General features: G+C 46.2%; 10 protein-coding genes across 14 annotated transcripts; 4 read left to right on the top strand and 6 right to left on the bottom strand.

Moving 5' to 3' along the window:
• Positions 1-4034: 4034 nt before the first annotated feature.
• LOC120906478 lies at positions 4035-9759 on the top strand. The gene is made up of 2 exons (XM_040318197.1): positions 4035-4607; positions 7688-9759. The coding sequence occupies exons 1-2, from the start codon at positions 4319-4321 to the stop codon at positions 9676-9678; spliced, it is 2280 nt and encodes a 759-aa protein (XP_040174131.1). The 5' UTR covers positions 4035-4318; the 3' UTR covers positions 9679-9759.
• A 6504-nt stretch (positions 9760-16263) lies between these two features.
• LOC120906763 (ankyrin repeat and LEM domain-containing protein 2 homolog) lies at positions 16264-24671 on the bottom strand. Of its 3 annotated transcripts, none has more exons than XM_040318702.1 (4): positions 24254-24671; positions 23456-23606; positions 23215-23349; positions 16264-18057 (listed from the first exon to the last, which is right to left on the bottom strand). In XM_040318702.1, exons 2-4 carry the CDS (start codon positions 23484-23486, stop codon positions 16754-16756), a joined length of 1470 nt encoding a protein of 489 aa, XP_040174636.1. In that variant the 5' UTR covers positions 23487-23606; positions 24254-24671; the 3' UTR covers positions 16264-16753. The 3 variants fall into 3 exon arrangements, with proteins under 3 accessions (XP_040174636.1, XP_040174637.1, XP_040174635.1); XM_040318703.1 differs by having other exon boundaries at positions 23456-23567; XM_040318701.1 differs by having other exon boundaries at positions 24272-24671.
• A 31419-nt stretch (positions 24672-56090) lies between these two features.
• Positions 56091-62441, top strand: LOC120905615 (heparan sulfate glucosamine 3-O-sulfotransferase 6). 2 transcript variants are annotated; one of them, XM_040316575.1, is made up of 4 exons: positions 56091-56294; positions 56429-57550; positions 60776-60900; positions 60958-62441. In XM_040316575.1, the coding sequence occupies exons 2-4, from the start codon at positions 57508-57510 to the stop codon at positions 61966-61968; spliced, it is 1179 nt and encodes a 392-aa protein (XP_040172509.1). In that variant the 5' UTR covers positions 56091-56294; positions 56429-57507; the 3' UTR covers positions 61969-62441. The 2 variants fall into 2 exon arrangements, with proteins under 2 accessions (XP_040172509.1, XP_040172508.1); XM_040316574.1 differs by having other exon boundaries at positions 60776-62441.
• A 17774-nt stretch (positions 62442-80215) lies between these two features.
• Positions 80216-82794, bottom strand: LOC120906541 (protein FAM32A). The gene is made up of 3 exons (XM_040318301.1): positions 82600-82794; positions 82188-82498; positions 80216-80939 (listed from the first exon to the last, which is right to left on the bottom strand). Exons 2-3 carry the CDS (start codon positions 82446-82448, stop codon positions 80817-80819), a joined length of 384 nt encoding a protein of 127 aa, XP_040174235.1. The 5' UTR covers positions 82449-82498; positions 82600-82794; the 3' UTR covers positions 80216-80816.
• Positions 82795-85206: 2412 nt separating this feature from the next.
• LOC120906602 (translocator protein) lies at positions 85207-86745 on the bottom strand. Its single transcript, XM_040318395.1, has 3 exons — positions 86309-86745; positions 85877-86222; positions 85207-85807 (listed from the first exon to the last, which is right to left on the bottom strand). Exons 2-3 carry the CDS (start codon positions 86201-86203, stop codon positions 85595-85597), a joined length of 540 nt encoding a protein of 179 aa, XP_040174329.1. The 5' UTR covers positions 86204-86222; positions 86309-86745; the 3' UTR covers positions 85207-85594.
• Positions 86746-90259: 3514 nt separating this feature from the next.
• Positions 90260-97921, bottom strand: LOC120906420 (putative vitellogenin receptor). Its single transcript, XM_040318093.1, has 5 exons — positions 97593-97921; positions 97257-97466; positions 95602-97113; positions 94435-95103; positions 90260-93712 (listed from the first exon to the last, which is right to left on the bottom strand). Exons 2-5 carry the CDS (start codon positions 97462-97464, stop codon positions 90522-90524), a joined length of 5580 nt encoding a protein of 1859 aa, XP_040174027.1. The 5' UTR covers positions 97465-97466; positions 97593-97921; the 3' UTR covers positions 90260-90521.
• A 3034-nt stretch (positions 97922-100955) lies between these two features.
• On the bottom strand, positions 100956-105111 carry LOC120905548 (activating signal cointegrator 1 complex subunit 2). Its single transcript, XM_040316435.1, has 4 exons — positions 105088-105111; positions 103091-103248; positions 102627-103017; positions 100956-102557 (listed from the first exon to the last, which is right to left on the bottom strand). The coding sequence occupies exons 1-4, from the start codon at positions 105109-105111 to the stop codon at positions 101070-101072; spliced, it is 2061 nt and encodes a 686-aa protein (XP_040172369.1). The 3' UTR covers positions 100956-101069.
• A 145-nt stretch (positions 105112-105256) lies between these two features.
• Positions 105257-111915, top strand: LOC120905547 (protein FAN-like). The gene is made up of 7 exons (XM_040316433.1): positions 105257-105285; positions 105898-106252; positions 106324-106509; positions 109382-110733; positions 110824-110952; positions 111101-111564; positions 111642-111915. The coding sequence occupies exons 1-7, from the start codon at positions 105257-105259 to the stop codon at positions 111740-111742; spliced, it is 2616 nt and encodes an 871-aa protein (XP_040172367.1). The 3' UTR covers positions 111743-111915.
• A 1168-nt stretch (positions 111916-113083) lies between these two features.
• On the bottom strand, positions 113084-118049 carry LOC120906171. The gene is made up of 7 exons (XM_040317655.1): positions 117822-118049; positions 117302-117552; positions 116227-117188; positions 115622-116155; positions 115383-115523; positions 113929-114093; positions 113084-113844 (listed from the first exon to the last, which is right to left on the bottom strand). The coding sequence occupies exons 2-7, from the start codon at positions 117378-117380 to the stop codon at positions 113641-113643; spliced, it is 2085 nt and encodes a 694-aa protein (XP_040173589.1). The 5' UTR covers positions 117381-117552; positions 117822-118049; the 3' UTR covers positions 113084-113640.
• A 7127-nt stretch (positions 118050-125176) lies between these two features.
• LOC120906731 (doublesex- and mab-3-related transcription factor A2) lies at positions 125177-139578 on the top strand. 2 transcript variants are annotated; one of them, XM_040318631.1, is made up of 7 exons: positions 125177-125764; positions 126558-126659; positions 126727-126943; positions 127044-127121; positions 137751-138141; positions 138246-138365; positions 138483-139578. In XM_040318631.1, the coding sequence occupies exons 1-7, from the start codon at positions 125618-125620 to the stop codon at positions 138760-138762; spliced, it is 1335 nt and encodes a 444-aa protein (XP_040174565.1). In that variant the 5' UTR covers positions 125177-125617; the 3' UTR covers positions 138763-139578. The 2 variants fall into 2 exon arrangements, with proteins under 2 accessions (XP_040174565.1, XP_040174566.1); XM_040318632.1 differs by having other exon boundaries at positions 138512-138675.
• The last annotated feature ends 1950 nt before the right edge of the window (positions 139579-141528 follow it).

Here is a 141528-nt window from a genome sequence, read left to right as displayed (position 1 = left end):
CGAAATTTGTGTTTTTAACTTTTCTTGCATTGAAATCTTCTCCCCAGCCATCCAAGGATTAAATTAAACAGACTACTTCGGCTTTACAATGCTTGCTTCAAAAAATGTCTGGCCAATAAATCAATCACTACAAAACATGAAAAAGATAATTGCAACGTTTATTGCTCTGCACGGGCTCGAACATGGTCGATACCTTTGTGTGCCGTGCGCTGCGAGCGAGCCGCGTCATGCCGAAGCGGATGCGCGTTTCGTGCAACCGCGACAGAAAATCATTGAAAAGGAAATTAAGAAACATAAAATATCGGATGCGAATGCGTTACGTGTAATTTGATTTTATGGGCAGCCCCGCTTGCAGTGAAGGAGTGTTTGTCGGCTTCGTCAACATACAACTTCGTAGGGTTGATGGGAACAAAACTCTGCTTCTCTCTGTGGGCGATAAATGGTACGAATATTGCAAAAACAAAATCGGCAAAAGTAACATAAAAAATGGTTAAGCGACTTAAGTTAAGCGAAACCGTTCGTAGTGCGGCTGTTGGAATGAGGTTTGTTAAATCATAATCATCATTTTTTAATCTAAAGTGTAGCAATTATTGTACCATTTTTGTGTTTGAATCGTTGAGGTATTATTGTAGATATTCTTTTTCGTTGACACTGCAATAGTAGTGGGTAAAGAAGACTCCTGATTTAAACACGAATGAACTTGAAATAGAGACTGACTGAGCTGAGAGGAATTGCAGGGATTTTCTACCAAATTTTATTTGATTTTCGATTCCTAAAAAGTCTTTTTCAACATTGTCATCCATTACGTCGAATGTGTGTTCTAGCTACGGATAACAAGCCGTTCGCATTAAAGCATTGTTGTCATGTATTGAAAACATGTGCTCGCGGTGCATAGCTGGTGTGACAAAAGCCCTGCATTTTCTTCACCCCATAGGTGTGGCCCTGCTGGCCCCAACCGGGCCCTGCGTGTGGGTGGCTTGAGATGAAGGTACACGCGGTAAAGTTCATAGATCAATCTTTTTTTACACATTGCACGTCGAATCGTTTGAAACAGTGACGCGGTTTAACGCTCTTCTTGAACTTCGTCGCTTCTGTATATCGTCACAGCAACATGGCAGAGGGAAGGGAGAGAGACGGCGAGATAAATAAAATATTCCAGAATCTGCATGATCTCTGATCAAAAGAGATTGAACGATCGTTGATCAACCGTAGCGCTCTTATCGCTCTCTTAGCTTGTACCCTCTGTGCATCTGATCTGAGAAGCAACATCGTAACAACTATTATACTCCCGTTTTCTATTTCCAGCCAACAAGCCAAAATATGACCCTGTCAGGGGAACAATATGAATAATGAACTAAAATAAATAGATTTATTATTATATTCTTAAACTGAAATAATCTAGACTGAAAATCTGAGGCTAGTTTTGTATGTTATTTTGTATGGATTGTTGACATGATTTCGGTCGCCAACTGTCAAACTGGCGATACATCGCCTATCACAGCTATACGAGACAGTCGTTTTGCGCGATTAGCGGAAAAATAGGAGGAGATGCATGAAAACAGTTAATGTATGAATTGTGAAAAATACTATTAAACATCTTTATATATTTTTTCAAATTTTGAAAACCATTGTTAAACAGTTTATTGCGAAAAAAATCAATTTGGGGTTATACCATAACTATAAAGACACTTAAATAATTAAATTGTATGTACTAACGAATGCATCGTTGAAAAACAAAAATCGTTGAAAAAAGTAAATAACATATTTTAGGAAGGCTTTACAGAAATTGATAGTTAACGAGTTTAAAAAAGTGTTATTTAATTGTTTAAGGTTAAATGAGCTTTAAGAGAATAAATGTCAAATTTTCTTTTTTAATATAAGAAATTTTTAACTTTTGTGGTTCTTTTTTGTATCACGATTGAATGAAATCGTCCCATAGCAAAACACTTCACGAGGTCCTAACATTCTGTAGAACGCACAATAAATCGTGGAAATGATAAAAAAACAATATGGAAAGTATGAAACAATTTTAGGGAAAAAAACCTCGGGAAACCCTGTAACAACTTTGTACATCACATCAACCTTTTCTACCCGTAAGTATGTACAAAAATGTCGATAGCTTATATTTGCTTGTTGTTTTACTTATGACAAAGTCACTTGCGATTAACGAATTCAGCAGGCAAGGCATCATCCATGAGTTACGTAACGCCAAAATTTCTTCAATATTTCGAACACCTCCTCACGGCCATGGGTGACTACATTTAAAAGGTGCAAATTCATTAAATCATTAAATCATTAAAAATAATTAGACAGTTCTACAAATGTTGTTTATTAAACCGGTTGCTGAGCATAATTCATTCGGCGACTGGAGCGGAGTAGGTACTGCATCAGTTTTAAAATGGAACAGCTTTACAGGTCCATGACTAACATTGAGGATCGTTTTGGTTTCAGGATCACTTCCAGTGCCGGTTTGGGTTCGGGATATCTTCTAGGACCGTTGTGAATGTACGATCCTTTTATTTTGCTCAATTAAATGCTTAATTAGTTACTCAATTATTTGTTATTTTGGACCACACCGTCCGTTCTACGGTTCAAATCTCTGTCTCTCACTCGCTCTTTTGGGATACCAACAACATGTATCTCTTGGTTCCTTCACCACCACCACCACCACCACCCGCTTTGCGGACCCACTGACCATTCGGGAACGGATTTGCTAACCGCAAGCACGCGAAGGTGCGCACGCTATCAGCACCCACAGCACATCGGCACAGATAGATGACAGAGTTGGCTGAGCATGCGATAAAGAAAAAAGAAAAACAAATAATAGGGATAACATGAGCGATACACAGCACGATAATAGCGCGAACGGGCAACCCTTCTTTCGATTGTCGTTCGGCCGCCGCGGCCATCGAGTGCGGGCGGTGTGCGCTATCGGGACCAAGGGGGGGGGGAGAACAGATTAAGTCGATTGTTGTAGATAAATCGACTGGCTCAATAGAAGCTTTCCGCTTGAGCCAATCACACAATCAAACACACACACACAGACACACACGCGTCTTATCACGCGGGTGCGGTGCCGGTCGGAGAACAGACGGATTCACTCTCAGTTCCGCTTGCGTGACGCGTGATGCGTATGATTATCTCCTCCCGGACGTCAACGTGGCAAAACTTTTCCGGCTGAATTTTAAGAGCAAAAGAATGCAAAGGAAGCTATGTGTGTGATGCGGTGCCGGTACATCATCAATGGATCATCCCTAAGGCCCAGCGCTATTGGGCTATTGCTGATCGGGGTGCTGGTCCACACTACGCACAACCCATTTGCCTACCTCGATCGATTTTTCCAGACCTGTTTGGGGACGAGGAGGGGCAAATGGAGCGGAAAGCGATTCACCTACACCCTCGTACGGACAAAGTATGACAAAGGTGGAGGTGATGGCTGGATGATAAGATAACGGGTTGACTGTTTTCTGTTTACATAGAATCGGAAGCGGGAACGGGCTGCGGACCGGAATTTACCTCCCTCCCTTCATTGCCTTACACACACACACACACACACACCGGTCGTAAGGTGTGAATCAAATCGTCGGCCCCATTCGTCCTCCAAAACTCGAATGTTTATGCGCTCCAATTAAGGTGGGAGTTTCGCCCAATGTCAGCGCGCTGGAGGTCTTAAAGCGATTAAGCTGTTTCGAGGGGTGGGTACGGGCGTGGGAGAGCCGGGCTGCACGATTGCCTCATCGGTGCTATCGGGCCGCCAGACCACACGTGACATGGCTTTGGCACCGGGAAAGGCAGGCAGGGCAGCAGAAAAATCGGACCCACCCAAATGGGTTCGATCCAATCGATCTCAAACCCCGCCGGTAGTGGATGATCGATGTTAGCCAGCACTGTGTGTGTGTGTGTGTGTGTGTGTGTGTGTGTGTGTATGTGTGTGTGTGTGTGTGTGTGTGTGTGTGTGTGTGTGTGTGTGTGTGTGTGTGTGTGTGTGTGTTAGTGGCTGCATTCCAGCCGTCTCTCGGTCGCGCTGTGTGTGACGAAGAGTATCATCGAGCGGGTTTATCGATTGCGATTGCCGTGTCGCTGTGCATGATGGCCGGTACCACCGTCAGGGCGCTCAGTCATCGGACGCACCTGACGCTGATAAGACGCAACCCGTGTGGGCAGTTAACCCAGTAAAAGCTAACCATCCACTTTCGCGCAAAGATCCGTTCGTTGGTCCGTGTCCGGCCACGCTCAATGTGCCTGCGCCTGTGACTGTGTGACGTGCGCTAGTGTGTTCGTGTTTATGTGCGTGTAAAAGTTGCGCCGCGGACGCGAAATGGACCACATCGCCGAGGTGGCGGCCGGGATCGCGTACATCCCGGCCGGGATCATCTACGGCTATCTGCTGCTGCTGCCGACCGCCACCGACAAGCTGACCGCCTGCCTGTACGAGGAAACCTACTACTGGCCGCACATCATCGCGATCGTCGCGATGCTGATCACGGTCGTGCTGACCAACGGGCTCAAGCTCAACTATCGCAAGACGCAGTTCATCCATCTGTACCTGCAGCTCGCCGCCACCGCGTTTGCCCTTACCGCCGGGCTCGTCTTTCTGCTGGTCGAGGGTAAGGATGGGGGACGGATGGGAAGCACTGGAGGAAGGGGGAGGGGGTGACCCACACACCGCCTGCTCCGGCCATCCATTGCGTTGAAGTGTGGCCACTCGATTGCCAATATCTACGTGCCGCTTCTTATCTTATCACATCGCGAGCAAAAGGTGAGCGTGCGCGCGCGCGCCTTCTCGAGCTCTCTCTCTCTCTGTCCCTCGCCCTCTCTCTCACTCTCTCTGTCCATCTCTTACTGGTACTGCGGCATCTTTTCCTCGCTTCCCTCGACCGCGGCCCGTTCAACCAACTTCTAACCCAGTTTCGGGCAGAACATTCTTGGCTGGATGACTCACGACGACTCGCGCCCAGGCCCAGGTCAAACAACCCCTATCAAACAGGAGCATCTATCAAAATCACCGGGGCGGCTGTGTTTTCTCCGCTGCTCTCCCCCGTTTCGCCCATGCAGTTTCTGCTTGCTGGCAAACCGCACCCGTAATTTGCGATTGACAGCTGTCAAACAGCGAGTGCGACATGCGTGTACAGCGGTGCGTGTACCGGGGCCCCGATCACTATCAAACCAACCATCTTGAGGGAGCTTGTGCACGGGGGTTGGGGGAATGGGAGGGGGGAGGTGGGGGAGGAGGGAATAGGCAAACTTATGACACACATGGGCGAAAAAGGGTGGTGTTGGTAGTGCCGGAGGGGAACCACCTTACTCAGCACTGACCGCGAAGATGCATCAGTGTTGTGGGAAGAACGCAAAGACTTTGTGAAGCATGTTTGCTACAGGTTACAGGAGTTGATGAGGCGAATGATTTCAGTAGATGTGTTGTTTGACCTTGATTGTAGAGGTTTTTTGAAAATAGTGAGCTGGGGACTTCAATCAACATTTCAACAATGCATATCAAAGCTTTCAACTATGTATGGCGAAAACTGTTCAGTTTGAAGAGTTGAGATGAGAGGTGTTTGAGGATATGTTTTTTCTCTGGATTTCAGTAATGCCATAAGAAAGTTATTTTTGACGGAAGTTTCTCTAAGGATAGGCGTACAAAAATCATCTCAACAGACAAAAAACCAATGCAAGAAACTAAAGATGAACGTGCCAGGCCACTAAGTGTAAACATTGTACAGCAATTGTTAATGCTAGTTAGAAAATATTTTCCTGTGAAATGCTTCCGAACACGTCAATTACACTTTAGAGACATCTCTCGGTGCAACATTTGAAACGGGATTTTGATTAAAAATATACAAAATATCCTAATGTTAGTGCATCATGCACTGCATATCTCTCTCTCTCTTTCTTTAAACGATGTATTTCAGAGTAGAAGGTTTATTGCATTACAGGACAGTATTCAACGTATCTCGCAGGTATCTTCCATAAATTACGTAACGCTCGAAAGTATAACCAGGGAGAAGGGAGATTAGTTACGAAGCATTTCGACGCAGGGAAGAATTGGGGTTCCTTACATTCTTTCAAGTTTTTGGCTTGGGTTTTTGACAATTGCTACAATACGAGCTATAATTTTGAAAACTACTAATTACCTATATAATAATTATTTCTTTGAACTAGCACAGCATGAGGGTTCTACCACATATCATTACAATCTATATAGAGTTTTCGAGGATCATAGTTCAGCAAGATGTTGAATTTGTTCGGAAGTGAGCGCTGGCAGGTTCAGGGTTGCTATTGAGCTGCCAGTTGTCTTTTTTTTACACCCTTGTACAGAAAAGTGTAATTTTTCATTGTTAAAATGGTTGAATTGAAGTCGGCAGTTTTTCTCCAAAAACTGTGGTTTTTTACGTACAGATGCACAAAAAGTTAACTATAGACTCGAACGAAACAACAATTCGATGAACATGTCAATTTAATTCTTGAGAACCGCTTAAGAAACTTTCGAAAGTCTACGAACTAACCTACAATACTATCGAACTGAACAAAGTTTATTGAAATTATGAAGCGAACGTTTGGAGACTGGTAGAGAATTACAGTCGTTGCCGCTAAATTTCGACTCTAACTCACCTATTTTTGTCTCTTTGGCATTAATTTTTGACTCTAAACTTATTATTATTGTGGACTGTGAGTAAAAATTGAAAGTAATTGCTAAAACAGTATATTACAAAATTAATAAAATTAAGTTAGTGCATAATTTCATCGATAAAATTTAAATTATATCAATTGTTAAGTCAATTTTGGAAGTTTTAATGAAGTGAAAAAAGCTGGCGTGTATTTTCAAGTGGCTTTATAATTTCTAAAACTTCATTATTTTTTCATTTTAAAAAAATATCAAATTACATGGTTTATGTATCGTTTATGTGATGTAGATTTACATTTTCCAAAGAAATTGCTCAAATAACTTTTACAATTATCATGCCTACCAAAGGCCCAAAATTTATGCCTTAGGGTCAAAAATAGATGCCTTAGAGCCAAGCATTGGGTTGCAACGAATATAATAGCAAAACTTTTTTTTGACTAATTATGGATCATGGATCACATTTTCATAACAAAAAACAGTATATTGCATGATATATTTTAAATATTCCGATTGGAAAACCATGAAGTTGATGAAAACTGAGTAGGTTTTACCAAAACATAATATAAATTTCAAAAAAATGCGAAAAAATATATACTACGACCCATTATCCGTGTTATTCGCTTATCCGGGAGAGGTTGAGTCCCGAAGAGCTGGAATAAACGGTGCTCCACTCTACTTACATTAGCTGCGACCGGGATACGTCAAAAATGATGAAATGAAATCAACTTGAATTACGTCATTTATGGATAGCCCCTTCTTTAACGCTTCGCTAAAGAACTTTTCAGTCAATTTGGCGCAGTGTCGCATTACGCTATCGAATGTAAACAAGATTCACATACTTGCTTGCATGATGCTTTTCTGCTTGTTCTTCTTTTCGGTTTTCATTTTCTTATTCTTCTTCATCAATGAATCTGGAACATTGCGAAACATTCTCGTTGCGAATGTGGTGCTATTCGCTGAACGCCTCGAACGCCTTGAATCTACATTTCGCCCCGCAAACTAATCCTTTCCCCTGTTCTCTTTCGTCTCTCGCCTACCCCCTCCCCCCCCCCCCTCCCCTTGCAGATGTCGTGCCGGCGATCTATCTCGGTGCCATCGCGCTCGGCCTGACGCTCGTGCCGGGGCTGAGCTATCTGCACATCCGGGCCCGGGCCCGCCACCGCGCCCTGCTCATGTGCCTGTGCACGGTCTGGTTGCTGGCGGGCGTCGCCACGACCGCCACGATCGCGGAGCTGGCCTCGGTTGGTGCGGGCGGCGAGGAGCGGCTGCACCAGAACGTGGCGATCGCGCTGCTCGCCGCCAGCACGCTGCAGCTCGTGCTGATCGGGCTGGTCGAGCTGCTGCAGCGCGAATCGATCGTCGACTACCGGCGCCCGCTCGACTACGACACGGCGATGGCCCACGACAGCGGCCGGCTGCTCAACCCGGACCGGCGCTCGTTCGCCCCGTACGCCCAGTTCGGGCGGGCGGCGCCGGCCCTCGGCAAGGGCATGGCCACCGCCGGCACCGGCTGGTCGACCGAGCGCATCGTCGGCGCGGGACAGCAGCACGGCGAGTCGGGCTGCCGCTACCGGACGCTCTGGACGGTGTACGCGGTCGGCACCAAGCTGGTCGGGCTGCTCGCCTTCTACTGGGTGCTGCTGGTGTCGGGCATCGCCGCCAGCCGGACGGTGCTGGAGCGGGAGGACGTCGGCTACCTGCCCTTCTGGCTGCTGGTCGGGGGCGCCCTGCTCACCACCCTTCTCTCGCTCCGGCTCGCCCCCAAGACGACGTTTGTCGGCGCGTCCGTCCTGTACGTGGTGGCGCTCGTGCTCTCGGTCGCGTTCTACTGCGCCGATCTGGTCGAGCTCGAGTACGGCATCTCGATGCTGCTGTTCTTCGCCTTTCTCGGCGCCGCCCTGCCCCTGCCCGCCGTCAACATCCTCGAGCTGGCGCCGCTGAACTGTAACGAGGCGGCGCTGGCCCTCGGCACGGCGCTGGAGCTACTAGCCGTCGCGTTACTCCAATACTACGGCGTCACCATGGGCGACACGCTGTTCGGGGTGGAGCAGCCGGCCGGCGGCGGCGACCCAGTGCCCGCCAGCGACCACAAGGGCGTCATTGCCGCCCACTACATTACCGCGATCGTGCTGGGGGTGGTCGCGGCCGTCGCCACCCTCTGGCACGTGCCGAACACGGGCCGCAAGTCGCTGGCGGAGATCGAGTCCGACCTTGCCCGGATGCGGTCGTACTTTGCGTTCAGCCGGCGCCACCTCGCCTCGCCAGCGCCCGCAGCGCCGGCCCCGGCCGCCGCCACCCTCGACGAGACGATGGTGCCGCCGCCACCCCGGGACACCGTCGTCGCGCCGCATCACGCCACCAACGGACGGCTCGCGGACGACGCACTGGAGGAGCTGCCGGTGCCGCACGAGCAGCAGCTGAGCGCGCGCAACGCGGCCCGCTTTGCCGCCCTCTACCCCGACTCGCCCGATCCGCGCAACGGCTCGTACGGCAGCCCGGCCAGCCACAGCCCCAACGGGCGCAGCCGCAGCCCCTACAACGACTTCGATCGGCACTACAGCCCGCACCACCACCACCAGGACGCGGCCCAGCTGCAGGACGCGCTGCGCCGCCAGCACGAGGCCAACTATCTGAACGCCCGGCTGCTGCGAGCCGTCAGCAGCTCCCCGACCAACTCCGGGCGGGCCCTCACGCCCGAAACCATCCAGCCGCTGCCGCTGCTGCCGGTTCCGCTGGCCGGGCGGGCAGGGCCTGGCCAGCGGCCCGAGCCGCCCCTCGGCTCGCTCACGGTCAAGTCCGAGCCGGGCACGATGCTGCGGCCCGCCCTGCTCACGCAGAAAAGTGACGCGCCGGCCCCGCCGCCCATGCCGCCCGCCGACTACCTCACCAAATCGTTGCCGCGCGTCAAGGCGGTCCGGCAGTCGCGCATACCGCCGATCGTGCCGAAGCCGGAACCGCCGGCCGAGGTCGTCGTGCCGGGCGTCGAGTACTCGCACAACCTCGTGCCGAGCCAGTTCCTGCGCCAGTCGCTCCAAAACTCGCAGCTCTTCCGCTAACACACCCACCCATCCACTCCCTGTTTTAGGTTCGTAAGTCCTTCGGTGAGCTTCGGTTGCAATAAATCTAAATCGAACTACGTTGGTTGCGTTGCTACTCTTTTCCTAAATTCTAAATTCTAAATTCTAAATTCTAACTCCAAAGGGGATTTAATGCAAGATTCTTGATCGCGGTAGGCCATGCGACAGGTGAGTTATGCTTAAGCCCGCGTTAAGCGGCCTTTAGAGCCACAGTGCAATTGAGCGTGAAATTTTGGGGGTTTCTGTTATATTTGAATTACTTTATATCAGAAAAAGGCTTATCGTACACCAAAAGAAAGAATTTTAAATTCCCTAACTATTTTTTTTTATTCAAAATGAACGACTTTGGCCGTGTTGCTTTATGTTAGGGTATAATCATACGATTCAAATGGTTGCGAGACATTTCCTTCTCGCATTCATGGAAGGACACCTTATTCCGGGTGTACTCGGACAGTGCAGATATTATCCAATCCTAGTCCTTCTCGAATGGCCTAATTTTTCGTAGTCGAGATCGTGCAATTCGTCGTCGTCCAATCCAGTATGTTTTTTGAAGTCCATTCGTGGCAGGTGTCGAGATCGTGTTGTGCGTTGTCATCCGGCGTACTTGTCCGGGTCATCATATGGATAGTCTTGGAGTATCCGAAACATCCATCGCAGGTTCGATCCAGTCCGTTTTGAATGGTCCAGTAAGCGTAGCAGGGGTCTTTATCAGGTTTAGCTTCCAGCGCTTTCGAGTGACGGTATGCATCTGCCATGTTTTTGGAGACCCTTTTTTGCGAAGGACCTTGTCCTTGCCCTTGGCGAGGATCTATATGCCAGGATCGAGGGTTAAAATCTTTGCAAGGACCTCATCCATGCAAAGATCTTCTGTTTCAAGCCGTGTCTGAACCACCAGCCATACACATCACGCACACTCATTCATACATTCACACATACAGTCATTCATCACCAGCAAACTAGCGATTTACAGCATGTAGCACAAGGACCAACAAGTGGATTATGGATGGGAAACAATACTCTTCCGGCCAACCAACCGATAGCAAGTCGTCCGACGATGCTACACGTTCGCACCCTGACGGCACAAACCCATGTGCGAAAGCGCATGTCAACACAGACGACCGACCACCGCACAGCCAGCCACAAGAGTCTTGCCGTAGGGATGTCACGACAGTTAAACCGTTAGCTCTACAGAACTCAAAGATGGTCTTTAAGAGGCTCCAGTCCGACCCAGCTAGTATATCCCGGATGAGGATACCACGAGAGCTTCCCAGTTTCTCGACTGCATCCAACAAAGTGGGTCGTGCAGCCTCGTGTTCCTCGCAAGACCATAGAAGATGGTCTATGCCGTGAAAACCATGGCCGCAGACACATGCTTTCGTATCGACCTGTCCTATACGCTGGAGATGTGCCCCCAATGCGAAATGATTAGACGTAAGTCTAGACATCATTCGAATGAATGCACGATCCCCAGAGATATCGCGGAACCAAGGTTTCAAAGAAACTCTAGGAGAGATCGGGTACTACTACATACCTCCCGAGTTCATCCGTGTCCCTCAAGTTCTGCCAGCGTGCAATGCAGTGGGTTCCGTAAGAACTTGTGAGGGAGGATAGGTCTATCGTGAAAGGACCCTTCCGAAGCACCCTTCTTTGCCAAATGGTCTGCTTTCTCGTTTCCTAAGATGCCGCAATGAGCAGGGATGATACCAGGGATATTCGAAACGATTTTTCAAACAAGGGGGCTTAGGACTTTTAGAATTTATTTTACAAAATGATCTGGGCTCTTAATAGCCTGCACGGATTTTAATGCTTCAGAAGCGCTTAGGCTATCTGAAAAAGAAAAAATACATACCGATCCGGAGGGCATGCACTTATCAACAGCAAGGTATACAAGATTGCGGCTAGCTCCGCTGCATAAACTGAGTATGTTTGGCGTTATTTAAAATATGCTTCGGTACACATGTTGTATACACCAAAACCAACGCCCTGCTCTGATAAGGATCCGTCAGTGTGAAAATGGTTTACATTTGGATGACCATGCCTTTCCACAAAAATGTTGGGAATTGTCATCCAGCGAAGATTATCGGGGATAGTTTTAATTGCCTCCTTCAACGAGGTATCTACACTATGAAAAATATTGAACAAATACTTTAAATGCATTTCTCTGCGATTCCGCTCTTTGTTCATTCGGTGAGTAAGTAATGATCAGCGGGAAATCGCGAGGAAATGCATTTAAGCCATTATTTCAATATTTTTTACAGTCTAGAATCTAGATATAGGGGAATGGAATATCCTTTCTTTTGGTGTACTATAAGCCATATTTTGATAAATATTCAATTAAGTATATATGTATAAAAAAATAAAATTTCATGTTCAATTTCACGCAAGGTCTAATGCGACCTTTATTAGTACACCCAGGAGTGAGAAAGTATTGCGAACGAAACGAAAAGTATGGAAAGTTATTCCGCTTGCTCAATTATGACAATGTGATACTATACACTTGGAATTAAGGAAATTATATCATTTATTAAAAGGTTTGAGCCTTGCTTTCGTACCTCTTCCAAAGCCAAATGCTGCTTACAATCGGTCAAAGGTTAATGCTTACCTTAAGCGAATAAGTATTTGGTAGACATACGTGCTCTAAGCAACACGTAAACAGTGAGTAAGTGAAAATAAACGCTCTACTGGTAAAGGTAACCTTTGAAAGCACCAATATGGTTAAGTCGAATAGTGTGTAAACCTCATTGAACGATCAGATCATGGCTGTTAAAGGATCACCTGTTCCATAATTAGTGCGACGACTGGAGCTCACGAGCATTGGACGTGGGCGTAGTGGTACCGTTGGGACATATAGGTCGAGTTGCTGAAGCAGTATAGGGCTGTCAATGTTACCAGTTAGCAGACCTGCTACGAATAGTTGCTGAGCAATTTGGCGCCTATGCTTCAGCTGGTGAAGGCCAAGGAGCATGGGACGATCCTCATATGGCTGATGCTGACTGCCAGGTTCCCATGGTAGTAGTGAATGGCATCGCGAGATCGGCTGAATGATGGTGTATAAAATGGTTTTTAGTTTTTATTTAAATTCAACAATATATTTCATAAATATTTTCAGGATAACAAAATACGATTTAACACAAACCATACATTTTACATGGGATACAGTTGAAACAAGCAAGCTTTGTAAAAAGCTTTTTTGTTGACATCTCAAGTATAGTGGAACCTCGGGCATTTTTTTACTTCTCGTACTCTAAGTCATTTTTGATTGAATGTCTATATGTCATATATGTATGAGAAATTAGAAAATAATATGGGTACGGTCAAATTATGAAGGAGAAGAATAATGTTCATGAACTACAAATAGTTATTGCACTACTACAAAGTGAGGTAAGGTGAGGATATTATCCCCAATGCACATTGAAAGCAGCCCATGCTTTCATCGGGATAAAAATTTGCTGTTAATTACTTACTTACTTATCCGGCGCTACAACCGCTTTGCGGTCTTGGCCTGCCTCAGGAGTGTCCGAAACCGCTCACGGTCTCGCGCCTTCGTCTGCCAGTCCGTTATCCCGGCCTTAATGGCGGACGCCTCCACGCCATCTTGCCACCTCAATTTGGGCCTACCACGCCTCCTCTGTCCTTGTGGACGGCCTAAAAAGACTTTACGGGCTGGGTCGTCCGTTTCCATGCGTATAACATGGCCAGCCCACCGGAGCCTGGCGAGCTTTATACGCTGTACGACAGTGAGGTCGCCGTACATCTCGTATAGCTCGTCATTATAGCGGCTCCTCCATTGTCCTTCCACACATACGGGGCCAAGTATCCTTCTGAGCATCTTCCTCTCGAACGCGGCTAAGAGGGTTTCGTCAGATTTGGACAGTGTCCATGTCTCAGAGGCGTATGTGAGCACTGGTACTATATAGGTACTATATAGTCCCAGCTTCGTCCGTCGCGACAGGTTCTTTGAGGTGAACTGCTTTTTCAGGCTGTAGAATGACCGGTTGGCAGCCAGCATCCTTGCGCGCAACTCAGCTTCCATGCTATTGTCGTTGCTGACCTTTGATCCCAGATAGGTGAATTGTGGGACGACTTCAAAAGTGCGTTCACCTATCTGCACGTCACGCCTACGTAGATTCTGATTATTTGTTGGCGGGCCCGCTGATGTTGCCACCATCAGTTTGGTCTTTGCCTCGTTTATCTGCAATCCGAGGTTCTCTGCCGCCTGCTCGATCCCTTGGTAGGCTTCTGCTACATAGGAGAGCCGCAGACCAATGATGTCTATATCATCAGCGTATGCCAGGATCTGGGTTGACTTATAGAAGATGGTTCCCGTAGTCTCCACCCTCTCGCATGGTCGCGGATTTTTCTCCCCACCTGGCATGTGACGTTGGTCATAGTCATTCTAACTAGCCTTATCAGTTTGGCCGGGATTCCAAAAGAGCTCATAGCGTCGTACAGTTTTACCCTGGCTATGCTATCGTATGTGGCTTTGAAGTCTATGAAGAGATGGTATGTGTCGTTTTTGTATTCAGCCATCTTCTCCAAGATCTGCCGCATGGTGAAGATCTGATCAGTGGTTGATTTTCCGTTTCGGAATCCTCTTTGATAGTTTCCTACTATCTCTTCGACGTGCGGGACAAGGCGATCCTGAAGGATCAGGGAGAATATTTTATAGGCGGTATTCAACACCGTAATACCCCTGTAGTTGTTGCAGTCCAACTTATCTCCCTTCTTGTATATGGGGTAGATGATGCCGAGATTCCAATCACAAGAAATAGTTGCTGTTAATAGTTTTTAATATTTTCTAATGCAAAACGACTTTTTATTTTGTTCAAGCTTAAATTTTTCAAATGAAATTTATTCCAAACAAAATTATAACCAATAACATTAGAACGACGAGTTTAATATTATTAAGAAGCTCAGGTATACTATGTAACTCTACTAAACCGCTTCTAATTGTGGTTTGGAGGTTTCCATAAAAATGTGCAAAGTAGGAGAGTTTCATCCATGAAAACTTCTGCGTGTTTTATTCGACTTGAAAGTCTTAAAACAAGCTTGTCGTTCGCGACATCAAAATCCTAGCGGGAAAAATATAGAAATAGATAATTTGGCATTTTTGGAAAAAAAAATATTAAACTTTACTTGTTCTTAAAATTTAAGTACTATCATGTGTTAAACTTAATGAAAATAAATTTTAAAATTTAACGTCAGTAAAATCAAATTGGATGGACCAACCACCATGAAACCACCCGATAATTCAATGAAATTAGATAATTTAATTTCGGTTGATTTCCTTTAAGGAAATTCCTTATTTTGTTGGGTAACATTATCATATTGTAAGCGTATTATAAAGACATCTGCGAGCGTTCGGCTGGGTATTTGTCGCATACTGCGATATCGGCTGCCCTTCATGATTGAGTTTCCCAATCAGACTGCTAAAATAACAAGCATATAAGCATATACACATTAAGAGCAATCAAAGTAACGTCCTCGACTCGACTCGAATCGAGCAAAAGAATCGAATAATTCTGAATGATAATAATAGTTATACTAATAAGGATAAATAAGGATATGATGGCTGGGGCATGTTATGAGGATGCTGGACTCATGCCCCACCAAGAAGGTGTTTAACAGCGATCCCCAGTTTAGCATGAGATGCAGGGGAGCACAGCGAACTCGATGGCTGGATCAGGTGAAGCGAGACCTGTTGGCGGTCGGGCGGCATATGGAGAATAATAGTTGACCGGGCCATGCCACGACGACGTGCTCCTACACGAGAAAGCCGATAAAAGAAAGACAGAGAGAGAGAGAGAGAGAAAGAGAGAGAGAAATGATAATATTAATAACAGTAATATAAGTAATAATAACAATAAAAACAATAGTAGTAACAAACGTGTTGGTAACCCACGTGCCGGGCGTGGAGCACCATGCGCCTCCATCGCTACCTTCTACTAGCCAATGCTGCGCTCTTGTGCATTGATGTATCGTGTTTGACACACATTGGGCAGATGATTGCCTTGCAGCTCCGTTTATCCATTTTGCTGCAAGGTCATTGGAAGAAATTGATACAAAGGAGCTTGCTGCAAAATGCAAACAAACAATAAATGGTAAAAATGTAGAAGGGAAAAAATAAATAAAAATATGTTTTTTACCTTTCATTCCACTTGCTGCCACACAACAGAGTACCAAAGACGTTTCAGCCAGTCCAGGCCAGCATCAACGCGGTCCTTTCAGCCTGCGTATGGGGATGAGGCACCAGGCGCTGCCATCATGCCTTTCGAACCGGAACGAAAGAGAACTTTTCCACCGCATGAAACTGACAACGACTTTTCGTGCAGGTAGAATGATGTAACGTACTTTAAAGAATACATGCTTCATGTTCAGGTTTTAGAATCGATTTTCCTCTTGTGTACAATTTAATGGGAGCCAAAAACACTGACGAGAAAAAACAAATATATAAAAAAAAGGTTGCTAGCTTGCCTTCGGCGCAACTTGAACATAACCAGAAGGACTGATTTCTCAAAATAAAAACCAATTAAAAATAAAAATAAAACCTTGTTGTTTGTCGGTTCGCTGTGTGTATGCTTTATTGAAACAAGCAAAGTATGAGGTGCGATATTAGATGCTATGTTTTTATTCGATTGCTCGCTTAGCAACCACTAGCGTTCCGTGTGCAGTAAATAGTTTGTGCATTGTTTACATCTCTATTTTTTTTTTGTTTTTTTTTTCATCTTTTTATTAAGTAAATTATCAGAAAAAAATATCAGAAAATAATTTATATGTTAAAGAAATAAACGATTTAAGATTTTCAAAACATTCATAAACTTTGTTCCGCAAGTATGTTGTGCGTATAAAGGTAAGCCACTGTGCTCTACTGCCTTCATTCACTGTGCTTTGATTGCATTTCAATCTTTCCCTTGGCTTTATAGAATATAACGCTCAATTTATCGATATGAATGAAGGAAGTAATGTAAAACATAATATAAAGAACAAATAAATCTTCCAAAAGCGCTGCACAGCTGCAGCAAATTCGATAATAGTTCAAAACAGGCTCAACCGCCTAGGACGAGATGCGGCCCACGTTCGCGATCGGGTTGGGCGATTTCGCATCGGCCCCGTCCTGGTCCAGCAGCGCCGCATAGAGGATGTGCATCTTGCGCTGCCAGCGGCTCACCAACCGGTAGGTGCTCTCATCGTACGACACGTTGCGCAGTGCGCAGAGCGCCCACAGGTTCTGCGGATGCGTCTGCTTGCCGCCGATCGCGACCGGATCGTGGTCCGGGCAGGCGCGCGCCACCGCCACCTGCCGTTCGAGATATTGCTCGAAGATCGCCAGTGCCTGGATGTCGCTCAGGTTTTGGTAGGCGCCCAGGAACGTCCAGTACTCCTTCCACTCGACGCCCTTGGTACGGGCGAGCGAACGGCCGATGCGCTCCAGCGCGCAGTCGACGTGCGCTCGGCGAAATACACGCTCGCCGATCCCGGCCGCCTGGTGACGGTGGGCCCGATCGTACAGCCGGCCGGTCAGCTCGCACCGGTACTGGTAGCTGCTGGTCGGTGCGCCGGGCCGCGCATCCGCATGCACGAGCACGCGGGGCGGCGTCTTCCACTCCCGCCGGAAGGCTTGCGCCTCGCTCAACGTCATCGGCCCGGCGAACGCGGTGATGATGCGCAGGAACCGCAACTTCCGGATCGTGCCCGCGTTGCCCAGGTCGGGTAGGTGGCGGCGCGCGAACGGCTCGCCAATGTACGGCAGCTCGACGTTGGACTCGGTGCGTATCAGCGGCACGAAGTACGAGTCACGCAGCAGCTTGTCGATGGCCCGCCGGCACTCGTGCGTGTTGCGCTCCGGGGTGGCACTCTCGCACACCAGGTCCTGCGGGAACTGGCCGCTGCTGTTGCGCTTCATCTCGCACTGCGGGTAGGCCACCAGGATGCGCACCATCGGCTTCCAGCCGTACTTGGCCGCGAGGTGGAGCGGCGTCTCGGCCGCGTCCATCTCCACCCCGTTCAGATAGTCGTCGAGCAGCTGGACGGTCAGCACGGCCGCGTCCGGGACGGTGCCCCGTCGGCCCGCGTACACCTTGGCGATCGCGCCGGACGCGACCATCGCGAGGATGAACTCGCCAACCTGGTTCGCACCGAACCGGGCGGCAATGTGCAGCGCGTTCAGCCGCTCGGCAGCGAACCGGCGCGGATGGGCCGTGCTGTCGATCAGCAGCCCGGGCACCTGGCGGACCAGGCTGCTCACCTGTCCCAAGTCACCCATCCTAACCGCCTTGGTGAACCGTTGCTGCAGCGATGGCGACGGCGTATCGTACGTGATGACTGGTTGGGTCGCGTTGCCCGGCAGCCCGCGGCACGCTGCGTGGGAGGTGGGGAGAGAAAGCAAAATCGTTCAGTTAATTTCTGGCAGCAAAAACATAAACCAGCAAGTGTTACTACATTTCCCGTCCCTTGGAAATATAGCCAGATTTTTGTGAATTGTGCTTCCTGTTGGTTTTTGTATGATTACGGTTGATAGGTAAGCCATTTCTATTCTTATTGGTATCATGCATGGATGGGATGGTGGAATGTCTGAGATATCGGGTGGACTGTGGTAGACTATGATGAATTCCGTAGTATGTTTAATGTATTCTATTTCTTTTAAATGCCTTTTGATAAGTAGTTATTTTAATTGTGTCTCCGGTATCTACGATAATCTTATTCCTAGTTGAGATAAAACCAATGTCAATCGATTTCAATTTATTAGCGTTAAGTGTAGCTCCAGAATCTAGTCGGAATTCTCTTAATAGTTCTTTCATGTGTTCTATTTTTTAGAACTTTGTGCTACTATAGAAATATCATTGGCGTACGCGTTCACTAAGTCTACATGTTCGTTACAGACTTCTTCTAGCTTAACCAGTTATAGCTTTATATAGATCGTTAATAGAATCATTGCTACGGGATCGCCTTGCCTGAACTGAACGTTTTATATGTTATAAATATTTTATAGTCACCGTTGAGGAGAGTTACAGGGTTTCCCACGGTTTATTGGTTGGTTCCCATCAATTTTTGGTTTTTTTGCTCCAATTGTATTGATATCCAATCGAAACTAACCAAAAATCTATGGGACACGACCAAAAAATCGTGGGAACGCACCAAAAAATCATGGGAACTAACTTGGTTTTTACTTGGCAATTGCTCACAGAAATACATTTCATTACATTTCCCATGCATTTCGTTTACCAATGAGTTTTAATCAAAGAGTTTGCTCGGTAACTAACTCCAATAAGAACAATACAAAACTCTAGGCAGTATTAGTCGAATGAACGAAAGAGGTATAAAGAAGAGATTAGTTACAGTTTCAGCGAGGATAAACGGGAGCGTAGACGATAACGAAAGGCGCACGAAAAGGAATAGAAGTCAAACAGATCGGCATAACCATTACGCATACGCATACAGACGTCTCTCGACACCAGTTGGAGGACGGAAATGGAGCGAGCGATAAGCATCATAGAGGTTGATGGAGGATAAAGGTAGAGAGATGTCATTTTCACTTAGAAGGATGGAGGCTGTGCGTGTATACGTCGTCATTCAACAGAGTCAAGTCCAAGAACCTGACAGTGGATAAGATAAGGTTGAAGATTGAGGTCAAAGTTTTTTTTTCAAATGTAAAACGTGTGAACGCTTTTGCATTCGTTCATTTTACGTAGCATGGTAGACGAGGAAAAAGGAAGCCACAATACGCGTGGGAATTCTAGTATTGGCCTAACAAGGCCTACCAGCCGTACAGAATGCGTAAAATTGGCGGAGCAGGCCAAGGGAGCTACATGCTTTGCTGTTCAATTTGTTATTAGTAAATTAGTTAGCAAAATAATGCAGTTTTTAGCACTTGTACCGCGTTGAAAGAAATATCAACGTAATTTCACAGGGATGCATGGAAGTTTTACAAGTAATATTTTGTAATATATTGTATTGCTATATAATTTATCATAAAAAAGCTGGCCAATTGAATATGTTCTAATATTAATTATTAATATAACAAAGAGTATACACATGTTCCACGTGGTGTAAAATGGACAGCTTCTTTTGGCATGTCGAGGCTATGATGATGCGTTTGTACACAGTAAGCTAACAGACATTGGTAGAAAAGCTTCAATTTCATCAATGAAAACGTGTATTGTTGCAATATTTTGTTGCTTTTCAATTATTGTAGTCTATAGATAAACAGCAAAGCTACAGGATAACGTAAGACCAATAATGTTTCGTGGAAAATTCAAATGAATAATCATTAATATGCATAAGATGTCCGTTTTGCTCCACTATTTCCTAACTAATAACATATTGAACAGCAAAGCATGTAGCTCCCTTGGCCTGCTCCGCCAATTTTACGCATTCTGTACGGCTGGTAGGCCTTGTTAGGCCAATACTAGAATTCCCACGCGTATTGTGGCTTCCTTTTTCCTCGTCTACCATGCTACGTAAAATGAACGAATGCAAAAAGCGTTCACACGTTTTACATTTGAAAAAAAAACTTTGACCTCAATCTTCAACCTTATCTTATCCACTGTCAGGTTCTTGGACTTGACTCTGTTGAATGACGACGTATACACGCACAGCCTCCATCCTTCTAAGTGAAAATGACATCTCTCTACCTTTATCCTCCATCAACCTCTATGATGCTTATCGCTCGCTCCATTTCCGTCCTCCAACTGGTGTCGAGAGACGTCTGTATGCGTATGCGTAATGGTTATGCCGATCTGTTTGACTTCTATTCCTTTTCGTGCGCCTTTCGTTATCGTCTACGCTCCCGTTTATCCTCGCTGAAACTGTAACTAATCTCTTCTTTATACCTCTTTCGTTCATTCGACTAATACTGCCTAGAGTTTTGTATTGTTCTTATTGGAGTTAGTTACCGAGCAAACTCTTTGATTAAAACTCATTGGTAAACGAAATGCATGGGAAATGTAATGAAATGTATTTCTGTGAGCAATTGCCAAGTAAAAACCGACACTACTTTTTCTTCAGCCTTTTCTCCCTCCTCTGGAGTGCCACAAGGCTGCGTCTTGAGCCCTCTATTATTCGTTCTTTTTGTCAGTGATGTTCATGAAATTCTCCCGTCCGAAGGTTATTTACTGTATGCTGATGATTTAAAAAGTATATTTAACTATCAGAACACACAGCGACTGCCTTTGGCTCCAGGAGTTTGTTAATTCATTCTCTTTATGGTGTTCCTACAACCAGCTAAATCGTTGCCCTGAAAAATGCTCTGTAATTCTGTATTCTGTGCTGTCTCGAACCTCCCTTATACGTCATCTTGGCGTCCTTTGGGATTATAAATTATAACTAAATGAGCATTTAGAGTCGGTTTGTCGCAAGTGCTTCAAGAACGCTGGGGCTTAAATATAGACTCATGAGAGATTTTCGTGATTTGCCGCACTTTGCCGCAAGTCACTTTATTGTTCTTTAGTTAGATCAACGTTGGAATACGCTTCAGTGGTCGTTGGTCCAGTCCGTTCTGGATGGATCTTAAGATTTGAAAAGGTCCAAAAGCGTTTCACAAGGTTCGCTTTTCGACGAGTGGCTGGCCCCAATGCCGCTATGCCCAGCTACGAATCTCGCTGCAATGTGCTAGGTCTAGAATTCCTGGAAGTAAGACGCTCCCAAGCGCGCGTCCTATTCATCGGACGCATGCTCAATGGTCACATCGATACTCCCACTCTCCTTGAGCAGATCGGCTTGTACCCACCGTCTCGAAATTTAAGGGCACGTAGCGCACTAAACATGGTTTTTCGTCGCACCACGTTTGGTTCCAACCCCTATCCTCTTCATCTCCTCATCCTCTTTTTCCGGCTATCATATCTAATCTTATATACTCTTCTTTTCTTAAGTTTCTATTTTAATCTAATATCTGTTTTCATGTGCTCAAAAGTTCTCTTTAGTATTAGGAATTAAGATAGGTTAAGTTAGGGATTAGCTACATTTAGGAATCTCCGATAAATTCGTAATCGACTCCGGAAGGTAGGTCCGCGCTGCAATATCCGGAATCGTTCGGAATCGTCCAAAAAGGCCCGGAGTCGCCCAGAGTCGTCCGGAATCGCCCGGAGTCGGAGTCGTCCGGAATCGCCCGGAGTCGGAGTCATCCGGAGTCGTTCGGAGTCGTTCGGAGTCGTTCGGAGTCATTCGGAGTCGTTCGGAGTCGTCGCAGTTGTTCGGAGTCGTTCGGAGTTGTTTGGAGTCGTTCGGAGTAGTTCGGAGTCGTTCGGAGTCGTCGGAGTCGTTTGGAGTCATTCGGAGTCGTTCGGAGTCGTTCGGAGTAGTTCGGAGTCGTTTGGAGTCGTTCGGAGTCGTTCGGAGTCGTTCGGAGTCGTTCGGAGTCGTTTGGAGTCGTTCGGAGTCGTTCGGAGTCGTTCGGAGTCGTTGGAGTCGTTCGGAGTCGTCCGGAGTCGTCTGGAGTTGTTCGGAGTCGTCTGGAGTTGTTCGGAGTTGTCCGGAGTTGGAATAGTCCGGAGTCGCTCGGAGTCATTCAGAGTTGTCCAGAGTCGTACGGAGCCGGAGTCGTCCGAAGTAGTCCGTAGCCGTCCTGAATCGTTTAGGGTCGGAGTCAACCAGAATTGGAGTCATTCGACTCCAGACAACTCCAGACGGATCCAACTCCGGCGACTCCGGACGACTCCGAACGACTCCGGGTGACTCTGGACGACTCCGAATGACTCCGAACGACTCCGACTCCGGGCGGATCTAGTGGTTTCATTGTGCCGGAGTCGGAATCGAACTAACAATAGTCGGAGTCGGATCAGAGTCGTGGGTGCACTCCATACAGCACATCACTAATATGAATGATGGTAAACGTTTAATATTTAGATAATTCAATAGTTTTATCGAGTTTTATAGTTTTTGTAATACAATGAGCCGTAAAGTCCCTAATATTTTCTACTAAAGTTTTTATTTAACATTTAACATACATTTTATAACTATAAATCCAGAGGTTGTTAAAACACTGCGAGTAGTGCAAACTTGAAAACATGACACCATCCCGCCAGAACCACTAATCATTAAATTGAAAATAAATACCAAAAGCGCGGAACGCAAAGGAAGCAAACAGTTGAGGCGCAAACAATCGTCTCCATAGAATTCAAACAGAAAACAGCGAAGAGCGTGAAACAGGAAACGAAATTTGATCCACAGTAGCTTACTCCGAATAGTTAACTCGTTGCTGCCATGAGTCGTGTAGCACAAGACGAAATAAACAACGCAAGCAATTTGAAAGAGAGATTAGGATAAAGTGATAACATCCTGCACCAGTCCGCTCAGGCATTGCCCTCCCATTGCCAATGCTTGGAGGGTTTTCGGTTCCATCCCGGTAATGGTAAAGGGTACGCCCTCTCTCTCTCTCTCTCTCTCTCTCTCTCTCTCTCTCTCTCTCTCTCTCTCTCTCTCTCTCTCTCTCTCTCTTTCTCTCTCTCTCTCTCGACCGTTTCCTGCCACGGAAATCGCTTCCAAGTGTTGGCGACAAACACTCTCGCAAACAACACTTACCCTCGCACCCGTCCGTCGGATTGGCCAGAAAGTTGTCCAGCGATGGTTTGTCCTGGAACGGTAGAAGCTGCCCCTCCTGGGATTCGCGCAGGGCGGCCAGCGCTTCCTCCTTCTGGTCGAACGAGCTTGGCTCTCCTGCGGTATGGACATAGCAAAAAAAACACCAAAAGCAAAACAAAACAAAAAAAAAACAGAATAAAAACACAGTGTGACTGATTATCACCTTGACACGGGCACTAACCTTCAGCGTGCACAAGCGCATAAAACGACATGATGTTCGTCGGGCTAACACTTGTTTGCAAAGCACAAAAACAAAAACTCAAACGCACAGAGACAGAGATATGGAACACAAACTGCACAACGGGCGCACGATAGGGATGAACGAAAAAAAGCTGTTCCAAATAATTGGTGAAAGTTAAAAGAGGCTGAACCTGCAGGAACGGTATCCCTCCTTAAGTGGAGCGATTCCAGTTCCAGCTATCGTTCAGAAGTTCACTTCTGCACAAGGGTCTCTTCGGAAATGGTTCCTAAAATTGACGTTCCAACAATTGGTTCAAAGTTCCTTCAAAAGAATACGCCCTAAAATCGTTCCTCTATTTGCACTTATAAAAGCTCATCACATAGTAGCTTGTTTTGTAACAACAATAAAAAATTAGGTAGCTTTCACAAACACCTTTAATTTTAATGCCATAAACGAGTTTTGATGTAATCCACTGATCTTTGATTTCGCACTGTAATTCTTCCTCTTTGATGGAGCGACCTAGGCACGGTTCCAAACCTCCAACTATCACTCAGCCAGCTAGCCAGCACTATGCTATGTAATCACAGTCTCTGGACCGAAAGCGATCACAGTTGGTTGCTCTATCAGCCGGACTATTGAACAGAACACTAAAGCAGTACCGAAGCACATTACATTATCGACCGCTGTTGCCAACAAAAAAGCAACCCAACTGTAACGCTTCCACACCTTCGCAAGAGTGAACAATCGCAATCCCGGCTGTTCGTTTTTCCAACGCAAACGCAAGTGATCAGTACGCACTCTCACTCAAACACATACACACACAGACTCAGTGGAACACTTGTGCACGACGCGACACACTGTGTTGGCTTCCACTGCCGGACTCGTGGCACGGGCAAAAGCTGGAACAATACTGAACCTCGGTACCTGGGCCACTTTTCTCGTTTGCATCCCCCTTTGGCAAGGGCGGGCTGGTGGATCGTTCAACACTTTGCTCCCGTGATACGTGCCGCAGGTCCGCAATCGGCCGGCCTTGCAGCTGCGTCGAACGACGGAACGAACACGAACGAGGGGAGCAAACCGATACACCACATCCTGCCACGCAAGCCAATTGTGCCGGCCCTGGCCCCGGCTGGCAGATGCTGGATGCTTGTTGCGAACGTTCCGAGCCTGATCACGCACGGTTAAGGGCAGCCGCGACGTGCCTGCTTGCGCTTGACTTGATCCGGCCAGGATGTAGATCCAATTGCACGCCACGACGGCACGTTCTGCTAACGCGCGCGTTCGCTGGCAACGATCGACGAACAAAGCGGGGACACAATGGACGGAAATAGTGCTTGCCTCGGAAAAGGGGGGAGCATTTTTACGCGATGCTTGTGGTAACAGCAGGCGGTCTCGGTAGGGTAGGGACGCTCAGCAGCAACCAACGGTTGCCACCCGTTTTCAGCAGCGATAAAACCATAAATGTTTGCGGGCGCGCCCGCACACACACCACACACACACACACACACACACACACCGTTGTTTTGCCTGCACACAACGTGGGACCACGCTAACCGTCCTTCTCCTCTGCCGGACCTTTGCCTACCGCGCCAAGGACAAAATGTTTTCTGTCGGACCCATGCCGATTGAACTTACCGCGCGCATTCGCTTCGCACCGTCGGGCGTTAGCTCGACGCGCTTTACCGCTGCCAGTGTCTGAATGTAAAGATCAGCCGTTAAAAGGAAAACCGATAACGTTAACCAGCGTCATCGAAAATCATTCAACGAGAGCGAAAAGAGCGATAGGTTGCGCTGCATTCCTTCCATCGTCGTTGGTTATAGTTTGCTGCTGGTTTTTTTTTTTTTTTGAGATAGCGTTTGCTGCAGCGCTGCATCCGGGGTAGATGGGGAGAAGCAGCAAATCGATGACGGTGCGTTTCGCTCACCGTGCGATGGGGCACGTTTGAAACGGTCCCGTAGCGAAAGTACTACGCAAAACAGGTTCCCCGCTTGGTGACGCGCTGGCAGGCTAGCGAAATGTGATCGTCTGTTCTAAGCAAACAAACAGCGCAGAAAAGAAAGAACGGAAGAAAGAACGATAAGTGGCTTGATCCCTTTGGCCGTTGAACGTTGAGATGTGGTTCCAGCAAACGTTTACATTAGTCAACCCCCTTTCAAGGGGAAGCTTGTCAAGGCAACTTGGTAAGATAAACCAAACAAAAAAAGTCGCCCCGTGATGCGCTATTTTATTTTTTAGTTTTTCGGAAGTTTGGGAGGAATTCTGTGAAAAAGAAACACGTTTGTAACGCCTAGAATTACGCAACGCAAACAAGACGGTTCCTTCCTGCCTCGCGCTTTATCTTTAGAAAACTAGAGGGGCTAGAATCCAAGGCTCCATGGCTGACACAAGCATTTCCCGACTGAGGGCCTTGAATCTACAGGTATTCCCCGATATACGCCATACTCGATGTATGCGATTTCGCTATACGCTATTTTCCAAATTTGACAGTTCTTTGAGCAAATTGTACTGACTTGACACATCGAATGTCAAATGCAAAAGAAATTCCTATGTGATCGAATTTGAAAAACCATTTTAAAACGTGTTGATTCTAATCTCCAGTTGGAATCAGCTCAAATGACGAATTTAATCGCTAAAACCTACCACTTCAAGCGAAATTATGTTGTGCAGTTATTAGTTTTCACAAACGAAAAGACTTTCTGCTCTTTTTTTACCCTTAGAACGCTAGCAGTCCGCGCTGATGTTCTGCGGAGCACACACTACTAGGTAAGAGAGCGGTGAGAGCGTCTGGTCGGTTTCCTCTCTTCTGATCCTCTAAGCCAGATGTGTCAAACTCGTTTGTTCGGTGGGCCACTTGGAAATCCCAAAAATCTTTTTCATGGGCCGCAATATCTAATAAGAAAATCGATGCTCAAGGTGTTTCATCTCAAGTCTAAGCTATATTCACGTTTGCATTAAATAAAAATGACTTTTTTAGCTGGCTGTATAAGAATGTGACCGTTGAAGAAGAACGAACTAAATATAAAAATAAACAGCTACACCAAACATAAAATAATTCTCAGAAAAACTGTCTTAACCAAGTCCTTAGTTGATTAATCGTCATATGGAAATCAACTTCGTGTCTTAAAGCTTAGCTCAGATTGGTCGAGCAATATAAAGTAGTCCTGAAGTCTGGCCTTAAAAAATATCTTGCTCCTAAAACTCTACCTGGAGCTTAGAACTTAATATGCATTAGAATAAACGAGGTGACAACAATCCCTGTTACAACCTTGTAAAGTCATTCTACGACATTGTAAAGATTCTAGTCTGAATAATATGCAGCTAGTGCAAGTTAGTTACGAGGGGCAAGGGATGTTCGACTAGGATAAGCGATAGAAAAGTGTTTTTGTAAACTTGTTTTGGGTGGCCTTTAATCTATCTATTCTATCTTGTTGTAAAGGGATCCAAACAATACTAGCAAATTCAATTAGCAATTAAGCAATTAAGTACTTATGACGAAAACCAAAATCCAACCCATACTGGTCCTGACTCCATTACATCACCTTTTCTGGTTTAAGTCCTGCACATGACCTAATACCGGTCCTGCACCTAGCTACTGAACCTAGGCCTCTCCAGGAACCGATACTGAACCCAAATCGGTTCTGGAAATAATACTGGTCATACAGGTCATGGAACTGATCATGAATCCATGACGGCCCTATAACCTATCATAAAGCCTTACCGGATTTGGAACCAATCATGAACCTACACCGGCCATGGAACTGACAGTAAACCCATAAATTACCTGGAGCTTATACTGAACACCTATCGGTCCTGGAATCGATCTTGATCCCATGCTGATCCAAAAATAGTTACCGATTTCATTTATTTTCAGAAACAGTTCCTGAAACTGTTTGGATTCGGATTCGTAATGATATTTAGACCTGGTCCATATCTGGAACCGATACAATTCCAGTTCCAGTCGAAAAGCCATACCCGGTGGTAAATGTGCATCGTAGGTATAATGAAGGAATTCAGCGTAGGAATTAGCGTAAGAATTAGCGTAGGAATCAATCGTAGGAAATAGCGTAGGAAATTTAGTACAATTTGTATACTCATGCAATCAACTTGAAAGCCTTTATGTGAATTGGAATCGTACTAGTTAAGGAATTCAACCAGGTTAGTTACTATGGAGTGATACTCATGATAAAATGTTGTCTAATAAGTATCTAGGTATACCTTGGATTTTGATTAATTCCTCCTAATTTTCGCAACAAAATTGTTTGGGTAGAGCTTTTGCATTATATTTGTTCAGACTAATTTGATGATACACAGTCAGGGGATGTTGGACCAGTTCGCAGTGTCATATCAAAATTTCTCCTAAATTTACCTGAAGTAGTGGTATTGATTTTTGGCATTATTGTTTGCCACTGCGAAGCTAGTGGACGCAATTTTTGCTTCCTGATATTTAGATTCCTGTTTGTTCATGTTTCCAAAGTACTATTTTACTTTTTGGCCGGTTGCATTGACCTCCTGGCCAAACTAACTCAGCGATGTAGCTACATGTCCCTCAGGTTCGATTTTCTGCATCCTTTGGAGCTTCTTGTCGCTCAGGGATGTCGACCGTTAAGAACTGGGCTTAAAAACTGGACTCTGATTGTAGTCTAATAATGCCAAGATGATGTAATTACCGGAACAGGCTTATACGACGTCCACAAACTGCCTCACGGAGTCCGTTTTACGGGGATGCCGTTCTTTGATCGCGCCCGCTTCTAAACGAAGTTGCTTCACCTTTTTTGCCCATCACGGCTAGAGTTCGACTGATAGAGGTGTCAAAATTTGTCCAAAAACTCTTAGGTTGCTAAAACAGATAATGCGGAAGAAAGTTTGTAAAAACAAGTTAAGGTGAAACCTTTAAAAAAACAACAAAATGTTGTTCATTTTTTAAATACAAACGTTAATCACAACTTCGTACCGTAACGGGCCGCATACAGAACCCTCGGGAGTTGCCAGTTTGACATACCTGCTCTAATACAAGGCCAGTGCTGCAGCTCAGAGCAGCAAGTTCACTCTCTTTGTTTGGTGCTGCTTTTTTTCCTTTTGCTGAGAATTGCTAAGATGAAGTACAGACAATAGGCATTGACAAAATCCGTAACCTTAAATAGTCATATACCCAGAGTGTATTTTTTTTCAATCGTATTCATTTTTATTTTTATTTTTAAATGCATAATTCATTTTTCTTCATAATTGAATGCTAATAACTTAACCAACCTCCTATCTTATGTTGTTTTTACCTAATCTTATATACAATATTAGGACATAAACTGCGATCAAGGACAACTTAAATAACTTACCTGCCTTTTGATTAACCCCTTCACAGTTTCGACAGAGCCTCGCTCATGAACGCTATGACCTTTTGTACTGTTTTGCCCGAGTGAGACTCGAGCCGTTGTTTTCGTTGTCCGTTTTGTTTCTGTTTGAGCTGCGCCGCATTGGTTTCGCTTCGAAAACACGTTTGAGCATGTTTCCATGCAGCAATGATACTAGTCGTTGCCATTCAACCATATTTTAACCGATACCATAACTAATTTATGTACAGGGTTTTACTACTGACTAATAAACTACTATCCGTGCCATACCTGACGTTTGCCCTATTCGAAGTCGACAATTATTTAAATCATGACGACAGTGCAAAAAAAGTGAGTGACGTGGTGGACAGTTGTGTTTTCCAAATCGAGCATTGTATTAACCATGTGGATAGTTATCTATTGGACTGTTAAACCCTGTAATCACAGACTAATGATTCATTTCAAAAGTTATAGCAAATATGCGAACTTTTGCAAAATCACTTAATGTGTCCCATTCTTTTTAATTTTGATTTTTCTTAGTTTTCTAGACCTACAGTTTTACAAAACTGCTGTGACATTTGATGACACCTATCCTCAAAATGATAAAACTGTAAAGGTTCAGAGTGTTAGCAAAAAAACGTTGGCAATGAAAATGAGATTAAGAATGAGAATGAAAGTGAGAATGAGAATGAAAGTGAGAATGGGAATAAATGCGAGAAAGAGAGCCACACGAATAGGAACTCACTTGAGGCGGAGGGGAAATTTGTAGTGGTGAGTGCCGCACTTTTTTCTCTGAGTCTCTCTCTGAGAGCCGGGTTAGGAACGACAAAGATAGACGCATAAATAAGCTTGTGGCTTCCATCGCTTTCGCGCATTTATTTTTGCTAACCCACCTATCACGCACACACACGTAAACGCGTTTCACACAAGTTCGCTACAGAGAGAGAGCACGGCGATCGTCGTTGATCGTCATTCGATCGTTGAGCGTTGAATCGTACGGTAACGCTGCTCCAGGCCTCGTGTCGTTAGTGCCACCAAGTGTTAAAAAAATTCTAAGTCAAGAAAAGAATTGGTAAAAAGCATACTCCAACACAGTGAAACGGCAAAGTGGTCAATTTTTTAAAACAGTGATCGTTACGTGTGGTAGTGATTTTTGGTGCTTATAGGCGATAGACAAAATAGGCAGAATTATAGAATCTGGAACGATTAGGTGTGATATAGGTTGTTTAATGACAGTTTTTCGGCTACTTGAGGGAAAAATACGAAACTAATTTGCTATCATGCGAATTATTTGCCGAACTAGTGTTAAAGCGTTTGTTGATAGATTTTGGTAATATTTGTTTAGTTTACATCACGCTGCTAAGCGTTTTTGAGTAAAATACAAATATCATACTACACTGTATTTGTGGGCTTTGGAGCTGTTTTTGCATCAGCGAAATACTGGCATCCTACGTTTGGAAATCTCTCAAGTGAAATATGGACATTGCGTGTACAATCGATATTACAAGTTTCACGTCACAGTTTGCAACTGCTTGCCATGATCGGCTACCTCATTCGATAAAAGTTAGTTAATCCTTGATTCGATTGGTCTATTTTGGGTGGTTGTCCTCAAATTTTAATTTCCAGTAGCAATGGATTACATTAGTCATCCGTTGTAGTGCACAATGGTCGTAAATAAATTTGCCGCCATGTAAGCTATTTATGTGAAATTTTTTTATGTTTCAATACCTTAGCGTAAAATTTAAATAAATCCATTTTTTGCGATTGTCTAGAACCTAGTTTAGAAGTTGTAAGCTCAATGTGACAAAAACAAGTCTCAAGAGATCTCAAGGATGTATTTTAAAGGCATTATGGTTTTCATCATTTCCTATCATTTAGCTAAAATATTAGGTGCGACCGAGCGCGATTGTAACAGTGAAAATATATTGCTTATCTCAACGCAAAAAATTAAAATTAATAAACAATTAAATACGTGTCGAACTTTGAACGAAATCCCGAGCTGAAGCGATTTTGATACAAAAAGTATCCATTTCCGAAAATATTATCTCGGCAATTGTTTCAATCTGAATAACTGTGCAGTGACTCATTCCTTTGTGAAGACCTCATTCAAAGGTAAGTGCTTTTATCTGTACGTTTGTGTGAGCATTTTTTTATTAGTGAAATCGATTTAAAAAAATATCAATTATTTTAAAATATGTTTGATGGATGCACGAATATACATATACTGCGTATCACATACTCTGATATTTTGGTCACAACAAGCTGACTTAGAAACATTTTCATTGATTGGTCAGATTTGTAAAAATTCAATAGAGCCTATCGTAAAGAATTATTTTATTCTGCATGTATGCATAATATGTTGAGTGAACAACGAACATTCATGTAACAATATAAAATTCCTGTCAAATTTCCTTTTGAGGAAAGTTTAATCGATTAGCTCCAATGTAAAACGATTTGACGTTGATTTTTCATTCATTTTGATGAGTAAATGTTAGCGTTTGAACCCACCAAATATTACTTGTGTAATTATGTACAAGGCAAAACCCGATCTACAATCAACTGTGTTTGCTGACGTCTTTTCATTATTTGATTTTTGTTCATGTAATAGCACTGTGGTAAAAAACTACAAAAAATGAAAAATTTGCCAAAAACTATTTATGACAAAATTTAAAAAGCAAATCAAAACCGTATGACTACAATTGTGGCGAAAAAACAAAATAATTTAATAGTTTGATAGCAACGGAAAACCTTTTCACTGAGCCGTTCAAAGTGTTTCTTAAGCAATTCGATACATTTTGGGCCAATTCAACGATGAAATGATTTTTATGTTTCATATACATTGCATTGAGACAGAGTACATTTCACAGTAGAGTTGAAAGATATAGCTTTAAATTATTTACCTAAGTTTATCACACTTTGGTAGTTTTCTTTGTTGAACTCCAGCCGCAGGGAGAAACCCACGCCTCTGAAATAAGAAATTGATTATTTCTCTCATTTTCCTACATTCCGAACACTGGTAGCATTGTTGCCGCTAGAGCGGACAGCAACTGCGAACCATTATTTGAAATGTGTGTGACGCATAACTTCATCGACTACACACACAAAGAGAGAAATTTTTTTTGTTGATGAGTGTGGCACTCATTTTTCTTTGAGTGCCTCTCTGAGTGCCAGGTTGGGAACGACAAAGATAGATGCGTAAATAAGCTCGTGGCTTCCATCGGTTTCGCACATTCATTTTTGCTAATCCATCTAACACGTGCACACACAAACACACACACACACAAACGCTTTTTGCACAAGTTCGCTACAGGGAGAGAGCTCGGCGATCGTCGTTGATCGTCATTCGATCGTTGAACGTTAAATCGTACGGTAACGCTGCTCCGGGCTTCGTGTCGTTAGTGCCACCAAGTGTTAATTTTTTTTTTCCAATTTAAGAAAAGCATTGGTATAAAGGACCGCAACGCAGTGAGAACAGAAAAGTGATCTAGATGTTTGACAGTGATCGTTACGTGTGGTAGTGATTTTTGGTGCGTGTGCTCTACGAAAATGTACAGAGATAAACTCGAAGAAATCTATCCTTTTTGCCATACGATACAACATAGGTAGAACTATAGAAGCTGAAACAGTACGATTAGATGTGATATATGTTGTTAACTGTCAGTTTTTCGGCCACTAGAGGGAAAGATACGAAACTAATTTGCCAATTATTTGCCAATTATTTGCTGTAAAGCGTTTTTTCATAGATTTTTGTAATGCCTTTTTGGTTTGCAGCACGCTGCTCAGTAAATCTCAAACATCATGCTGCGCTGTGTTTGTGGTCTTTGGAGCTGTTTTTGCATCAGCGAAATACTGGTATCGAACGTTAAGGAAATATCCCAGGTGAAATATTAACATGCGTGTGCAATAGATAATATTGCAATTTTGATGCCACAGTTTGCCACTGCTTGCGACGATCGGTTGGCTCATATGATAAAAGATTATTTTAAATTTGTAACGCTATCATTTTAAAACATTGATGAATTGACCTAATTTGCGTGCTTTTAAGTGTATTTGTGTGTCTTCAATTCCCAGAAGCAAAGTGACCTAGTGCTATTATTTGAAACACAGTTGAAATTTTAATCCGCGGATTACATTAATCATCCGTTGTGGTGCACAGTGGTCATTTTAGTGAAGAAAAGCTCAGAACTAAAAACTCTCTTTTTGATTTGTTTTTTTCTTTTCTCATTTCAATACCCTAGGGTTAAATTGAAATAAATCTATGGTTTTGAAATTGTCTAACAAACACTTTAGATGTATGAGTTTATAGTTACACATAGTTCTTTTACTTTTCCTTTGGCAAGCACATTAGGCGCAACCGAGCGCAATAGTGACAGTGAAAATGGATTGCTTACTTCAACGCAAATTTTAAAAATAAAATAAACAATTAGACACGCATCGAACTTTAACTAAAGCGATTTCACACGATAAGTACTCATTTCTCAAAATATTATATCGGCAATCGTTTCAATCGTACAAAATAGTGCAGTGACTCGTTGATTTTAAGAAATCTTCCTTCAACGGTAAGTGCTTTTATGTCTTAGTTTGTATGAGCATTGTTTTATTTGTAATCTAAATTCGATTAACAAACAGTTGTAAATTATTTTTATATGTCTTTAGTGAATGCATGAATAGACATACGCTTTGGTATTTTCGGTTTACTATCACAACACGCTGACTTAGAAACATTTTCAGCCTTTCGTAAAGAATTACTTAGATCTGTATGTAAGCATTTTATTACGAGCAAAGATTCATGTAATAATATGAAATCCGTGTTGGATTTCCTCTTGTGAATAGTTTGATTGATTGGCTGCAATCTACAATGATTTGCACACCTTTCAGTGCTTTCAGAGTCTTAGCAATTGCTTCAAATATTACCAACAAAGAGGTTGGCGTCACTCCTTGAGTGACTCATCACCAGTGAATCTCACGATCGTTTTTTTCTTTCGTTTTTCTTTACATCCGCTGCTGGCGAAGTCATTGCAGTTGGAATAAATTGCCGCAGTAGGGGTGGGTGCCGCTTGCGCGCGGTTTCTGTTCAATCATGTTTTACGACCCCGTTGTGTAACCCTTGTGCGAACAAAGGGTTGAATCAGCTTTGAATCGTATAATTCAATTGTATAATATGATAGAATACCAAGATCGGTTTGAGCCAGTAACATGCTTGTTACGGGTTAAAGAAACAATTGCGATTTGTTCGTAATATAATGTACGTAATTACAATCTGGCTTACTATTCAACGCAAATGTGATGCGGACATTTTAAAACGCTTCGCAAGTGACAAGAAATGACCCACAAGAACTAACTGGCAGGATATTTTCTGTGGTTTTTCTTAGCTTGAAAACAAATCCCGCTATCGCTCCAATGGAAGCGACCGCTGCTCCATTGGAAATGACACATTTTGTGTCGACTCAGCAAACAATGTGTTTTTTTTTTTTGTTTCACCAAGCTGAACCGTTGGGGAGAGCTCTAAGCGATGCTTTATGGCGCAGCTATCATCAACGGAAGGGACACGTCTGGTTAGCTTCTGTTGAATATATCCTGTATGCTATGCGTATATGGTTACAAGATCTTACAACAGGGCTTTCTGTGGAGGATAAATTAAAATGTTTGACTTGATAAGAAGCGTCAAGTTCGTTGGCAAGGATTTTATAAAAAAAAAACCTATTTAGCCTGTGTAACATGCCGTCTAAAACATCATCCAAGAGGAGTTCGACGTATATTCAGTGCAGAAGGAACTGCCGATTACCATCGCTAAAATGTTCGTCGGTAACAGGAAAGAGGTGGCTTCAACGCTTGGTACACCTAACTGCAATATTTTCTGTTCCGTCCCTGCTCGAAAGTGCCCGGTGGTGCTTGCCGCGTAGTATGTTCCAATCCGTTTCTTGTAGCTGTAGCTGTTACTCAGGTTCAACCATCGCTCAGCGTCGAGATTGCTGCTTTAAGTTTATCCACTATATCTTGCTGCATCCGCTTAGTCTCGCTTCGTCCGCTCCGTGCACCTTATTTTGGAGAAATCATCACTATGTCTTCGTTTGACAGTCTACAAACAACAGCCGAGTTCGTCCATCAGTAGCGTTTAAGGAGCAGCAGCTTACAGCAACTTGGGTTTGTCACCAGAAACACTCGTCGATAGCAATTCCAGGGTGTAGAACACTTTCAACGCATCCTCTCTTAGCAGTGTGACGTCCTCCAGAAATTCCGGCGCAGCTCGTAATTTTTCTTCGCAGAAGCGGCGCGCTCATTGGTCGTTTCCGAGTCTCCAGCTCTAGGTAGAACCATGTGACGGGGTTTCGGTAGGAAGATGTTGTCGTTCCGTCAATGGAAGCTGTGGTCGTGTTTCGTATTGTTCTGCAGCATCGCCAATGAGTTCATTCACTGCTCGTGTTGCGCCTTACAGTTTGCCGCATTTTTCGTCTACTTCGCTATCATCTGCATCCAGACTCCGAACTTTTTCACACACTTCAGCTCATCCAGTCGCCCGCAAAACTTTTCCAGTGTACCCAAAATTGTCGTCAGAGTATCACGGTCCATAGCTCCCCGAAGGATTCTTTCGTTTCCAGCACAGTCAAACTTACAAGACCATCGTTCAGCGTCGAGATTGCTGCTTTAAGTTGGTCCGGTATGTCTTGCTGCATCCGCTTAGTCTCGCTTCGTCCGCTCCGTGCAGCTTATTTTGGAGAAATCCTCACTACGTCTTCGTTTGACAGTCCACAAACAACAGCCGAGTTCGTCCATCAGTAGCGTTTAAGGAGCAGCAGCTTACAGCAACTTGGGTTTGTCACCAGAAACACTCGTCGATAGCAATTCCAGGGTGTAGAACACTTTCAACGCATCCTCTCTTAGCAGTGTGACGTCCTCCAGAAATTCCGGCGCAGCTCGTAATTTTTCTTCGCAGAAGCGGCGCGCTCATTGGTCGTTTCCGAGTCTCCAGCTCTAGGTAGAACCATGTGACGGGGTTTCGGTAGGAAGATGTTGTCGTTCCGTCAATGGAAGCTGTGGTCGTGTTTCGTATTGTTCTGCAGCATCGCCAATGAGTTCATTCACTGCTCGTGTTGCGCCTTACAGTTTGCCGCATTTTTCGTCTACTTCGCTATCATCTGCATCCAGACTCCGAACTCTTTCACACACTTCAGCACATCCAGTCGCCCGCAAAACTTTTCCCGCGTACCCAAAATTGTCGTCAGAGTATCACGGTCCATAGCTCCCCGAAGGATTCTTTCGTTTTCAGCACAACCAAACTTACAAGACGATACACAAAAGGAGGTAATATACATCGGCTATTCTGCGTTGAATTTCGCTCGGGGTTGGGTCGAGGTTTACTTGCAGTTACTCGGTGTTGTCAGTTAGAGTCTATATGTGTGCCTCTCTATTTCTTTATCCTTCTATCTCTCTCAATGAAGTTTCTTCATTAGCGCACCTTTCAGTGCTTTCAGTGGCTTCAAATGCATCAAACAAAGAAGTTGGCGTCACTTGAGTGACTCATCACATCACCAGTGAATCACACGATCGTTTTTTCTTTCGTTTTTCTTTACATCTGCTGTTGGCGAAGTTATTGCAGTTGGAATAAATTGCCGCAGTAGGGGTGGGTGCCGCTTGCGCGCGGTTTCTGTTCAATCATGTTTTACGACCCCGTTGTGTAACCCTTGTGCGAAAAAAAGGTTTAATCAGCACTGAATCATAAAGTTCAATTGTATAATACGATAGAATACCTAGATTGGTTTGAGCCGGAAACATGCTTGTTACGGGTTACGCTTTGTATATTTATTATTTTTAATTTGTTTATTTTTATTTATACTGATGGAACTGAATTCCTGTTATCTCTTAGCTTGAGAACAAATCCCGCTATCGTCGCAATCCCGGCGAGCACTTCTCCAATTGGAAATGATACATTTTGTTTCGACTTCGTATACAAGTTTACAACGTGACATGTCAAACTGCGTTAAAAATCCCGTAAGGAGGTGAAAAATGTTTCAATTAGGAGCAGTCAAAGTAAAAACTTTCAGAGCGCAAAAAAAACAGCCTTCACGCACACGTTGCGTTCACACACACATTATTACTTACCCGTTCCCACTTGTTTCGGATTGAAAGGAAGGAGAGCATTTTGTATGCTCAAATTCTCTTTTCTATTGTAGTTGATAGTTATTCATAAAATATGGTTTTTTATTTTTCATTCTTTTCTCATTGATGTGTCGTGCCTTCTTACCTTCCGCTACAGTTTGACTTGTTCCAAACCATCCAAGAAATTTCCAAGAAACTTGATCCAAGAAATCCCAAGAGTATCGACAAATTATACTTTAATGTCTAAATGGATATCCATTATTCCAACGTAAGTGACAATAAGAAAAGAAGATATTTTACCCTGTCGAATATGAAATACTGGCCTTTTTTTCGCTATAAGCTTTCTTCAACAACTAACGTGCAAATGCTAGCATCAGCACTGGCATCCAGTGTGGAACCAGTAAAGCGTTGTTGTTGTCAAAGCGTCGGCATCATCGCTGTCCTTACCTTTAACAGCTTCATCATCCGGAGCAGCAGGACTGCCCGCAAAACAACCCGGATCAATCCAGCAATCGCTTCCTCCTCCGCTAGCTCCGTTGTCGTCTAAGGAGGCAGCGCGGTCGATTGCACAAACTGTGCCAAATAATCTAACGCGCTCCACACCTCAGGCTGCTGCGGAAGCCTCGGCATCATCGTTGCCCTTACCTTTGACAGCGTCATCGTCCGGAGCAGTAGAACCGTTGGTGATGTCTACACCATGTACTATTTTGCAACCAATTGTGCCGGATGCTTTCAAGATATCATCATCCGTCGTGTTTTCTCCACCATCATCAGCATCAAACATACCAGTGCGACAGCAAGATAAAAAGAAATCCACATCCAATACTATTAAACGAACTAGAAAGAGCCATGCTAAGCGGGTGTCAGGTGCCATCAAGCCATCACTTGCACCCGAAGCGCATTCTTCGTTAACTCCGCTACCGGGTTTAGACATCGGTCGACCATTAATGAACGATCTGGAACCATGTGAGACGAAGCACATCTCGGGAATTCCTGCGCCTTTATTCCCGATCGGAATCGAATCGGAGATGGTTACAAAATCGTCAGATACCCTTCGGCATCGGCATTGCACATAAGCGACTCGCTAACGAATTTATCATTACCTAACACAGCTGTAAATAGCACAGCAGCTGAAAATCTCACTTACCTACCAGCAACAGGTTCGGACGTTTGTGATGGTTTACTGGACGAAAATGAACTGTTTACGGCACAGCTCCCTGTGATGTGCTCCTCTCCAGCGACAACGCGTGCACCTGACAATGTGGACAATACAATGTTGTTTCGTGAGCTACAAAGCTTAAGATAATTTGTTAAACATTCAATCCAAACGCTACAGAAAACCGTGGAGGGCACATTTCATTCTACTAACCACCGACATCGTATTGGAAGCGTTTGATACCCTGCTAGGAATTGATGGCGAGTTTCGGAGCAATTGGGTGACCTACATTTTGGTGATGTACTTGGAGCGATTGGCGATGTAAGAAAATTCCTGTAAAAAAAAAATAGAAAATGTATTAAAGCTTTTTGTATTTTTGTATATTTGTATTTATATAAAAGTAAACCGCGGATAAACGGACAAAACTGTTTAATTATTAATCTAATATACTTTCCAGTGTGTGTGCTTTCCTCATTGGGGAGAGTGTGTATCAATTGGGATAAAATACAGTTCCTCTGTTACAATCAGAATTCGCTCTTATGATTTAATCTACTTAGATTTTTTTTTAAATCCACCAAACCACAATCTAGTTGCATTTACAGGCATTTCCATTTAAAGAAGCTTAACTATTTCCTACAAAAAAGTGCAAAATAAAATTACAAAACATACCGGGACGCCGCACTCTTTACACATTCACTGACAAAACACGTAACCATTGATATAAGCCATTTTTAATCGAAACACTTTGCAAAACTGGTTTAAAATCACGAACATACATCACACTGTATATATATAATTGCATCATTGGCACAGCACAAATTCACGTTGCTTCAAATGCTAACAACAGTTGCACTTTTCACTTGTTGGCTTCACTTTGTGCTTTGGGAATTGCTTCAATGCTTTGACACTTATCACATAAATTAAAGCCACCGTTGTATCTAAGCAGCAGCAGCCATCGTTGCTCTTCGATCGAGTTTGGGAAAGAGGGCTGATGCTCTCTCTCTTTCTCTACCTCTCTCTCTCTCTATCTCTCTTTCTCTGTTTTGATACACAGGAACGTTTTGCATTAGCTTCTGTTCTGTTGGTCGAGAAGCTGCGTAAACGACGTAACCGCGCGACCGTCCAAGATGAGCCGCAGCAATAAAGGGATGCCCCGGAGAGGCTGCGCAAAAATGTCGCTAGCACAGTTTCAACAGATGAATCGGTGTGCAGAGCCCGTCCGTGCACCAGCAGTGTCTGGGAACGATTCGCACAATCTCCCAAGCAATGACGAAGAGGCGCCCTCCGGTTCGCAACTAACGCAACGTCATGAGGGCAGCAAAATGGACCGACTACCGCCGATCGTAGCTACAGGCACATCACTAGAATACGTTCGCCACTTGATTGCAGCTACCGGTGTGATACACTACACGACTAATGCCACAACGAACGCCATTACCGTGTTCGTGACCAATACGAAGGATTTTAAAGCTATTCTCGACACGTTCAAGCAGCACCGGATCAATTGCTTCACCCATCAACTGCCCGAGGCACGAACGACCAAAGTAATGGTTCGAGGTCTCCCAGAAACGGATGTTGAGGATATCGCGGAGGCGCTTGCGGAATTTAATATACGGCCAATCACGATCAAAACCATACGGATGCCTCCAAATCAGTTCCACCGGCAGGCAATTAAGTATCTGTTACATTTTCCCAAGGAGTCAATCACACTCGACGAGCTGAGGCAGGTACGCCATGTGAACCATCACAGGGTGTACTTTGACCTTTACATGCGCCAGCGGGTGGCAATGCAGTGCCAAAACTGCCAAAAGTATGGCCACGGCAAAGCGAACTGCTTCCGCACGCCGAAATGCGTGAAATGCGCCGAAGCACACGCGTCGAGCATGTGCCCACGCAGCAAGACGACCACTAACCCGAGCGGGAGAGTAGCTACGGCTGATTTGCGATGCGCAAACTGCGGCGATCGTCACACTGCGAACTTCCACGGCTGTCCTGCACGCAGAATGATTAAACCAGCCGAAAGAACGAAGGAAATGCCCGGACCGTCCTTCCAACTCCTCGACGAGAGCTTCCCTTCGCTGCCAAAGGTTTGTCCTGTACGAGTTACGTTATGCGAAACAGCAAAGTAATCAACGCAGTGGCATCCTCTATGGTGCCGGTGCGAAATCAAATAGGACGGTAAAGACCCGTTTTGAAGTAGTTCAAAGGGTGGTTTTTATTTCCAGTTTCCATCCACCTAATCCAACGTATTAGGCCGTGCGATGCAACACGTTCACCATCAATGCTTGAAAACCTGTACAGTTTGAAGTTAAAATTTTCTAAATTAATGTCCTTTGCCTTCATACGAGTTTAGAGGCCTTAAAAGAGAAGTCGATAGATGTAGAAAGATGTACATACTCCTTTCCTGACAGTCCGGACGATTCTAATCTTTCATTATCGGTGGCGGATTTATTTATGGTTTTTGGATTTATGCTGGTGTTTGTGGGTTTCTTTCAGCCATTTCCGGGTTGTGTATTTCAAAATTTGTGCCAAGATAGTTCTGGTGTAGCTTGTGTCTCTTTGTGTATAAAGTAATCCTGCTTTGAGTAATTAAGCATGAAAAGTTCCTGCCTATGGTAGCGATGTATAAACTGCTCCCATTGCACATTGGGCAAACGCCTGTATAAAAATCGAAAAACCAACTTCATCACAGGTTAACACCATAACCGTTTTCTTAAAATAGATACCTAAACTTAGTTGCAACCAAAATATTTCACGTTTTTATCTTAAACTTACTAAGATATAGACCGCCAAAGTGTAAACTTTGTGTTTTTTGTCCCAAATTTGAGCTATTTTTCGACCGAACATAAACCGTCATATTTTAGTATATGATGCTTAGATTTTGATAATTAATGTGTTGTTGGAAAGGTATTTTTTTTCATACTTTGATTTTATGTCTAAATATTTGCAACAACTTGTTTTTAAAGTGCATAAACGATTGAAAACCAAACATCTCTGCTGAATTTTGGGATATTTTCATTTTGGAGAGTAATTTTTTTTGTGATTCGACTCGATTTCACTCGTGAGTCGTATATCATAGGAAAGATCAACATTTTTCCTACATTTTGTCGTTAACGACCCCGAAAATTATTAAACTGATTTCTTGAAAATAGCGCGAGCGATTTTGACGTGTTGTTGTATGAGCCATAAACCACCAGTATCCAACTACCTGTCTTAAACGTGTTGTTGTATGAGCCATAAACCACCAGTATCCAACTACCTGTCTTAAACGAGCTGTTGGATTTTGGATTATCAATAATATTTCGAATATGAATTCCAATAGGAAAACACAGACGAATTAGAAGGAACTAAACCATAGGATATAGAAAAAACTGCTTGACTAATTAGGACTGCATGAAATGAACTGCTCGAACTACATGAATGAACTTTGTAATTAATTATGTAATGAACTATGGGACAAACGAATACACAGTTGCAAACAGACCGGCGGTTAAGGTGCACTCTTCTCATTTTCATCAAATTTATACTAAGCTAATATCACAGTCCAGCACTTTAGTGAATATATTTCACACGGGCATTTGAAACAAACAGGCAAAAATCAAAGCTGAAGAGAGGAAAAACAGTTTTAAAAAAGGTCGTAAGATAGGAATCAGCTCTTTTCCAAACAAACCATGAAAAACACAACTTTTTTAGCGCGTAATACTTTAAAAATTCGTTTTCAGTCAGAAACTTATGCCACCTTCGTTTTAATTCCTAACAATTATTATTGATGCTGTTAACTGATAAGCGATAATGCAATGTTGGGTGCGATAATTATTAAGTTTTATTCGCTGTCTTGACGATTTTAGTAAAGGACTACCCTGTATAGTAAGAGCAATTGTATTGAATGAAGAAAAATTGCAATAGCACGAGGAATTGATTTTCATCCCGGCGTTCGTATGGCCGTTGCCCACTGTGCATTGTTAAGTGTTTGTCTATCTTTCCCAACGCTGCGCTTTTGAGAAAGTGGGTCTTCCAATTATATTGTACGCTCCCCAGGATTCTCTTAGTGCTGAGTGTTATGATTAGCAGATATGCTACAAAATATTATGTAATTCTATCTGGTATATAAACTCTCCAACGCGCCAGGAAGCGCGACGCTACCAGGACTGGGCCATTTTTAAGTAAAATGCATTAAGAAGAATGGTCCTATGTCAAAATCCCAGTAGGATCTAGGTTCGTGTGCATGACACATTACGAAATGTGCAATAAGTGATTTGGACGAAAAAAAAAATAGGTTTGATTAAGTGGTAACATTAGATTAGATTGGTTGGATTAAGTAAAGCACTAGTGCAACAGTTTTGCAACGAATAGCTGCTATTGTTTGTACCACTATAGGTAAAACTAAGACCATTATTCATCTGTGTACTTTCAGCCTGCAACATAAAAACAACGCCAAAATGAACATTCCAAACGACGATCCTAATAGCAATGATCGCCAACCGTCGCCTTACAAGCTTGTTTTGCATCATCCGTCACGCGGTTGGTAACAGTCTGATGTATCAAGTGGTCACCAAAATTAACTGCTCCATTTTACAGCGCCGAACAGGCCAGCTAGATATGTATTGCATCGTGCATCACGCAACGTAACGATACAATTTCAAAAACTCCCCAACAATCATGTGAATGGTATGTGTGTAATGCAGCGAGCTGTTCTGCTATTGGGCGAATGTTTAACGTGGTTTGTTTTGTGTATTTTTAGCTCCTCATGAATGCGGCTTTTGCCGTACAGTAATCGAATTGCAACAACAACTCGCAGATATCCGCGCAGTTAATAAGAAATTAGTCGAGGAATTGCAACGTATCCAAGGCGTGATTGAAGAACAATGAATATTTTTTTTAACCTTCTAAAGGGCCCAGGAGTAAGGGCTTCTCTCTGTAACAAGCTCTGGTGAGTTGCTGAAATTTAATTTAATCAACCATATAAGTTAGAGGACATTTAATGCAACACGAGGATGAGTTGCAAAACATTTTATCAACAGCTACGTACAGATGCAGCCTGCAAAGCTAAAGTTGCACATTTTGCTGAGCAGGTAGCAACAGTGACGAAAATCATTAACAAAAAATCAGCAATCATCAAATGTACTAATGTGACACAACTGTTCTGGATAGAAGGAACGAGACAAAACACAATGCCAAACTAAGTAGCATGTAACATATTTTCGCGACCAAAACCATTCAAGTTCCTTATAATAAATTTCTGTTACCGATCTGCAAACAAGATTATCTTACAAAGCACTGTCAAAATCACACTTTTGCCTTAAAAGAGTTCCGAACTCTACCTTTCACATAACCCAAATGTGTTAGCTTAGTAGTAAAATTATTTCCAATCGATAAAAAAAATTGATTCCCTCATGTAATTGCTGACAAGGAGTCATAACGATACACCTACTTGTATGCGTGCTACATATTGCATCATTATATATCCCCGATGGGTCATTCTTTCTATCAACTGCAAATCGATCAAGCACTTTTCTAGCAACAGATCATGTTGCTTGTGAATTGATGAGAATACAATTGTCATTGCATGAACCTTCAACATAACAAGTTTAAAGATATTTCACGGACTTTAGCTACAAGTGAAACTATAGGTTAGCTCTATCTCACTGGCGTGGAATTAAACGAAGCACCAATAGCTCATAGAGGGAAACGATTAAAAAGGAAAAGAGAAAGTAAGGATATCGGATCGAAAGGATGACAGATAACAACTAAAATAGAAATGGCATATATCGATATTAAACTGACTGCAGTACGAATACCACACACGCTGGTAAAACTGATGCTAAGCGGGCCACGTACGTGAGTACGCCTGCGTAAGCGGGTGAACTTATGCGTACGAACAACTGTTTTGCTTCCACGTGGTAAATAACAATACTATAGAGTCAGTCAAAAAATTCAAAACAAGGTAGATGTATGTATGCTCATAATTCAGAAATAGTTGCAGAAAAATAGATGTCGACTGCGGCTCTTTGTTCGCCCACGCCTGCAAGCCATGCAATGGAGACGCCCAGTGTTTTATTCAAACGCAAGCAATACGGCGTTTAGGAGCGTTGCTACCGATTAAAAAAAACACGAACCAAGCTACAAAGTCTTGGTCGCTGACAATTGTGTTAACCTAATACAATGAACCGTAAGATTTTGCTTACAATCATTTGTTATAATCGTTTCACGGTTTCCGATGGAGACGCCTTGTCCAAACTGCGAACAAACAGATTAAGCGTTTGCAACGCTACGAAACGCAGAAATGATGCGTTAAGTATGTTTTTTGCTGATTATTTATTAAAAAATTTATTTGTTTCAATTCAATTCCCCTAATTTCGTTTCATTATTTGCTTGGGAAGAACAACCATTCGAATGTCCAACAGTTTAAGCAAGCTAATGGAGGCGCCCAGTGGTTGGTAGATGCGTGACAAACGTGGAATGGCGAAAAAATGCTTAATCGAAAGTAACTCCAAAAACATAACTTAATGAAAAAAAAACAAACAAAATACTGATGAAACCTTTGACCAGCGTTTGGAAAACGCGTGAATTAAATCGAATTAACCCTTTTATTGTTCTGTTGGGCAAGAAACACTGAAACAGAAAAAGAGCGCTATAGAGATAGAGAAAGAGAAATAGAGAGAAAGAGAAAGAGAGAGAAAAAGAGAAAGAGAGAAGAGAGAAGGAGAAGAGAGCGAGAAAAACTGCGAACAAGAGGGAAAATATGAACGTAGAATTTGGTTCACCAGAGCAGGCTAGTTTACTTTTTCACTGATTTGTCCGAGAAGGACTCGAGAGCTAAAGACGAAAAAAGAGACACAGTACACGACATAACGAGTACCCTTGATTTAAAAAAATCTTGCATATCGAGTAATATCGTATAACATACTGAAGCGTATTTTGGTGCCAATGTGAAATCAAGAACACCACTGGTTTACGTATAGCATTTCTATAATTTAGCATTTGGCTTAAGCAAATGAAAGCTTCATTTAATATAAAACTATTGCCATCGTAATATTTGAAAAATTCGTTTGTACTAAAAAATATGCACATCAAATTTTCAATTGTAATCGAAAAAATCGATAAAATCTAGCAGGAAATGGAAAAAATGAGGAAATTTCTGTTTTATTTCTGATACAGCACCTTTAAACTGGACGTATGTGGTCCTGGAACCAATTATTTCACTGTTTATACAATTTTTATTAAAAAGAGTTTTCTGCATAACATTTTTTTTTTGCTTAAAAAGTGATTCGCTAGGAAGGATTTAAATCGTTATGAGGGATGCCACTGTATATCGTTTTGCATTGATACGAATATTTGAAGCCATTATAACAATAAATGCGATACTATCATTTTTTGGAAATCAGATTTAAAGAAATTATGCGCTCATTAAAAGTGTAATATCAAAAGAGGGACAGCAATACGATGCACATACATTGAAAAAATGATGGAAGATTAAAATCGATGCGTATTAACCATGAACGACATTGATTAATTTGTATGTATTATCTGGTACATCATTTTAAACACTCTATCGACAATATTATCGAAGGATTTTAACAGTGCTATAAACAAAAAAATGCGACAGTAGGCTCAAATTCGGTTTAGCTTGAAAAATGCATAACATTGATTGTACATGTATTACCTCAAACACATCGCATCACGACTGGACAGAATATACATAATAAAAACTCTAAAAATGCAAATGATGAGCTCAAACTATCGCGGTGAAACAGTTGACTCAGAACTAGTTTGAGAAAAATGGATATCGACAACGGCTCTTTGTTCGCCCACTCCAGCAAGACATGCAATGGAGCCGCCCAGTGTTTTAATCAAACGCAAGCAATACGGCGTTTAGGAGCGTTGCTACCGATTCTAAAAAAAACACGAACGAAGCTATACAGTCTTTGTGTATTATGTTTACCTAATACAATGAGCCGCACGATCTTGCTTGCAATCATTGCAATGATCGTTTCACGGTTTCCGATGGAGACGCCTTATCCAAACTGCGAACAAACAGATTAAGCGTTTGCAACGCTACGAAACGCAGAAATGATGCGTTAAGTATGTTTTTTAAGCCGATTCATTTCTTGATCCTAAATTGATGCTATTCAATTACCTACATATCGTTTCATTATTTGCTTGGGGAGACCAATCATTCGAACGTCCAATAGTCTCAGCATGCTAATGGAGGCGCCCAGTGGCTGGTAGATGCGTGGCAAATGTGGATTGCGAGCAGTAGGAAAAGCAAAAAAATAGTGAACGTCTCGTAATTTTGTTTGACATTATATCGAGCACGTTATCAGGCATATATAATTTATATTTTTTTTCTCGATTTTGAATCTCATTCTTGCCACTGTCAAACTTCTTACGAAGCAACACACTGATCCAATCCCAGCAGTCGCAGCCGGGGAAAAAATGCTTGAATTTTAACCATATTCTTTGAACTCAAAAAATATTTTTGCACTTTTTTTTAGTAATGATGCAATTTATTTTATGCTTTTGTTTTGGGTTTGGTACCCTTTCTTTTCGCAAAGGGTTGACCAACCATTCGTTCGTCAGAACGGGCCAAGCTTAAGTACTAGTACGCTTGGTCGGTCGGTAAACGGCGACGAGCAGGGCGACCAAGGCAGACAACGTGCCATTTGCGCCCGTAATGCTCTCGCAACTCCTATTCCTACCTCCACGTTGGTGCCGACCGGGATGCGGATCAATTCACCATGATTCGTATGCCAACAGGAAAGGGGGACAAGTTTTTCATCATTTTCTTCACACCATTCCCCTCAAGTATCTCAACCTAAAATAGCTTCACGAAATGTAGTGGCGATCGTCCCATTGAATCTGAGATATCATTGCATTTGCATACGAATCAGCAAAATTTAATCATTATAGAAACAAAAACAGACACAAAACTGCACCGAAACTGCGACATCAAGCCTGGCGGTCAAAGTGCTTAAGCAAGTTGTTGAGTTAGTTAAGTTAGTTAAGTTAGTTAAGTTAGTTAAGTTAGTTAAGTTAGTTAAGTTAGATAAGTTAGATAAGATCACTGGTCTTATAAGTGGTCACCATACCGCTTGATCAGATACTTAAGCGTTAAAACTAACACTACACTCTAAGTAGCTATGAGAATCATCTTCCATCAATCATCTTAGGCTAAGACGTAAGAGTTCAGCTGCTTCCAAAGCCTGCTCTTACTTTCATTCTCATCCTCATTCGTACTAACGATGTAGTAATTGATTAAGCACGTTGACCGTCGGCCAGATATCGCAGTGTTTCAAGTGAGCACGAATCGCATCGCAAAAGAGCGACGAGAGCGACAATTTCTCGTGCGAATGTACCCCTACTAGGGTACACGTTTACCCTTAGTTTGGGCAGTTGATTGAAGGATTTAGATAGTTCGGTAGTACCACCGGCATCGCAAATTTGCCAATCCAGGTTACGATTCATAGTATGCAATTATTTTGAAGCAATCTCTCTTCAAACAAGGGACGCATCTTCAGGTATGGTCTCGATCGTACCGCTTGCCAGCGTTGGGAACTTGTGCGAATGTCGTTCGATTTAGCCCGGTCATTGTTTGAGAGCATTAACATTTGACGGCAGGATGTAGACGTCTCATCACTATCCCCCGGGGTGTTCCCAACTGCGATCGTCATCCGTTGAAAGTCCCGCTGACAGCTCTACTGATAGTCGTACGTACTACAATGATCCAGTACTTCGAGATGTAATTTACTCTCACTCGCCTCGTCTACTAGTCTACCAAATCTACTAATTCAAACCAAATCTACCAAATCTACTACTGCCTGGTTGAGAGTCTATTCAGCGTAAACTCTTCCGTTATGCAGTATCTCTACTTCCACGGGAACCAGGCAGCCAGCATCCGCCATAAGAGGTTCGTCGTCTCATGCTCACCAGCTGAAGGACAGGTGTAATATTGCTCATTATGTATGAGGTTCGTCGTCTTACGTTCCTTGTCCTTCACCAGCTCAAGGACAGGCGCAACATTGTCCAGCAGCTCCAAACCGAAGCGGAAAACTTCAGAGGAATCACGTCATTAAACGCAGAGGCCGTCATTCGAGAAAGTTGTCCACTCTATCTTAGCAGCATCTGCCTAGCAGCCTGTCAGCAGCAACCTGGTCTTTTCCCGCAAACGATCCACCTTGAACTATCATTTGCTCGTCACATAGAACCAATCATCATCAGCAAAAACCAACTTTCTGGGTTTGTTCTCCGTATGGCTAAAAACCTTAAAGAACCCATGTGTCTTCAGGATCGTCGTCGACACTACTGTGCCCGAACAAATCGAATGAACACGGGATGAGGTAGTGGCCTGTACACAACATAAAGCAAGCAATCGAACGCATCACTGTCCCAAACGCCATGCCACCACGATCTGCATGTAGTAATGATGGATTTTTTTCCTTTTTTTCATATCTTCGCCCTCATCGCATTGCTCGTCGCAACAGACCCAGCATGGGCTGGTCGATAGAGTTATGCGAAGCTTTTGTTTTGGGTTTGGCAGCCCTTCTTTACGCAAAGGGTTGGCGAACCATTCGTTCGTCAGAACGGGCCAAGTACGCTTGGTCGGTCGGTAAACGGCGACGAGCAGGGCGACCAGCAGGCAATGTGCCTGGTTGAGTCGGTGCCATTGTTGTATTTGCGCCCGTAATGCTCTCGCAACTCCTATTCCTACCTCCACGTTGGTGCCGACCGGGATGCGGATCACTTCGGCGTGATTCGTATGCTAACAGGAAAGGGGGAAAATTGCAGGGGGCGTAGTTTTTCATCATTTTCTTCACATTATTCCACTTGTCGTTTAAAAGTGGCTCCCATACCGCTTGATCATATGCTGCTGACAATATGTCAACCTTAGCGTTTTTCTCACGACAATTTCCGGTACAAATGTACCCCTACTAACGTAAACGTGTACCTTAAGTTTGGGGGAGCTGATTGTAGGATTTAGATAACTCTGCAGTACCACTAGCATCACATTTTTGCCTGTCCAGCTTAGGCTGCGTGGTAATGAATAAAGTTTCGAAAGCCTGTATAAGAAGAACCACGTAGGACGTTACGCCAAATAGAAGAAAAAGAAGAACTAGATCTTCTAATGCATTGTTTAGAACATAAATCATGTTTTTTTTCATTCCTTCGAATTATTTGCAGATTATTTAGTAGCTTTAGATACGCCAAGTATATTCTTCCATATTCCTTTTCTTACCTTGTCATTATTTCTTTACCTTTCTCGGACTCCATCATTAGCTGTTGAACGTGTTGCAAATCCAGTGCCAGTGAAGTTAGTCCCTTCTTTTGGATCGCCTCCAAACTTGAGCAATTTCACCAAGGATTGCCTTCTCATAAGGGTTTACACGTGCAATTGTTCCTTTAGATCATCAATTAAGGTTTTAAGATCATCTTTAGATCTTTAGATCAGCAATTAAGATCTCTGGCTTTCTGGCTGAGGATCTTTTTTTATCGAGGTTTCAAGGCTAGTTCTTGCTCCCCTCTCTCCTCACTTTTGTCGGCTTCCTGTGTCAGGTCTTTTAGACGATTAATTTCGCACTTAATGCCTTCACATTTCGGGCATAACCAACACTCGTCACGTCTTGGCAGTCGTTGCAGTTTAACGCATGACAAGTAAAACCAACGATCGTATTTTAGACGAATCGACATATTACTTGTCCCTTAAAATTAGTGGTAGTAACGAATTGCTAAAACATGCTAGTCAAAATTACCAAATAACCCTACTTGAAGGGTTTAGGATTACATATATATATTTATATACACCTGTGGACATAAAAATAGGAACTTTTTTTCTGGCCGAAACAGATAGTTCTTTTCATATTTTTTTGGTAGCCCTGAAAAGAGCTAATAAAGTGGTGGTTGGGAGGTGGTGTTGCAGTGTTCCACAGAGCGAAAACACATTCTAACGGTCAACGTGTTGACCATTATTGTCTTTCACTGCCTGGCAGCGAGTAGCCATATCGCGGATGAGATTATGGCATCTTTCTGGAGGAATGCGTTTCCACAAATTCTCGCAGCGTGCCCATAGGTCATCCGCTGATGATGCATGCTGGTTCTTGAGCTTGTCCTTAATAATTGACCACAGATTTTCAATTGGATTGAGGTCAGGACACAACGCAGTCCACGGTAGAACTTGCACATCCTGGTTTGCCAAATAACATTTAACTGTTCGTGATGTGTGCTTTGAGTCGTTATCATGCTGAAAGATGTAATGCTCTTCGTCGCCAAATTTTTGTCGAGCGTATGGCAACATCTTACGACTAAGTATTTTTCTGTACCCTTCCGAGTCCAGTGTCCCGATGATACGGACCAAAGGACCCGGGCCGTGCCAGGAGAAGCAACCCCACACCATTACGTGGCCGCCTCCGTGACTAAGGGTTTTTATCGTCGACCACTGACTGAAGAATGAAGTGCAAAACGATTTGGCTCTCCTTTTATACTTTTTTTTTTTTGAGTAGAATTGTGTTGTAGCGTTTATTGTTTGCCGAGCCAATCACGATGATTCCCGGACTGTTGGCATGCTTCGTCCCTCGGTTGTTCAAATGCATCTAGAAAAAAAAACGGTCGTAAAGGAAGAGGATTGCAGCAAGTTTGCAGATGACTCTGAGCGAAAGTAGAGTGCGGGCTAGCGTTGGAACTGGACGATTAGTTACTTACATCGGACGAGAAAAGCACTAGACTCACTAGAAACACTTAAACACTGAACAGTGCAAGTAACATAAATAATTTTAATGCAACAATCGCGGCAACCCATGGATTACAATACACGCACTGCTGGATTGTTTAGCGTCGCTTGGATATTTTGGCCTTTCTGTTCGATTTAGCCCGGTCTTTGGTATGTTTGCATGAATGCATTCGCATTTTACAGGAGGGCAGATACATAAACAACACACACACACACACACATACACACACACACACACACACAAACACAGCTTGTAGGAGCCTTGCACGATGCAGCGGCTTCAACGCTAGGTTTTATATAGCTATCATATAGCCAGTAAGCTTAATATGCTACATGCAAGCAACCTGTGGAAGCGATAACTGGACTCTCTCTCTCTCTCTCTCTCTCTCTCTCCCTCCCTCTCTCTCTGAGTCTGCAAGAACTGTGAGTAGAATTTCGTCATTTAATTTTACCCTATCCCCTAGTGTTAAGTATATTGGTGACATTTGTGCGTGTGTTTTGTTCGTGATAGTCTTTGCTCAGTTTTGAAAAACCTCTGTCGACCAGAGAGCAGATAGGCCAAGTGCATAATAGCTGTTAAAAACGTGAAAATGATCCTGAAGCTCTTCGAGCTGTGTAGTGTTGAAGTAGCATCAAATATAAGGTAAGCAAAATATACTTTTCAATATTTAACAATATTTAACTGTGCGATATGGTTCTAGATGGCTGAAAAGTGTGAATACAAAAGTCCCATCTAGAATCATTTTAAAACGGTGGCAAAAAGGCCGCGAAATGCAAGCATTGCCTGGCAGTATTAAGCTTTTCCAAAAGTACTACTTCACATTTGAAGCGCCATTTATTCACCAAACTTCAAACAGTGTCTTACCGAAACCAGCCACCCCCAAACTCCCCAAGTGATGCTTCCGCATCGAATGAAACCTCTGTTGGCTCATTACTCAATCCAATTGTATTAAAACCGGCTTTGCTATGTATGAGGTGGACTTGTCGTGCTCTTGCATTTGCCTCTTCTACGGCGTCGCAGCGATCAAAGTAATCAGTCTGCAAAGTAGGTTTTCTGCTTGATTGCAGCAGCAGCTTTTGGGTACGTCTCTTTGTGGTTGTCGGCATTCAAGTGCACATTGGTCACAACGGTCGTTAATAGAAGTGATGATCGATTGCGCTCAGATCGATTAACGTTGCAGTGCAACGCGATTAATTGCAGTGTTTATATTTTGGCGTGTCAACACAACCATTTGCCTGAATGCATTTTATACCCCGTACCACGGTGGTGCGCATTGTTCTTTTTTCCATACCTTCGCCCTCATCGCATTGCTCGTCGCAACAGACCCAGCATGGGCCGGTCGATAGCGGAATGCAATGCTTTTGTTTTTGAGTTCGGCAGCCCTTCTTTACGCAAAGAGCTGGCGAACCATTCGTTCGTCAGAACGGGCCAAGCTTAAGTACTAGTACGCTTGGTCGGTCGGTAAACGGCGACGAGCAGGGCGACCAGCAGACAATGTGCCTGGTTGAGTCGGTGCCATTGTTGTATTAGCGCCTGTAATGCTCTCGCAACTCCTATTCCTACCTCCACGTTGGTGCCGACCGGGATGCGGATCACTTCGCCGTGATTCGTATGCTAACAGGAAAGGAGACTGTATTATATACATTGTTTGTAGTTAAACTTCTCATTTTATACTTGGGATCGTCTAGGCGATCTTGGGAATTCGTAAAAACAAAAATTCCTACTGGAATCGTAGGAGCTAAGAGGCCTTACCTTGGGTAGGGAGACACTCCCAGCTCATAAATTAAGATACGTGCTTCTTCATTTACCTATCTTTACCAATCTGTCTCTATTTCACGTAAACCCAGGTTTATATTTTAGAATAATGTGTGGGTGTATTATTTTCGTATGTACATCTTTTCTCGATGTGTAGTTGTGATACATTCGTATATGATTTTGCTATGCCTATTTCATATTTGTTTCCGTTTCCTAAACACACTTGAGATTTTATGACCGATGCGCTCTGCGCTGTAATCTTACAGGATTCAATTATTGCTATGCATATGTATGATGCATCATGCAGTTTGTTTCCTAGTTTCTTCTCACGCTGTACAGACCTACGCTTTAAGAGACATTTTATTGTCCTACGCTTGCCGATAAACTCAAGTACCGCACAAAATGCACGTTTATTAAGGCGAACGATAATGATTCCGATACGATAAGTTACAGTTTCAGTTACAGGTTCTATCTTTCCCCTTGCTGCTTTTGTCAGCCATGTTTCGCGTGAGTTTTTATTACTCTGCTGTTCTAACCGGGTGTGTCGAAGTTTTGAGTGTTTGATCTGTGAAATGTGACAGTTTCGATATGGTTCTGTGATCATATAGTTTTGTATAGCAGACATGCTACAGGGCAAACTGCAAGGGCGATGGTTTTTCATCATTTTCTTCACACCATTCCCCTCAAGTATCTCAACCTAAAATAGCTCCACGAAATGTAGTGGCGATCGTCCCATTGAATCTGAGATATCATTGCATTTGCATATGAATCAGCAAAATTTAATCATTATAGAAACAAAAACAGACACAAAACTGCACCGAAACTGCGACATCAAGCCTGGCGGTCAAAGTGCTTAAGCAAGTTGTTGAGTTAGTTAAGTTAGTTAAGTTAGTTAAGTTAGTTAAGTTAGTTAAGTTAGATAAGTTAGATAAGATCACTGGTCTTATAAGTGGTCACCATACCGCTTGATCAGATACTTAAGCGTTAAAACTAACACTACACTCTAAGTAGCTATGAGAATCATCTCCCATCAATCATCTTAGGCTAAGACGTAAGAGTTCAGCTGCTTCCAAAGCCTGCTCTTACTTTCATTCTCATCCTCATTCGTACTAACGATGTAGTAATTGATTAAGCACGTTGACCGTCGGCCAGATATCGCAGTGTTTCAAGTGAGCACGGATCGCATCGCAAAAGAGCGACGAGAGCGACAATTTCTCGTGCGAATGTACCCCTACTAGGGTACACGTTTACCCTTAGTTTGGGCAGTTGATTGAAGGATTTAGATAGTTCGGTAGTACCACCGGCATCGCACATTTGCCAATCCAGGTTACGATTCATAGTATGCAATTATTTTGAAACAATCTCTCTTCAAACAAGGGACGCATCTTCAGGTATGGTCTCGATCGTACCGCTTGCCAGCGTTGGGAACTTGTGCGAATGTCGTTCGATTTAGCTCGGTCATTGGTATGTTTGCAAGAGAGCATTAACATTTGACGGCAGGATAGATACGCAGACAATACACACACACACACACACACACACACACACACACACACACACACACATACACAGTCCACAGGGATGTGGACGCCCCCGGCGCCAAGATCATCGGATATCCAGACGATCTACTGCTGTTGCTGAGGAAGCTGTGGCAGAAGTTCATCGATGGATGCAGCAGCATGGGCTCGAGCTCGCTCCGACGAAGATCAAATCCGTCCTGGTAGCCGGTGTGACCGGGCGGAAACGAGCGAGCTCGCTACGACGAAGATCAAATCCGTCCTGGTAGCAATTGTGACCGGGCGGAAACGAGCGAGCTCGCTCCGACGAAGATCAAATCCGTCCTGGTAGCCGGTGTGACCGGGAGGAAACGAGCGAGCTCCCTCCGACGAAGACCAATTCCGTCCTGGTAGCAATTGTAACCGGGCGGAAACGAGCGAGCTCGCTCCGACGAAGATCAAATCCGTCCTGGTAGCCGGTGTGACCGGGCGGAAACGAGCGAGCTCCCTCCGACGAAGATCAAATCCGTCCTGGTAGCCATTGTGACCGGGCGGAAACGAGCGAGCTCGCTACGACGAAGATCAAATCCGTCCTGGTAGCCGGTGTGACCGGGCGGAAACGAGCGAGCTCCCTCCGACGAAGATCAATTCCGTCCTGGTAGCCATTGTGACCGGGCGGAAACGAGCGAGCTCCCTCCGACGAAGATCAAATCCGTCCTGGTAGCCATTGTGACCGGGCGGAAACGAGCGAGCTCGCTACGACGAAGACCAATTCCGTCCTGGTAGCCGGTGTGACCGGGCGGAAACGAGCGAGCTCCCTCCGACGAAGATCAAATCCGTCCTGGTAGCCATTGTGACCGGGCGGAAACGAGCGAGCTCCCTCCGACGAAGATCAAATCCGTCCTGGTAGCCATTGTGACCGGGCGGAAACGAGCGAGCTCGCTACGACGAAGACCAATTCCGTCCTGGTAGCCGGTGTGACCGGGCGGAAACGAGCGAGCTCGCCCCACCGAACACTGAAGCCGTCCTGGTATCCGGTGTGACCGGATGGAAGCAAGGAGTTCCGGGCAGCGGAGAAGCTGCAAACCATCGCGAACTAGCAGGAGCAGTGGGATGCCGACGCAGCCGACTCAGCAGCCAGCCGGTATACGCGGTGGACGCACCGCGTGATACCATCCGTCGGAGACTGACAATCGCGGACACATCGAGATGTGACCTCCCATCTGGCCCACATACTGTCAGGACCGCGGATTTTTCCATGACTTTCTGTGTGCCAAGGGATTCACGTCGTCCTCGGATTGTCAGTGTTGCGTCGGCGTCCCCGGAGAATGTGGAGTATGTTCGAAGCCTGTTCGATAGGAAACGCTTCAGCAGCAGCTGCCACGGCACAACTGCAGCGAGCGTGGGACGAAGAGCGTGTCATCTTGGCTGGGCAGGCCATTGCGGAACACAACAATCAACCTCACCGAGCCGTAGCAGCAGCTAGGAACGAAGCAACGGTCTTTACACAGCATCTCCCCGTATTATTCAAGCAGGTAGTGGCCTAAGACGATGCAGCGGCTTCAACACTAGATTTACGGGCGTCTCTCATATAGCTATCATACAGCTTTTAAGCGTAATATACTACTTGTTATACCACATACCTCGGTGGTGTGCGTCAAAGTGCTTGACATCACTTTCAGGCACAAGACGTCTCACCTTGCGATTTTAGGCGATTAATTAATACCGCTCTTTTTTATATCTGATTTTTAGATCGATCAGTCGTCGGATAACTTCCGATAACGGATAACACTGGACGGAACAGTTTGTTATTTGTTGTTTGTAGACTAACATACTAGCTCTCAAGCTAACCCTGCGACTCTGATGAGCTCAATCGAACGCTTCACTGTCCCAAACGCCACCGCGGTGTGCATGAAGTAATGATTTTTTTTTTTTTCCATACCTTCACCCTCATTGCATTGCTCGTCCCAACAGACCCAGCATGGGCCGGTCGATAGCGGAATGCAATGCTTTTGTTTTGGGTTTGGCAGCCCTTCTTTGCGCAAAGGGTTGGCGAACCATTCGTTCGTCAGAACGGGCCAAGAACGCTTGGTCGGTCGGTAAACGGCGACGAGCAGGGCGACCAAGGCAGACAATGTGTTATTGTTGTATTTGCGCCCGTAATGCTCTCGCAACTCCTATTCCTACCTCCACGTTGGTGCCGACTGGGATGCGGATCACTGCGCGGTGATTCGTATGCTAACAGGAAAGGGGGCCAAACAGCCAGGATGAAGAATTCGGTGATAAAGGTGAATATCTGAAGCAGAAGGTAGATGATAGAATGTGTGTGTGAGAGAAAGAGAGAGAGAGAGAGATAAACTGTGCCAGCTGATGTTAGCGCCTCACTAATTGATAGTTGTTTGGTTTTCTTTCCTTTTGCCAGCGATTCCACTTCCTGCCATCGAGCCGTTCGACAGGACAAGGCGGCTAACAGGACGCAGCTGCAGCTGCCACCGCAGATACTGCCTCCGATGAGGAGCGAACACACGTGCTGCCCGGCCGGAGCTTCTCTGACACGCACACACACACGCACACCCACACACACACACATGCGCATCCACGGATGCTGTCAAGCGTCGGCACAGTCCCAGCTAGCAACCTACGCGTGTGGCGCTAGCGCTCGCTCGCCGAAAACGACCGTCAGAGAGCGAGAAAGACAGAGAGAGAATCTATGCGAGAGCAGCACTCGGCAGCGCTTCGCTTCGGACGAGCTCGGTGGGGTCGTATCCTTGTGTGGTGTGCTTACAGGGCGCTCTCACTCTCTCTCTCTCGCTACGTGTGTGCTTGGCGTCCGTTGGAGCTGTAGTAAGTGCGCTGCCCCATACAGCAGTACGCTAGTGCACGGTCCGCAAAAAGCGCTCGAGGCAATCATCGGTTTCGGGTTGTGTCGCCCGGTCGGTGGCACCGTTCGACGGCTTACCAGCAGTGCCAGCAGTGGCGAGTACAGGCGCACAAATTCCGTGTGCGAGCGGCAGTGAACAAACGGGGCCCCGCCAGCCGAGTGATTACGGGACACTTTCGGCAGCGACTCTATCAGCGTCTTCCATCAACCAGTGGTGTTTATGCGTGTGTGGTGTGAGTGAGTGTAGATGTAAGTGAGTTTCATTCAACTCTCGGGGGTGATATCAGTGCAACAGAGAGAAGAAAACAAAAACAAAAAAACAAAGCAAAACAAAACACACAAAAAGCAAGCGTTACCGAATGTGTAGGTGTTTACCATCTCAAGCCAGTGAGTGAGTGCGTGCATGATTTGTATTGGCTTTTCATACTCGTTGTGTCCTGTGTGTATGCGGAGGATTGCGGCAGTTTCGCCCTGAAACCGTTTGGTCATCAGCTGTGCATAGATAGGGGAACAGTGGGACAGTACCTGGGGAAAGGGTGCAGCAGCAGCAGCAGCCGCCGCACTAGCGAAGTGCTGCTCCCGACCCTCCCAAGTGCTGCCAGCGCCGTCCAAAGCAGCGAATGTGCGACCTGCCATCGGAGCCGCTGCAGTACACCGCAATAGGTAAGTGGCAGAAACAACAAAAAAAAAACCCTGGACGGATGCTACTATTACACCGCTTCCGCTAACATCTTGAACAGCAGAAAATCACACACACACACACACACACACACACACACACACACACACACACTGCTTATAGATACACCAGGCAGGCCGGGACGGCGGTGAATGCTTGTGTGGATGCTGCTGGCACGCCAAAGCGGCACGTCCGTTGGGGCGCCAAGTGTTGGGCCACCAATCGATCTCACCGAGATATAGAAAGGGAGAGAGAGAGAGAGAGAGAGAGAAAAAAAGGACGAGCAAAAAAACGTCCATCTCACTGCAGTGATGCCCGAGCCCAGACCGGGTTTCGAGCGCCACGCGTCCCCCGGTGATGGACGGGCGGTTATTTTTAGCGTTACTTTGCTTGTGCCTTCACTCCACCACTGGCACACAAAGAGAGCGAGAGAGAGAGAAAACGAGCAAGAGAGAGAGAGTGAAAGTGCCGCACAGCTTGACACAGGCTGCGGATGTATTACACCGTCTCGAAACAGGCTCCAAACCACCCAATTTAGTGATGGGAAGGTTGCAAAGGAAAGGAATCTCTTAAAAAATAATGTGTATGAAGAAGTTGTTTATTTTAAGAATGTTACATTACTTCAACACGTAACGCAAAATCAAGGGGCATTCAAAATAACAACAGCAACAACAACAACAATCATAAAATACCTTTTTGGCGTGTGCCTGATTGAACTTTTTCCAATAGAATTAGCAGCACGTTTGGTTTACATTGAGCATATGCTGTAATGTTTTTTTTTTTCAATTTTGATAGCCATAGCCCGAAGGGAATTGTAATTGAATGTGATGAAAATGGTGATTTTTTTTATACAACTGTTTATATGTTTTCTTTGCTTTGATCATTAAATCGGGACATCAACAGTTTGAAGTTATTTTTTTTTTCCAACAAGATGCTTAGGTGATGAAAAGGAAATAGCAACCAGGTGATCAGCGTATGTTGATATTTAGATCATGTTTCATGTAAAACTATACGTCATGCTATATATTAGACGGTTTGAAAATTCACATTATAACCAAAATGTATGTCACCACACTATATCGGTTGGCATATCGATTGTTATTTTACCTTTATTTGTTCGATATTTTACAATGGATGGGTATCCATAAATTATTCTTATTGATCTTTTTGCAAAATTTCATAATAGTACGCCCTATCTGTTACTAAATATAAAAAGTTTAAATCAGTAATCTCTGGCTATCATATCGGAATTGGCATTGGAATCGGGATGGAATTAGCTCAGGCTCAGGTAGAATTGGAATTAACTACGGAATTGCAATATTGATTCCGGAGCCAATTCCGATGCCGGAGCCGAGCCCAGGCACAATTCCGGTGTCAACTCCGGAGCCGATTTTGGAACTAATTCTGGAGCCGATTCTGATCCTGGAGCCAATTCCGGAAACTAATTCCGAACCTACTATCCGGAATCGATTCCAGAAAACTTAGGAGCTAGCCGGAATTGATTCCGACGAAAACTTCTTTTTTCCCATAACTAGTGGACACAACCCGATAATAGGTCGTTTTGTTGTTATTTAGTCATATTTATATTTTTTGGCTTGATACTATTAACTCATGCATTGGTTAGGAAAATTGATGAATCATAATCGCAAACTACAAAGATATTCTCGAATTATGTTAACAAATATATTCTCATATGATAAATTACCCTTGTCATCTGTTAGTTAGTCAGAGAGTACGATATCGGAGCATTTTTTTTTGTTTGTTCTTGTAATTCTTGTGTGAAGGTGCGGTGCGAAAGACCCATCCCCACGAAATCGAAATCGAACCAAATGCGTACCCCGTGTGCGCGTACAAGCCTTGGCGGGTGTCGGGATTTGTTTTGACTCGGTTCTGTATCCGACCGGGGGAGGGTTACTGAGCCATCGAGATTGGAAAAGGTGGCAATTGCCAGGCAAAATCAATATATTTATGAGTCAGTTTTATAACTTCTGATCTGTCGACAGTGATAGAGACAATTTACACCGTCCTTCCACGTGCGCGGTTCGTTCTCTCGCGCTCCCTTTCACTCTCTCACTGTCTTACCGTCTCTCTCTCTCTCTCTCTCTCTCTCTCTCTCTCTCTCTCTCTCTCTCTCTCTCTCTCTCTCTCTCTCTCTCTCTCTTTCACGTGTACATGTGTGTGTATATGTGCTCGCGGTTAGGCTCGCACGGCCAGCAGTTTTCTCTCTTTCCGCAGGTGTGCGTTTACGCGTTCCACGTGGTTTCTGTTTATGATTTTTGTGCTGCGTTCCCCTCTTGTATTCATGGAGGGGTCAGCAACAATTCTCTCGCACCTTGCGCAGGTAGGAGACAGGTGCCTACCTTCTCCCCTCATGCTGTAAACGTTGTACTGGCCGGTTTTTGCGGCACCATCCTTCCGGTCCGTCCTGCATTAAAAATGTACTTCTTTTGTTTTATTAATTTATTTTTTTGTTTTGTTTCGGGAAAAGGTTTGGCGCCTTGTCACTTTGAAATTTTAATTCCGCCACTGCGATTCGCTTGCACCGCGTACAACCTTTCTGCGTTGGCGGACATTTAACAATGTTTTTTTTTTTCAAATTTCCCAAAAGGCCAGCATAAAAATTACATCAACAAAAAACACTCGCAAAAAACGCTAAACTCACAAAAAGTTCGAGCAAAAAATCGATAAAGAAGAAAAAACAACATGCTTTCGGATGATTCTAATGTAATATTACAGGTGACCCTCGAGACACGACTGTCAGGTCTATTATATCCTTGCAATCGAGATGTCTCGACGTCTAGTTGAACATTGCTAAGGAAATCAGGCCTGCTATGCGGCGAAGCTATCTGGCTTCCAAATTACCTGTATTTGGGAGAAGAGCCGAAATGTAACACTAAAAGTTCAAACACCAAAGCTCGAGGGTCGCTTGTATAGCCTATGTGTGTGTGTGTGTGTGTGTGTGTGTGTGTGTGTGTGTGTTGTGTGTGTGTGTGTTTGTGTGTGTGTGTGTGTGTGTGTGTGTTTGTGTGTGTGTGTGTGTGTGTGTGTGTGTGTGTGTGTGTGTGTGTGTGTGTGTGTGTGTGTGTGTGTGTGTGTGTGTGTGTGTGTGTGTGTGTGTGTTTATTTACCAATCAGCCAGCAGTTCGGCGGATGGGGGCATGGGTGCCATCTGTCAAATCAATTAACACCCCCCCCCCCTCCACTTCCAGATATGCAGCATCGGCAGCTGAATCGAACGATCGCCATCGCCACCGGCCTGCTGATGTGTGCCGTGTACGTGCTGTACACGTTTCACGCCTGTCTGCTGTCCGGGCTACATCGCAGCCTCCGGCAGGTAAGTGGTCAAGCGACGAACCCTTCGCCGCACACTAACGTACGCGTCCTTCACCAGTCGCCGTCCGCGCAGCCGGCTGCCGGCGGCACGACACTAGCGCCCACCACCCAGCTGCCGCACGTCCGCATACTCGGCTCGCTCGTGCGCATCGTGCCGCTGACGGTCGAGGACGGAGCGACCGCCGGCAAGCGGCCCCCGGCCGCCCCGCTGCGCCTGGTGTCGCCCGCCGCCACCAACACGACCGACGGGTCGCCCAAGTACCGGTTTCTGCGGCAGCAGGGCCTGCGCCCGTCCCGCCACCTGCCGGACGCGCTCATCATCGGGGTGAAGAAGAGCGGGACGCGCGCCCTGCTCGAATTCGTCCGGCTGCACCCGGACGTGCGGGCGGCCGGCTGCGAGGTGCACTTCTTCGACCGGCACTACGCGAAGGGGCTCGCCTGGTACCGGCACCACATGCCGCCCACGATCGAGGGCCAGATCACGATGGAGAAGACGCCGAGCTACTTCATTACGCGCGAGGCGCCGCGCCGCGTCCGCCACATGAACCCGGCGACCCGGCTGCTGGTGGTCGTGCGCGACCCGGTCACGCGCGCCATCTCCGACTACACGCAGGCGCGCAGCAAGAAGCGCGACATGAAGCGGTTCGAGGAGCTCGCGTTCACCAACGGGTCGGCCGGCGGTGTCGTCGACACGAGCTGGGGCCCGGTCCGGATCGGCGTGTACGCGCGGTACCTCGAGCGATGGCTAGAGCACTTCCCACCCGCCCAGCTGCTGTTCGTCAGCGGCGAGCGGCTGATCGCCGACCCGGCGGTCGAGATCGGCCGCGTGCAGGACTTTCTCGGCCTGAAGCGGGTGGTGAACGAGAAGCACTTCTACTTCAACTCGACCAAGGGCTTCCCGTGTCTGCTCAAGTCGGAGGAGCGGTCCAGCCCGCACTGCCTCGGCAAGACGAAGGGCCGGAACCATCCGCACATTGACGGGGCCGCCATCGACCGGCTGCGCGAGTTCTACCGGCCGTTCAACCAGAAGTTCTACCACCTCACCGGCATCAACTTCGGCTGGCCCTAGGGGACCCGTGGAATTGGTGGTATGAGAGGGGTAGGGGGGGGGGTAGGAGGTGGGTAGAGAAATCCCGTGCGTCAATTAGGTTGTGCGAAAAATAATAATAATTACAATGCACAATTGCACAGGTACCAACGCAATGGGTGTATCGGCAGCTCGTATACTCGCTAAGCAATTATAGGTAGGTGTACATAGGGTAGGGTCCGGGTAGCAGAACAACAGGGCGGCAGACGATGTACGCCATCGTGCCAGAAATCAATCGCGTATATTACGCCGGGCGCCAGTTTGGAGCCAAATCGAAAAGCCACAGTCGCAGTCCTCCTTCGCCTTCTTCCAAGTCTGCTTCTTATTCTTCACTGGCTACGAAATCATCGGACCGCTTGTTGCGTGTTTCACGTTCATGGTACGTTCATGGTGGTCGTCAACTCGAACGACTCAATAACATGCCCGTCATGGGTTCAAGCCTAGAATGGAACCGTCCCCCGCGGCAAGGATTGACTATCCGGCTGCGTGGTAATGAATGGTGAAGTCTCAAAAGCCTGTGTATAGGCCGGCATGTCCGCGTAGGACATTACGCCAAATAGAAGATATGTTACGCCAAATCTTGCTGATAAATTCGGTTGACGTGTTCCTGTGAGTTTTGTCCATAGGAATGCCACTACGAAGCGATAGATACTGGGACATCGCGTCGTTAAAGCACTTATAGCACTAATTACTACTACCTGCAGTACGAAGTGAAACACGCATGGCAGCATTCAGCCGTCGAGAGAACGATTGGGGTGGACGTAAATGCGATATCGTCGCTGTCTGCTATCAGTCAGCCCTTTGAGACTCCTGTCTAAGTACGTCCTATTCGGGCTGATTGGTCCCACGTTTTCCACTCAAATTCGCTCTCTTTTCTAAGGCAAGCAAATAAATTTGTTTTGTTGTCATCCTCTACTCTACCCAATTGTTCAGGGGCTCATTTAGTTTCCTTATTGCTCCAATAAGGTCCTGCTCCGCCAGACTTTCGCTCTCTTTCTCTTTCTTTATTTATACGAGTTACGAGTACAGTTAGATTTGGTTTTACTTTCACTTTCTGTTTTATGTCAGTTATGCTGAAGGTCATGTTTTGGGTTTACATATAGTAGCAATTATTCTGTAAGGTCAGTTCTGGGTTCTTGTGCTTACGTGATGTTTTGTTTCCTACGCTTACGGTTAACGGTTCTGTTTGTACACACGAGGGTACGGTGTCTCCTATTTCATTATTAATGACTTGATGGTTGCTATTATGCAATGTTATAGCTTTACGCTTCAAGTTGAAATGCGTTCTAACGGGTTTTGTGCTGAATCATGTTTTTGTCGCCTTTGAATGTTACTGTGTGGCTTGCATGTTTTTAAGTGTTTTGGGATAAGAGTTTCTTTGCTGATTTACATTTCCTGAGTTAAGGGTTGTTATTGTGTGTCGTATGTTGACAATTTCTGTTATTTGAGTGTAATGAGAATTATGTGAACTAAGTATAGCATATGCATGCTACACTACATCGAAAGGTTTGTTTGGCGTTGTTGCAACGATTGCAGGGGTTCTCAATGGTATGGCATGTTTGTTTCTTTTGCATCTTAAACATTGCTTAACATGGTCTGTAATTGTTTTTTTCATGTTCGGCCATGAATAAATCGATTTTAGTTTTTTTTATATAGTTTGTTGATTCCGACATGACCTCCCGTAGGCATGTCGTGGTATCTTTTAATTAACATGTCGATATCATTTTTCTTATAAACCTCGACGGGTTTGTCATAGATTATTACGGCAGTGTTCTTAAGAACAGCGTTGCCAATGTTTTTAAAATCTTCTTTACTAACGTATTTAAAAATGTCATCATTAGCTTGTATTGCGACATATGTTTTACCTCTCGCAGGGTTATCTTTTTCATTATTCTTGCATCTTTCAGCAATTTTATTTTTTGGGCAGGCCTGCCATCAATGATTTTTAAAACCCTTTCTAATTCTTCTTTCATGTTCGTATTTACTGCGAGTACTTCCTCTTCGGCAAGTCTCTTACGAAATCTTTTATCGTAGATGTTCAAAAATAGGGTTTTACTATTTTTGTCCAGGCGAAACGTTAGTTTAGGTAGATCGAATGCTTCTAAACTATTTGTTGCATCATATACATGGAGTTGATCAGGCTCCTTGATGTGAATTAACTCAGTTTCTTGTTTCTTTTGTTTCATAGCCCTGGTAACTATGTGCATAGCGTTCAATCTTTCCGATGTGACCGGAATTCTTGATAAAGCATCTGATACAACGTTTGATTTACCCGGGACGTATTCAACTTCGTAATCGTACACCTATAGACCCCAGCTCATTCGGGTCAGTTTTGATAAGGGGTTTTTGTCATTGAGAATAAGTACATCAACGGGCGATGGTCTGTACGAATTTTAAATTTCCTACCATATATGTATGGTCTGAAATGCTGAACTGCCCAATGTATCGCAGTTAGCTCTTGTTCTATAGTTGACTTGTTGGATTCTCCTTTCGTGAAAGTTTTGCTAGCGAAAGCTATGGGGAGTTCCATATCATCGTATTTTTGGGCTAGTACGGCTCCACAAGCTATTTTAGAGGCGTCGGCTATAATAACAAAGTCTTCAGTATAATCCGGAAATTGCTCTAATTTGTTAAGCAGTGTATCCTTTTTATATCTCCTATTTGGGGCCTTTTCCGTTGCGGGAATGGTTTCTTAACTTCCGTTGCAGTCAGGAATAGTTTGAAACTTCCGTTGCAGTCTGGAATTGTTTCATCATATTTGTCACTCATTACTACTTTGCCGATTTTCATCACATCACTTTTCGCTTTAAATTTTTAAATGTTTTGCGTACTTGTTCTTAGATTCACTGCACGGATTGCTTGCCTTGTATTCTTTCCAGAGTATTATTATGAGCTTAACAACAACGAGTGCAAGTATTAGCCAGAGCTTCCAATCATGCTCTTCGTGATCATGGCTGTGTTTTTCAAGCGTGTTAATTACGGTCACTAGGGCATCACCTGTAACGGCGGTGTGCCTGTTATAAGACCGACACATTTTAAATGTCATGGAACCGTTTTCTTACACAATCACTGTTTTTGATTTCATCCCCTTCACAGATAACTATTTTTCACAGGTTTTCAACATTGTTTTTCAAGATAACTATTTTTCATAAATTTTCCACATTGAAATAAAAGTTTATCGTCATACTTATTTCTTGGATGACGTCCGTAGTGGCTTCTTCTATATCAAAATCTGATAAGTACCGTTGCCACCGCTTTTTTTCACTCGTGTCACTTATTTCGCTGATTCTTAACAATAGTTCGTTCAATTGGTTCTCCATTTCTGCGTGCGTCATTTTCATACACTAAGTTTTTACACGTCTTTTTAATCACATCTATATTGCTTTTATTTTTGGTTTTTAATTATAATCACTATTCTTCCATTGACATGTTCTTAGCGTTACCATTGATCAATTTCACAACACTTGACCATAGTAAGTGTGCTCGCACTAGCTGGTGTTGCACTTCTTCTAGTGGCACCATTCTCTCGAGTTCCAACTGAAGGATCTCAGGGATTGGATGTTCTATTATTTGTGCGTAATCGAGCAATTCAGCTACTGATTGCTCCTTGTAGCTTCTGCACGTGGCGAACCGTCGACTCAGCTACGATCGACATCAACCCAGCCGTTCTACGTAAGCGGTGCCCAGATAGTTTGCATGCAATTAGTTGCTAGCTATTATATCTTAGAGCATTGCAAAACAAGACTTAGAGACTCGAGCTTCGAGACTCATGTCTAAGTACGTCCTATTCGGGTCCCTAACTAGCGCAGAAGCTCTTGCTGAGACTACTGTACACATTGTTCTATATGCTGAAATTTCCATACACGGGGCCCCTACATTGACGGGGCCCCCCGCGGCCGCTCAGTTCGCGCACCGTTAAATCCGCCAGTGCCGCTCCGGCGTTAGATTCATCAACTGTAAATATATTTACACGGTTCACATTTGTTAGGTTTAAATACTTTAGCAACTATGTATTCACATTTGCTTACCATTCATGTTGAGATTCGGCTCCTGTCCTGCCGTTACTCCGCTTGGAAGATTCAACCCGGAAGATTCGGTTGGTGATGCTTCGCTTGCCATTCGCGTTCCAACTGCTCCAAATACTATTGGAGTTTTTTGGAAAGACTGCCATCCATTCGCATTTTTTTTTTTTGGATGCCATTTTCACACGGCTCCGAACATTTCTTTTATCTCTCTCTCTCTCTCTCTAGCTCTTTACGGTGTTTTATGGCACCGTCGATCAGCTTATCGTTTTAATCGATAAGCGCACCTGCCTTTATCATTATCTCGCACTTGTTATCGCTCTTATGTCAACATACAGACGTGTCAACAGTTGTCATCTTCGATCAATCTGTAGAAAAAGCCAGTATGAGGTAAACTATTCGAGGTATACAAGTCGAGCCAATTTGACCACCGCTTCACTCAACTTACCTGTAATCAATCGTTAGCTGCATCCCTTGGTAGATGTGGTGCTTCGCTAAGAAGCTTATCGTTCCGTTCTGCGTCAACTGGTACGCTAAATTGGAACTACACGCATAGTTTAACGGATGGATACAAAGTCGATGGCTTCCCAAGTTAGACGCCGTGCCTCCACGATCGCTGGGTCCTCTGGCTCTGATGGCTCAATTGGTTCTCCATTTTTGCGTGCGTCATTTTCATACAGTTGCCTTGCTTTCTTTAAAGCGTTTTGTGTTTTGGGTAACTTCGGCATTAACTTGTTTTGTTTTATTAGGTATCGCGGGCCCTATCTGGTAGTACTCCCTACGATGTCACAAATTTCGTCTATCTTGTAGTGCGAAAATTGTGTAAAAGTAACACCTATGTAATAGTTTGTATACTTTCTACTTGCACGGTCTATCTGGTAGTGCCTTGCAAGGACGTCAATGTCACAAACTTTAACGAGTAAATATGTCACGTCTATCTGGTAGTGCGCATACACATTAACTTTTTAAACTTGTACACTCGCGATTTCGTTGTAAGTAATTGTCACTTCACTTTACACTATTTCCGTGGGCCCTATCTTGCAGTTCTCCCACGAAAGCTTCACCTATCTGGTAGTATGAATTCGTGCACAGAAATAAACAAAATACTTACGTTATTGCTGTCGTGTCGCGGGTTCGTGCTAACTTTGCCAGTTACTGGATACTTGAAGCGCGGGGGATCCTCTACTCCTCGGCGGAAATTATTTCCTTTGGTGCTCTGGATGCTTTTGCGGGATCGCTTCGACGAAATTTATTGGGTTCCGCCTTTCCACTTGTCACACTTTAAGCATTTAACACTTCGGACGGCTGCGCCAGTTATGCGAGGGACATATTAAGTCTTATAAAAAAACATTTATTTTTCTTAATCAACCTAATGCGTCTATCGCTGGTGAGTTACAATTCTGAACTGACTTAAACTCCCTAGTCCTAACTAGCTCGAGCCTAAGCCTATTGCGCCGATGTTTCACGATGTCATCTTCGGGCGGATGTTCTACGACGGTTGTCTTCGGGCGGATGCTCCACGACGGTTGTGTTCGGGCGGATGCTCCACGACGGTTGTCTACGGGTAGATGCTGGTGATCGCTGCTCCATCGGGCATGGCACATTTTATGCTAGCTCAGCATAAAATGTGTTCTGCGATGTTTCGCTGTGCCGAACCATGGGAGGGTGCTATGATGATCTTGTGGTGTGGTTCTCGCGAGAGGAAGTAGATGTCTGCTTTGCTTCCGTTTAGCTGGAACTACACCCTATGTGTGTAACATAACTATATATTAATCAGTTAAAAAAAATATTACTATCATATATATATATATATATATATATATATATATATATATATATATATATATATATATATATATATATATATATATATATATATATATATATATATATATATAGATTTTTTTCAAGGTGAAAAAACCTTTGAAGTAAAAAAATCTTTTCTTTCTTTCCAAATTACTTTTAGACGAAAAATATTATTATTAAATATATATACGTATATATATATATATATTTTTTTTCAAGGTGAAAAATCTTCAAAGTGGAAAAATATTTCTTTCAAATTTGCTTTTAGAAGAAGAATATTATTATTTTTTTTTTCAATCCATAATGTTATTTTATTTTCCTAATCCTCATAATGATCCAGGAAATCATTGAGTTGCCTTATCTCTTGGATTAATTCCTCTTCCAGTCTATCAAACACCGTTGTTCTCCAGGCGTGCTGGTAAGACTTACCGCAAGCTACTAGGTTGAGATCGTAGTCGACGTCTGAAATGAGTTCTAGACCCAATTGCGTGTCGACTACTCCCTCAATAAATCAACTGACCGCTGCTGTGAGTTCTTCTAAAAGATCAAATGGTACCTCCACGCCTAGGTTGACCAGGATCCTCAGCGTTGCGTTTGTGTCCCGGATGCAGCTGTAGACGTCTTCGTGTGTTGGCCGGTAGGGCTGCTTCGCCTCGAACTCCTCCTCTGGGGTTGGGTTTGTGGTTTGTTCCACGGAGTCGATGGCTTCCCACGTAAGACGCCTTGCCTCTACGATCGCTGGGTCCTCTGGCTCTGACGGTCCGTCAAAATCCTTGTTGTCCACGTCGCTGATCCAACCGTCGCTCGCTTGCTCCAAAGTTTTCTCAGCGTCCGAGTGTTGGATGTACATCGGATGGTGTTGGATGGCCGGTGACTTCTGATGGCCTAATGATCGTTAATCGATCTTTATATACACTTATTTTCACTGCACTTTTAGTTCTTATTATCCACTTGTTCAGTCTTGCTTATTTTTCACTTGTAATGTATATGCTTAAAGGGTTTATTTTTTTCTTCGGGCACTGTCAATTTTCCTGCACAGCACTTTGCGCATAACTTGCTTTTTACAGTATTGTACTTTAACTTTTTCACTCGATTTTTCCGCACCGCACTTGCTTTTTACACAGCACTGAACTTTAGTTTTTTTTTTCACTCCACTATTAATGTTCTTGTAGCTTTTGTTCTTTGCTACGCTGTCACGGTCGCCATGTGGTAGGTTCGGCGCGCACTTTGCTTACCAGAACCGTGTGCGGTAAGCCGATGCGCGGAATGTGGAGGAAGAGTGCAGAACGAGGCGGGGTATCGAGGCGAGAACGTACCGTAGTTGGTTTAATTGCGAATGAATTATATCATTCGTTCACTTCGTTGGGAAGAGATGGTCAAGTTACACTTATGCAACGGACGGGTGGAACTACGGGACTTTACTTGCGCGATGGATCGGATTCCAGGCGGCGTTAAAACGCTGCGGGAGTATTAACCGATTAAGGTGCAAACTTGCACTTCTTCCGTAGAAGGGGTATTGCTGATCGGTCAACCGACTGAACAGCTGATAACCAAACGCGGTTACCAATTGGGCAGAGCCTTCGGCGGCTTCTGCTTAATGGGGAGAAACACTAAACACGAGTGATCTACGTGTCTGAAACTAGTGAACTGTCTCACTGTTTCGAATAAGCTTTATTTATAACGCATTCTTAAACAGTGATGACACAATGTCTTTTTACACTTATTTTATGTTTACGACTAATATTGACCTACTTTCATTATGTGGTTGCTAACCTTCCTGTTTTGAGGTTTGTTCATCAAAATATAAAGTCAATGTCCGGTTGTTTGTTTGTCCCTTGGTGTTATTGTTGCGCAATCGTTTTGCAGCCGTTCTGAGTTGCGAGGCGCGTTTCATGTTACCGTCGCGTTATGTTTTTATAAGTTGTCGGTTCGCGCTTCCTCTCCTACGGTTTGTGTGTGCTAAGCATTTATTGCATGGTAGGTTTTCTGTCTCACCTGATTTGATTGCTGGTTAATTTGAATGTGTTTTTAGTTGGATGGTTTTGGTTAGCAACGATTATGTTGAGGTGGCTTTTTGAGTTGGTTCAACTCTTAATGTTATGTCATCCGGTTTTTGGTTAGTAACGATTGTATAACTGCTTAGGTGGCTCTATAGGTTGGTTGAACTGTTAGCAGTAAATCTGCTACAGTCCCACGTTCTCCACTCAAATTAGCTCTTTCTGGAGCCCACTCAGGAGGCTGTACGCCAACCTTGGCCGAAATCGACCCCGGCGAAAAGCTTCCACCAATTTCTCGAGTTCCAACTGAAGGATCTCAGGGATTGGATGTTCTGAAGGATCTCTTCTTCCAACTGAAGGATCTCTTCTGCACGTGGCGAACCGTCGTCTCAGCTACGATCGACATCAACCCAGCCGTTCTACGTAAGCGGTGCCCAGATAGTTTGCATGCAATTAGTTGCTAGCTATTATATCTTAGAGCATTGCAAAATAAGACTAAGAGACTCGAGCTTCGAGACTCATGTCTAAGTACGTCCTATTCGGGTCCCTAACTAGCGCAGAAGCTCTTGCTGAGACTACTGTACACATTGTTCTATATGCTGAAATTTCCATACACGGGGCCCCTACATTGACGAGGCCCCCCGCGGCCGCTCAGTCCGCGCACCGTTAAATCCGCCAGTGCCGCTCCGGCGTTAGATTCATCAACTGTAAATATATTTACACGGTTCACATTTGTTAGGTTTAACTACTTTAGCAACTATGTATTCACATTTGCTTACCATTCATGTTGAGATTCGGCTCCTGTCCTGCCGTTACTCCGCTTGGAAGATTCAACCCGGAAGATTCGGTTGGTGATGCTTCGCTTGCCATTCGCGTTCCAACTGCTCCAAATACTATTGGAGTTTTTTGGAAAGACTGCCATCCATTCGCATTTTTTTTTTTTTTTGGATGCCATTTTCACACGGCTCCGAACATTTCTTTTATCTCTCTCTCTCTCTCTCTCTCTCTAGCTCTTTACGGTGTTTTATGGCACCGTCGATCAGCTTATCGTTTTAATCGATAAGCGCACCTGCCTTTATCATTATCTCGCACTTGTTATCGCTCTTATGTCAACATACAGACGTGTCAACAGTTGTCATCTTCGATCAATCTGTAGAAAAAGCCAGTATGAGGTAAACTATTCGAGGTATACAAGTCGAGCCAATTTGACCACCGCTTCACTCAACTTACCTGTAATCAATCGTTAGCTGCATCCCTTGGTAGATGTGGTGCTTCGCTAAGAAGCTTATCGTTCCGTTCTGCGTCAACTGGTACGCTAAATTGGAACTACACGCATAGTTTAACCGATGGATACAAAGTCGATGGCTTCCCAAGTTAGACGCCGTGCCTCCACGATCGCTGGGTCCTCTGGCTCTGATGGCTCAATTGGTTCTCCATTTCTGCGTGCGTCATTTTCATACACTAAGTTTTTACACGTCTTTTTAATCACATCTATATTGCTTTTTTTTGGTTTTTAATTATAATCACTATTCTTCCATTGACATGTTCTTAGCGTTACCATTGATCAATTTCACAACACTTGACCATAGTAAGTGTGCTCGCACTAGCTGGTGTTGCACTTCTTCTAGTGGCACCATTCTCTCGAGTTCCAACTGAAGGATCTCAGGGATTGGATGTTCTATTAGTTGTGCGTAATCGAGCAATTCAGCTACTGATTGCTCCTTGTAGCTTCTGCACGTGGCGAACCGTCGACTCAGCTACGATCGACATCAACCCAGCCGTTCTACGTAAGCGGTGCCCAGATAGTTTGCATGCAATTAGTTGCTAGCTATTATATCTTAGAGCATTGCAAAACAAGACTTAGAGACTCGAGCTTCGAGACTCATGTCTAAGTACGTCCTATTCGGGTTGATTGGTCCCACGTTCTCCACTCAAATTAGCTCTTTCTGGAGCCCACTCAGGAGGCTGTACGCTAACCTTGGCCGAAATCGACCCCGGCGAAAAGCTTCCACCAATTTCTCGAGTTCCAACTGAAGGATCTCAGGGATTGAATTATCTTTTATTTACACGTAATCGAGCAATTCAGCTGCTGAATGTCGTCATCGGGGCGCATCATGACGATTTCTCGAAAGGTAGTAGCAATTGAGCTGCTGATTGCGCCGTGTTGTCCCAGTCCGGAACAAAACCACGCCTGGCGTGATATCCTCCGTTGACATGATATATTCGTAACACATTGGTTTCATTGCGTACTGATGACCACTACTTTAATCTTCAACCGTTTTTGTTAACAACTCCACAATAGCAGAAGCCAAACGCTTACATGCCCCATGTGCTCTTTAGGTCTTCTGTCGCTCTAATACGAACGGAAGCACATCATCAACCAACATCGTATGATGTAGTACCAATGAATAAGAAGATGCAGAATAAGAAAAAGAACTTTTCATTCCTACGGCTGAGCGGCCAGTTTCGTTGCATCAGCGATTAGGCAAGCGATATGAGGTTCAAACGCTTTATTTTAACTTTAGGCACACGCATCCCATTGGTATACAACAAAAAAAAAACACACGCACACACACATTCGTGAAAGGTCTCCGGGGCATTTCGATAGTCGGTTTATCTTAGCGCTTTCAGGTGGTACTTGTGAGGCTAGCTGTATTATGCATAGCCAGTAACCCAAGAATCAGAGGAACATAATGACCACACTAGCAAGTAAGGCAAAACGGCAAATCAAGCATGATACTAGGATTTAGCGGCGTGGGCGACGCAGTTATCGATATTTCATTAGGTCACTAATAATTATGAGATGCAGCCTGTAAGGGTGACGGTGCAAATAAAGCAGGGAGAAAATAAGGTTTAAATCTCGCCCAAAAAGCTTCCCCTGTATATCACAAATCATCGTCCCGATGCAACCAGCAGACGTAGAGTGGTGAGAAAATATCACTTGATTTTTAGGTATTTTCAGCGCATCCAGCCCATGCTGTTTAGTGTTCAGCAGTCGGGCGGACGAAAAGCCTTTCAGCACCGCGCAAACTTTCGAGTCTCGGTGAGTTGAATCAGTTTTTTGCAGCTACTGACCATTTTGTTCAAATTTGCAGGAAACCAACCTTTTCACCGGTCATCGTAGTAGAGCAATCAACCCAGGCACACCTGCAGATGGTCATCGGCTGAAAAGATAAGTTGAAAAGTAAGAAAAAAGCCCTAGAGTAAATGTGAACTAACATATTTCTCTCTCTCTCTCTTTCTCTCTCTCTCTCTCTTTTTTATCGGTCGCCTGATCTCTCCCGCCTGATCTATGAAGTCTGTTGTTAGATGGATGGCTGCAATCATCCTTCGTTCTGTAAACGGGGTTGGATCCGACTCTCATAGGCTCTCCAACCCAACTCCTACTCAATACGTCCTCGTCGTACAGAACGGTAACATGTTTTCCGAACATCCGCGCTTGGGTATACGAGTAATACACCTTACCCAACCCCCGTCATCGGGGAGGATGGAAAACATGGCTAAATTGAGAGGGGGGAGAATAGAGGATTAGCGTTGTCGGGAAGACTCTATTCTCCAGCCGGTGGCTCATCCCGTCCTGGCGGGAGCTCGAACCAGGATCCGACATGATCCTGCTTGGACAAAAGGACCCACGAACGAAACCACGCACCACGATCCAGGCAGTGAAAAGAAAGGCAGCAGTACACCAGCTGCAAACAGAAGGTGATTACAATAAGAGTTGGTTTATCATCCGAGCCATTTTTGCATATTTTTTTTTACTTCAAATTCTCATTCAGCTTTCAAAAAGCCAGTCGCTTCATTTAGAAAACGATTATTGGACTTCGTGTTTCCATTTTCTTCCTTTTTTTGTAAAAAGTTTCACAAAAGTGTAGAAACAATGCCAGAGAACGCAGTAAACTCAATGTTCACAGCGTGTGCATTAAACAATAACCTGTGTTCTTTTACCCAGTTCTAGAAACCACTACTGATCATCACACTCCAATGCCACAGCGCCGGATTGTACACAGTTCCTGCCGAGCCAGCAAGTCCAGAAGAGCAGCATCAGTGGATCTACTGATCACCACACTTCGAGACTCATCGCGCAGGGTTGTCACACGATTCGAGCCGAGCAGCTGAGTGAGGACGAGCAGCAGTCTGATCATCACACTCCAATGCCACAGCGCCGGATTGTACACAGTTCCTGCCGAGCCAGCAAGTCCAGAAGAGCAGCATCAGTGGATCTACTGATCACCACACTTCGAGACTCATCGCGCAGGGTTGTCACACGATTCGAGCCGAGCAGCTGAGTGAGGACGAGCAGCAGTCTGATCATCACACTCCAATGCCACAGCGCCGGATTGTACACAGTTCCTGCCGAGCCAGCAAGTCCAGAAGAGCAGCATCAGTGGATCTACTGATCACCACACTTCGAGACTCATCGCGCAGGGTTGTCACACGATTCGAGCCGAGCAGCTGAGTGAGGACGAGCAGCAGCCTGATCATCACACTCCAATGCCACAGCGCCGGATTGTACACAGTTCCTGCCGAGCCAGCAAGTCCAGAAGAGCAGCATCAGTGGATCTACTGATCACCACACTTCGAGACTCATCGCGCAGGGTTGTCACACGATTCGAGCCGAGCAGCTGAGTGAGGACGAGCAGCAGCCTGATCATCACACTCCAATGCCACAGCGCCGGATTGTACACAGTTCCTGCCGAGCCAGCAAGTCCAGAAGAGCAGCATCAGTGGATCTACTGATCACCACACTTCGAGACTCATCGCGCAGGGTTGTCACACGATTCGAGCCGAGCAGCTGAGTGAGGACGAGCAGCAGCCTGATCATCACACTCCAATGCCACAGCGCCGGATTGTACACAGTTCCTGCCGAGCCAGCAAGTCCAGAAGAGCAGCATCAGTGGATCTACTGATCACCACACTTCGAGACTCATCGCGCAGGGTTGTCACACGATTCGAGCCGAGCAGCTGAGTGAGGACGAGCAGCAGCCTGATCATCACACTCCAATGCCACAGCGCCGGATTGTACACAGTTCCTGCCGAGCCAGCAAGTCCAGAAGAGCAGCATCAGTGGATCTACTGATCACCACACTTCGAGACTCATCGCGCAGGGTTGTCACACGATTCGAGCCGAGCAGCTGAGTGAGGACGAGCAGCAGCCTGATCATCACACTCCAATGCCACAGCGCCGGATTGTACACAGTTCCTGCCGAGCCAGCAAGTCCAGAAGAGCAGCATCAGTGGATCTACTGATCACCACACTTCGAGACTCATCGCGCAGGGTTGTCACACGATTCGAGCCGAGCAGCTGAGTGAGGACGAGCAGCAGCCTGATCATCACACTCCAATGCCACAGCGCCGGATTGTACACAGTTCCTGCCGAGCCAGCAAGTCCAGAAGAGCAGCATCAGTGGATCTACTGATCACCACACTTCGAGACTCATCGCGCAGGGTTGTCACACGATTCGAGCCGAGCAGCTGAGTGAGGACGAGCAGCAGTCTGATCATCACACTCCAATGCCACAGCGCCGGATTGTACACAGTTCCTGCCGAGCCAGCAAGTCCAGAAGAGCAGCATCAGTGGATCTACTGATCACCACACTTCGAGACTCATCGCGCAGGGTTGTCACACGATTCGAGCCGAGCAGCTGAGTGAGGACGAGCAGCAGCCTGATCATCACACTCCAATGCCACAGCGCCGGATTGTACACAGTTCCTGCCGAGCCAGCAAGTCCAGAAGAGCAGCATCAGTGGATCTACTGATCACCACACTTCGAGACTCATCGCGCAGGGTTGTCACACGATTCGAGCCGAGCAGCTGAGTGAGGACGAGCAGCAGCCTGATCATCACACTCCAATGCCACAGCGCCGGATTGTACACAGTTCCTGCCGAGCCAGCAAGTCCAGAAGAGCAGCATCAGTGGATCTACTGATCACCACACTTCGAGACTCATCGCGCAGGGTTGTCACACGATTCGAGCCGAGCAGCTGAGTGAGGACGAGCAGCAGCCTGATCATCACACTCCAATGCCACAGCGCCGGATTGTACACAGTTCCTGCCGAGCCAGCAAGTCCAGAAGAGCAGCATCAGTGGATCTACTGATCACCACACTTCGAGACTCATCGCGCAGGGTTGTCACACGATTCGAGCCGAGCAGCTGAGTGAGGACGAGCAGCAGCCTGATCATCACACTCCAATGCCACAGCGCCGGATTGTACACAGTTCCTGCCGAGCCAGCAAGTCCAGAAGAGCAGCATCAGTGGATCTACTGATCACCACACTTCGAGACTCATCGCGCAGGGTTGTCACACGATTCGAGCCGAGCAGCTGAGTGAGGACGAGCAGCAGCCTGATCATCACACTCCAATGCCACAGCGCCGGATTGTACACAGTTCCTGCCGAGCCAGCAAGTCCAGAAGAGCAGCATCAGTGGATCTACTGATCACCACACTTCGAGACTCATCGCGCAGGGTTGTCACACGATTCGAGCCGAGCAGTTGAGTGAGGACGAGCAGCAGCCTGATCATCACACTCCAATGCCACAGCGCCGGATTGTACACAGTTCCTGCCGAGCCAGCAAGTCCAGAAGAGCAGCATCAGTGGATCTACTGATCACCACACTTCGAGACTCATCGCGCAGGTTTGTCACACGATTCGAGCCGAGCAGCTGAGTGAGGACGAGCAGCAGCCTGATCATCACACTCCAATGCCACAGCGCCGGATTGTACACAGTTCCTGCCGAGCCAGCAAGTCCAGAAGAGCAGCATCAGTGGATCTACTGATCACCACACTTCGAGACTCATCGCGCAGGGTTGTCACACGATTCGAGCCGAGCAGCTGAGTGAGGACGAGCAGCAGCCTGATCATCACACTCCAATGCCACAGCGCCGGATTGTACACAGTTCCTGCCGAGCCAGCAAGTCCAGAAGAGCAGCATCAGTGGATCTACTGATCACCACACTTCGAGACTCATCGCGCAGGGTTGTCACACGATTCGAACCGAGCAGCTGAGTGAGGACGAGCAGCAGCCTGATCATCACACTCCAATGCCACAGCGCCGGATTGTACACAGTTCCTGCCGAGCCAGCAAGTCCAGAAGAGCAGCATCAGTGGATCTACTGATCACCACACTTCGAGACTCATCGCGCAGGGTTGTCACACGATTCGAGCCGAGCAGCTGAGTGAGGACGAGCAGCAGTCTGATCATCACACTCCAATGCCACAGCGCCGGATTGTACACAGTTCCTGCCGAGCCAGCAAGTCCAGAAGAGCAGCATCAGTGGATCTACTGATCACCACACTTCGAGACTCATCGCGCAGGGTTGTCACACGATTCGAGCCGAGCAGCTGAGTGAGGACGAGCAGCAGCCTGATCATCACACTCCAATGCCACAGCGCCGGATTGTACACAGTTCCTGCCGATCCAGCAAGTCCAGAAGAGCAGCATCAGTGGATCTACTGATCACCACACTTCGAGACTCATCGCGCAGGGTTGTCACACGATTCGAGCCGAGCAGCTGAGTGAGGACGAGCAGCAGTCTGATCATCACACTCCAATGCCACAGCGCCGGATTGTACACAGTTCCTGCCGAGCCAGCAAGTCCAGAAGAGCAGCATCAGTGGATCTACTGATCACCACACTTCGAGACTCATCGCGCAGGGTTGTCACACGATTCGAGCCGAGCAGCTGAGTGAGGACGAGCAGCAGTCTGATCATCACACTCCAATGCCACAGCGCCGGATTGTACACAGTTCCTGCCGAGCCAGCAAGTCCAGAAGAGCAGCATCAGTGGATCTACTGATCACCACACTTCGAGACTCATCGCGCAGGGTTGTCACACGATTCGAGCCGAGCAGCTGAGTGAGGACGAGCAGCAGTCTGATCATCACACTCCAATGCCACAGCGCCGGATTGTACACAGTTCCTGCCGAGCCAGCAAGTCCAGAAGAGCAGCATCAGTGGATCTACTGATCACCACACTTCGAGACTCATCGCGCAGGGTTGTCACACGATTCGAGCCGAGCAGCTGAGTGAGGACGAGCAGCAGCCTGATCATCACACTCCAATGCCACAGCGCCGGATTGTACACAGTTCCTGCCGAGCCAGCAAGTCCAGAAGAGCAGCATCAGTGGATCTACTGATCACCACAATTCAAGACTCATCGCGCAGGGTTGTCATACGATTCGAGCCGAGCAGCTGAGTGAAGAGGAGCAACATCAGTGGAACTTCTGGATGTATATTGATATATAAATTGTTGTGGGCAGCCGTGTTGAACCCTGGACTTGACGCAGTAACAGCGCTACCACCGGTCATCGCCCAGGGCTTCCGGCAGGGCACGGTACAGTACCTAATAGATATAGTATATACATAAACAAAGAAAATAAAACTGAAAAAATATTGTTTGTAAATCTATATATATAAAAATCTCGTGTCACGGTGTTTGTTGCGAGCATCCTCCGAAACGGCTGGATCATTTTCAACGAAACTTTGCACACACCTTATGGTGGTATGAGAATAGGTTTTAAGACTTAAAAATCGTTCAGATGTTACACTAAAATTAATTTAATAATGATTTTCAAACTCCCATACAAAGAGCAGGATTGTTGTTGTGTTGTATACAGCACTTTGACACTTGATGTAAGGTGCCTAGGTGCCGGCTCGATAATAGAAAGAAATAAATATTTAAAAAAATATATCAAAATATATTTTGATAATAACTCTTATAACACTTATAAAACCTGAAAATAAGTTATAAAAACACTTTTCAAAAATCGTCCAAAAATATATTTCTTTAGAACCTTTCTAGCATATCTTATTTATATTTTTGAACGATTTTTAAATGCGTTAGTTAGTACATAAAACCTGTTTTGTGTCTTTATAGTTATGGTACGACCATAAATTTGTTTTTTCGTCATAAGTCATGTAAATATGTGCTAAAAAAATTGAAAAAAATATACAAAGATGTGAAATAGTATTCTGCACAACTCAAACATTCGCTGTTTTTATCTATCTCTTATGGATTTTCTGTAAATCGCGAAAAACGACTGTCCATATAGTTGTGGTAGGCGCTGTATATACTATTTGTTAGATGCACGAATACAGCCAGCTACTCAAGTGCTATCTCCCTGCAGTAGGCGCCTGAGAACGATCGATCGGCGAGGATCATTCGGCTGCTATGCGAAGTGGTCGGCACTTCAGTTCGGGCCAGCGCGGCTAATGTATCTTGTCGAATAAAGCGTCGGTTGTAATTAAGAGATAGTATGTTTTACTATTGTGTTACTGCGTGTGTTACTTCTACCCTTCCACCATATCACATAACGCACATAAAACCATTTATAAAATCTATATAATAGCAATTGATTTTGATTTTAATTCCGGGTGTCTGCAATAGTTGCGATCCCTAGCCACAGACAAATCTTACTGACTGTATAGTAGATAATCTACTACAATTCGTGAACTGTATGAGTGGAGGAGGAGTACTCCCGAGCAAAAGCCTTGAACAAGGCTGCCACCCCAATTCAAACATCCACCTTTCTAACCGCGGATTTCTTTCGAGGTCTTGTTACTCTCAAGAGGAATAGAGTTTTCTAATAAGAGCCATGAGTTTGAAAATAACATTCAGTATGTATGTACTGGAATTCTAACTTCACTTCACAGGGTTTGCACAGGGTGACCAATAAGTAGTGGGAAAACCTATATTAGTCTTTTCGGGGTGTTCTTAGCGATAGATAGACATTCGTACCAATAAACTGATTTCACATTCAAAATCTAGTTAGATTTACCCATTATGGGATTTCGTTACTAAGGTGTTATGCCAGTTGCATACGTTGGGGCGTTATAACTAATTGCCTAAATTCAAGGTTGTGGGGATAGCCTACCTCAAAATCCAACACTGACTATGATCGAAAAATATTCGGCCTGGGCTTTCCTTTCTCTCTGTTCGTGATGACAAAACCAATCATAACGGTTAAGATTGACGTAGGCTTGTTTCTCCTTGAATAATGTAAAGGTGATGTATGACCATTTATGATTACTGTCGCAGTAGCGGTAGCCTGTTGACACTTTCTGTTCACCCTGTGTGTTAGGTTCTACCCACTTGCTGCTTGTTCTCTTTTTGCTCGCATTCGTCTTTTTAAAAAAACGGATCAAAATATCCCTTTTGATTAGATTGTTGTAACTAACTAACTGCTCCCGAGTCTAACCCGAATGGATATCCAAAAAAGGCACACTATTTTTCAGTTCCTTTAGCCCAATAAAATCGTTCAGCCGAGAAAGAGCAGCATAAAATCCCAAGACATCATCGAGCGTAAGGTGGAAACGAATTCGATCTTTTACCACAACAAAAAATCTTTCCTCGTTCGTTCGTTCTAAAGGTTGGCTTCGAAGCTTAATGAAATGTATACTCAGGTTTTGATGCTTCAATGCTTCTGCAGCCTACTGCACAACGTCGATATGGAACGATTTATTTTATTCACACACACACACACACACACACAAACACTTTACATCATCACACGGTACCCAGTCAGACAGCCTTCTGTTAATTGACCCATTCGAACAGTTTTGTGTCTGTCTTAACAGTAATTTAAGAGCAATTTAGCGGTACGAAGTGTTGTCGTTTGTTATCAGTGAAAAGATGTAAATTAGAACAAAAAGAGTATTGTTTTAATGATCTTTTAGTCGAAGAAGACATCGGCGGTGTGTTTAAGTTAAGAACAATGATTGAATAAAAGCATTCAACTGTAATAAAATACATTTCGTGTTATTATTAACAATTTGGCCGACAAAAATAAAAATAAAATAGAGGAAGGAATAGGATCTGTCAAAACTGCTCGAATGGGTAAATTAACGACTGCTAATTTACCATTACTTTACTCTTAAATTACCGGTAATTTAGCGGTAATATAGGGGTAAATTAAGTCCGATTTGTCTGACTGGGTACAGCGTATCTGTGGCCAATCCGTAATTGCACCGCAACAGTGCAGTCCTCCCGATCTGGCTGGCCCAATCTACTTCGTCCAGGACACCTTCGGTATGTCAAAGTGTTCGGTCAGGCTGTCGAGATGCATGTTGAACAACTCTACCCGCTGCTTGTGGGTCATCTGTGCCTTCTCCACGATGCGTTTGTTTTGCTGCAAATAGATGGGAGCACCGGTCCGGAAGGGAATGAGAATGATTAGCGAAGCGAAGGTGCGACTAGCCGCCCTCATATTGGGCTTTATATTATCTTAGCGCATTTTTGTTTATTTGTTAGAGAAAAGTTGAGGAAACAGCAGCAATAATCAGAATCTGTTTGCTGAATTTATAAGCCTTTCAGCAGCTGGAGATAAATCACTTCCAGCGCGACCATTTTTTTAACGAAAAACTAGCCTACTTTTAAGCAACTTTTTAGGTTAATTAACAAGCATCCGAAAAGCTATAGGACCGAGATTGAAACAGTTCAGTCGCAAGCGGCCCCTTTTTATCCAATAAGTATTTTTTGGGTTTTTTACCGGGTTTTCTACCTTTTTCGTTTTTGCCCCAGGTAAATATTGGGTATTTTCGTTTGAATGAAATTTTCAATGTTTTTTTATCAGGCATATTTAAACAAATATTTCTGCAATGTTTATATGACATACTTTTACATGGAGTTTAGGAAAATACACGGCCCCTTTACCTACATATTGAATAAATGTTATTATTTTTCTAACAAGACTATAATTCAACTTCTATTTTTCCCCTTGAAGATGTTGTCCAACAAGATTTTGGTGTGTAAACGATTTGTTCAATGTTTTCAAAAGGACGATCTGATACACAAAGTTCACAACATCTACAAGCACCAAAGAAAAAGGACTCGTACGGACTCGTACGAAAATGTACGTATTTGTCGTACAAATAGGGCATCAGTGGTCCCTAATGTTTGTACAGACGATGCGGCACAAAAAATAATAAATTCTGAAATAACAGCCCGATCACGGTGTTCGAACGGCCGTCGCATGGACTAGCGAGCTGCAAATCGAGCAGCCAAATATCGGAATCATGACAAGTAATTTTAATCAATCATCGTTTGTTCGCAAAAAATGAGGTCTACTTGACCGCTATTTCGTTCGATGTTCCGTGCCACCTGCCGTTCGACTTGCCGTTCGAACACCGTGATCAGGCTGTTAGACTGCTAGTTAAAGTGCGAGAAACCATATGCGTCTCCGACCAGTTGGTGGGAATTCGGGTCGGTTATCGAACCTACTTTGACCCGACGCGACCCAAACTCGCTGCACCAACGGGTCAGAATCGTTCATGCTTTCTCGCATCTACTGATGATTCGGATCGACCCGAAGTAGGCCTCATCTCCGTCAAAAGAGAAGGTACGGTGAACAAATGGAACGATCCCCGCACGAACTTACCATCTTCTCCTGCATCTTTTTGAATGATTCTTCCGCTTTCGTCAGTACCCGTCCTGGGGCTGCGCTAGTCTGCCCCTGCCCCTGTCCCTGTCCCTGCTGCTGCTGCTGACGGTCCTCGCTCTTGCCAGGGTCTTCCAGCACGGCCCGGAAGACTTTCTCCTTTTCCTTTTTCTTGTCCTTTTTCTTGTGCTTTTTCTTCGTGTCGGAATCGTTCTTCAGCTTCAGCTTGCTCTTGCTCACATACTGATACACGTCGGCCATGGTAGGCAAAGCGGGAATGTGTGTGTAGCACCACCACCACCACCGCACAGCTAAAACGCAAAACACCGTGCATTAGTACCGATATGTATGGTTGCGTGGTGAGCCGAATGAATGCCCACAAACGATCTTAGCCTGTTTAACCGAGCATTACCTGTTGTGTTACGAACGAAGATGTTTCGAGGCTTAGTCGCAGCGTCCACCAGCTAGGGTTGAATCGGTCGAGCACAACACAAACTCTCGTTTGTTGTGGGTTTTCTTCCCATTCGCAAAAAAAACACCAACAACCCAGGCAAAGTGGGTTTATTATACAGATGGGCTTACCCCGAACAAATTGACAGCCGTACTCAGAGTGGCCAGATTATTTTTGCGGTTTTCGGTAGGCGCATCCAAATTTTATCGGTAGTTTTCGGTAGGAGTTTAAGATTTTTTCGGTAGTTTTCGGTAGGCTTTGAAGTGTTGAGCGGGTGGGGGTTGTCGGAGATAGAAGCTAATCTGTCCCATGAAGAGTAGCACGAGAAAATAACATCTTTTATTTATCTAAAGGAGATAGTTTAGATTTAGTTCATAGCGGTCACGTGAGGCCTTTCTGAAGTGTCGATCTGAAAATTCGACTAGGGAATTTTATCCAACAAATCGTTGAGACGCTCTAGCAGCAATTGAATGCGACATCGAAGATGAAAAATATATGGGATTTTACATGTTCGATGTGATAACCCACAAATCGAACATGTGAAGTCCTATACATTTTCATGTTTGATGTCGTGTTCTATTGCTGCTAGAGCGCTGGGTTACATTATCTGTCAAATTGCATATAAAATTTTATCAGCGCGTTCGACTTCATGAAGTGCAGACACGGGCCTTAGTTGTCTCTGTTGATCTTTTGGTTCTAGTTGCTAGTGATTTCCATATAGAGTTTTATACATTAAGTGATTTCGGAAATGGTTATATGACTTTTTGGTTAGTATTACGAAAAAATCTGTGATTTTCGGTAGGATAAATGAAAAATCGGAGTTTTAGGGGGATCATCTGTGAATCGGTAGGCATATCAAAAATCGGTAGGAATACAGATAAATCGGTATTTCTGGTCACTCTGGCCGTACTGTAGAAAAATGAAAACGAAATGACAGGAAGGGATTCGATCATTTGTTGATGTATGCGTGTGAATCAAGGTGTTATAAATGACAAGGTGAAGTTGTTCAGAGCAAAATGACATTTCTCGACTTGACATATCTCTTCCGTGGGCTTCGGGATAAAAATCGGGGAGGGCTGGTGCGGGGTAATGAAATTTGTATGCAGAGAGTGACAGTTGTCCCCCACAATGTCGCCCAGCAAAAGCGATAAAAATCAACCTTCTAAATACATTATCCTTGCTTTGAACCCAGGCGTCTAGCTTTTGTTTCGATGTTTGACAGCTTCCCGGCCAAGATTGATATACCTAAGTGAGCGAAAATAACGTAAATATAAATATTCCCAAGCAACATTTTTATTGTGGTTTTGTGACGCGACCGACCGAGTAGAACAGTCAATTATCGTAGAGCAGGGGCCTTCAAACTTTTCAGCTCGCGGGCCGCATTGCTTCAAAAATAACTATATTGAGGGCCATTTGACGCTTCCTTTAACTGATGAGTGAACGTTTAAGTCTCGTGTTTATAACAAAATACTAACGGTACTTGTACAGCTTCGTGTTACTAAAGCTTGATTTTTGTCTAAGAAAAGTAAAAAAATAATTTAATTTGAAATAGTTAAAATAACGTAATATTTATATTAACTCTGGCAAAAGCATCGTGAGCCGCATTATAAGCTCTTGAGGGCCGCATGCGGCCCGCGGGCCGTAGTTTGGAGACCCCTGTCTTAGAGCCAACATTTGGTGGCAACTGTGACTGTATTACATAATACAGGCGGTCCCCTAGATACACGGTACCTCTTATACGCGGATTCGGAGATACGCGGTTTTCTAAATTTGACAGTTCTTTGAGCAAATTGCACTGATTTGACACATCCATTGTGAAATACCAAATAATTTCCGTATTGATCGAATGTAAAATACCATTTAAAAAGGTTTAAAACTGTTCAATTCATTAGAAACACATCAAAAAATTAATTTGGTGGCTAAAACCACCCCCTACTTGCAAGATTGCACGAAAATTAGTGATATTTTGGCTGGAAATCACGAGAATCGACTTACGCGGAAATTCGAGATACGCGGTATTTTTCGGCCGTTTTCGGTCCCCAATAACCGTGTATCTCGGGGACCGCCTGTACAGTGGAGCGCCGTTTATCCGGGTACCTTTTATCCGGCTGTTCGTTTATCCGTGCTGTTGAGAAATGACAGTTCAATACAATGGTTCGTCGTTATGAGGAGGATATTTGAAAAAGCGGTTAAAAGAGCATATTGTCATAACAAAAGACCCTATAATTCAAGGCAAATTTCAAATATTCTTGTGGAAAAAGCATGAAGTTAATTAAAACTGGGTTATGTTTATCAAAAAATAAGATAATTTTCCAAAAATTAATCAGAAATTGGTGATCAAATATATCATTTGACTCATTATCCGTGTTATTCGCTTATCCGTGCGAGGTCAAGTCCCGAGAAGCCCGGATAAACGGCGCTCCACTGTATTCATAAATATTAAGACATGATGTACCATCCACTTGTTCATCCACGACGGTTTCAACAGGCGTTCAAAAAAATGCCGCTTGGGTTTGAGATGAACAGGCGTTACGCGTAACGCTAATGTAACGTAGAAGGCTGAGCCAATTTTGTCAATATTTACGCGTTTTATTTGCTTCCTAGAGCATTCTTGTAAATAAATTACAGTAAAACAAAATGCCTCAACATATTCTTAGGACTCCCCTGTTCCTGCTCCTGCTTTTCAAATGGTCCTGGGCGTGCTTTCCACTTTTCAGTGATAATATTCGTACCAATGCAAACACCACAGAGCTAAGAGGCCCTGGGACACTCACCGAGGGACAGCGTGTCCGGACTGATCGACGGGAGCGTTTGATCGGGAGGAGGTAGCGTGACTTTATTGGCGATGTTATGTGTGTGTGCGCTGCGTGCTGATGAATGCTGTTTTGGAAAGGTTACCACACCACAAAACCACAGCCCTGCCAGTCCGAGAGCGCAGTCCTGCAGCCTGCTTCCCTTACTTGCTCTTGGCTCCGTCGGTCACCTCCTCGATCGTGGCGGTCGAGGCCGGCGGCGTGTTCAGACTGTAGATCTGGTAGTTGAGCGCGCTGGCAAAGGCGCACCAGGCAAAGTACGGCACGAACAGGTAGCCGGCGAGCGGGTTGATGCGGTAGAACGCTACACCGGTTGCCGCGACCGAGCCGGTGAGGGCCAGAATTTCTACCAAGCTCTGCAAAAAAAAAAAAAAACACGGAACGGAATGAGTGAGTGCACCGAGAGCCCGGCCCGGCCAACTTACCCATTTGAGCTGGTGCAGGCCGAAAAAGATCGGCGTCCAGGCCCAGTTGAGCGCGAGCTGGGTGCCGTACAGGGCGAGCGGCAGCTGGGCCGGGCCGCCGAAGCCGCCGCCCGTCTTCCACACCAGGTACGAGGCGTACCCCATGCCGGAGTACAGTGCGGTCCACACCGGCGCAAACAGCCAGTTCGGGGGCTTGAACCACGGGAAGTTCAGGTGGTTGTACCATTCGGTGATCTGCGTCCGCGTGAGCTTCCCATTGACGAACCCGCCCAGCTGGGGCAGCAGCACCGCGCCGACGATTTTAGCGATCTCGCCCTTGCTCTGCATCGTATCCCGAGCGAGTGTGCTGTAAGAATGAAGAAACCGAAATGGAAATTCATTCACGACCGATGCACTCGCGCGCCGCACTACACTTCAAGCCCTGGAACTTACTTTTATGGGTAGGGATGGGTGGAACCGATAAGGTGGATTTAAGGAGATAAAAACAAAACAACAGGTACCGGTTGCCGGGAGGGAGTTTGCTAGCGCTCGATGCCGCAAGGTGGTAAATAGCAGATGCACTCCGGAAACATCCAAAACCTTTATCGGTGTGAGCTTGGCACGACTATGACGCGGCGATTTCACAACTCTGCACAGTCATCTCACAGTTGTTGTTTTTTTGCTGTTTTCTCCCCCCCCTTTTTTTTGGCCGCTGTTATGCTCCGATGGCGATGTTTGCACCGCGTTTAGTGTGCTGTTAGCTTTGATGGTTGTGTGTGTGTTTTTATTTGTTTTGCAGTACACACGCACCCACACACTGGGCAGGAGAGCAAGGGTAGGGGCGGAAACGGGGTAACCACCGTCAGCATATGATCGAGAACGTTCCGGTGTCACCCTGTGCCGGGGGCCGCCTGGCACCTTAACCCTCTTGTACAGGAACCAAAAACATAAGCAAACAAATATACAGGCAGTCCCCGAGATACACGGTACCTCTTATACGCGGATTCGGAGATACGCGGTTTTCTAAATTTGACAGTTCTTTGAGCAAATTGTACTGATTTGACACATCAATTGTAAATTGCCAAATAATTTCCGTTTCGATCGAATGTTAAAAACTATTTCAAAAGGTTTTAAACTGTTATATTCAGTCCGAATCATATCAAATAATACATAAAGTGCCTAAAACCGCCCCCTACTTCCAAATTACTCGAATATTAGTGATATTGTAGCTGAAAATCACGAGATTCGACTTACGCGGAAATTCGAGATACGCGGTATTTTGCGGCCGTTTTCGGTCCCCATAAACCGTGTATCTCGGGGACCGCCTGTATTTAGAATGCATGAGAGTTTGTCATGTCTATAGCCGCCAAAGCAAAAAATACATTCAAAACTTTATCTCACAAACTAATGCTCCTTTTGGTTGGATAAAATTCTACATACAATCTGTTCTCGAGATAAACGATTTAAGCGTTCCTTCACTAATGCGCCACAAATGCACTAAATTGCTTCCAAACGGAATCGATACTAGTGATGGGAGTTAGGAATCGGACCTACCTGATTCCGATGCCGAATCTGATGCTGGAATCGATTCCGATTCCAGAGCCATTAATGGAATCGACTCCGAATCCGGAATCGGATTCGGATCCAGAATAAAAATCGGCTCCGGGTTTAGCAACGGCTTTGGAATCGGATTCGACCAAGGAATCGCAATTTGCTCCGGTAACGGATTCATGAATGATTCCATAATTGGAATTAGATCCGGATGGAGAATCAGTTCATGAATTGAACTATGAAGTTTCAAAGCCCTATTACTACGAATTTATCTATCGCTGACTTCATTTGACAGGAAAAAAAAAAAACCCACCGTTTTACACCAGAATCGATTGTTTATGAAATTCTCCTTCTTGGCAGAATCTACATTGGGCAAGACCAATTCATTTTTCTTGGCATGGTAAAAGCTATCAAACACCGTTTGACGCACCAATGCCATTCCAAATTCACCAATGTGACAGGGCCTTCAGAAGCGAAATTAGTCCTCGTGTCTATATAATTTAGCATTGCTAAACAAAATTTATAAGCATTGATCGTTCACAAGTAAATTTTGATTCTTTGCGGCTATTAATACGTTACATCACAAATCACTAAAAGACCACTACATAGGTTCTTAACGGCTCTCAAGCTCTCAACCTAAACGGAATGTAAAAAGTCTTCGTTTAGAAGACAGTGAACCACTGATGAATTTTCAAAATAGCAAAACAGCTGATACGATGAAATAGCCACACAGTGGAACTTGCCTCGCTTTGAAAGCTTTCTCTTTCCGTCAGTACTGTTGTATGTGTTGGGAAGAGGTATTTGCACAATAAATGAATAATTACAGAGCGTTCACAATACAAAATAATAGGATCGAGTTTATTCACGTCTTAACGCTGATGATAGTTCAAAGCAAGTGAGAGAAAAAAAGGAAAAAGAATATGATGCGCTCTTTAGGCGCATCACACCGCATTGTTTATCTGTCAAACAGATGATGTTGGCAGCTCTGTTATGGCAATCAGGATTATGGCAAAGATCAGTTGATGTTTCAACAGTATGGCTTTGCATTGATGTTATGCATCGATAGAACTAGAACGGCGATACGATTGTTTAAATACTAAACTCCAAAATCAATGATCGATGGTGTTGTTACCTTCGTATCTGACCTCACGACCATCTTTATAGATTTTTGCCCAGAAAATTAGAAAATTAAAAGGCCATGATTAGATGGAGCTAGGCGAAACACATTTGCAAGAAAAGGACGGCAATATAACGATGAGATACGAAACGCCATCTATTGAGGCAACCTGTAAAGCTATGCAGCTTTCGTTTTTTTTCTATGGATATTTAATTTTCCAGTCGCTTAATCTGCTCCAGTTCAGTTAAGCTTAATCTGCTATTGTTATAGGAATGCCGAAACCGACTCCAATTTCGAAGCTAATTCCGATTCTGGAGCCGATTTAGATCCCAGAACCGATTTTGATTCCGGAGCCGACACTGAAGCTGATTCCGGAGCCGATTCCAATTCCAAAGCTGATTCCAGCATTGTTTTTGGGGTCGATTCCGATTGCGGAACCGATTCTGATTCCGGAGCCAATCTCGGAGCCAATTCCGGAGCCGATTTCGAAACCAATTCCGGAGCCGATTCCAATTCCGAAGCTGATGCCGGAATCGATTCCATAGTCGATTCCGTAATCGATTCCAAAAACTGATTCCTGACTTCTCATTTCTATGTTTTCCATCACTAGTCGAAACGACGCAAGATCGCGGGCTAAAAATCCAATCCTCAAAGGCTCAGTTTGGCAGACGGTAAATGACTGCAGCATTTTTTAAACAGCAAAAAAAGCTGATTGCATCATCTGTTGGTGAGACCAGGAACCATCCAGTGGGGCTGTCCTCGTCTTGATTCATCTCTCGGTACTTATGTATGGATTCGCACTGAAAATATACATCGCTAGAGCTAGAACGGTAATTCAATTGTTTAAATACTGAACTCTTATGTAAGGCCAGAAGTACTGAAGCAATTTAGAATTGAGTGATGATGAATTCACTACGTATTATTAATATTCTTTAAAGAGAAGGCGAGCATGACCAAAAGTTTATATATAAATAAATAATTTAAAAAAAACCTGTGTCCATTTTTTGAATTCATGTTGATCGGAAAATGTGCAAGTGCAATTTAGGCTGTGAATGCCAGAATAGAGGAAAATGATGAAGGGAAAGCGACAGCTCTACTAAGCAGACCAGTGAGGATTTTCGACCATAGAATACTGAGAACTAGTGATGTGCTGTATGGAGCGCACCCACGACTCCGATCCGACTCCGACTATTATAAGTTCGATTCCGACTCCGGCAAAATGGAACCACTAGATCCGCCCGGAGTCGGAGTCGTTCGGAGTCGACGACCCCGAACGACTCCGAACGACTCCGACTCCGAATGACTCCGAACGACTCCGAACGACTCCGAACGACTCCGGACGACTCCGACTCCGGACGACTCCGACGACTCCGAACGACTCCGAACGACTCCGAACGACTCTGAGCGACTCCGGATGACTCCGACTCCGGGCGACTCCGAACGACTCCGACGACTCCGAACGATTCCGACGACTCCGAACGACTCCGAAATACTCCGAACGACTCCGGATGACTCCGACTCTGGGCGACTCCGGGCGACTCCGGGCGACTCCGTACGGCTCCGGACGATTCCGAACGACTCCGGATATTGCAGCGCGGACCTACCTTCCGGAGTCGATTCCGAATTTATCGGAGTCGGATCTGAGTCGACTCCGGATTTTTGTCAACTTTACCCATCACTACTGAGAACCAATCTGGGATAACCAACCTTTTTAAATTCTAGTAAAAAAACGAGCCTTTTTAAATCTAGCTACATCCACTTGGTTCCCCGGCACGAACGGAAGCGGAATGTTTTATTTTACGTTCTAAAACATACAAATATTCCAGCAGAAAGTCTCACAGGCAGCGAAACGAAAACGGCAGCAAACGGCCGTGCGAAAGTACAGTCGAGGGTGGCACGAGGGTTAAAAGCACAACAACAACAACAACAACAAAAACAACACCCATTGCGCTACCCCCGGGGGCCCAAGTGCATACATTTAGGCGCTCGCGGAACCCCTCAAACGATCAGCCGCTCGTGCAGATCGTCGTCGCAGTTGTAGTACGGCGTGTCGGTCGAACCGACCGCAAAGTTCTGTATGTCCGGCCCGTTGCCGTCCGTGGCGCCGCTGGTCACCGACAGCGCGTCCCCCTCGGCCGGATGCTGCACCAGCGTGAGCATGTTCCTTCCCTGCATCTTGCACAGCTCCACCGGCGCGTTCTCGCTCGTGCTCAGCTCGGTGTTGTTGAAGTGTATGCCGACGTCGAACTTGTGCTGGAACCGCTGGCGATAGACGTACCACCCGGCACCGACCGTCGCACCCACGAGCGTCGCGTACAGCAGCACGTGCAGCAGGCCGGCCAACCAGCTGGCCCTTTCGTCGTCGGCACCGTCGGCGGCCGTCGGCTGGGCGGGCGCTGCCGCCCCAACCAGCACGGTGCCGCGGTACGGTTTCATCGCGCGGGCCCCATCCTTCGGCTCGGCGCACCGATCGCCCTGCGCTATCTCCAGCCCGTTCTCGCAGATGCAGCGAGCGACCGGCCCGACGGCCACGCACAGATGCGTGCAGTTGGCCCGGTCGCACACGTTCGGCACCATCGGCTGGCGCGATTCCTGCACGACCAGCAGCAGCCCGGTCGGCGGCACGTTCACGCGGTACGGCTCGCACCGGTACTGGCCGTACAGCTGGCACTGGCCGATCGAGCCGGGCGGGGCCCGGTTCACCACCAGCGCCTGGTTCTCGTACACGCTCAGCTGCACCGGCTGGTGCAGCAGGCCGGGCTGGTCCTCGGCGAGCACGCGCTGCCCCTGGCCGAGGTAGTCGACGCGCCGCAGCGTGTTGCCGGCGAGCTCGGTGTAGTAGAGCAGCTGGGCCTGCGGGTCGACCGCGAGCGCCGACACGATGCCCGCCTGCTTGGTGACGATCTCCTGCAGCGACCCGTCCAGCCGGGCCCGGTACACGATCGTGTGCGGCACCTGGAAGATCCAGGAGAACAGCAGCGCGTAGAACAGGTACCGGTTGACCGGGTCGACCGCGACCGCCTTCACGTAGTTGCGCTGGGAGAAGGAGGCGACGCGGGCGCACGCCCCCCGCCCGAAGTGGCACACCTTGAGCGAGGGTTCGGTCGCGTCGGCGAAGTACACGTTGCCGGCGACCCAGTCGACCGCCAGCCGGTCCGGCCGGCCCACGTTCTCCAGCACGCGCGTCTCGTTCGTGCGCAGATCGTGCTCGTACAGGGCGGCCCCGTTCTCCGCGGCGTAGTACAGCCGGCGCAGGCGCACGTCCAGGTCGAGGGCGGTGATGCGGCTCCCGTTCGCCCGCAGCACCGTGTCGATGCGGGGCGGCTGCTGCAGCGTCAGCTGCCGCACCTGGTCGAGGGCGGTGTAGAGAAGGCGCGGCGCCGGCCCCACCGACTTGCAGGACGCCTTGTCCGGGCGCAGCATGAAGCCGTCGTGGCAGGCGCACCGGTACGAGCCGTGCACGTTGGCGCACTGCTGGGCGCACGGTTGCCCCCGGGCGCACTCGTTCACGTCGGTGCAGGTTTTCCGGTCGCCCGCCAGCTCGTACCCCTCGAGACAGGCGCAGATCGAGCCGGCGGGGGATTTCTGGCAGATCTGGGCGCACGGGCCGAGCCCGCCGGTGCAGGCGGACGCGCAGGCGCCCTCCTCGTCGTGCCCGTTGGTGCAGTCGCGCCGGCCGTCGCACAGCTTCGCCACCGGGATGCACTCGCCCGGCCCGCACTCGAACGTGTCCCGGCCGCAGTCGATCGCGTGGGTGTGGGCAGTGCTGCCGTCCGCCCCCGCTGTGCAGTTCCGCTCGTCCGAGCCGTCGTCGCAGTCCTGGTCGTGGTCGCAGCGCCACTCCTGCCGGATGCACTGGCCGTCCGCGCACTGGAACTCGCGCAGCCCGCAGTTGCTGCAGCCCGTCTCGTCCTCGCCGTGCGGGCACTCCGCCGTCCCGTTGCAGCGGGCCGCCGCCGGCAGACACGCTCCGGACCGGGCGCACCGGTACGCGGTGCCGTTCGCGATCGCCTGCTCGCTGCACTGGGCCGCTGCCGCCGCCGCCCCGATCCGCCCGACGCAATGCTCCTCGTCCGTGCCGTCGCCGCAGTCATCGTTGCCGTCGCACACCAACGCGCTGCTGATGCAGAACCCAACGCCGCACCGGAAGCGCCCTTCCCCGCATCGCTCCTGCTCCTTCTCCTTCCCCTCCTTCTGCTTCTTCTCTGCCGGCTGGCACGACTCGTGCTCGTCGGACGCATCGTGGCAGTCGGGGCTGCCGTCGCACTCCCAGCTGCCCGGCACGCACTGCCCACTGTTGCAGCGGAACATGCCGACCGCGCACGTCGTCGCTACCACGCCGCCCTTACCCCCCACACCCGCACACTCCTGTTCGTCCGAGCCGTCCGGGCAGTCCGGCACCTGGTCGCACCGGGCCGTCGCATCGACGCAGAACCCGTCCGCGCAGCTGAACTGGTAGCGCGTACAGTTAGTGCGCCGATCGTACCCCTCGCAGTTCGCCTCGTCCGACCGGTCGGCACAGTCCGGCCGGCTGTCGCACCGGCTCGTCGCGGCGATGCAGCGGCTCCCGTCCGCGCAGCGGAACTCGTTCCACCGGCAGCCGGTGGTGCCGGCGCCCGCCGGCGTCTTGCTCTCGCAGCCCTGCTCGTCCGACTGGTCCATGCAGTCGACGCGCCCGTTGCACCGCAGCCCCCTCGCCAGACACTCGCCCGACGCGCAGCGGAAGGCGCAGGCGGCCGCATCGATGCACACGCGGGCCAGCGTCGTGTTGAACACCATGCCGGTCGGGCAGACGCAGGCGCTCGTGTAGAGCCCGCCCGCCACGCAGATGTGCGAGCAGCCGCCGTTGCTGCGCGTGCACGGGTGGTCGGGCCGGCGGGTCGTCGGTTGGCTCGCCGCGATCGGCATCTCGTCCGGCACGGCCAGATCGGGCGGCAGCTGCACGCTGATGCGCTTCGTCGCGCCGACGTTGTGCTTGTCCGACCAGTAGAGCCGCTGGGAGCCGCGGCACGTCCAGAACAGCTCGCTGCCGATGATCGCGAGCGAGACCGGCTCGCGCAGATACTCCCGGAACAGGTGGCGCGTGTCCCCCTCGAAGCTGGTGATCTCGATCCGGTTCGTGCCGCTGTCGGTCCAGAAGACGGACCGGAGGTCCTGGTCGACCGCGAAGCTGATCGTACCGTTGCTGCCTGAGGGATTGGGAGAGGGGGCGGAAGGGGGGGGGAGTTAAATGGGGGTGGAAGGAGAAAAAAAATTGAAATTAGCTTTAATTTTCAAAGCCTGCTCACTTTAAAGGTTTGTCTTCTCATTTTGTTTGTACGTTTTCGCCTTTTTTCTATTTTTCTTTTTTCTTTTACTTTTACCTTTTCTTCTCATTTCGTCTTTTTTCTCTTTCTGTATTATCTCTCTATTGCTCTCTTTTTTACTTTTACTTTTTCTTTCTTCATCTTTTTCTTCTAATTGTATGTGTTCGCTTTCGTTTTTTTTTCTCTAGCTTTCTCTTCTCCTCGTTACCCTTTTTTTCTCTTTTTACTCATCTTCTTTCTTTTTTGTCATTGTTTTTTTTTTCTTTCCCTGATTTAGTTTTTACTTGTTTAATTGCATTTTTTCTGTTGAAATAGGCATGTATCCTGTATGCTATTTCAAAAATGCAAAAACAATTTGTAGTTAACGGAAGTAAACGTAGCATAAGTTATCTGTAAAAATTTGTGATTAAATACAAGTTAATTACTGTTACAACTCAAAACGACAAGGTTCACTTAATTAATTAAAAAAAAGAAAAAAAAATCTTCTTATTTCCATTTGGTGGTTAATCTTTAGTGCCAAAAAATGGACTATAAGAAGTCGATAATTATGAGAGCCTGTGAGACAACAGTGCAAATATGGGCATAAGCTAATAAAACGCCCTTACCTAGCCGCTCCTCGATGACGTGCGTGTGCGGACCGCGGCCCGTCATGTCCTGCCGGTCGATGTGCGTGTGGCCGGAGGGCGACCGGAGCGCCACGAACATCTTGCCCGTCTCGGGGATGAGCGCGAGCGCGACCGGCGCATCGTCCCCGAGGTAGTGCTGAATGATCGAACGATGCCGGGTCTGCAAACTATATATCTCAATAGTGGACCGTTCTGCGTCGGACCAGTACAGCGTGTTGCTTAGGTAGTCGAAAGCGAGTGCTGTTATCCGGCCGATGCCGCTCCGGACCAGCCGCTGAGTGTGGAGCGACCCGAGCTCGACCGTGTAGATCGCCCGGCGGCTGTTGTCCGCGACGAACAGCTCGCCGGTCAGGCTGTTGAACGCGAGCCGGCTGATCGTAGCGACCGGCAGCGGTTCCCCGCGCCCCGTCGCATGCCGCCCGAACGGGTGATGCTTGAGCGTCACCAGATAGTGGCCGATGCCGAGCAGGATGTCCTGCCGCTTGGCGACGCTGGCGCAGCTGTGCTTGTCCCGCGACAGCTCCATCCCTTGCGGGCAGGCGCACGCGTACGTCGCGTTCGAGGTGAGCAGACAGAGATGGGTGCAGGTGTGTTTCGCGCAGGCATGGCTTACCTTCGGCTGTATGCTCGAGTGATAGACGTGCACATCTGTAACGAGAGTCAGAGCGTTAGTGTGGGCTCGTCCACAGATTGCGTACGGCTGATGTCTATGTCTATGTCTATGTCTATGTCTATGTCTATGTCTATGTCTATGTCTATGTCTATGTCTATGTCTATGTCTATGTCTATGTCTATGTCTATGTCTATGTCTATGTCTATGTCTATGTCTATGTCTATGTCTATGTCTATGTCTATGTCTGTGTCTGTGTCTGTGTCTGTGTCTGTGTCTGTGTCTGTGTCTGTGTCTGTGTCTGTGTCTGTGTCTGTGTCTGTGTCTGTGTCTGTGTCTGTGTCTGTGTCTATGTCTATGTCTATGTCTATGTCTATGTCTATGTCTATGTCTATGTCTATGTCTGTGTCTGTGTCTGTGTCTGTGTCTGTGTCTGTGTCTGTGTCTGTGTCTGTGTCTGTGTCTGTGTCTGTGTCTGTGTCTGTGTCTGTGTCTGTGTCTGTGTCTGTGTCTGTGTCTGTGTCTGTGATACCTACCAAATATCATGCGATCGTGGACGAGCGTTTGGCGCATCTTGCCGGTAAACTTGTCGCACGACTGAATGCTCTTGGTGTCCCAGTCGGACCAGTACAGCCGGTCGTTGAAGACCGCGATCGAGAACGGGTGCTTCAGCACATCGTCCAGCACCACCACCCGGTCGGTGCCGTCAAAGTGCATGCTCTCAATGCGCTTCAGCTTGGCGTCGATCCAGTACAGCCGCTGGTTGGGCCAGTCGAGCGTCAGCCCGTTCGGCCAGTGGATGCCGTCGCTAACGACGACCTGCTGCTCGGTGCCGTCCATACGGGCCCGTCCGATCATCGCGTTGTTGCCCCAGTCGCTGTAGAACAGCGTGCCGTTCTGCGGCAGCAGCGCGATCCCGCGCGGCTTGTGCAGCTCGTCCTGCACGATCGCCCGGCAGTGGTAGCCGTCGCTCGAGCAGACGGCAATGTGCATCTGGCCGCTGTCGCTGAAGTAGATGTTCCCGGTCAGCCAGTCGAGCGCGATGTCCTCGGGCGAGATCAGGCCGGCGGTGAGCAGCTGCACCCGGTCGCTGCCGTCCTCCAGCGACCGCTCGATCGACTCCGTCTTGTGCGAGATGTCCGTCCAGTACACGTGGCTGCCGTCGTACGCCACGCCGATCACCTGCGACAGCTCCTTCGCGACGTAGTACTGGTGCAGTGAGGTCAGGTACATCGCACCGACCGCCTTCTGAGTGGTGTACAGCATCAGCGCCTCCGTGCCGGACGACAGCTCGCACGTGCGCCCGTCCCGCATCAGGTGGAACTGGTCGATGCAGGTGCAGCGGAACGAGCCGGGCGTGTTGATGCAGCCCTGCGAGCACAGCCCGTACCGGGCGCACTCGTTCACGTCCACGCAACGGCCCGCGCTCGGCTCGAACCGGAAGCCGACGCCGCACAGGCAGACCGGCTTCCCGTCCGGCAGCACCTTGCACGTCTGCGGCGCGCAGTGCAGCGCCTTGCAACCGTCCGCCGGCACCTTGCAGCCCGGGCCCTCGTCGCTGCCGTCGCCGCAATCGTCCGCCCCGTTGCACACCTGCGTCACGTCCACGCAGGTGTGGTTGTTCGCGCACTCGTACTTCCCGTGCTCGAGCGTACACTCGCTCACGCAGTGCTCCTCGTCCGAGCCGTCGCCACAGTCGTCCAGCCCGTCGCACACCCAGTGGTGCGACTGCAGGCAGTGCTTGTTGCGGCACAGGAAGCCCTTGCACTTCCCTGCGATGTCGATGCAGCCGATCGTTTCGTCCGACCCGTCCAGACAGTGCTGGACGCCGTCGCACACCAGGTCGGCCGGGATGCAGGCCCGGTCGGTGCAGGTAAACTCCGCCTTGCTGCAGAGGGGCGCCCGGTGCGGCACCTCGTAGTTGTCGCAGTTCTCCTCGTCGTCCCCGCCGAGACAGTCCCGCTGGCCGTCGCACCGGCTCGAGCCGCTGATGCAGGTCGACTCGTGCCGGCACCGGTACCAGAACGGCGCCCTGCAGAGAAAGTAATCTGACAGCACGCGGTGGTAAAACAGATGCGGGCTTTACAAGGTTTTCATCGGCGCGGTCGCCATCGCGCTCGCTAAGCACACACGTGTAGTACGGCACTGCAATGGCTGCTACTACTACTACTACTGCTACTGCAACACTTACCACATCCAGACTCGTCGCTGCCGTCGGCACAGTCCTGTATATCGTTGCAGTGGCCGGCGGCAGGTATGCAGGCCCCATTTTCGCACTGGAACTCGTGCGCACCGCACGATTTGCTGGCGGCCGTGCTCTTCTTTTCCGACTCCGCTTTCCCGGCACTAACGTTCGCCGCAAGCAGCACCACCGTCGCCACTAACACCACTAACCGCATATCTTTCAAACGAGCGGGGGAGGTAGAGAGATAGGGAGAGAGAAGAAGAATGAAAATATGCACAAACACGCGCGCGCGTGCCACCATTTTCTAGCGCTAGACACGACACGAGGCGCTCAACCACTTACTTGTCGTGGCAAAAGGATTCCGTGTTTTCGCCCTCCTGCCTCGTGTTGCTGCCACAAATCGAACACCTTAACACACACGCACACTTAACCTCTACACCATCCAAATCCCCCCAAAAAACCGTTTGGTTAGCTGGGACGCTACGAAACGCATGCACGAGGGGGCGCACAGCGCCACTCACACACACGCTGTACGAGGTTTTACACGATTCCAACGCGTACACGATACCACAGTACACACACCAACACACTCACACAGAGGACCCTGGCAGAGGACACGGGAGGACACGACAAAACGCGGCGGATGCTGGAACGCAAATGAGAGCGCCTGCCCGTCCGATCGTGCGAACCTTTGCTCGGGCCTTAGCGGCGAAACAGCCGTCACCCGAACGATCGGGTTTGATCGATTTTTTCGAATAGTGGGTCGACTTTAATGCAAATGCATTGGCCATGGGTTTGGTTTGCGGAGTAGAGCATATAGCCGAAGCATTTCAAATACAACGCAGAATACTTTTCAACTCTTCTACGCCATCAAAAAAGAAACGAAGTTACTAGTTAATCTATCTTTTCGCCAAACAGTAATATATTTTTTTTAATTTATTTCCACACCTAAGCACTACGTCCTGTCTGTTTTGTGATTAACTAGGGTAAATGTACCAATAGTGGTGCAATTTGTGGTGGTACAGATGTATTTTAATGGATTTAAAGTGTCAGAAACGACAATTTCTGAATATGTGAACACATAACAGTTGGAATATATTTTATCTTCGCAATCACAACCCTTTTTTCCTTAAAACAGCCAACAGTCACTGAAAGCCAAGCCCGCAAGTGGGTACAGGCAGGCCTTGACCGACATCGGTTGTTGAGCCAAAGAAGTAGAAGAAGTGGTGGTAAACAAAGATGCCTCAAAACAGTGTATAATATCAATATAACTTAGTTTTGACGCTGTTTTCGTATGAATAGCAAGGATTACTACCATAACTTACATCATTTGATCGAAAAAATGTATAAATTTGATTCATTAAAAAAAATATTGACCTAAGTACTGCATAACACCTGTCGTCAACCCATACTCAGAAGAGTTTGCTTGATTTGAAGTCGATTTTTCACTCAGCCAATTTAGCGAATGTTGGCCTTTTTTTGGTAAATTACTTACAAAAAACTAATTTTTGTTACTTATTTTAATGAAAACAGTACGACATGTCAAAAATGTCGTCAAAAAAAACTAAAATTAGCTGTTTTTATTGATTTTAGAACTAGGACCACTATAGGAACATGCCTGTTTGGTGTACCTATAATGGCACTATCGTAAAAAAACATTTAAAAATACGTAAATATGGTCAAAAGCCAATGAATTTGAATAAAACAATATCATTTGATAACAATTATGTTAAAAAACTAATAATTGCGTTGTTATGTGGTCATTTAGAACGTTAACAAGAATATGAGTATCGTTATGAAATCCTAAGGATTTTGGAAAAATGTTGATACCTTTCACAAAATAATGGATTTTTCGGTCACTAAGAAACGGAATGGCCCCATTTCCATTTTTAAATCCTTTGTAAAAGGCTAGAGAACATTTCACACTATCATAAATAATTTAACTACTGTTAATTTATCGTATGAGACGCATTTTAGTGCAATACCACCACTATTGGTACTAGCACCACTATAGGTACGTTTACCCTATATAATGCCTAATTCTGTCTAATTGCTAAGTTATATAGATGTCAAAATGCAAGTAAGATCGTGGGATCGTTCTGGTGTCATCCAATGCTCCGCAGTGCAAACAGGATTGGTCGGCATGTGCAGGTGCACAGGTGCAAAACAAATGTCTAGAACGCCTTCCGAGCTACCACAGTGAAACTTGGATAAATGAGCACTAAGAGGGTTGGGGAAAAGGATCTGTTTTTTTTCGTGGCTTTTTATCCCTACATACTTTTAAAAGATTTTTTTTCATGTGATATGTAAAGTTGATATGGGGTGTTCCTGTGGTACAGTCGTCAACAGTCCGGCATATCCACGTAGGACATTACGCCTAATAGACGATGTAAATTTAGTCAATTAATTTTAATTCTCTTATTTTCTATTATCCTATGTGATAGGCGTCTAATTCGTTTGATAGCTCCGTCAGTAGTGATGATAGGTAAAGTTGGAGTCCGTAATTAGTTGGAGTCGTCTGGAATTAGCCGGAGTATACGCAATGTACACGCAAAGCGAAAGACAAAAAAAAACACACCGAAATAAAATGCCTGACCACAAGAACATTGGACCGAACAGCTGTAGTTGACTCCTATCGACTCTGGACGATTCCGAATGACTTCGACTTCTGTCGATTCCGGGCGACTCCGGACCACTCCGACTAACGGAGTCGGACTAACAATAGCCGAAGTCGGCGCTCCAGGTCTGATGTGATATTATTCACAACTAGTGACTAGGTTACACTGTTACGAGTTTAGAATTCACTGAGTATAGGCAGTTGCTCTTACAGTTGGAGGACTGGTAGACTTCAGAGACGCAATGAAGGAAACAAGTCCCAGATGATACAGGATGTGTTGGATCGACACTATTTAAGATGAACATCTGACCTCAAGTTCTTGGTTTCTATTTTACGAAAACTGTCGTCAATTCTCACAACTTAGCAACGTGCCCGTCATTGGATCAAGCCCCGCCCATATGCAGGACTGATTATTCTGCTGTTTGGGCAATCCATAAGTCATTGATAGCCAATTCCATCAGTGGTAAAGGCAGGCCTTTTAGACGATTGTTGTGCCGTAGAATACGAAGAAGAAGAAAATATTGATGCTCTATGTGTTTTACAGTGTATCATCGTTATCATCAAACATACTTTTTTGATAGTGATATTAGGTGATATACATTACTTCTCAATCAGTTACTTTTGTTGACTCACTTACTCTGGACTTGGCTTGAATACTGAAGGTTTCGAATCGGAGAATCGCTGTCTGAGGTTATTTAGCTATCAGATATATCCTCAGCGAGAAACCTACTGCACTACTACCAGGACCAGCTTGATTTTTAAAATATCAGTTTTGGAAGAATTTGGAGGAAGGCAGGATCCCGTAGAAACTCGTCCCCGGAGTCTCTAATGAGACTCTCGCTGTCTCCAGGATGAAAAGATAATAAGCAAATCCTTCGATGCAAACTGATTGGAACCTCATTCTTACCTCACCACATCATGCTGTATAAAGATGATAAACTCATCCATTCAAAGTGTACCAAGAGTTAGGATATTTTCCGTTTCTATTCCGACTTATCGTTAAAGTTTCAACGTCTATTATAGTTGAGGATACAAAAATATTTCGTAAATAATAATAATGAAAACCATCCAAAAAGAAACAAACGAAATGGGTTATAATTAAAATGGTTTTATGATACATTTGAACGAATTATACTGCCCGAAAATCACACACCAACATACAGCAATGCCATCACTTCTGCCTTCACTTCCCCGCTCACTCACTACGACGGCAGCATACCGCGGTTGCGCTTGTAGCTCGCGCCCTGCTTGCGATTGTGGTTGCCGCTCGTCGCCTTGTGCTCGTTCTTGTGCCTACGGTTGAGCAGCACCTTCGCGTCCTGCCCCTGGCCCTTCGGTTTGCCCCGCACGTCCGCCTCCTTAGGACTGGGTCCGGCCGCCGCACTCCCGTGCCTCCGCAGGTACTTGCTGTTCAATCGCTCCTCGTATCGCTTTCGCGCCAGCTCCGGATTTTCGCAGAACGCCATCGCCCCATTCCGGTTCGCGCCCTGCTCCGACTGCTCCTCCTCGCTTTGCTGCTCCTCCTCGCTGCTCTCCGCGTCCACGGCGTCCGCGAGCGCGTTCCGGGCGCCCTTGGCCACCTTCACGTGGCGCGATTCGCTCTCCGCCATCGCCTCGAACGAATCGTCGTACTCGTCGTCGTCGTCCGGTTCCTGCTCCGCGATCAGATCGTACTGCCGGTAGAAGTGGCGCATCTGCTGGACGTGGCTCTTGTCGTCCAGCAGCTCGGTCAGCGTGCGCGGCTGCCCCGGCATACCCTTGCCCTTCTTGATGATGCCCTTCACCTTGTCGTTCACCATCACGTCGAACTCATCGCCATCGTAGATGTTCAGCCGGTCGATGCCGGTACGCAGGTAAAACTCGTCAAGCGGATCGGCCGGTATATGCGGCTGGTCGCCGCCGGATGACGGGACACCGCTCGGTCCGCTCGCCGCATGGTCCTGCTCGAGCAGCACGCTGACCGCCTGCTCCACGTTGTCGTACGCGCGCATGACCTTGCGCACCTGCTCCACTGCCAGGTCCGGCAGCAGCTCCATGATGTAGCGCACGTTTTGCTCGACCCGCTGCTCCTCCTCGGACAGGCTGGCACCGTCGTTTGCGGGCGATTCGTCCCGCTCTTGCTGCTCCGCTGGTGCCACCGGAGCCGCTGGCTGCTTCGGGCGCTCCCTCGCGTACGCCTTCTGGATGAAGTCGTACTTCACCTGGTCGACCGACTGGTAGCCCACCTGCACAATCGCCAGGTCGTCCTCGATGTCGTACAAGCTCTTGTAGTCGCCCACGAACACACTGTTCGCCAGGCACTCCGTCAGTATGCCGATGAACCGGTCCGCCGCCAGCAGGCTGTCGCCCGACCCGTCCATGATCTTCTCCAGCTGCACGCTCAGCACCGACCGGAACGTTTCCAGCAGCTCCACCCGCATATCGTTCAGCGCGGCCAGGTAGCGGGACTGCCGGTTCACCTCTTGGATGTTGCGGTACAGCACGATCAGCACGTTGTCGTAGAAGTTGCTGAGCGCGAACTCGACGCCCAGCTCGGCGCAGATTGTGCGCAGCGTGGGCGAAACGGTCACCAGCTGCACCAGCACGCTGCTGCAGTCCTGCGCGTACAGCGTGAGATCGTTCAGCGTCGCCTCAGACACGTTCGCATCGGCCAGCTCCGACTCGCAGCGCGTCTGGATGATGTTGAATGCCTGCCAGCAGAGACAGAAGTCAATTTAGTACAGTTTAACGGAACCCGCAGGCGAAACACACACACTCACGTTCAACAGGTAGCTTAATCCGTGCTTCAGATCCTGGATGTACTTTGGTTGCAGCTGCAGCACCGTGTCCAGTATGCGCGCAATCTGCGCATCGTTGTCCCGGCTGTAGACCGAGATCAGATCGAACAGGAACGGCACGGTGACGATGAAGTGCTTGTACACCAGCTTGCCGTAAAACTCGGGCTCCATCCAGCACGTGCCGCTCTCGCGCACCGTGGTGAGCCGGCAGATCACCCGGAACACGTGTGCATGGGCCGCCGTGTAGAGCGGCAGGACGCGATCGTTGTCTAGCGCCTGCAGCACCGGCACGAGATAGAACGGGAGCGCATTCTGCATGAACGACACGACACTCTCCAGCGCCGTCGCGTTGTGCACGATCGTGGACCAGAATCTAAAGGGAAATTCGTATCAATCAAGCGGAATGGGGAGGCCGGCCGAAATTTAGCACCATCGGGCACACTCACTTGTGATACTCGAGATTTAGTAGATGCTTCATGTCCTTAATAAACCACTCCGTTTCGTTTGCCCACTGCTCCAGGAGGGCATCGCCGACGGGTTCCTCCCCATTGACCAAGAATGCGGTGTACTTGGTGAAGCATCGCCCATCTTTCCAGGTTGTGTGCTGTGAAAAGAAACAGAAACAAATGCGCAGCACGATGGAAGAGATTAACGATGGTTTGAGCATTTCTAGAATTGGTTAGGAATCACAGGACCAGCTCTCAAGGCTCTCAAAAAATTAGTGATTGACATTTTCAAACATTTATGAGTTCTTACGACATATTGCATCGTCCGATATTGGTGAATCGTTGTTAAGTATAATCCTGTCACTGGTAACCAGAAAAACATCATATTCCTGGACACCAGTATTGTTGCGTAACTAGCAAACATTGGAGACTTATAACTTTTGGAAGAGTAATGCAATATCAATGTAATATTGTGATGAGAATTAAATCAACTATTGCAGTTCCTACAGATGTGCATAGATCAGTTCCACTCGTAATCATTTTCAAGTTATACGGCCAGAGCATGAACTCTGTTTGCTGAAATCCGTCCGGCGTTCACTTCAAAATCAGCATATAGCACCAAGGACTGTCTAGGAACGAGGTCAAATATTAGCCAAAATTGGTTTGGCCATCTTGGATACCATTTGACAGCAGAAAGCTCTTGAAAATTCATCAAACCCTTAAACTGCTATAACGAACTTCTGGCTTCTTGTTCTTAGCTAGCGGTCCTGATAACATCTCGGGGATAGTAGTTACTTCCTGCATTAAAGCTTTGGCATCACCACTCACTATCATTTTCAACAATTCGCTTCAATCTGGGTGTTTCCCAGCTCTTTGGAAAAAATCCTGGATATTTCTGTATACAAAAAAGGAGACAAATCCTCAATTTATAGATAGAATAAATCTATTTCAATGCTCTGTGAAGCCAGCAAATTGTTTGAGTATTTTTTTTTAACTTTAAACCATTTAACACCATTACAACATGGGTTTATATCAATGTACCGTTATTTCATTCACTCGTTCTTGTGCTCCGTTAACGTTTGCATGTTGTATTTCTGGCAAGCCTCTACCACGATCTGAGACAGTAAAGATTTTAGACGTCTTACTTGACAATAAACTTTGTTTTGAAAAACATCTGCTCAGTGCATGTTTGTTTTTAAAGTACTGATTGGTCACATAGATGCACCTCAATTGTTGTCTCTTGTCAATTTGTACGTTCCAACTAGGAATTTAAGAAACAGAGAATTTTTATACATACTAGATAGGGATGCAAATGTTTGTAACGATTAAAAGAACATATCGCACTAGATCAAAGGAACGTTTCCTTACTTTCCTTAGGTCCCTTAGGATTTAAGAATGTTCCACTAGATACTTGACTCGTTCTTACACAATCCTTGATACCTCGCAGATTTGATACTGTGACGTCACTCACTTATTAGTTGAAATGAGTAGAGATTGGGTGTTGCGGCGAACGGATTTCGGCGAACGGAGTCCATGCTCTGACCGATAGTTGTTCAAAGTTGACAGTTTCCTGAAATAGAGTTAACTCAATCTTCTTCGACGGGAGTTAACAAACACTTCAAGATACGTGCATTAGTTTAGTTTCATGGCCTGGTATGGAATCGTGAATCTTCTTCACAGTTCAAATTTAATTCCAGAACCGGTATGAATTCCTTAGGAGTTATGGATTCCAAAATCAACATCGGTTCTGGATTACTTGTAGGAACGGTGGGGGTTCATGGTCCGTTTTTGAACCAATATGGGTTCTAGGACCAATATGGAATTTAGGCACACTCTGGGTTCAGAATCAATTCCACGACCACTATTCAGATTCAGTAGGGATTCGCATCGTTCCACCTTCATGAAGGTGTGCAACGGACCACTCTTGAAGGCTGGCCGATTCCCGTTTGACTGCTGAAGAATCGAACGAATCGAACCGGCACACGGACATTACTTACCAGTGCGGCGACACTTCTGTACATTTCGTGTGAGCGATCTTCTTCAGGTTCAGGGGAAGTGTGGCATCATCCTGACAAGCGAATGCAACGTAAAAACTTGTCACTCATGGTGCTTCTAGTAATGTGTGTGTCTTAAGAATTTTTTTTTTCCTACGATTGCATCGACGCAATGCTTGCTCTGCAACAAAACACAGCTGTGTACGATTTAATACGTTTGCTGTGTTTTTCCCCTCCTTCTTCTGGCTTGGTACGATGTGTCCAGTCGCATTCTGACATGATAGGTGTGGCATGTCAACACGTGCACATTTTGTAAATGTATTACAAAATATTGTAAAAAATACTTGTCTACTTTGTAGCTACGATGCGCTTACGAATTAACTTCGTGTTGTCTTTTTCCCTTTAATTTTCAATGAATTTACGGCGAATTTCATTCATTGCTTCTGCAGCAACAGTGCTCGCCAACCGTCGTAGGATCTCTTTGCATATAAATTTTCTGCGACCCACATGCATCAAGGACACGTATTTTGGAGTCTTTGCTGAACGTTTCATTCTGTTGTAAATTTTACCTTGATTGTAGAAATAATGTTTGTACGTTAAAAAAAACCATTTCTTTTACGGAGCACAGGTTGACTACCACTGAGTTACAAAACTTGCTGTAGGCCTCTTTTCCTGGCACACAAATGTAAACAAACACCAAACGCCAAACGTAGCGGCGTCCCGGCTGACAGCTGATTGTTATTGTTGTTTCGGCTGCGGTTCGGCAGCAAACCGGACGGTTGCACCTGATACGATCGGCCACCGGTAACACAGCGCAGCAACATCCCGCACACGACCGCACTACGGTAGCGAGCTGCTCCAGCGGCGACGACGTCGTGGCCGCTGCACCGAGCCGGACCTGCCATCCGGTGCCGCCAGTACATCGCAGATCGACCGGCAGCAGCAGGACGGTAGCGAGCCGGCCAGCGGCGACGGCCAGCGGCTTGCCATCCGGTGCCGCCAGTACATCGAAATGCTCGACCGGGGCCAGATACAGCCGTACCGGTTCGTGCAGCAGGAGTGCACCTTTCTGTTTCACTTTCACTACGCCAAGCTGGACGAGTGCCTGCAGCAAATCTGCCAGCTATACCGTGCCTCCACGCTGCCGTCCTACGAACAGAACAGTATGGTGAGTGGGGTTAGGTGGGTCCTACTTATGGCGAGCGTTTCATAAGCGTTTGTCTTTCGCGCCTTTCGCAGATAGCGACGATCGTGTACTCGCGGCACAGTCGCGTCAAGTTCAATCCACTCTGGCTGAACAACCTGTACGAGCGGACGGTGGCGGACTTTCAGGTGGAGGAAATCAATCCGCTGGTCGTAAATCCGGGCCGGCTGTTGGTCACCAACGCGTTCATCTATTTCCAGTACTACAACAACATTAGCACGGTAGGCGGGAAGCGGGGGAAAACACATTCTGAGTGCATTAAGATTTAGCGTAAGATTGACTCCTAACCCGATGCAAGGTGAATGCGTTTCGTCAGGGACGGATCCATTTGACCCTACAGCCTTTTGGGCGTTCTTTTCGTACCGGTCTAAACCTACCTGTTCTTTGCGGTTCTTTGCCCGATTCGCGCTTAAAAGGGAAGCGATTTCGGATCGCTCACTGCTGGGAAGGAGCGATACTGCTTCAGCAGGTTTTTTTTCGCTGATTGATAATTAAACCACAACCCAGGATCGGCTCAATGATCTATTCAATAGCTGAACTGGTTCCTGTAAGTCTGGACGGGACCAATCGTAGCTCCGTAGCAAAGCGTGAATATCCGGCTGTCCGTGGTGCTTTATCACTCTGGAGAAGCTGTTATAAGCGGTCCTATAATAAGTAATGATGGGCGTAACACGGGTAAGAAAACTATTTGTAGAATTCAAGCTAACTGAAGGCCTGCTGATACCATTTGTGAATATAGGGACATTGAAATTAATTTGTGAATATAAGGGTATGCGTAAAAAAACGATTTATTCCAACACTCTAAAGGTTTGTTATCAAAAGCACGAACATGAATTTTACAAGAAAAGAGTAGCAGGCAGTTTTATCCTTTGACTATATTTTGAAGAGTATTTGAAACGATCTTGCATAGGAACTTGGCATAACGCCCTACGTATACGTGCCGGCCTATACAGACTTTCGGGACTTATTGGTACATCGCAGCTGGATAAGTCAGTCCTTCTACGGAGGGACGGTCCTTTGTAGACTTGAACCCACCACGGCAACGTTGTTTAGTCGAGCGAGTTGACGAAAAGCGAATTAGTATTATTATTGTTAATTAATTCACTGGATAATATAGTTCCGGTGAATGGTGAAATCGAACCTCTTCGAGTGAACCTCTTTGTACGGCCTGCACATGGAAGTAAGCGGTTCACCTGATCCATAGTTAGTTCGACGGCGGCCGACGGCAAGCAATGGGCGTGGGCGCAGGGGAACCGTCGGGGCATACAGGTCTAGTTGTTGAAGCAGAGTTGGGCAGTCTCTGCTGAGTCAGGCACTATAACCCGTTCATAACCCTGCTACGAATAGTTGATGGGCAATGCGAAGTCGGTCCTTTAACGGTTGTAGCCCAAGAACCAAAAGGCGAGTTTCGTACGGCGAGTATCGGCTGCCTGGTTCCCATGAGAGTAGGCTGACCGCGTATCGAGAGAGCGGAGAGCTGGACTGACAGGCTCTAACCAATCTGACAGGCGTTGGGACGATGGCTTCCAAACCACACTGGCGTATTCGATACGGCACATAGGACCTTGAGCTCTTTAGCCATTCGGAATACGAACCCGAGAAGTTGGTTGCAGCGACTGATGACTTCTTCCGTGTCTCGGTTAAATTGCAATTTGTTGTCTAGCACAACATCGAGATCCTTTACGTGATCAGTACGCTCAATACAAGATCCATGTATATCGTAGCTGTTGTGAATAGTAGATAGAGATCTGCAGAATGTTATCACCTGGCGTTTTTTAATACATAATTTTAGGCGATTGCGGTTTCACCATTGGTAGAAGTCGTTTGGATGTTGCTGCAGTTCGTGGCAGTCTGATGCATTGTGTACTGTCATATATAATTTCACATCATCTGCAAACATAAGGAATTTGTCTGAAGATAATAGGTAGGCCCGATCGTCAATAAACAGTGTTAATAGCAGTGGGTCCAGATTACTGCTCTAAAGCACACCGGATGATACGACTTTAGCCAGTTTGGGAGCATTCCTTCAGTTCCCAGTTTTTTTTTAAAGTTTTGCCAAGAGTATGTTGTGATCAATGCTGTCAAAGGCTGATTTAACATCGGTGTATATGTCCGTTTGGAGTAGTATTAGGCAAATCTGATTCAGAATCATGAATCTAAATTAATCTTTAAAATTATTCAATGAATCTAAATCTCGGTTGCAAAGATTCATTAATATCAAAGATTCGCGCCCTATTCAAAGAAGCCCCAAAGATTCATGAAACTCCAATGGATTGACTGGATTAATATATCTTGAAAAATTCACGAATTTCTAGGGATTCATAAGTCTCCAAGGATTTATAGAGCTTGAGCTTTTTATTATTCTTCTTATTGGCGTAACAACCTACGTGGTCATGCCAGCGTATACAGGTTTCCGAGACATCTTGGCAATACCACACAGCCGGATAGTTTGTTTAGACTACCGGTAGACGGTCCATGCGAGGCTTGAACCCACGACGAGTATGTTTTAGGTGGGATTGGGCAAATTCAATGTATTGAAAACCATGAATCTGTAAAGATTCATAAATTCCTGGAGATATATGAACTTAAATGAATTTATGAATCTTATAGATTCAAGAATCTTTGAAGAATCATGAATCATTCGAGAATATTTAGAGATCCATGAGTCTTGGAAAATTCACGAATCTTCACAAATTTTTTAGAGATTCATAATTCTTTGAAGATTCGACTCGTGATTCGAATCACTCTTCACTGAAGATACATATGAATGAATCTCAACGAAACATTCATGAAACCCAACACTAGTACAGAGGTGCCAGTTGGCTCGTTATAGTGAATAATGTTTGGAATCATTTTAATGTATGGATTATTTTCTACGAAGGCCCGAAACGCTTTGGAGTGTTTTATCATATTTCTCTCTAGTCTTGCTAAATATCCACCATATCGGATTGTAATATAGCTGTGGTACAGACATAATAGCTTTATTCCAAACAAATTTGTTGGTGTCGAAAATGAAAATGTCTCAACTTTTCGAAGATTCGCGTTTCCCGAAACCATTCTCATTCACTAATCCGTTTGCTTTGGCTTTTGCAGAAGCCCGTGCTGAAGGTGGCCATCCGGCACATTACCGGGCTGTCGAAGCATCGGTATCTGTTGCGGCAGATCGGGCTGCGGATCCGGTGGCAGGACGAGCAGCAGCAGCAGCCAACGGCGGCGGCGGGCGGTACCGACCAGTGCCTTTACCTCGTGTTTCGCAACCAGCCGGACCGGGACGACTGCTGGCGCTGCATCGGCGAGCAGCCGGACTATGCGGCCGCCGAGCAGAGCCCCGAAAGCATGACGCTCAAGTGGCAGAACGGGCTCGTGTCCAACTACGACTACCTGCTCTACCTGAACGGGCTGGCCGACCGATCGTTCCAGGATCTTACGCAGTACCCGGTCTTCCCGTGGATCGTCACCGACTACACCTCGCCGGAGCTGAACCTGGCCGAGCCGGGCGTGTACCGCGACCTGGCCAAACCGGTCGGCGCCCTCAACCCGGAACGGCTCGCCCGGCTCCGCAGCCGGTACGAGGAGATGGGCGAGCCGAAGTTCCTGTACGGCTCGCACTACTCCACGCCCGGCTTTGTGCTGTACTATCTCGTCCGCAAGCACCCGGAGCTGATGCTGTGCCTGCAGAACGGCAAGTTCGACCACCCGGACCGGATGTTCAACAGCGTGGCGGACGCGTACCACAACTGTCTGCACAACATGTCCGACTTCAAGGAGCTGATACCGGAGTTCTACGATCCCGAGCAGGGCGGTGACTTCCTGCAGAACGGGCTGAAGATTGACTTTGGCACGCGGTTCGACGGCACGCCGGTCGGGCACGTTGCGCTGCCGCCGTGGGCGCAAAACTCGCCCGCCCGGTTCGTGCGGCTGCTGCGCCAGGCGCTCGAGTCGGACTACGTCTCGGCCCGGCTGCACCACTGGATCGATCTGATCTTCGGCTACCGGCAGCAGGGCCAGCCCGCCCTCGACGCGGACAACGTCTTCTACCATCTCTGCTACGAAGGGTCGGTCGATCTCGGGCAGATCAACGATCTGGCCGCCCGGCACGCGATTGAGGTGCAGATATCGGAGTTTGGGCAGATCCCGCGCCAGCTCTTCCGCACCGCGCACGTGTCGAAGCTGCTGGCCGTGCCGGGACCGGTCCGGCCGGCCGGCGGGCGGATGGTGCTGCGGGCGCTCGGCGACTACTGCACGCACAAGGACGCGATCACGGCGGTCGCGATCGATCGGGCGGTCGGGCACATCTTCACCACCAGCAAGGACGGCACGATGACGTGCTACAGTCTCGGCGAGCGGCGCAAGATACGCAGCGTGCAGCTGAGCGATCTGCCCATCAGCTCCGTCCAGCTCGCGCCGGACCGCTCCATCATACTGGGCGGCTGGGACAACACCATGTAAGTGCCGAGCTGTAGCTGTCGCCTGCTCGCATCTTAATGTGTCTCTGTTCGGTTGTTTCGCTTTCCGGTTTTCTTTCCTTTCCGTAGTTTTATCTATAATTTTGACTTTGGCAAGATTTCGAGCACCATACGGGCGCACGATGATGCCGTCTCGTGCATTTCCTACGTACCGTCCTACGGCCTGCTAGTGTCCGGGAGCTGGGACTGCAGTTTAAAGTAAGTGTGACGTGTTTTTCGTTTTGTTTTGTTTTCTGTTCGTTGTTACCTTCCGTTCGCTGCTTCTTTCGCTTCTCCTGTGCGTTCATCTATCCTTTACATCATTCCCGCAAACACCGCTAATCTGCCCGTCCGGTGTGCTTTGCAGAATCTGGAACAACTACCACAACGACTCGGTCGTCGGCTACCACGTGCTGGAGGAGAAGGTCGTCTCGCTCGACACGTTCGCGGGCGAGCGCACCATCCGGGTAGCGGTCGGGCTGCAGAGCGGCGAGCTGCTGCTGTACGAGCTGGACGGGCGCACCGTCCACCGGCCGACGTCGTACACGCGCGACAACCAGCAGCTGCTGCAGACGCACCGGGGCGCCGTCTGCGAGGTGCGGTTCAGCGCCAAGGGCACGCTGATCGCGTCCGCCGGCGAGGACCGGCTGCTGTACGTGACGGACGCGGACAGCAGCATGACGATCTGCCGGAAGGAGCTGGCGGAAACGGTGCGCTGCCTCTGCTGGACAGCGGACGGCAAGTATCTGCTGCTGGGCGACCGGACCGGCACGCTGCACGTCTGGAACATGCTGCTGGGAGTGGTGGAGTCCGAGCTGACCCTGCACAGCGGTACGTTGCGGCTTGTTGCGATCGCATTCTTACACGCACGCGTTTGACTTACGTTCTCTTTCTTTCTCCCTCGCTAGCCTGCGTGTATCGTATCGAGTGCATTGACGAGAAGCGGATTGTAAGCTGCGGCAAGGATGACAATAACTATTGTGTCAAATTGTGGGATGTTGCCACGTAGCCAACATTCAATGTGATAGGAAATGCAGGAGAGAGGAAGTGTGTGGTCGGGACCACTGTGTCGGGGAGGGAGGAATACTGCATGCAATACACTGTACTGATGTAAAAGTGGGCGCGCTTTGTATGCGTCGCCAGTAACTCGCAATAAATACGTACTAACGGTTTTTTTTTAAATTCCTTTTTTTATTTGCCGCAAAAAAACGCTTCGAATTTTTTAAAAAATCTACAGATAGCGGGGTTCATTGACCAGTTCCAGGTCCGGAATTCAGGATCAGAAGTACCGGTATAAGTTCAAGGTCAACTCTAGGGTCGAATTGGGTTTGGTACCAGTTTCAGGATCGTTATTTGGGATTAGTCACTGGCTCAAAATGGAAGCGGGATTAGTTCCATGTCCAATACTAAGCTGTGTTCCAGGACTGGTGTAGATTTGGGATTTAATTCTGGGGCAAAAGTGATTCGGGGTGGATCAACTCTAGGATTGATTTGGGCTCAGTGTTAATTCCAGAATCGTTAGTATTAGTTATTGATGCAAAATGGATCCGGGATCAGTTCCAGGTCCGATACTAAGATGTGTTCCAGGATTAGTATAGGTTCGGGATTAGTTTTTGGGACAAAATAGACTAGGGATGGGTCAACTCTAGGATCAATTTGGGCTCGGTGCCAGGTCCAGGATCGTTATTCCGAGTTCAAAATGGTAGCGGGATCTGTTCCCGGAACCTTATGGATTTGGGAGTAGTTTTTAGTGCTGGTATGGATTTGAAATGAATTCCAACAATGACCTTGGTTAAAATCAGTTCCAGGATTGTATGAGTTTGGGATCAGTCCTAAGTTATGACTATGGCTTAGAAATCATTTCCAGGACTGCCCTAGGTTTGGTATCAGTTTCAGGATCAGTCAGGTTTAGAGCCAATTCGAGGACCGATATGCGTTACGACACAATTCCAAGACCGTTATCAGAATCAGTTTCAATACCGGTAACCGTTTCGAGATTAATTCAAATAACGGTATGAGTTTAGGACCAGTTGCAGGAACGATCAGAATTCTAAGTGTGAAATAGGTTCAGCATTACTTCCAAGATCTGTATAGATTGCAGAACTATCAAAGGTAGAATTATTTGGGATTAGTTCCTTAACTGCGATGGATTTGGGAGTCACGTACGCCTTAGAGAACCTAAAAATTGCGTTTTCCAGTCCTGGACCGAATCAACTAGTAGTGGATCAAAAGGGAGACTTATTAATAATACTTACCTTGTAAAATACAATCCTTCGCCCTAACAGAAACTCCCCAAAACTGTTTATTGTTTCTCAACTGTTTTGTCCCAAGCACGCACAATACGCCACAGTTTAGCTTATTACCACTTTAATAAATACCATGCAAACTTTGTTTTCCGACGGAGAAAGTAAAAATACCGATCGTTTGACAAGTTACATCAATAATTGGATTGAATATTAAAGAATTGAGATAAAATAGGCTTGCTGGAGGCCTTTTCCAATATTTTTTGTTTGTTTTCTTTGTTCCAATATTTTTTTGTTTTGTTTTGTTTCTTTGTTTGTTTGTTTGTTTGTTTGTTCACTTGTTCACTTTCCGCGAAAGTGCTTTCGAGCGCGCTTCGATTCCGCACCAAGCGTGCCGCCAAATTCAAAAACCAATTGCATTGTTCCCCCCTTTCCGATCCAGGTGCCAGCGTGCCGGACGTGCCTGCGGGGGTGGGGGAGGGTTGTGCTGGAGGAGAGGGCCGGCGCGTGCCACCACGTGCGCGCGTGATTAGGCGAAAAAAGGTTTTGTTGCTCGCAAGCGAGGGCAGACGAACGCGCCTAGCTCAGCTCCAGGGTTCCCCCACGGCTCCACCGGCCAGGCCGGCCCGGTTCGCCGGCCAACCAGGGAAAAGGGAATTTAAAATCAGGAGTCGACCAGAACGTGCCAGCGGGTGATCAGCTCGGACCGGGAGCTGGACTCGCGCATCTCGTTCCAGTGTATCATCTCCTCCGGGCCGCTTGAGTTGAGGCCCATGCTAAACCAACCAACCATCTCGTTGCGCTTCATGTTGCGCTTCGCGTACACCGACACGATCAGCGTCACGTCGTTCAGCTGGAACATTGCCACCTGGTAGGAGGGGGAAAGGAGAAGGTTTTCGTTAGTGTCTGGGTGTAGGTAGGGATGCAGGGACACCTGCACGGCGCACAGTACCTGAAAGATAAACGTTTCCTTAAACAGTGGATTCGATTGGCCGCGCCGTGTGGACGTTTTGGCGCGGGCAATCTCCTGGCCCATGCTGCTGACCAGACAGAGCTTCACGTACGTGTCCGGGACTTTGGGTAGCGTGTGGTTCCTAAAATGGCTACCCTTTACGATCTGTAAGAGAGATTTGGTTAAGTAAGGAAGCAGCGAAGGAGAGTTTTGGGAATGAAATGAACCGAACATCATGGACCTGATTCTCAAAATCAACTACTTGGACAACTACGTATCTCCTGGCAATACGTCTAGAACACGCCACAATACTTAAATGTTTCTTGTTCGTTCTTCTACGGCCCCTTCAATGTCCAGTTGGTTTATCAGTGAGATGACAATCTAACCATCAACCCTACCGAGAGTTGAGTCTCATAATCTGCTGTACTAGGCAGAAGGTTATACCTTATCGAATGACCCGAGCAATGATTCTTTGCATTAAGTGAGGACTTGAAGCAGCAATTGAAAGTAATTTTATCAATGTCCCAAGAAGAATTTCCAACAAATAATTCCTACAACGACTGGCGTTTGTCTTGATGTGACATATTGCGTAATGTGATGGGCGTTCGCGTGGCACAGTCGTCAACCCGAACGACTGAATAACATGCTCGTCATGGGTCATGGGAGTCAAAGCGGATGTAGCGTCGGATAAGTAAGCAAGTAAGTAGATAGTGCTCCTATTCAAACCCTCCAGTTCTTATTGGAGTTGGTCCTTGAATGAGATACGAGACGGCAGCATTCAGCGTGGAAATGATATGGAGTTAGGAGTTAATGGAAAAGCCTGAAAGCTATCGTCATTCCTACTAGTTACTAGTTGGAGTCTTTTCCTTATTGGAGTCTCTTTAGACCTGTCATAAGCCTGTGAGAGCTCATAAAGTCAGCTATTGAACAGATATCGTTTGGTGGTGATTCTAGTAAGGATCCAACAAATAACTCCTACAACGACTGGCGTTTGTCTTGTTGAGAGTCTTGATTCCTTGAGTTAAGGATATGTGACATGTTGACATACAAGAGCTCTCTTCCAGTAGTACATCTAAAGACTTCAATTTTGATGGGTAGATAGTGCTCCTATTCAAACCCTCCAGTTCTTATTGGAGTTGGTCCTTGAATGAGATACGAGACGGCAGCATTCAGCGTGGAAATGATATGGAGTTAGGAGTTTATGTTAAAGCCTGAAAGCTATCGTCATTCCTACTAGTTACTTATTGGAGTCTTTTCCTTATTGGAATCTCTTAAGACTTGAACGAATTTGGGCCAGTTCTTGGAAGCATTTTGCTAATTATTTTCATAATTGCCTGAATTTTTGAAGAACATTAAAAGATCCATAAACCTGGGAGAGCTCATAAAGTCAACTATTGATCAGATATCGTTTTTGGTGATTCTAGTTAGGATCGAACTCAAAAAAACCATCTTACCTCCACCGTCAGTCGCCCGGTAATGCCATTGTAGCCCAACCCGAGCAGCAGCTCCGGCACACCGCCATGCTGCATGGAGGTGGTCGACCCGGCACTGTCCGACCGGGCAATGCTCAGCAGATCGCTCGTGGAAGCCGTATCCTGCACGGAATTGCGTTCAGTTTTAAGGAGAAGAAAAAAAAACACATCCTTCCATCAAGCCCTCCTCTTTCTCATTCTTATACACGGGCTGTGTTTACCGTGCTTGACGAGCGCGACTCCAGCGGCAGCCACAGGTTCGTCTCGAGCTCCAGGTCGATGTTGGCGAAGCTGACGATCGTCTCGCCGATCAGCCGCTCGCGGCGCATCCGCTCGCACCCGTACACCCGGATGCGCAGCCCCATCGAGTTCACCTCCTCCGGGTTGACGCGGTGCAGCAGGAAGCTCTCCATGAACTGCGGGCACTCGCCGGACCGGATCTTGGTCTTGTGCTTCTGCCGCTTGGCCGGCAGCATCAGCAGCCGGACCTGCGTGTGCGTCTGCTGGCCCTTGTCGCCACGCGACGCAATGCCGCGCGCCTGCAGCACGTGCACCGTCATCTTGCGCATCGGCGCATCGTACAGCAGCGAGATCTCGAGCGTCCCGTTCGAGCCGGCGGCCGGCGGATGCGCCCCCGACCCCGCCGGCTGATCATAGCCGGCCGGTCCGGGAACTACCGCCCCGCCGGCGTCCGATTTCAGCGACTTCAGATCGCTGGTATCGTACAGCGGCTCATTGGCAAACACTAAAATACACTGTGATGGTGCGGGGGGGGGGGGGAGCATTAGAGACAGGTCAAAGGTCACGCCGTCACCCCGATACTTACATCATTGTTGAGACTGAGCACGTCGTCCAGGCTGTCCTGTTGCGCTAGCGACGACGCCGCCTGCTCGTACCCGACAATGGTGGACGCGTTGGCCGCCGGCGCTACCGCCAACGCGTCCTCCCCAAACGCTCTACACTTCAAATTGGTTCGGTCGCCACTCGCGTCGTTGTCGAAGCAAATGCCAACACTGCCGGCGGTCGACGCCGCCGCCACCACCAGCCCCTCCCCCCGGCTGCCGTTCGTTGCCCCTTTGGTCGTTTTCTTGCGGTACCCAGGCACCGGGTCCCGCTCCAGGTCACTCTCCTTCGTCAGCTCGGGCAGCAGCGGCGGCTCGCCGCGCAGCTTCAGCTCGGCCGACCCGGTAAGCCGCCCGTCCAGCCGGCCCGGGGCCGCCCCCGCCGCCAGCCGGTCGTTGCTCAGGTGCGCATCGAGCGACAGGCGCGTCCCGCCGTAGTCCAGGTTGCCCTCGTTCGAGCTGCCCGAGCTGCAGTCGTTGCTCGAGTGGGGCATCCCGATCTTGCCGCCCTCGGCCATCGCGAGCGGGTCGCGCGACTTGTGCCGACTGCCCGCGTGCTTCCCCCCGGACAGGAGTTTGTTAAAGCTGTGATACTGGGCCACCACCGACTGGTCCAGCCCGGCGACGGCCTCGTTCGCGTGGTAGCAGGAGATGCTGCCACCGCCGCCGCCGCCGACGCCCACGCTCCCGCCGTAGCCGGCCCCGCACGGGTCCAGCTTGAGCCGGCGCAGCGTGTCGTCCTCCGAGTCGGAGCTGTTGTTCCCATCGTACGCGAACCGGTTCCGTATGCGGTGGAACGTTTTCTCCGCCCGCAGCTGCTCGTCGAACGGCAGGAATGGGGGGGCCGCCCCGAAGCACCGTATCTTGTGGACGTACAGGAACAGCACCAAGATCAGTGCCACAAATCCCAATGCTAAGCCAAAAAATGTTGTAAGTTCCATGTGCGCTGCACGGCCCAACATGTTGAATTGAGAAGAAAGCAAAAAAGAGGAAAAGAAAAAACCAAAACAGTAGTGTTTACTTCGGCTGCAGATGGGTGGAGCGGGGGTCCCCCCCTACCTTGCAGACGGTCCGCAATGTTAACGCCATTCATGTCCAGTTGGTTACCGCTGCCACCACCCTCCAGAAACTGCACCATTGTCGTAGGGGGTCGAGCCTTCCGGGCGCTTTAGGTCATTCCGCATCGGGGCATGCGTCCAGGATGGGCAGGACGACGGCTGCCAACACCGGATACGCTTGGGGTGCGGTGCTGCGTTGCTCTACGTTGATTGTGCACGATTTGCCAGTACGTTGCTGTTGCCATTTACTCACTGGAAAGCCCAGAAGACAGAACAACACACAAACAGTGAGAGAGGGTGAGTTGACAGCGGAGCGATGTAAATCTTTGATGGCGACTATCCACTACCCTCCCCCCTTTTAACTCACACACACACAAAAACACACATGCACCAACATACACATACACACGGAGCTCCATTCCGTATGAGGGAGGGGGCCTGGCCCATACGGAAGCCTCCGAAACAGGCTTTTAAGGATTTTGATGTGCCTATCCTACCACCAAACGACCACCAACACCTACCAAAACTGGAGAGCTGCTGCTCCAGCATCGAAACGCGGGCACCGTTGGGGATCACTGTTTACACTGCGTTTCGGGGCACCGACATTGCGTACAGGTTCGCTTTGTTCCTTACGTGAGTTCCTTGCAGCGACACACTAGCAGGAAGCTAGCAGCATTTTCACGCAAATGTTGTTGCGTGCTACTACGGTGCGCCGACGCACCAGGCCGACCACATCTACGGCGTACGTTGACGTACGCTCGCGTGTTGAGGTGGGGGGGGGGGCGGTTTTATGGCAGCCAGACTTGGTCCTGTGGATGGGTGCCTCACTCCTGTTCCTTATTTTCTGCCATAAACGTGCGTTTGGTGTGAACGGAGCTTACGCGTCCACGGATACGTCAAGTCAGTCAGTCGCCCATTTCCAGATGTTTCTTGCGAGCGTTCATGAGATGAAGCGAGGGTTCATCGGAAGCTTTTTGTGCGTCCTGCAAGGATCGGCGTTCATCGAATGAACTTGGTGACGAAAGCTCAACGGAAGCTGCTCACAAGCTCTAGGAGTTCGGTCTAGGTTTACTTTCCTACTGGCTACTTTCCTACTTGGGTCGGAGGGACAATTTACCATACCTGTTGCTCATCGAAAAGTTGATTTTACGGTTTTATTTATCTATGTTCTACGGTTGATCTTAATGTATTTCTTAAACAGACTGCTCAAAATTGATTTCCCCAAAATTAATGTCATCCAAAAATGTACGGGACAAAAATATAGAATCGCACTATTAAAAGCTAAATTGATTGAAGTGAAAGAAGATCGGAAAACACGGAAATGGACCAACCGGCATGTCATTTGAGAAATAGTACATATCAAACTTTACCAAATGAACATAAAAGTTGTTAATTGCAAGAAACCGTTTTGGATCATTAATAAAACAAAACTAAGAGTGCAGATGACACTAATAACTCTTATTCAAACAAAACCAAATACAATTGAGATGAACAGATCAGAGTTAAAACATCGCAATGTACTCGAAAGAGAGATTAAAATCGATATCTTTTAATGCTTTACCGACAATCGATAATATATGCCTCGTACATTCCAGAACGGAGAGGAGGACTCTTTCTGGGCTCATTTATATCTTTTTTCCAAAGTTTGAGAAACGATTACAACGGCATTTATGGGCATTTAAGGGCATGGGTAGCTTCATTGTTTGACGACTCAATACACACTTGTCTGTTAAGGATGATAATCCATTTCTATAAAATAATATGTACACCTTTCCTAAGCCAACGAGAGTTGTCACTAAAGAATTTGGAATATTCATAGCTCGTACACTTAGGTCCTCCAATATCCCTCAAGGAAAAGTATCAGTTTTTTTAAGATAAGTTTTATATTTGAGATATAATTATCTCAAATATAAAACTTATCGGTAATTCGAATTCACACGAACACATCAAAATGCATGATAGGACAAATACAGGTACGGGTATATGCTTCAAAGCAATGGCTTCTATAAGTCAGAAGTAGGTTCTTTGATTTCCATCCAGGCATGACTTAAAACTGACTGGTCATTTGCACGACTGACTGTCGCGCTGTGGATGAAAAGAAATATTTAAATATAGCTAGCCCATATATCTGACTTCGGTTGTTAGAAAAAGACACAATGGAGTTCTCTCGATTGAGGTTTATTTAAATAATGAGCGATTACTGCTTATCAACTCTTATTTTTATTACATTCTTCAGTCTAGTGATATATCAAAGAGACGCAATCTCAATTAAAACACGAACGTTACAGCAATCAATAGACTTCAAGCTAATAAAATCATGAATATTAGCTTTGATAACTTTATTCCAAGGCTGCCATGTTCGAAGGATTTTCCAAAACAAATATAATATCCAGTAACATATCTAAGCTGTTTACTACCTGTCAGCCTAACAAACGGAAGAATAAGTAATCTTATAATAAAACAAAATAAATAAAGTGAACTATAACTCGCTTTTTGATTCCAATTCTAAACTATTCCAATGTTTATGCAAATGCCAGACAAAATCAATATGTTTGAAAAAATATGCTCTGTTTACATTTCGCAGACAATTAAACGAAGTTCGTTGCCAGCTTAGATATCTTAGTGTCCACTAGTGGTCGCTGCTAATCAATTCTATAGATATTGTGTTTGCGAATTTCCGAACCTAGATGCTGTAGAGCCGATTACCTAAAGCAGAAACGATTTGGATTCTATATGTACTTATGTTAATCGTTTCACAGTAGTTATTATCCCTGCTAACAAACAAATGTCTTCCCTATTTTATTTGAATCTCATCGATACAACTCTCCATCCAAAAGTGAACACTCGAACAGCTCCAAAAGTTATTTTATCTGTTATTTGTCGACCCAAGCTCCCAAAGCGTGACGTATGGTACCCCAGCCGGCACACTAATAAGTGACAAAAGGGGGTGTTGTAATCAGTCTCATCATTGGCCTCTCGATAGATAATCCGGTTTGCCGGACCATTCTTCAGCGGTCTCCAGCTGTCAGCCGTCTTTGTTTTTGACCACTGTCCGGTCAGTTTCAGCACCGACAAAAGGTGTCCGAAAATTATACGACCCATTATGGGCCTGTGATGGAGATAAACTAAATGAACAGTGACAGCCCGATAGCCTGTTATGGATCGTGTCACTTTCTACTTTTGATGTCAAACAAATAAACAAACAACTATATAACCCAAAGGGTAATCCATGGGTAGTGGATAGTTCTTATCACAACGCGGCTGCTGGAATGAGGTGTTCAAGTTTGACACATTTTCAATTAATCAAAACTGAAATCTTGAACTACTAGATAATTATGACTAAATGAATGTAATCTAAAGTTATCCGAACTAATAACTACAGCTACGGCATCGCATTCTTCAGGAACAACTCTCCGGAACCGCAAGTTCCAATGGCCAGCCAGCGCCAGCTGCAATGGAATTGAAGTGGATTATCAAAAGAAATCAATAACCAGCCTGTCCGTTTGAAGTGAGCAGAGCAAAAATCCGAGAATAAAACAATGTAGTCAGCGAATGCCCGTACAGCGTACAGGGATTATGTACGAGCGTGCGTTGGAATGCACCGAACAAGCGACGACCCACGGCGACCGTGTAGCATTCCAGCACAGCAAACGACCACCGCAGGCGCAGGCTATAGCTACAAATGGTTATTATACGCGTGGAGGCCGCTGCACATCCTGGCTTGCTGGTGCCGCCCTGGTTGCCCGGACGCCCCTAGACGGCAAACACAACGGCAATTTCGCAAGTCTATCCTAAAGCAGCACTTTAGCATTGTGCGCTTGTTGTGTGCTCTCCACTGTTATAAAGTGAAAATATACGGTCGAGAGGATCTGTTGGCCGATCTCCTCGACTTGCTTCCTCCCCCCTGTCTTCTGTCCGAGCTGCTAGCTCCAATGGCGACACATTGGTGAAGTTGCCAAGGCCCGATTTTGTACCATATAATGTACACAACGGACAACGGTCGGGCGGGTACCGGCCTCTCCCGCGCACTACCGGGAGTGGTTCCGGTGCCGGAAACTGTTTCCACTTTCCAGCAGCTGTAAGTCCTTGCCGCGCGGAAAGTGTGCGGTTGAAACTGTTCGGACCGCACAAGGACGCCGAAGCTCGGCTTCGTTGGACACGCCCTCTTTTTTTATTGGAACGCTACCGCTCGGATGCTCCGGCATGGTGCGCGAGTCGCAGCTCGTGCCGTCTCGCTCGGGCCGAGCGCACACGGACCGCCACTCCGCTCCGCTCGCTCCGCGCTCTGCTCCGCAGCAGTACATTGATATTCTGTTGCATGACTATTGCAAACGAGCTGTCGGGCGGGAGCCTGGGTTGCCTGGGACGTTCGTCCTGCCGTTTAGGTTGGCGGTGGGTTATGCCTTCACAGGATAAGCGTGCGTGTTTATCCTGTTGGAAGGTTTTGCGCTCTGCCTACCTGCTTACATTACACAGCTGCCATGTCGCTATACATTGGAGCATTTTGTGAGACATTTCTCTTGCCTTTCATTTTTCGGGCAAAGGATATGAATTCGAATACATGCAAATGGGGTTCCTTGATGCCGAAGCACATTCACATGTATACAGTAATGCCGAGACTGCTCGCCCGTCAACCAACCCCGCACGACCGAATTGCCATTTATTGCGAACATAAAAATATATTACTTCCCGTTTAGCCGCTGTACTGTAGCGTAAAGTGACGCAGATGGCAAGGATATAATATAGCAGGCTAGCAGGCTGCCTGACTGACTGGTTATTGTTTTTGACCTCTCTGCCCACCCTACTGGCAGCTTCTTGGAGCGAAAGGGCTGTGAGGTAAGATGGGAAGTAGGGCTGGCTGGCTCAAACCGGCCCCGCACGCTCCAATCAGCCGTGGTCGGTTTCTATGTGGCAAAATTGGACATATCCGGGCACTTGCCACTCCTTAAAAATGGTCCAACATCGAACCATTGCCGCGGCGGTGTGCCCGATTCGATCTCGTACCGTATCGGACCGGGTTTCGGATTTGTCCCGCTTTTCTTATGCTTCGAGGTGTACCCATCGTTGGGGCGTTGGGCGTACGCGAAAAGTTTCTGCAACACATTCAAACACAGTCCCGGTTTGCGTTACATTATTTATCGCCCATAACGGTAGATTTGGTTGTTTGTGAGTGAATATTATTACATGAAAGTTTCACCCTACAGCAACAATATATTTAGCTACGTGCAATTGCTCAATGTAAATATTATTACATTTTCTCTCATGTCATTTTTTTTTTCATTTAAACGTTTATAAAGATATGGGTTAAATTTAATCCCAATTTATCAGATTCTGTTACATCGCTTCATCAACTGCTATATGTGAATCATCTAGCTTCAGTTGTGTTGTTAGCGATTATAAGAACTCAATGTGTTTTTTGGATTGAACATAAAATATAAAATTGGAAATCTGCATCCTCAAAGACCAAAAGTTCTAGAAATTATTGTACAATATGCTTGATATCTGTGTAAAAGGAAATATTAAAATTAGAAAGGTGCTCGGCCCGGTATGGTTTCCATAAACTCAATTCAGTTCTCAAACGCGCACTTAAACGAGATTTGTGTTTTTTTAAGGTGGATTTTCTTAGTATACTGTAAATTGAGTTAAAATTAAAAGAGGCTGTATTTGGCTAAAGTAAAACCTTCCACGTCTCAATAATACGAACAAAGAAGCATCGTAATATCCTGGCTATATCGAATGCTGACGGCACATCTTCCAAATCCAATGTTATACTCCCAACACAGTTGAACTAAACAGTATTTCCCAGCGTAGGATCATCTAAATTCGGAGAGTGCAGAGGCGAAAGAATTCCAGAAGCTCTTAGTCATCAAGAATTTTAAACTCCATCGTACCAGTTACCCCTAGAAGCTACGAACGGGACATTATTTCCTTAAAAGCTAGCCAATTTATGTCACTGGAGCGAATAGAAACCATTTTAAACGCAGTAGCAAGTCATTGCAACCATGAAAGCACTTCCTGACATAGTCCGGATATCTTACGAAAAATATTTGCACATTGTAATCATTTGAATCTTCATTTTTTCAGAACAATATCCAAAAGTGACGCAAATTCTTTAGATATCTAATTTCATCATTAAAAGCTTAAGCCGAATCGGTGAACGTAACTATTCGAACAAAAACTTCCAATATTTGGTATTCTGTAGAATCTTGTTTTTGTGAGCATTATTTTACAGATTCTATATATCTTAGATTCTTTTTCTGTCCAAAACCCCAATATCTCGTTTATCAAGAAGTTAATTTCTGTAGTTTGACCACACTTCGTGAATGGGAGAAAAGATCCCACCATGGCTACTCCGCCATGTTTTTAACTTATTTGTGTTATTATCGCAAATGATAGTGTTGTTATAATGATTCATTACCGTTCATGCTCAATAAACCAAACCGGTATTAATGCCCAATCATCCTATTAGAACAAAATGTACATTTTCATTTCTATTGCTACACACGTGGATATTGTTTCCATCCCAAGAATGCGCCCCGATCCGTGCCCATTGGACTCACGGTACCTGGAATTTTAATCTCCAGGTTTGTGTGTTTAGTTACAACAATAGCAAACAGCGCTAAAGTTTTAGATAATGATACAGTGTGTAATAGTTTGCAGCTGTGAAGTGAAGTGCGCTTGTACGACGAAACCGAGCACAATAATCCTGGAAACGCTATCACACGCTCTCGTACGCTATGTGGTGCGAATTCGAAACTGGAGCAACAGAGAAAGTAAAAGAGAGAGATGGAGAGAGAGAGAGAGAAAGTCGTATACTCATCTGGATCGATAATGTTGTGCTACTAAATAAGGATCCATCCAAAAGTGTTTCCGATCGTGTCGATACATAATAGCGAGCCCCCGTGCCCTCCTCTCCCAAGGGGCAGGGAAGCAGATACACGTTGCGTCACCGTCCGCAAAACGTTGCGCGATCGTACACGCGCTCGGGGCCCTGGCGTGTACGCGAACGCACGAATTGGAAACGGCTATGACCCGCTTCACGCCCAGCCAGCATCGCAGCGCCGTCCACCGCCCTCCCATCCGGTACTAACAAGGATACATGGTGTATAGCGTGTGTGTGTGTGTGTGTGTACTCGGTTATATTTCCCAGGACTTAGGGCCGGCGTTTGGGTTTTTGGTTGGCTGAGTTGTATAATTGTATTTCATCTATGTACTGCAGGCTGCGCAAGCAAGACCAAAGCAAGCGTGAATGCGGTGAAAAAGAGAGAGAGAGCGCGAAAGTAAAGCGGCAGGGCAGATGTAGCTCCCCTTGCGTACAGTTTCTCGTCGTTCCGCCAACCATAAGGCACACAACACACACACACTGTATTCACCTTTAGGGAACGTTTCAATGTTGCAGGACGGGCGTAACCGGTCGTCTCCGTCCCACCAACGGGTCGAGCGACGGCACGCGTGTGTCCGACTAGCTGTCACGCTTACCCGACCGTTTCTGCAACAGCACAGCAACAAAACAGCGTTTGGCAACTCTTCGCTTTCCACCAATTGGAGGATGGCTTCGGGGTTTTGCTGGGGCCTTGTGGTTGTTGCTGTTGTTTGTGTTTTTTTTTTTTTCGTTCCTCTGTTGCTGTTGTTGTATTCTTTTATCTGTAGCCCATTGCTTCTGTTTCAGCCCGTGCACTGTAATCCCCCGCCGTTCGCTCTGCCCCGGCCCATCGGAGAGGGGAGAGCTAGGAACGGTTTCCTTTTTTCGCCCGCCCCTTCGCAGCGCCGCGCTTCCCTATTTGTTTATCCGATTTTTAGGCTCTTAGCGCTTAGATACGGGGATGTGGCAATTGTTGAAACAATTTTGAATCAGTTGCTTTTGAATGTTCGGCGAGGAATGTGTTACGCTCGGCAGCAGCAGTCATCATCTCCAGCTGGTCGTCGTACGTTGGTGCGTGCTTTGGTGGACGGTGTAGCGTGTGCGTTGAATGTGCCCCGTGTGTGTTGTGTGTGACTTGTGTACGTTGGGGAGCAACAGTTGCAAACCCGTGCCGTTTTCAGTTCTGCACGCAACGTGGCGTCGGACGCCACACGTGTGTCCCCTTGCTGGTAAGGGCACTTGAAGTTTTTTTTCCGAATTACTTTCTGGCGCTCGGTACCGTGCTTCAGCTGTGGTTTAAACCGTGAGAGACGTACAAATTTGTGTGTAATAGGGTGCAAGTGGAAAAAAAAAGTAGGTCAACTCAGGAGCATTGAGCTGCCCAAACGTAACGTCGCGTGCATTTGGTTGAGAAGTTTGAAGGAAAACGATCATCACCAAACACACACACACAGGATGAGTTTGCCGAGCGGTGTCGATATGTCGAACCTGATGCAGCAACATCCGGTACTGGGTGCGCTGCCGCCAGCGTTTTTCCTCCGGGCGGCCTCGGAACGCTATCAACGCACGCCCAAGTGTGCCCGGTGCCGCAACCATGGAGTGGTAAGTGAAGGCGTCCCAACTGCAAGCCCTAGTACCAGACAGTACCCGAACAGAATCGAACCAACAACAAAAAAAAATCAAATTCATCTCCCTCATTAAAAAGAAAACTCTAAAGTTAGGCGCTTTGTGCGAGTGTCTTTGCCGATCAGGCCGTTTGGTTTTTGTACAAAACGCTTCATCGTTTAGGACTCGGTCCTCAACATCTTGAGCTCCAAAGTGATCTGCCAGTAGCGAAGAGCATCGAGAGCCCGGGATCTAGCATCCCTCCCACTTCCTGCTTCAGCTTTGAGACATCTTCTTGCTCCTAGGGACTTCGGCTATCCTGGATAGCCTACTCAAAGTCCTACTCCTAGTTAGTTCAGGCCCCTCAAAAGTATGCTTTTGGCCGCAGCTCATCCGGAGCAAACACTTTGTCGAGGTGCTGTGCAGTTGTGTGCAAAAGGGGGCAAAACGGTAAAACGGAAAGAAACCCACAAACAGACTGGAGGCAAGGAAATAGTAACCCCACCAATCAACCGAGAGGGCACCCTGTGCCAGTTACTCGTGAGGTACATTGAACGAACAAATTATCATCTAAATTCCTGCCCCAAATGTTTCATAAAAAAAAAAAAAGATTCACTTTTGTACACCATTTGTGTTTCTCCCATGCTTCGTCCAATGTTGCGTTGGGTGTACAATAAGCAGTTGTCGCGCGCGCTCTGTCCGTCCAAGGAATCACACTAACGCCAATGTTGCAATTCTATGTTTTCTTTCTTTCTCTCCCGGGCCGCGTGTACACGCGCCACGCCATCAGGTGAGCGCCCTCAAAGGACACAAGCGCTACTGTCGCTGGCGGGACTGTGTCTGTGCCAAGTGTACCTTGATTGCGGAGCGGCAGCGAGTGATGGCCGCCCAGGTAAGTGTACCGCGGCTTTAACGCATGCCAAAACAGCAGCAAACTTACGAGTTCTTTTGTCGGGCAGGTCGCACTCCGCCGCCAGCAGGCACAGGAGGAGAACGAGGTGCGCGATCTGGGCCTGCTGTACGGGACGACCGGTGTGCACGGCGTTGGCCAGACGCCCGCGAGCGATTCGGTCGGCTCGGTACAGTCGGTCGGTCAGTTCCACGGTGGCATACCGTCGCCGCCGAACGATGCGGAAAGTGGTGGTACCCACCACAGCTACACATCGGCCGACGCAGGTAAGCGATCGCATCGTCGGGAGTGTTCTAGCGAAGCAACTAATGCGGAAATTATGCAATGCTCTGTGTTGTATCTCTTGTTTTTACTTCTTAAAAACAGACACGGACGTGCAGCGGCTACGGTCCGAGCACATGCACTCGGCCTACTCACCCAATCGCAGCGAACCGGACAGCCCCGGTAAGTACACACAGAAATGATTTGATTGATTGGTGTGTTTTTTCCCCTCTCTGTTCTATTTGGCAAATATTAGTTTTAAGGCAAAATCTCATCTCGCATAATTAAAACATCGAAGCCCTAGAAGCCACCGAACATCCGACTCGCACTGCGTGTGTGAGCAATCAAAACGATTATTGGCGCACCGCAGAACGTACGTCATTCGTAGCTCAGGTGGTTAGTCGGGCTACGGTAGGTCCCCATTGACTTGACGCTGGTTCGATTCTCGCAAGCGGAGCATGCGGAGACTTTTCTTCGCTATGCAATGCTACCTCAGAGAGATTATAAGAAAGCGATTCTTTCCTTGTTTTTGCACCATGAGAAAGAAGAACTGTCGAGGATTTTCAATAATTTCGAATTTCCAATGGTAGAAGCAATTATTTTCAAGATTTTCAGTTGTGAGATGAGTCTAAAGTGGTTATAGAGATACATTGAAACCGTTCCTGAAATGTTGCCTTCTTCAGTATCCTATCAAAACTGTGAATCATATTTAACCTTTTCATCGCTTCTTCTTGCATCCTTTGCACAAAAAAGAAAGGGTTCCTTTGCCCGTTTCCAAGAAAATATCATTACTGAACATTTTTTCGTTTATCGCTGCAAACAATCTCGCCCAACCGCTTGAGACGCCCCAGTGCGCATCAAAAGCTGTCTAATAGCCTTAATGTCTATTGTTTATTGTGGCGCAGCGAGCAAATCAAATCGGAAAGAAAAATAGCCAACAGGACGCCACTGCAACAATGCCTGGAGGACAACGCACCAACGCTTGTTTATGTTCGCTGCAATTGGTCTTTTAATTGCATCTCGGTATCGATTTCACACCGTCCCGATCGGTCCCTCCTGCGGGCGGTTCCCATTACCCATCTCTCTCCCCAGGGCCAGTAGCTTGGGTCGTTGCATCCTGAGAACCCACAAATGCGTTATGCGTGATTTGCGCCCTGAACCTGCAATTATCCAATCGTTTTCTATTATGTTGTATCGAAAGCTGGATTAAAAGTTGCTACCTGCAAGCAGACTCCTTCGCCTCCCAGAGGAAAGGAAGCTAGCAACGCACCCGTACTTCAATTTCGCTACAATAAACAGTGTCCTTTTCCCGACGGTGGCGAGGGTGTAACACGATCCGGGTTTTTGGACGGGAAAAAAATCCTTCAGATCCGTCCCAAAACCGTTCGTTGCAAAGCGTCCCATCAGCTAGAAAGAAGCGAAAAAAGGCGCTGTCTCACACACACGCACATATTAACTTGGCTTTCAATTAGATTCATTGATGGCCGGAGCAACCGTTTTTGCTGACTGGCGTTTAGCTCGAGAGGGTTCGATTTTGTGTGTGTGTGTTTTTTTTTTTGTTCAATTTCACTAGAATCAAAATCTCCCGTCCCGGCGCAGCAGCCGAGCAGCATTAGTTGTCTGCTCGATATCCACTTCTACACGTGGGTTCGGGTTTCATTCCAGCGAACGGTTTGATTCGACGGCGAGCGCCCCTGCCCCGCCGTCCGCCGCTGATCGGCGGCCTGAAGTGGATCGCTCCGGCTCGCTCGCTGGTGTTTGTGTTGCAGGATTCAACAAAACCTCGACAAAAGCCTCACATTCCCGGATCGCTTTTGTGTGTGGATTTTAATTGATTTTGTTTTTCCTTACCCGTGCTCTCCCTCTCTCCCTCACACACACACACGCTTCCTTCTTGTAATCAAATCATCCATTCGCTACTAACGGGAAACAGGAAAAAAGGAAACAAAACACGCCACGCTAGAGCTCGTGTGCGAATGCATGGCTGCGTGACCGTGCGCGGATCAATACATCCTCCATGTTCCATGCCTTTTCAATTGGCGCACGTGTGTTAGTGTGGTTTTACCTGCACTAATCGCACGGGTTGTTTAGCGCGCAGTAAACGCAGCCCCTCTCAGGAGGGTTCGGCTCAATTAAGGCGTCGCAAAAATATGCGCCGCTTTGTTTTCTGCATCCTGCTTTGCTCTGGCATATTGGCGTTTTGACTCGCCGGATTTGCACGGTACAATCGGGTCGGTGGGCGCCCCCTGCACAATTGCTCGAAACCGTTTACACTCCGGTGACTTTCTTTTACCGTTGTGTGTGTGTGTGTGTGTGTGTGTGTGTGTGTGTGTGTGTGTGTGTGTGTGTGTGTGTGTGTGTGTGTGTGTGTGTGTGTGTGTGTGTGTGTGTGTGTGTGTGTGTGTGTGTGTGTGTGTGTGTGTGTGTGTGTGTGTGTGTGTGTGTGTGTGTGTGTGTGTGTGTGTGTGTGTGTGCACTTTGATAATGTGTCTAGGTTTGGGATCACCGATCATTAGTGATCGCGTTTGTTTCAATGAGAGCAAACAACATGGCGTACTTGAATGTCAGGCATGTCAAACGTACAATAGTGTTGCTTTGTTTTTTTTTCAAAAACAAAACTAAAACTGTTCGGATATTACATGGAAATAGGTTTACACGTGTAAAAAGAAAGGTCACACTGGTCTAGGGACAGTAAAGACACATACTCCAATATCTGTGCATATGCACATTTCTTCTAAAACTGAACTAACTATCCAGAAAAGGCAAACATTACAAACCATAATGGAAATTTTTATTTACGATTCTATAAACCCTATAAATCTTTTAAAGCCGAGAAGTCAAACTGTTTGCACTTGGAAGCCTTTAGAAGTCTTTCGGTGTGCTCCGCGACCGCTTGGGTAAAAAATTATTTTGCATTTATCCTTCTACAGTACATGTCAATCAATTCCGGCCACCTGAACTAGGAAGAGATTTTAAAGCTTTGCAGATTTATTTACTAATTGTCAGGCATTATCAATCGTCAGAAAACCTTATCGGTATATTCCTTTGTTTTCTCTTCATGCATATACACAAAAAAAGATAAGAATTAAAAAAAAAACAGAATTATAGAACTAAACCCAAAAATTTGTATTTTGCTGAAATCGAGCATTGAATTCCGGACATAGCATTGTTTAGTGAGTTGGTTACAAAAGTACTGAAAATCGTTTGTTCTCATAATCACCCCTTTTCAATTAATAAACTGTTTTGTTAATATAAAAATATTTGTAGAACCATTTTTAAAACAAACAAGCGTTTTAGCTTCAGGCTCATAAAAAATCGTTGATTTCTATAATCAACTGATACATGCGTGCATCAATCAGGGTACTTGGTGACCAACAGAGCCAATTTCTGTAAGAAAAAGCCGAATTTAAAAAAAATCGACGAAATTGCTTGTTCAACAGGAATATTAAAAAAAACGCAAGCTCTGACACATTTTTATCATATTATTTTGGAAAAGTATCAGATCGAACCTCCACTTTACGGTGTCTGCTAAATTGTCTGCAGGGTGTCTGCTGAGAACCTTATATTTCTTCAACACGTTGAAAAATCAGCTGAAATTAGACGTCAGCAAGAACACGCGTTACTTTTGATAGGATGTTACGATTTCAAGCTTTTCATGAGGCAGCGCCAAGGTAACTAGACTAGAATACAGGTGAGCTTACAGCTCTAATTTTAGTCGCCATTATAAAAGGGGATTTCTATGAAGATTTCCAGGAAAGGAGGTTCACGCCAATAACAACATAAAATTTACCATTCTACCATGAAGAAATCAATCTATTTAGTCATTGCCATTATTTTTGCGTACCAAATCTTGTTAGCTGGCTCAAATAAAAAAATAATTTCGCAGTATAGTTTTTACTGTTGTGACGCAACTGTTTTCCCTATATGAAATGAAATGCTAACGATCCGATATTTGTATCATGTAATATCATACAAAAACTAGGTTGCTGCACGTGAAACTATTTTAAGTAGCATTTTTTCCCGCGTGGCCAAATGAGTTTGACTTCGCTGCTGAAGAGCATTGTTTTGCAAATAAACAAAAATACATGAGCTTCTTTAAGTTTTATGTGTTTGCAGCAAAAGCCTTTTATAACAATAACTCTTTTCGCTTATAAGTGGTTATTCAAACCCTTGATTGCCGCACGCTTGAGTGTTTCTCCTCGATACAAGATAGCTGTTTGGCCAACAAAACGAAAATAATAATATGATTTTATTTTGTAGTTATACTTTACATGACTTCCACAATTAGACCATTGATTATCATTGATTGTTACCATGACATTTAAGTTCCTAGTGTAACTATGCATTTTAAAAGTCATTAAATAATAGTTTTTAATTACATTAATGTGCCCGTATCGCTAGCCATAATTACAACTCCCCTCAAATCGTTTTACGCTATTGTATTGCTCTAAAACTGCCATTCATCTAGCGCCTTTAAACACATTACTGCAGCAACTAAACAAAACGAAAACAAAAAAAGGAACCAGCCGGCGCAAAAAAAAACCGGCCCAATTTGCGTCCACTTTCCAGCAATAGCCGCACCCTTCGGCATACCAGTGTCACCGCTCAATCGTGCGGCACGTCTTTTCCATGTCGTTGCGAGTCATTATTTCCTGCCACAGCAACACCCTTGGAGATTGCGAGCCGCTGCCGCTGAGGCGGGATGCAATAAAGCGTTCAGTGTCGAATGCAGCGCAGCTTCCACCGGGATTTACCCCCACCCTGGTGCAATAAGGTGCGATCTGTGCTCGCAATTCGCTCGAATCGATTTTTAATCCTCTGGCGAGGCAACCGGAAGCTCGGTAAACTGGATGGCAAAGCATTAAACCACAAATAATTAATAACAACTCCGCCCCGTACGGTAAGGGAGAAATTAACAGTAAATGACCCTTCGCTCGGAAGCCAATTGTGAGTGTATGTGCGTGTGTACGTGTGTGTGAGCGGCGTTTAATTATAATGCAAAATGTTTTAATCAGCCCCTAACGCACAAGGATCGGCACGCACTCGAGCGTGTGCGTGAGTACTTCCTTTTTTTAATTTCTTTTAACCTTTCCTGCACTTTTGTTGCTTGCTGTTGCTGCTGGTATTGTACTGTGCATTCAGTACTGTTCGAGCAGCTCATCTTTTTTTCCCTGTTTCTTTTTGCTTCTGTAAATAAAAAAAAAGGGTAAAGTTGAAGAGAGCGAGAGGTAACAGTATAGTGGGAAAGAATAAATAGCAAAAAATAAAAAATAACAGGAAACCAAACCATATTGCCAACGCTTTCCAATACAGGGATGCAGATTTTTCCCTCCTCTCATTTTTTTTCTCTTTTTTTGTCTCTCTTTCTCTCTCTCTTTTAATATCCCTTATCCCTTATACGGTATAGCGAGTATTTATTTTTCCTCGGTTAGCACAATAGCCGTTCAAGAGGTATTACATTTCCTTTTGCACTCCCCTCCCACCGCTCCGCCCCTGTTTCCAGCGAAAGAACGAACCTTCGGACGCTACGGAGTGTGCTCGAAAGTGTTCTGCCACCCCTGGCATACCGGGGCCGGTACTTCCACGAAGCGCGCCGAGCTCGGCCCGAGCGGGAATGCGAGAGCGAGCGAGGCATGAATGGCACCGATCTTCTACTGTCAAAAGACAGTTTATCTTAATTCAATTCGAAATATCTGCTTCTGCAATTCCATCCTTCCACTCGTCGTTACCGCTTTTCGTTCTTTTTTTTTTCTTTCTTTCATTCTTTCCCGCCTTTCCGGCCATTCCCAAACGGTCCAGCGAAGCAACTGTACTGTGTGCTGTCACTGCTTCGGCATCCAGTCGCCTGTGCCCTGCTGCCCGGTGAAGTGCCGTGTTGTCTGGTTGAATGTGGCAAATGGGATACAATTTAATTTCCACTCGAAACTCAATCAACAAAAGCATCGATCTTATTAAAAAAAAAGGCACCACAGAAGCGCGCATACCACCGTACAGCGAGCGATACGGGAGCCAGGGGCAAACGGGGGCCCGACATGAATGATCTCATGAAATATGTTTTCAATTTTGGGTGCTTCCACCTAATAGGAGACGACCTCGCTTTGCCCTGGCCAACGGCCGGGCAGATGTCGAGGTGTGTTGGTGGTTCGGTCGCACTTGCGGAGCATTTTAGGTGGAGGGGAGATTTTTTTTTTGGTTGTTCTGTGGATGGAAATTGAAATACCAAACCGGAGTGCGAAATTGCTGGCATTTGGGAGGTATGGGGAGGAATGGGGATGAATGGTTGGAGATCAAAATTTTTTCCACAAATAAATCATGCGTGAGCGAAGCCGGGAGGGGAAGCTGGGGGTGACTTTGCCGACCCAAGGAGGCATCCCAAACTTTGCTGCGGGTGGCGGATCAGTTGTGCCGTGGTTTCCAATTAAATTTGGTTGGCGGGTGTTTTTTTATTCTCTCTCGTTGGGCCTGCTGGATGGTTGCTTCACAGGTTTTTTGCACTTTTTCCATCGTTTTGCCGGATTTTTAGGTTTTTATTTTAATTCAATTTCTATCGCTTCGCTCAATGGAACGGGTCCAGGCAAGAATTACACCCACAAAAAGGGTGTTTTATTTTATTTTCCTTTCTGTTTCCCATCTGTAACACGCTCGCTCGCTCGCTCGCTCGCTTTCCATCCTTTATCTTATCCCTTTTCCCATCCCTCCCCTATTGCTAACCTCAGCGCGTGGCGGAGGATTGTGGCTTCCCGCTAAAACGGGTGTGTGATGCTCCCTTTGCCCCTTTCCGGTTGCCAACCCTAGCGAGACTTAATCTAGCGTGTGCGTGAGCTCAATTTTATGGTGATGATTTGATGGAAAGTAATTATCTTCATCGCCCTTGCATTGCCCGTTGGCGAAGTGTGGGGTGAATTTTCCTGGTGCTGCTGGTGGTTTTTGATCGTTTTGGTGCGGCTTGAGGGCCGCGTTACCGCGACAAACGGAAATTAAACTGATCCGTGCAATATGGTTTTTGCGTTTTTACACTTTTGCAACCGAGGATAAGGGGGAAACAGGAGACACACACTCTCCGGGCGAAAGCGGCGCGTAAAGGGGCGTACGGGTCGATTAGTTGAGCCGAAGGGGGGAAAAGGGGGTAGGGAGGGCACGAGGGCATTGGACAGCGCAAAACACAGCCGGCTTAGTGCGTGCGTTTGGCAGCGTCAAGCGTTGACTTGCGAGGGGCTCGCTGGTGACGATTGGGCGAATGTGTCAATACCAATGGGAGTTTTCCGTTTTTGTTTGTTGCAGCAGTGTGTCAAACAAATTTAAACTCAACCACCAGTTAATTACACTTCACCGATATTGCAATTCACGCGTGCGAACGCCCTACAATGGGGCTTTGGGTTGTGCTGTTTTGTTGAGAAGGGGGTATTATTATTATTATTCTTAGTCTTATTATTATTATTATTGGTCGGAGATGGTTCACGTACGTGAAGTTCGGGGCTGCACAGACAGAGGGCTTACAAATTTAGCTGATTAAATTCAGCAACATGTTTACGTCGGCCGTATGCGCTAATCCGGCAGCGGTTCCATTGTGCCAGGCCGGTGCCGGGCAATTATTTCACCACAAATGTCAAACCACCGGGCGGCCGGGTGGCGTGGCGGAACGGTGTAATTGATGTGTTTGTCGAGAGCATACACTATCGCTGAGCCGTTTCCGTTCCGGGAGCAGGGCAGGGTTGGTTCCAATGATCAGTGATTGATTGAAAAGAGTTAATTAAAAAGCCAAGTTAGTTTAAACTTACCTACGATTGTTTAATATTTAAGTTTAAGCACAAATAGCAAAGATTTTTTACTCTTTCCAAGGTAATGATGATTTGTATCATTTTTGTAAAACATTGAAACATTATGAATGTTATGTTGTTTTTAATATTTGGATTGTAACTAAACTGTCTGCACAGAATGAGCTCAAATTTGCCAGAACGTTTTCGCTCTATCTGATGTTGATTTCAAAAGTTAGTTCATTTAAAATGATTCAAAGTAGCTAAAATTAAACCTCTTCGATCATATGCAATCGTGGTTCGTGAGCTAGATGCTCGATTTTTTCACAGTTTATGCGTTATCATGATGTGGGCCATTTCGTTTATAGAATTATGAAATTTTATATACAGGCCTATAGTTTCCCGAGTTAGGCGACACTCGAGTTATGCGAACTTTTAATTTTGACAGTTCATATGTGTTCATATGTGTTCATATGTGTAAATTGCTTAAGAGTTAATTATTTAAGAGTGCGAGGCCTCGCACGCCATTGCAGGTGGAACGGTGGGAAAAGTGACCCTTTCCTTTGGCTGGAGGACTCTTGAGGCTTGAGTTGTCAAAGATGTTCTTCTAGATCTAATGAATGCTCAAATCCTACTTTGTTCACCTAAAAAATATTTAATTAAGCTGTTTATTTATGTTTGTCAATGTCAGCTTGGATAGTTGCTATTTATGTATTTCCTGTATTTTGACTTTATTGCCACTCTGGTCTTGAGCTAGTCTGCTTTCAAACAATAGTTGAGTCATTGAAATATGAAATAATATCTACAAGTTTAACAATTTTGTTTTTCGTTCCCTGACAGTATAATATTTTTGGAGCAAAAATAATAATACTTTAAAGCTTGAAGCCGCCGAAACACAATCTTCAGTTTTGAGACGGATAACAACATCCGTGCTATATGTCCATATTACCCCATATTGCCATAAGTGTGTGGTACACGAGATCTCGAAAAATCAATCCCGATGACGAGCTAATGTAGGTAAAATGATATCACTCCGCAATCGCATCCTTTAGGTAGAAAGAACGAGATAGAGAGAGAGAGACCTTACCTAGCCAAAAAAATACACACACACGCTACCAAGTGCTGTCGTTCGTGGTCAAACAAATCGAATCAAAACGAATCTTCGCATCTCGTTCCATTCCCACACGTTTGCCGCCCCCTGTCTGATTGGCCCGAAAAGTATCCGCACCTGGCAATAATAGGCATAATAGGTACAAAATACAGTTAATGAATTTGTTTGATTTCATCAGCCACCGCTCTGTGACAGGAACGGGAGGGCTCACAAAGCTCACAAAATCCCATCAACATTCCCTCACACACACACACACACACACACACAAAAGCGCAAAGCGACACGGGGACGAAAGCCTCCGGGGGCTGCTGGGCCATTTATTTGACATTCGTAGTCAAAACCCCCTTCCGTATATTATTTTTTTTTCTTTTTTCGTCGGTTGTTGTTGTTGTGCGAGAAGAGCCTCTACCCACTTGAGAAGTATCGCCGTGGGCCGTCACATCACGTCGTCCAGGGGTTCGCCCCGGCAGTACACACAAACAGAAGCTGTTGCATCTGGAATGATTACATTTTTTCCACACACACACACACACACACATTGCTCTTTTGCTGCTGCTGCCGTTTGGTTCACAATCCGGTCACGGCTTCTCCTGTGTCTGTCACCACGTACGCCGCAACGGGACCGTGTATGAGGGACGGAGGAGGCGTGCAGGAAATGTCTACTTTACCTGCGCTCGCTCAAGTGTGTTTACTGTTGCAGCTAGCGACGCTGGCACAGGTTGAAACTCTATCGTACGAGTAGGCACTCCGTCGTGTAGCGCGGCTGGAAGGTGTGCTGTGGCACTATTTTGACTTCTTCACGGACTGTCCTCTTCCAAAAGCCCCCTTACCCGGACGTACACACTGTTGCGGTTGCCGTGTTGCTTGCGCTGCCCATCTATTTTAACATAAATAACCTACTTCGGGCAAATATTGAAACTCCACTCCATTGTTTTGGACAGAAATTCAGTTTTTTCGGCGGATGTCAATATTTGCTTAAGCAACGATTTTAAAAGACATTCGCTCGCTCGAGTGCGGACTTGCTTTACAACAGCTCCGAAGATTGTTGCTCTTCGTCGGGTCGGTGAAAATTGATCCCGGGCACTGTCGGCCGGGGGCCGTGATTGACCCAGGAGAGCCCCTGGCTCGGTTAGCTTTGGTTGAACTTTTGCTTCTGGCCGGCTTGACCGTTTGACATCATCCAAGCTGACAATGTCCCGCGGTGGCATCGTTTGCGCGTGATTGATTGTCTGCTAAGGGGGCGACGATGTTATTTGAACGAATTTTCGACTGGCGACCCACAACTTTGCAGGCATGGAAAGTGAGATTTTGTAAACACTGGATACGAAAACTCGTCGCTAGAGGCTGTGACAGCCGAACCGCTAGGTCCTAGGTTGAGTGATGAAAGCTTTGTCAAAAGTCCCAATAATTATTTGGGCAGAGTGATATGAGCTGCAATTGTTGGTTAGGATGATTGGAAACGAATACTGAAATACGAACAAGGTCCTAGGATCCCTTATAAGGACCTACAATCTTTAAACACCAGGTTTCGTTAATAGAGTTTGACAGGATTTCTCATTATTTCTGAAGAATTTACACTCTCTGATCGATCAAAAGAGAAGGATGTATCAGAGGATCATACAACACCTTACAAGTTTAATGTATCATAGAAAAAAACCTAAGAACTTTAATATCTGCAAGTGTTATCAATAATAGATCAGAGATTTCTTATTGTTCCAGGAGGAACAGTCTACACATTTTCTAGTAGTATCTGAAGAAGTTGTCTCAAAATTCTGATGACACACATATAAGCATCATTTAATGTCTCTATGTAGAATATAATACCTCCTCTTCAGGCTTCAATTGAACGTCCCTTCCAAGACCAGAAATGCATCACCATGACATTTCGTCACAATCCATAACCAATCGCAGTGTTCTGACCACGCTTCCCAAACTCTGCCCCTGTAGGACCGAAGCGCCAGCGCATATCAACCGAGACGGACCACGAGACGGAGTCGGAATCGTCGCCCAGCAGCCCCCGGCACAAGTCGTCCCTGTTCTCCCTGCCGCTGGACAAACAGTCGCCGAGCCAAACCGGGCCGCCCAGCTCGCCCGAGTCCGACCTGGACGTGGACTCGACGCCGGACGATTCGATCGCGCCGGAAAACTTGAGCCTCAAGAAGGACCCAGCGAATGTATATACGAAGCCGGCGGCGACGCTCGTCCCCGTCACGAACGGTGGCACCGGCTTTCTGCCTTACAACCAGCCGCCGGCCGCCGCTACCCAGTACCAGCAGGCCCTCGGTGTCAGTGCCTCCCAAGCGTCCAGCCAACGGTCGCCGGTGGACGTGCTGCTGCGGTAAGTACCGGGGCTTGGAGGATATTTGGAAGTCTCACCCTCACCATCACCGTACTGATGCCCGATTTGCTCTCTCTCTATGTCTCTCTCTCTCTCTCTTCCAGAGTGTTCCCGAACCGACGCCGAAGCGAGGTGGAGCTCCTGCTGCAGCGCTACCGGGGCGACGTCGTGCAGGCGATGGAGGCGATGCTCTGCGGTGACGATGCGCTCCATTCCCCCATCAGGTAGGTTGGTCTGTACCGGCACAGGAACCACCGCGAACAGCTCATTGTGCTCGTGCCCTAAAACTTCGCCAATATATATGTGTGTATGCGTGTGTGTGTATGTGTGTGTGTGAAAAGTGTTCCCACACCTTCACCATCTTTTGCAGTGAAGTCGGCATTCTCGCCATTGATGCCTTCCGGAACGTTCAGTAGTCCGACGGTGCGGTACTCGTTTCTGCAGCAGGCCCACACCAAGCGCTTCCTGTCCGCGCCCTACACCGGCACCGGCTACCTGCCCACTATACTGCAGGATCCAGAGCAGCAGCAGCAGCAGCAGCAACCTCAGCAACTCGACCAGCAGACCATCGGTCAGCACTGTGCGCCCGCCAACAGTCCGTGCGTGGATGGTGCAGAGTAGGCATCCCTCTTCCGTTTCCCTTCACACCTGGTTCCTTTTTGGGCGGGCCAGTTACCTTCAGAGATGCGGCCGGCTAACCACATCCAATGATGGCGACCGAACCGTCCTCTCCCAAAACGGAGCCTGTTCTTGGTACACTACCCTGCCCTCAGGCGCTCCTGAACCAGCATGCCTGCACGGAGAATGGGGCAACGACGCGCAACCTTCTCCATCCGTTCCCGGCAGGAGTGTGCCTGCTGATGAGCGTGAATGATGATAATGAAGATGCTGATGGAGTGGAATGATGATTAATTTCTATGTAAATTGTTACCGCAGGGATTTTCTTCGTGCTTTGCCTTGTCCCCCTTGTTCGGGAATCAAACCGCGAGCGAAGAGGGAGCAGACAATGCGTACGAAGGCGTAAAAATACAACTCTATTAGCTTACTTTGACGCCGATTACCCAGTCTCTCTCAGGTTCTGGCAGCTACACTATATATCGAGGCGTCGCGCTCGAGCACTCGAAGGGAACAGGCAAACAAAAATTGGTGGAATAATAATTACAGCAAATAATGTGGTCAGTCAGGCTAGGGCAAGGGCATCAAGCGGTCCCACGAGGCTACAACAGTTACGGCGGCATTGTTTCGTGCGAGAGATATCGTCAAATCAGATAAATATTATTATTAATAAAAAACACACACACAAACACACTTACAGCTACACTCAGACATTGTTGAACTATACTTACAACAAACACGTAATGATAAAACAAATGAAGCAAACATGCAACAGCAACAAAACATACAATAAGTTTGGTGAAACGAGTGAAAAGTGTTGTAAAAAAAAAAACAGTAATGCAAAGTATAAACTATAAAAGGTATATAAATAAAAATTGACGCTATAATAAACTCCTGTACCTAACCAGCCGACGTGTGTGGGAAAGGACACAACACAAATATATCACAATAATTGTAAGCACATCCTTTTCAAGCACGGCCGTCTCCCATGTCACGACAGAAACGTCAAGCCAAGGGACATGATCCGGGGGTGACTTCCCCTCCCTCCCTGCCTCTCTCTCTCTCTCTAATCCCATTTTCCCTTTAAAAAACCCCCGCCAACAAAGACCAAACTGCGCTTGTTGCATTGTTAGCACCATCAATTGGTCGTATTTTATCAACCGGATCAAAACATCGTCCTTTGCAGCGAGGAGTAAAATGTAAATAAACACAAACCTTTTTTTGTGTGGGGTGGGAAGGGAAGAACGCAAGGACACCCTTTTTATTTCCAGGGCTAGGGGAAGGTTTAGGGCCACTAGCAACAACATAAAAAACCGGCTCTCTCAGCCGCGCACAAACCGAACGAAAACAGCCAAACCCCTCGGCCGTTATTGACAGATAATTTTTCGTTCACTGATTTATCTGCCCTAACCCTTGAGGATGCGGTGCTCCGTTTGTGGTTCTTCTGCACGCGCGGAAAAGTGTTTGTCGTACGGAGGATTTCCTTTTTTTTTGCTATTCGAGAGTGTGTGTGTGTGTGTGTGTGGTGAGGTTGCTTGTGAACACCGCCAAGAGTACACTCTGAGGCTGAGTGCTGATCTCTTAAATGAATGATTATTTAATTTGTTTCCGATGGTGGGCGGGTTTGTTTTCGCTTTTCGCCCTGTAAGTACACTTCTGGGCGGAAGAGGTGCTTTGCATTGTGTTGAGCTGTGCGGAAAATGTGGAAGTGATATTATCGGAGATGACGTGTGACCGAGAGCGCACAGAAGGAGTCGCTTCACGTAGAGGGCTGGCAAAAGCTCAAGTTTGCTATCTAAACTACAGCTCTGTTTAGCAGACGATAATGTTACGCGATTGGCTTTGAGGCTTTCTGACGGAAAAGATTTGCTAAAGCAGGTAGCAAAAAGAGATATCGCTAACAGACGAGGCTGTATTTCTTCAGGCTTCATGCAGATTAAAGACACAAAGGAAACCAACATCATAGTGCGTCCTAAGAGCGTCCTAATTGAGTTATGCCAGTGAAGCAAAAGATTCAACTAATTGGGAAGAATTTTTTTTTAATAACTCGATTTAGTACACTTTTGTGAAACAACTCGCATTCAAACCTCTCGCAGAGAAGTGAAAATGATTCACACTGAAAAAGCTATAAATTGAGTGGAACAATCAGTGCTGCGACATTTTGCCTTTTTTATGACTGTCAATGTCATAACGCATTCTGACTCAAACAAAATCCATGTCAGCGTTACGTACTGTGATAAGCAGAGGTGATGCTCGAGCAGTTGGTGTGACCAATACATGCTTGGTGACATTTTAGGAACCTACTCTTGGTCAGTCACTTGGTCGTGACATTTTCTGTGGGCGATCATCGCCACTCGCCAAGCATGTGCCAAGAATGTCGTGATTATTATATGGAGAAAATGTCATCAATCATGTGATTGGTCTATCAACTGTTTGAGCCTCACCCCTGATCATCACAGTTGTGATGAGTATGAGTGTTGGTAGCTCAGTAATGAGTGTTGGTAGCTTAAACAGTGGCATTTAGTAGCACTGTTGATAGCTAGAAAAAAAAAGTCATGATTATATTGCGACGGCATTAAGCTCAGCTTGTCAGTCAGAGTTTTGCGTTGGATTCAAGCACTCGCATGTCGTGTTCGGCATGTCATGACGCATTTTCATGGAGTATCAGCATTGAGCATCAAGCTATCGGATATGTTCATAGCTTTCAATGGTGATCATCACGCGATGCTCATGATATTTTGCAGCACTGGAAACAATAAAAGAGCCATACAA

The sequence above is a fragment of the Anopheles arabiensis genome, chromosome X (genome assembly GCF_016920715.1).
Source record: "Anopheles arabiensis isolate DONGOLA chromosome X, AaraD3, whole genome shotgun sequence".
NCBI lineage: Eukaryota > Metazoa > Arthropoda > Insecta > Diptera > Culicidae > Anopheles > Anopheles arabiensis.
This window is presented reverse-complemented; position numbering and strand designations above follow the sequence as displayed.

Bases quoted from the DNA above. Each gene is read 5' to 3' on its own strand.
- LOC120906478 (XM_040318197.1), top strand. From the start codon at position 4,319: ATGGACCACATCGCCGAGGTGGCGGCCGGGATCGCGTACATCCCGGCC. The intron at 4,608-7,687 runs GTAAGGATGGGG...CTCCCCTTGCAG, and splicing joins CGTCTTTCTGCTGGTCGAGG to ATGTCGTGCCGGCGATCTAT.
- LOC120906763 (XM_040318701.1), bottom strand. From the start codon at position 24,403: ATGCAAACGAGAAAAGTGGCCCAGGTACCGAGGTTCAGTATTGTTCCA. The intron at 23,607-24,271 runs GTATGTGTTTGA...TATTTGGAACAG, and splicing joins GTTCCACTGAGTCTGTGTGT to CTTTTTTTCGTTCATCCCTA. The intron at 23,350-23,455 runs GTTAGTGCCCGT...TCCATACCGCAG, and splicing joins TGCGCTTGTGCACGCTGAAG to GAGAGCCAAGCTCGTTCGAC.
- LOC120905615 (XM_040316574.1), top strand. From the start codon at position 57,508: ATGTGCGACCTGCCATCGGAGCCGCTGCAGTACACCGCAATAG. The intron at 57,551-60,775 runs GTAAGTGGCAGA...CTCCACTTCCAG, and splicing joins GCTGCAGTACACCGCAATAG to ATATGCAGCATCGGCAGCTG.
- LOC120906541 (XM_040318301.1), bottom strand. From the start codon at position 82,448: ATGGCCGACGTGTATCAGTATGTGAGCAAGAGCAAGCTGAAGCTGAAG. The intron at 80,940-82,187 runs GTAAGTTCGTGC...ATCTATTTGCAG, and splicing joins AAAAGATGCAGGAGAAGATG to CAAAACAAACGCATCGTGGA.
- LOC120906602 (XM_040318395.1), bottom strand. From the start codon at position 86,203: ATGCAGAGCAAGGGCGAGATCGCTAAAATCGTCGGCGCGGTGCTGCTG. The intron at 85,808-85,876 runs GTAAGTTGGCCG...TTTTTTTTGCAG, and splicing joins GCCTGCACCAGCTCAAATGG to AGCTTGGTAGAAATTCTGGC.
- LOC120906420 (XM_040318093.1), bottom strand. From the start codon at position 97,464: ATGCGGTTAGTGGTGTTAGTGGCGACGGTGGTGCTGCTTGCGGCGAAC. The intron at 97,114-97,256 runs GTAAGTGTTGCA...GCGTGCTGTCAG, and splicing joins CAGCGACGAGTCTGGATGTG to ATTACTTTCTCTGCAGGGCG. The intron at 93,713-94,434 runs GTAAGGGCGTTT...CCAATCCCTCAG, and splicing joins CGTCATCGAGGAGCGGCTAG to GCAGCAACGGTACGATCAGC.
- LOC120905548 (XM_040316435.1), bottom strand. From the start codon at position 105,111: ATGTACAGAAGTGTCGCCGCACTG. The intron at 103,249-105,087 runs GTAAGTAATGTC...TTCTTTTCACAG, and splicing joins ACAGAAGTGTCGCCGCACTG to CACACAACCTGGAAAGATGG. The intron at 102,558-102,626 runs GTGAGTGTGTGT...CTCTGCTGGCAG, and splicing joins GATTAAGCTACCTGTTGAAC to GCATTCAACATCATCCAGAC.
- LOC120905547 (XM_040316433.1), top strand. From the start codon at position 105,257: ATGCTTGCTCTGCAACAAAACACAGCTGT. The intron at 106,253-106,323 runs GTGAGTGGGGTT...CGCCTTTCGCAG, and splicing joins CCTACGAACAGAACAGTATG to ATAGCGACGATCGTGTACTC. The intron at 111,565-111,641 runs GTACGTTGCGGC...CTCCCTCGCTAG, and splicing joins CGAGCTGACCCTGCACAGCG to CCTGCGTGTATCGTATCGAG.
- LOC120906171 (XM_040317655.1), bottom strand. From the start codon at position 117,380: ATGGTGCAGTTTCTGGAGGGTGGTGGCAGCGGTAACCAACTGGACATG. The intron at 116,156-116,226 runs GTAAGTATCGGG...GCACCATCACAG, and splicing joins TGCTCAGTCTCAACAATGAT to TGTATTTTAGTGTTTGCCAA. The intron at 113,845-113,928 runs GTACTGTGCGCC...CCCTCCTACCAG, and splicing joins AGGAAACGTTTATCTTTCAG to GTGGCAATGTTCCAGCTGAA.
- LOC120906731 (XM_040318631.1), top strand. From the start codon at position 125,618: ATGAGTTTGCCGAGCGGTGTCGATATGTCGAACCTGATGCAGCAACAT. The intron at 126,660-126,726 runs GTAAGTGTACCG...TTTGTCGGGCAG, and splicing joins AGCGAGTGATGGCCGCCCAG to GTCGCACTCCGCCGCCAGCA. The intron at 138,142-138,245 runs GTAAGTACCGGG...TCTCTCTTCCAG, and splicing joins CCGGTGGACGTGCTGCTGCG to AGTGTTCCCGAACCGACGCC.